Raw genomic sequence first — 144,179 nt, forward strand, 5'->3', positions numbered from 1 at the left:
TGAGATTCAGCATCAAAACAGCGCCAAAAATCTCAGTGTGAATGAACCGTGAAAGGCACACAAGTAAATAATATAAAAATAATATAGTAATACTCAACATTTTTAATAAACATCATTGCACAAAATAAAAAGACATACATGAAATAAAGACATCCATACTGTATATATTAAAGGGGCGGTCTGATCAATGGGGGGACAACAGCTATCGGGGTCTGTACTATACACAGCCCAGAGCCAGAAGCAGATGGCTACAAAACCTGTATTGTGGCATGCCCAGCACCTATACAGGGGACAATGCCACCCGCTTTAGGACAGATCGGGCGTACCTCCGGACAGTCACTTGTCAGCCCCCTCACTGATCAGATATTTAAGTCCCATCCTAAGAGTAAGCCATAGATAAAGCTTCCTGGACAATTCCTTTAACCAGAGCGGGCACAATGACAATGATTAGTTTAGTCCAGTCCAAAATCTGTGACTAGTAGGTGACAATATCTACAGACGTCCTCCTGATATAAGGATACATTGAGCAGAGTGTAACGTGATACAGAGATGATGTACGCCGCAATCACACAAGTCAATGTACCGGAAATATCCAGCATGGAAAATTAAAATCTGGCGAAGCGTCACCTTGTACCACATTTATTAAGCCCGGTCTCATGATCAGACATGGGAATAACGTACACTGCCTGTGGGGATGGAAGGCACATGATTTACACGTATAGCGCTGACACCACCACATGGCGTAACAGATACGCTTCTCCACAGGACTCACATCTGCACTTATTACTTTCTGGAAGAAAGCAGCAAGTCAATATCTCGGATGGCTTTTGATGTCTTCTCCAGAATAGACTGTATATTCATTTCACCGAATCCGTCCTGCACGCTGTCAGCGTTATCCTGCCGACGATGAGGTTTAATATCATTTCTCCGTGCGCTGCCGTTCTCCAGGAGAACTGAATGTATGGATTAAGGATGGAGGGAAATAAAGGGCTATAATATATAAATAGGATTAGATAGATAGATAGAAGGATAGGAGATAGATAGATAGGAGATAGAGAGATAGATAGATAGGAGATAGAGAGATAGATAGATAGGAGATAGAGAGATAGATACAGTAGATAGAAGGATAGGAGATAGATAGATATAGAGATAGATAGATAGATAGATAGATAGATAGATAGATAGGAGATAGAGAGATAGATAGATAGGAGATAGATGATAGATAGATAGATATAGAGATAGATAGATAGATAGATAGATAGATAGATAGGAGATAGATAGATAGATATAGAGATAGATAGATAGATAGATAGATAGATAGATAGATAGATAGATAGATAGATAACCTTTCAGGACGAGGTGCTGTGTGCATACACTAAGAAAAGAATATGCATATGGAAACAGAACCTCCTGTAGCGCCACCTTCTGGAAGCAGATTCTCCAAAACCAAGGGTTGGGAACCTTTTTGGCTGAGAGAGCCATGAACGCCACATACTTTAAAATATAATTCCGTGAGAGCCATTCAGACACCAGAGTATAATAATCGGAAACCCAGGGGGATAAAAACATAAAAAACACTGTTACTTACCTCTGCCAGGCTCCGCTGCACTCTGCCGCTGTTGGCCATCTTCAATAACTTCTGGGAGATCATGTGACAGGGAGGCTTGACGTATATGAACACAGGCCCTGGCCATGTGACATCTGGGACATCACGCAAGTAGGCCCAAAGCCTGCCCAGAGAGGTAGGTAACACTGTTTTTTTATGTTCCCTTACCTCTCCTGGGCCTCTGATCATTATACTTGGGGGTCCGAAAAGACACCCCCCCCCCCCCCGAGTATAATAGTGCTTGTGGGGCCTGCAGCCCGGTAGTTACACCCCTGTCTGCGAGCCAGATGCAGCCATCAAAAGAGCTACATCTGGCTCGCGAGCCATAGGTTCCCGACCCCTGCCCTAAACGAATCCCATGCAAACACGGGGAGAACCTACAAACTCCATACAGATTCGAACACCCTTCATGCTATCCTATATCCCCAATGGGATGATATTCGTCGGAGCAAAGTAACAGATTAAGACGGTCGTCATACTCTTGTGTTTCAATAGGGGGCAGCCATGGTGTTGGGAGTGTCTGCTCTGTGTAGGAATAGGGAGAGTACATCACGGATAAGGAAGGGTAGGACATGGAAGTAAAGGAGGAGGAAGCTTGAAAGGAAACAGAGAAGAAGTTACTTGTCAATGCATAGGAAGAGGAAGATGCAAAATAGGAGGAAGGAAAGAATGAAAAAAAATGAAGTGAAATAATAGGAAAGAATTGAAGGTAAAAGGAAGTGAAAGAAAAAGAAGAGGAGGAAGGAAGTGAAGGAGGAGGAAGTAAGTCTGCTCCTCTGCTTTCTATACTTCTTCCTTCTCTCACATTTATAGGAAATAGAAGATGGAAGGAAAAGAAAGTGTAAGAGGACGATGTTAAAGAAAAGTAACTGGAGGAGAAAGTGAAGGAGGAATAAAGAGAGAAGCTCAAAAAGAGGAAGCAAAAGAAGGAGAAGGAAGTGGAAGAAAAGGAATGGGAAAAAGCAGTGAAGGAAGAGGAAATGTGGAAAAGGAAGCAAGGGAAGACAAGTAAGAAGAGAAAGCATAAGGAAGAACTGGAAGGAAAAGAAAAAAAGAAGGAATAGGAAAAGAAGAGAAGAGGAAAGAGGAAGTGTGGAGAGGCAAAAAGAGAGAGAATAAGTGAAGGAAAAGAAAGTAGGATTGTAGGAGGAAGGAGTAAGAAGGAGGAATTGTAGGAGAGAAAAGGGATGTGAAGAAGAGGAGGAAGGTAATGTTAAAAAAAGAAAAAAAGTTAAAAAGTTATTGAGGGAAAAATAAATCTGGAGACGCAGTTTGTGTCATACATTTATCCAAGTCTCCTGAAGCCTAGTTTACAGAAGGCAGCAGAGAGTGTGTGAGGGGGGGTGTCATTGCCTCCACTCTTGACATTTCGACTCACATGACTGACTCTGCTCTACTCTTTGGACCTGCAGCCAAAGTAGAGGGAAGTTGGAGACGTTGCGTGCAATCAGCAGGGCAGCGGGGAGTATGGGGTGTAAGTTGGTCAGAGGGCGGGTGTTTTGTTTCTCTGCCTCCCTTGTTGACACTCCGACTCTCAGTCACATGACTGACTCTGCTCTACTCTATGAACATGCGGCCGAAGAAGAGCAGAGTTAGTGGCGTCACATCGGCAGCAGGGGAAACCACAGAAATAAAGCTTTGTGAATGCATCGGTACGCTTATTTCTCCTAGCATGGCCCCTTTAAGTAAGAGGAAGTAGTTGGAGAGGAAGGAATTGAAAGAGGAAGTGAATGAAGCGTATGTGAAGGAAATGGAGAAAGTGATTTTCGTATCCATCAATGGGCAGTGATTCGCAGCTGCTTTAAAGGATACAGGTAAACCTCTGAATTTTTTCGAGTTCATGTGCCACCGTCCTACAGAAAAAACAAAACATACCACAGGGCGTTACATACCGGTAAAATCACACAGAGGAACATCAGCATTCACCTGATCCCTAAAAAAAATCTTAAAACGCATATTAACCCCTTAGGACATGTTCATATGATTAAAGTTTTCTGTGGATTCAGACGTGTATTCTCCTTAACCCTCAATGGGAAAAGCAGGGTGTCATTTATACGGTCACATTTCTTTTTATATTTTAACCCCTAAAAAAAAAAAAAAAAAATGAAAACATTGGGGAAAAAAAAAAATCCCCTTATTCTTTCTGCATTTCTTTCAGGTTTACATGAGGTACCCCCTACTTCACTATTGGCACTCCAAGACGGACCTTTGTGTACAATGGTTAGAGGGCACCTAGTGTGGACCTTGCACAAATGTTCCTATGTATGTGCTACAATGGATCAGCTTTTTGTAAAATCTATAATACACTAACATATGCCCGCAACTTCATCTGCGAGTTGGTGTTGGCGTTGAGCCGCTTATATTTAGCCAATTGCTGTTGTGGATGATCCGCTTGCTCCCGCGTTTTGGCTCTGCTACATCGCTGCATATGCGCAGCATACTCAGTTGTATGTACATCTCTGCATATGGAGAGCGTACTCCGCTGTGCTACAGCGCTGCCTAAGCTCTGCTACGTGTGGCCATTTGGATTAGAGGGGTGTTCTTATGTCAGTGCCTGAGCAGCTTCTGTGTTGGAAACAGCTGAACGGATGTCGCTGAAATATGCCAAAGTTCGATCAGTCTGCTCCCGCGTCTCGGCTCTGCTACATCGCTGAATATGCATAGGATACCAGCTGTATGTACATGTTTGCATATGGAGAGCATACTCAGCTGTGCTACAGCGCTGCATAAACTCTGCTACATCGGGCAAATGTGATTACAGGGGTTTTGTTATGTGACTGTCTGAGCAGCTTCTGTGTTACAAAGGGCTGAACGGATGTTGCTGAAATGTGCCAAAGTTCTCCCCCCTCCCCCATCAGAGGCAGAACAACACATTCCCTGTAGTACTCACTGAAACTCTACACCCGATATACTCCTCTTGCCCATACACATCCTGCATGTTGTGTAGTCTCCTGATCTTCCATGAGACTCCATTTTCATCAGCTTTCACACTGTCCAGCTTCATCCTATATAGCTCCACCCACAAAATAGTGTGCAGCTCCGCCCACTGCCTAGCATGATCCTATCCTAGAATGGCTCAAGGACCTGTGATGATGTCATCACAGGTCCTTTAGTGTTGCGTGAACCTACACTCCTTCACTGCGGTCGTGTAGTGATGTCATTTACCGGGATAAAAAGTAGCCTATGTTTTAATCGGGGTTCCTATCTATGTATGTGGCAAATTTCATGCAAATCCGTTTAGCCGTTTTTGCGTGATTGCGGAACAAACATCTAAACATCCATTTATAATATTAGTAGGATTAAAAAAAAAAAAAAAAAAAAAAAAAAAAGATGTACCCACCCAAATCCTTTTGCCATGTCAGTTTCTGTAGTGATGGGGTTAACCATGTCCCCCAATGATTTCTCATCCAACCACTTGCACCAGGCCACTGCGTTTCGGATATGGCTACAGGGAGAAAAGGACATGTTGCTTAAGCAGTATTACAAGAGTTATAACATGGCTGCTTTCTTCCAGTATACCGCCACACCACTTTTTGAGTTATATCTGCTGTTGCAGCTCAGCTCCATTGAAGTGAATTGGGCTGTTTGGGCAGCTTGTTTCTCCAGGTCTGGACATGTACATTGACTAATGGCCATATCCCCAATGATGTCATCGCTTGCACAGTAACAAATGAGGTGATGTCATAACGTCACATGACTGGGCAGCCAAACATAACCTGACGACATTGAAGGGGCCACGGTAATAAATGGGGGAGGAAGAGAACATCGGAGTGTTTCAAAATGTGGGCACCATGAAGGAGTTCAAGGAATATATAAGGTATCAAATACTGAAGACTCAATTTTTTACTATGCATTTTAATGGCATGGAGCTGCAGCATGGCCATGTGACCAACGGAGCCATATCTTCGAGTCCTGCACAACCCCTTTAATGCATAGTGCATACAGTCGGGCTGTATATGTACAGAGCAATATCAGGTGTAACCATGAGATAACCCTCTACCCTTTGTACTCTTGCACTGACCCTTATAAAATAACAATAAGTCCCATAAAGAGGGCCCATAAATCAGCGCCTCAGTCACACCTCGCATATTCTCCAGGATCCTCCATTTCTACTAGTTTCGACGATCCATCTGGAAAGCGCAAACAACACCAACCGAACTGTGTGACCGTGCCGGAGGAAATCTGTGAGGTTGTGTTGTCTGGACACTAAGGAGGAGACACAGATATAACAACATTATATTATATCTATAGACATACTCTTAAAGGGAAAGTAACACCAATTTTTTAAATATAGATATAACCAGAATCTATCATTTCTTTTCTAATCTGTTTGATTGAAGATTTTTTTTATTCTATTTTCTGTACATGATTATGGGGCGGCCATCTTGCTTGAGCGTCTCCTCTGTTCTGTTGACAGCACTTAGAGGTTTATTTTACAACTAGAGATGAGCGAGTAGTGAAATATTCGAGATTCGTTTCGAGTAGAGCCTCAATATTCGACTACCCAATCGAATATCAAATTCCATTATAGTCTATGGGAAAAATGCTTGTTTCAGGGGAAACCACTATTCGACTAAAGGAGAGTCACCAAGTCCACGAATAGCAAGAGGAGAGTGTTTAGGAGGAGCGCTATGCAGTGAAAGCGAACGGACCCCATTATAGTCTATGGGGTCCGTGCGCATTAACTGCACAGCGCTTGCAATTGCGCTGATATTCCGTTCGGAAGGGGGGGTCCTCCTGCGGACTCCTTCCGGACGGGAGGCAAGCGCTAATGTGAACTTACTCATCCTGCAGAAACAGCATTGATTGGCTGAATGCTATACACTGTATAGCATTCGGCCAATCAACGCTGGTTCTGCAGCAGGCTCGTCCTTGCTAGTCGGGAGAGCTGGCAGCTTGTGGTTATGCGGGAGCTGACTTTTTCTCATAGGAATGCATTGACCAGCGTTGATTGGCCGGATGCTATACAGTGTACAGCATTTGGCCAATCAATGCTGGTTCTGCCGGAGGCTGGTCTGTGAGGAGGCGGAGTCTAAGATCGGACCACAGCAGTCTCCATTGTGGTCCGATCTTAGACTCCGCCTCCTCACAGACCAGCCTCCGGCAGAACCAGCGTTGATTGGCCGAATAATGTATACTGTATAGCACCCGGCCAATCAACGCTGGTCAATGCATTCCTATGAGAAAAAGTCAGCTCCGACCTAACCGAAAGCTGCCAGCTCTCCCGACTAGCAAGGACGAACCTGCTGCAGAACCAGCGTTGATTGGCCGAATGCTATACAGTGTATAGCATTCGGCCAATCATTGCTGGTTCTGAATCAAATCTTTACTGCGAATAGCGATAGAATTTGAACGAGTACGAGTATTTCGAATACCGTAGTATTCTATTGAATACCTACTCGCTCATCTCTCTTTACATTCGAGATTCGTTTTGAGTAGAGCCTCAATATTCGACTACTTGATCGAATATCGAATCCCATTATAGTCTATGGGAAAAAATGCTCGTTTCAGGGGAAACCACTATTCGACTAAAGGAGAGTCACCAAGTCCAAGAATAGTAAGAGGAGAGTGTTTAGGAGGAGCGCTGTGCAGTGAAAGCAAACGGACCCCATTATAGTCTATGGGGTCCGTGCGCATTAACTGCACAGCGCTTGCAATTGCGCTGATATTCCGTTCGGAAGGGGGGGTCCTCCTGCGGACTCCTTCCGGACGGGAGGCAAGCGCTAATGTGAACTTACTCATCCTGCAGAAACAGCATTGATTGGCTGAATGCTATACACTGTATAGCATTTGGCCAATCAACGCTGGTTCTGCAGCAGGCTCGTCCTTGCTAGTCGGGAGAGCTGGCAGCTTGCGGTTATGCAGGAGTTGACTTTTTCTCATAGGAATGCATTGACCAGCGTTGATTGGCCGGATGCTATACAGTGTACAGCATTTGGCCAATCAATGTCTAAGACACGGCCATAGACAGCAATAGTCCGGAGCCGACTCATTGAGGTTCATGGGATCTAGACATACTCTGTGCAGGTAGACAGGGGAGATAAAAATAGCGGATGCAATGATGGACCAGTGCAGTTATCGACAGAGGTGTTATCTTCTATTGTAATCCTGTTTGTGATATAGATCCATAAGGATCAGTGCAAAATATCACAGATTTTAAAGATTACAGGTCTGTAGAAATAGATACAACATTTCAGGTCCTTACTCAAGATTATTATTCCATTGGTTATGGCTCACGGTATAAGGCAGCACAAGGAAGTGGATGGCGGGTTTTTTTTTTTTTTCTCTATATCAATCACTATTGATATATTACATACTAACATATAATATATTATACATCACACACTCACATACACATCTTTGTTAGAGCACATGGACTATACACATTACCTCTTCATTTTTATTAAAATAGGCAAAATTCCAGTGCATGTATAGCAGGACGCCATCCAGATAGCTCACGCACACTGTGTTATTAGAATATACTGCGAATCTTCCTTGGCCTGGTATGAAGGATTGCTCCAGCAGCAGCGGGATGACAGCTCTGGAATCAGGCCCGGATCCCTAGAATAAGGAATGTACACAATAAGAGAAGGTATCGGGGCAGCGGGCATAGCCATCCATTCATCACTGTCATGGTTGTATGATGGATGCGGAAAAATTACATGGCGGAGGAGACACATGTGAGCCCCTATCCCTCCGTTACACTATATACACAAATAGCGGACATGTGGTCGCCAGGAATTCCTCTTGTTTTTTGTTTGGTTCTCAGACATGACATATTTTACTAGAAGATGCGTCACACAGGTCAATGAAGCATATAAAATGAATGAACTGTTCTGTTTGGGGACAGCGCGGAGATTTCTGCAGATGAACTATAAATATCTGGAAGATGCCTGAAGGGGTTATCCACTTTCTTAACACTGATGGTCTATCCTTAGAATAGGCCATCAATATTAGATCTGCGACAGGCCAACACGTCTACAGGTCAATGAAGTCTATGGGGCAGCACTGGAAAACCTAAAGGTAACGCTACAGTTTGCTTGCTCACCATACAAAGATGTGACTTGGCGCTGAAGATCTATGGGGGGGGGGGGGGGAGGGTCGCGGTGAAGGACCCTTGCAGATCTAAGACCGATGGCGCATCCTAAGGATAGACCATTGATATTAAGAAAGTGGATAACTCCTTCAACCTGGCACCTATTTTGAGTAAAATCAAATTGTCTCCTATCCCTATGGATAGGTGATAACTAGGGTTGAGCGATCGTGTTCGGTAAAGATCGGATTCCGAACGAGAGAATTTCACGATCGTGATCGGAATTCCGAACACGATCTTTTTAGGTGGGATCAAGATCGGTGATTATTTCCCACAATGCTTTGCTACTGGCCAAGCATTGTGGGAAAAGCTAACAATGTTACCCTTCACACTGAGTATTGTATACTCAGTGTGAAGGCTCCGCTGCAGTTCCACAGTAATGAATGGAAGCAGCCGGCACACAGTCCTTAACCCCTTGCGCGCCGGCTGTGTCCATTCATTCTAATGGGAGACTAGCTAACATCTCTAGTAGCTACTTACCTGCAGAGATGGCTGGTCCAGTGCCCGGTGTTCTCGTTCTTCTTCGCCTCGCTGCCCCTGCCTCCCAGGTTAGTGTTAAAGAGCTAGGAAGAAGACTGGCTTGTGGCGTAGGAGAGTGTGGGCGGGTACACATGACGTCTCCCCTCCCAGTACCCGCCCACACTCTCCTAACCCGCCCACATTCTCTTAACCTGGGAGACAGGGGGCAGTGTGGCGAAGAAGAACGAGAACACCGGGCACCGCACCAGCCATCTCTGCAGGTAAGTGGACACCAGGGGGGACTAAGTAGTAGGATTAATAAAAAAATCCTCTGGCTACTTAGTGATTAAAACAAATCACTACACAGCGTGGATTCTAACAATTAAAGCGTTCAATTCTTAGATTCCATGCTGTATAGTGAATAGGATTGTTTTTAAAATACAATCTCCGATTAGTAAAAAAATCCCATTGACTTGCATTGGGATCGAGATCGGGTTCGAATGAAAAATGATCGGAAATCGGATTTCAAAATCGATCCTGAAAAGTCAACATTGGCTCAACCCTAATGATAACTTGTGGATTGGTGGGGTCTATCACCGATCTTGAGAATGGGGGTCTCTTATACACCTGTTTGAATGGAGCAGCAGGTCGAGAGTGTGTTCTGCCTCTCCATAGGACTGCTTAAGAGTCCCATCTCTGTCTGTCATAATTTTTTTGTCTCCTTTCTCTGCGCACTGGACTGAACATTCTGCAAATCTCACAGCTTATTATGTAAGAAACATCTTCTATGTACTTGCATCTACTTCTGGCTTCTAGTGTGGTTACAGATAGGATGTTATTCAGCTTTACTGACTGTGCTCAGAGATTGCTATTTTCCTGTGTCAGGGATCTTATAGGCTGCATACTGCCTGCATGTATTTACCATGTATGTGCAGTTCAGGATTCCTGGATCTCTTATGTTATGTTGGGCTTTTTTCAGCTATTTGTTTGCTATTGTACAGTTACTCCTGGCAGAATGACATGTAAATAAGCCAGTATTAGTAGCAATAGATAAGGGAGGCGGCAGACTGCTCCTTATTGTATATGCCCCATGCTAGGTTCACACCTGCGAGACTCCGCCATAGATTCAGCTTAAAATTGCTGGAGAGAAATGTCTTGTAAGGACAGAGACAGGGTCTCTGTCTGTCGGGTCCAAATGCGTGCTGCAGCCATAGTGGGGGTAATAACAACAAAAAAACTGACCTTGCACATATTTCAACTTTTTTTGTCAACTCAGATACCCTTTAAAGACTACATATATTAACAGTCATATAATAGTGAACAGTCCACTGTACCCCTCAATCTCCCACCCCTCACCAGTGTGTATGCAGGTGTATGTTAACCCAGGTGCATCTTTAAGTTACATCACCCTAAGTTTTGCAACAGCTGCAGTAAAGTGACATTGGCCAGGAGTCTGCACAACCCCAAGGAGGCCCAATAACCTATTCGATTAATTTTCCAAAATTTTGCAAAGCAAAGCACAACTATCTGGACATTTTCATAACCTTCAGGCTGAGAATAGATTTAGAATATGGCCTTGATCTCTTATATTTTGCATGATGACATGAAAATAGCTGATGCAAATACACATGGAAATGACACATCTACAGCCGTACCGTCTTCCAACAACAGGTGTGAGCCAGAGGATTTATGGAGAGCTTGTGCTGGTAGCAAAATTCCAAAAACCTAAAAAATCAAGAAAAAACAAACAAAACCGGGCGGTGAGTAAAAAACACAAGTGATATATCCCAACAAGATGTTATATAGAGCCTGCCGTGACTCATTCTGCGCAGCGCATCCACAATATCCCAATCCTGTGGAGATGCGGGGAGTGACGGAGGCTCCCAGGTCCACGGCCCCGTCCTCTTACATCATTTATTTCAATCCTCCCCCCTTCTGTCTGAAATATATGTCCCACCATTGTGGCACCACGGATTCAGTCTGCACCAGACCAGAAGCAGCCTCATGTGTTGGGAGCCCTTCACGTAACTGTTGAGGCCGGTGATTGGCTACAGGAGTCATGTGATGGAAAACTGGATATCAATGTCACCGTTTCCAGTCCGGTAGGGACCAGCGGCACTGGACATTCAAAGGGTGAGTGGTGTTTTTAATTAATTTTAACCAGTTACTTAAAATTATACATTTTATACAGTATAGATCATGAACAAGCCCTTTAAAGGGATTCTACCATTGAAATCAAATTTTTTCTGACTAACACGTAGGAATAGCTTTAAGAAAGGCTATTCTCCTATCTTTAGATGTCTTCTCCGCGCCACCGTTCGGTAGAAATGCCGTTTTTTGTCGGTATGCAAATGAGTTATCTTGCAGCACTGGGGGCGGTCCCAGCACTCAAACAGCACTGGGGGCGTCTCCAATGCTGTGAGAGAACTCTACAGCGCAGCCTCGATCTTCCTCAGGAACGGCCTCTTCATGCGTCTTCTTCCGGTGCAGGCTTCAAACTTCTAGGCCTCGGGCAGAGCCGACTGCGAATGCCCGCGGCCACAAGAAAAATAGCCGCTTACACAGTAAGTAAGCAGCTATTTCTTTGTGGCCTGTGGCCTGTCCGAGGCCTAGAAGTTTGACCGCCAGTGCCGGAAGAAAACGCGTGAAGAGGCCGATCCAGAAGAAGATGGAGGCGGCGCTGGAGAGTTCTCTCACAGCATTGGAGACGCCCCCAGTGCTGTTTGAGTGCTGGGGACTGCCCCCAGTGCTGCAAGAGAACTAATTTGCATACCGATGAAAACCGGAATTTCTACCGAACGGCGGCGTGCAGAAGACATCTAAAGGCAGGAGAAGAATAGCCTTTCTTAAGGCTATTCCTACGTGTTAGGGAGAAAATAAAGGGAATCCAAAGATAGGATCCCTTTAAAGCTTGGTATATTTGAGCCTTTGGCTCAACACAAGTCTATGGTTCCTTTTACACGCGGGGCAGGAAATACTGACCTTCTAGCCTGGGATATGACAGAGCGCACAGAATACAGAGCCCGGGGCTTGTCTGGAGGAAGGTCTCTGACAGTATACAGACGCTCTTCTATCTAATATCATATTAAGAACAGACAAGAACAAGTTAAAGGGATATTCCCATCCAGCACATATCTTGTATATTACAGCTATTTTATTCCTCTGTGTTATCGCGCACATGATACACAATTCCTGGGGTTAGCGCACATGAAGGTCTTCTCACTTACGTACCTGTTTAGTATCTTCTTTTACAAAGTAATGATGGAAATATTTTCCCATACTGTCACCCTCAGAAGTAAAAACTGACCCATCACCCGGGTGAATTTCCATCATGTTGGTTCCATCTAAAATGAATCTAAAAGAAACGAGATGAAAATATCACACGTGGATGAAGCAGGACATGACGTGGGTCACCTCCTCCATATTCTCCTGTCTTCACAAGTAGTTATACGTGTTATAGCGGCTGGTTTTCCTATAGTCTGAAAGCCCCCCCCCCCAAGAACTGGTAATTACTAGAGATGAGCGAACAGCGTTCGATCGAGTACATGTTCGATCGGATATCAGGCTGTTTGAGATGTTCGATTCGAACCGAACACCACGTGGCAAACTCACTAAAAATTTGATTCCCCTCCCACCTTCCCTGGCACTTTTTTTGCACCAGTAACTGGGCAGAGGAGGTGGGACTGGAACTACAACGGAGGCATCGAAAAAAAAATCGGAAAAAGTAATTGGCTGGCTAAATCAGGTGACCTCCAATTTATACAAATGGTGGATTTAATATCCGGATCATATGAGACTGTGAACTATGTGACTGTGAGACAGGGATAGATGTACAGGCAGGGTTAGCTAGGGATTACCTTTATTTAGGGGGGAATGTTACTCACCCAGCTCTTTGGGGCTCTATCTGGTCGGGATCGCTGGCAGCTTGCGATATGCGTGAGCTGACTTTTTCCCATAGGAATGCATTGACCAGCGTTGATTGGCCGAATGCCATACAGACTACAGTATTCAGCCAATCAACGCTGGTTCTGCTGGAGGCTCGTCTGTGAGGAGGCGGAGTCTAAAATCGGACCAGAATGGAGACTGCTGTGGACCGATCTTAGACTCCGCCTCCTCCAGCAGAAGCAGCTTTGATTGGCCGAATGCTGTACTCTGTATGGCATTCGGCCAATCAACGCTGGTCAATGCATTCCTATGCAGAGATGTAGCAGTGCTGGCCTTGCACTCAGCACTACTACACCGGAGATGAAGCAGAGCTGAGTGTGCAGCAGGGTTCAGCGCATCTCTGATGCAGCAGAGCTGAGTGTGCAGCAGGGTTCAGCGGTTCTCCGGTGTAGCATCGGTTCTCTGGTGTAGCAGTGCTGGCCGTGCGCTCAGCTCGGCTCATCTCCGGAGTAGCCAAGCTGAGCACACGGCCAGCACTGCTACATCTTGGCATAGGAATGCATTGACCAGTGTTGATTGGCTGAATGCCATACAGAGTACAGCATTCGGCCAATCAACACTGGTTCTGCTGAAGGAGGCGGAGTCTAAGATCAGTCCACAGCAGTGTCCATTCTGGTCTGATATTAGACTCCGCCTCCTCACAGATGAGCCTCCGGCAGAACCAGCGTTGATTGGCCGAATGCTGTAGTCTGGATCACTCATATGAACGATCCCACCATCAACATTAACAACTAAACTGTCTGACCAGGGACATATATAGTTGGAAAAAAAAAAATCCCACATAGTGCAAGATGGCCGATGATCAGCCAACAGCTCGGCAAAAAATTTTGAGCATTGCTGCCCATTAGCCATGAATGACCATTCACAGCATCTCAATGTCTCGACAGCGGAAATGGAGGAACTGGACATGTCATAGGATTTTCTGGTTTCAGACCAATTTTCCAATATACTTTCCGTATCAATTCCTCAGGGATTTCTGATTGCTGATAGATCTCTGCTTGCTGTCATTCATTCTGCTTACCAACAGTTGATCAGTCCATGGTCATGTGATGTACAGTCCATAGTCATGTGATATACAGCCCATGGTCATGTGATATACAGTCCATAGTCATGTGATATACAGCCCATGGTCATGTGATATACAGTCCATAGTCATGTGATATACAGCCCATGGTCATGTGATGTACAGTCCATAGTCATGTGATATACAGTCCATGGTCATGTGATATACAGTCCATGGTCATGTGATATACAGTCTATAGTCATGTGATATACAGTCCATGGTCATGTGATATACAGTCTATAGTCATGTGATATACAGTCTATAATCATGTGATGTACAGCCCATGGTCATGTGATATACAGTCTATAGTCATGTGATATACAGTCCATAGTCGTGTGATATACAGTCCATGGTCATGTGATATACAGTCTATAGTCATGTGATATACAGTCTATAGTCATGTGATATACAGTCTATAATCATGTGATGTACAGCCCATGGTCATGTGATATACAGTCTATAGTCATGTGATATACAGTCCATAGTCGTGTGATATACAGCCCATGGTCATGTGATATACAGTCTATAGTCATGTGATATACAGTCTATAGTCATGTGATATACAGTCCATGGCCATGTGATATACAGTCCATGGTCATGTGATATACAGTCCATGGTCATGTGATATACAGTTCATGGTCATGTGATATACAGCCCATGGTCATGTGATATAGTCTATAGTCATGTGATTTACAGTCCATGGTCATGTGATATACAGTCCATGGTCATGTGATATACAGTCTATAGTCATGTGATATACAGCCCATGGTCATGTGATATACAGTCCATGGTCATGTGATATACAGTCCATGGTCATGTGATATACAGTCCATGGTCATGTGATATACAGTCCATAGTCATGTGATATACAGTCCATAGTCATGTGATATACAGTCCATACTCATGTGATATACAGTCCATAGTCATGTGATGTACAGTCCATGGTCATGTGATATGCAGTCCATAGTCATGTGATGTACAGTCCATGGTCATGTGATATACAGTCCATAGTCATGTGATACTCAGTCTATGGTCATGTGATATACAGTCCATAGTCATGTGATGTACAGTCCATAGTTATGTGGTATGCAATCCATAGTCATGTGATATACAGTCCATAGTCATGTGATGTACAGTCCATAGTCATGTGGTATGCAGTCCATAGTCATGTGATATACAGTCTATAGTCATGTGATATACAGCCCATGGTCATGTGATATACAGCCCATGGTCATGTGATATACAGTCCATAGTCATGTGGTATGCAGTCCATAGTCATGTGATGTACAGTCCATAGTCATGTGATATACAGTCCATAGTATGTGATATACAGTCCATAGTATGTGATATACAGTCCATAGTTATGTGATATACAGTCTGTGAGGGGCTGAAATATCTTTGGAAAAATTAAGTATAAAAAGGTGGGGGCTTATGCTGGTATATCTCATTATATCTCTTTATATCTCTCTGTCTTACTCTCCGTCCCAGGGATCAGCTGTCTGTTCCACAAGGAACCGGTTAAACCAGCCATGTGCTGTGTATTTGTTGATACTATACACAAATCTATACCATATTAGGGCTCATTCACATCTGCGCCCGGCACTCCGTACTTCAGGTTTCCGTTTCCTGCATAAAACAGAGCAGGAGATGGAAACCTGCAGGACTCTTTCCATTCATTGAATGGGTGAGAAAGCTTTCCGGCCGTGAGCGGTGGTGAGCGTTTTAAGCTCTCCGCCGCGAAACCGGGTTTTTCAATCCGGACACAGAGTAGGACATGCAGTACTCTGTGTCCGGATTAAAAAATCCGGTTTCGCGGCGGAGAGCATAAAACGCTCACCGCCGCTCATGGCCGGAGCCGGTCTGTGCTTTCCGTCTTCTGGCATGCAGAAGACGGAAAGCACAGAACGGAGAGTAGAACACAGGTGTGAACCTAGCATTACAGAAAATGGAGACAGTCAGGCTGGGAATGGGCATTGTCCGTATGGCTGTATACAAAAGATCAAAGAAGAGAGTCCAAGATGAGTGAATGGGCCATGAATCCTTATCACTGTTTAGGGCCTCAGCTTTGAAGATGTACTGGGTGTGTAGAAACAGGTTCTGTAGCCTATTGATCGTTAGCCCCAAGGCTGGAGTGGTCTGACCAGTCTATTGATCATTAATTATCTCTCTTGCCATGATATATGCATCTAGACATGGTCATGTTATATACAGTCCATAGTCATGTTATATACAGTCCATGGTCATGTGATGGACACAGTCGCACAGGTCGTTAGTCACAGCACAGAAATCAGTCATCTGCCTGGTAACGCATTGTGCACCGGTGTCCTTCACATGACCATGGACTGATGTTTCTCCTCTGAGGCTAGGCCGATATCTGCCCACAATTGTACAACATTCTATTATATAAATATTGGTCTGAAACTGGACAACCCTTAATGTGTATGGCCGGTTTAGGAGACCCTCTTTGTAAGCAATGTCCATCCTGGCCAAGAGATAAATCCTGAACAGGGACCCCTTACATTAATTCCCCCTAATAGGGCAGATAGCTATAGGTTTTCTAATCTAGACAACACCTTTATTGTACAAAACACATTTAAAGGGATTTCCCGGTGCCAAATTGAGTTTTCATACTGTTGACCTATGCACTAAGTGAACTATGGGGCTTTGACACCCACACACAGATCAGCTATTCTAGCAGTCTCCGAGTGCCAGAAGCTTCTAGTGCAGCATGTGCAAAGTAATAGGAGTGGCGCTGCAGTTCCCCAGAAGCACCACTATGCAGAGGATGGGGCTGCTGCGTCATTCCTATTACTTGTATAGGAGCGGGACTGTACACACGTCCCATCTACTAGCAGCTTCCAGTACCCGGAGACTGCTGTCACAGCTGATCTGTATGGGCTCCAGGTGTCGGTCCCCCACAGATCACAAAATGATGGCCTATCCTGCGGATAGGTTCACTCGATTTGAGGCTGAAAAACCCCTTTAACATAAATACGGAGTCAGACTGAAGCATATTCATGAATGTCCAACTTTTTAAAATCTATTATCAAACATGAATACATGGAAATCCATTGGTAATATCCAGCAATGTGTGAGGTCTAGTCATGGATTGTAGTGTAAGAATAAGCTCTGACCTGTACAGGACGCCATTGGACATCACCACCTTCAGAGGTAATGGATTTACTGTCAACGTGTTTTCTTCCTCCAAGGAGAACTTACAAAAACTCAGCCTATAATAAGAAACAAGACTGCGGTGAGGAATGTGAATAGCGCTCGCACGGTATTGATTCGTCTGTATTGAGCGGCCTCTTATACCGCATAGACTGAATACAAGAAAGTATCTGACACAGGAATACGTGCAAGAACTGGCTGCTGTGTCCGGCTCTGAACAAAGACACAAAGCTCATCTCATCGCACTTAGTACAATGGCCCTCACAGTGCGCCACGTGTAATATAATGGCCCTTACAGTGCGCCACTTGTAATATAATGGCCCCCACAGTGCACCACGTGTAATATAATGGCCCTCACAGTGCGCCACATGTAATATAATGGCCCTTACAGTGCGCCACGTGTAATATAATGGCCCCCACAGTGCGCCACGTGTAATATAATGGACCCCACAGTGCGCCACGTGTAATATAATGGCCCTTACAGTGCACCACGTGTAATATAATGGCCCTCACAGTGCGCCACGTGTAATATAATGGCCCCCACAGTGCACCACGTGTAATATAATGGACCCCACAGTGCGCCACATGTAATATAATGGCCCTCACAGTGCGCCACGTGTAATATAATGGCCCTTACAGTGCGCCACGTGTAATATAATGTCCCTTACAGTGCGTCACGTGTAATATAATGGCCCTTACAGTGCACCACGTGTAATATAATGGCCCCCACAGTGCTCCACATGTAATATAATGGCACAGTGCACCATGTGTAATATAATGGCCCCCACAGTGCTCCACGTGTAATATAATGGCCCCCACAGTGCACCACATGTAATCTAATGGCCCTTACAGTGCACCACGTGTAATATAATGTCCCTTACAGTGCACCACGTGTAATATAATGGCCCTTACAGTGCACCACGTGTAATATAATGGCCCCCACAATGAGCCACATGTAATATAATGGCCCCCACAGTGCTCCACATGTAATATTGTCAGAAACAGGGCCATTTTGTGGTCCCCTGTTCAGCAGCTAACCTGTGAGTGACTATTGCTGGCCAAATTCAAAGACTAAGTGATCTCAATGAAATCCCACACCACACATGAGGGGTTTTTTTTTTGTTTGTTTGTTTTGTTGTTTTTTTCTTCAGTATGTCTTTGGATTCTGAGAGGAAATCCACACAAACACAGGGAGAACATACAAACTCCTTGCAGATGTTGCCCTGCAAGGCTGCAATGCTAACCACTGAGCCACCGTGCTGTCTATGAACATGGACTTATGAACATCATTGGTGGTGAGTGATCACAGGAACTAAAGTGGCAGAGAGAATCAGTTTTCCCTAACTCTGCGTTCACTCAAGGGGCACCTGTCTGACAGTCTAACCAGCCTTACCCTCACTGATGGCACTGAGCTATTCCCAATGCTGCTAAGATGGCGTATCCTACAATCCACTGACTACTCACTGGTGTATTATATACTGGTCAGAAACTCAAAAGTCCTCACAATTTACAAAAAGGGCTACAACCCTTTTGGGGGCAACAACCCCTATTACAAGAACCTTTTTAGGGGCACCAACCCCTCTAACGCTTATGGGCAACAACTCCTATATATATTTTTGTTTCTTTTTTCTTGCGCACAAAACAACAAAAAAACAAACAACCCCCCCCCCCCCCCCTCATGTCTGTGTGTGGGATACAAAAGAAAAGTAGAGTGCAAGCTAATGCATAGGGGTGGGTGCACAGAGGTATATTAGAGGAGCTGAAGTTTGGTGTTAGAAAGTGTGTTTGGATAGCCCCCACCTCCCCCTGTACTGTAAATAGAAGGTCTAAGATAGAGATTCTGTGTACACATGTATAGCAGAGAACCCTTTGTTTTAGAATTAGAAGTAACTCCTATGTCTGTTTTGTAATGTCTTTTTGTTTGTAATGCGCATTGTAAGGAATTTAGGAGTGTGACTGAGTGAAGGCTGTGGTGGAGGAGAGTGTAGGTTAAAGGGATTCTACCATTAAAAAACTTTTTTTTCTAGGTAACACGTCGGAATAGCCTTTAGAAAGGCTATTCGTCTCCTACCTTTGGAAGTGATCTCCGCCGCGCTGTTCATTCGAAATGCCGGTTTGTACCGGTATGCTAATTAGTTCTCTGGCAGTGATGGGGGCTGGCCCCAGCGCAGGAGATGCGATAGGGGCGTTCCCATTGCTGCTCGAAAACCGACTCCAGCGCCGCCTCTGTCTTCTTCTGCATTCTCCCCTTCCTTCTTCGGCTGGACGTCGGACGCCTGCGCAGTACACTCTGTTCAGCGAACTTGTGGTGTCGGCACTGTGGCCGTGAGCATGCGCAGTACGTTCATCGAAGTTCACCAAACAGAGCGTACTGCGCAAGTGTCCAACGTCCAGCCGAAGAAGGAAGGGGAGGATGCAGAAGAAGACAGAGGCGGCGCTGGAGTCGGTTTTCGAGCAGCAATGGGGACGCCCCCATCGCATCTCCTGCAGCCCTCATCGCTGCGAGAGAACTCGTTAGCATACCGGTACAAACCGGCATTTCGAATGAACGGCGTGGCGGAGAGCACTTCCAAAGGTAGGAGACGAATAGCCTTTCTAAAGGCTATTCCGACATGTTACCTAGAAAAAAAAGTTTTTTAATGGTAGAATCCCTTTAAAGTCATGTAGATTGTCTATAAATTTTGTATTTGCTTATATTTGAGTAGAGTCAAACAGATGTTGTGTGGTAAATGAATTGGGAGACCAGTGGCCACTAAAAAAACCAAAAACTCTCCCATTTCTTTCACCTGCTGCACTGATTGGCAATGTTGTGTGCGTTTACTAAGGTCATTGAGTTGTTAATTAGTTCGTTTCTGATAGTTTGGAAACCAGATAGTCTTCTAAACCAGTTTAACCAGTTTGATGCCACAGGAAGGAGAGATAACGGCCAGCAGGCTCTATGTGTGTGTTGATTAGTTGGGGGAATGGGTTTGGACACCGAAAAGGAATCTAATTGATTTTGGAGACCATTGTTTGGAGCCTGGTGGATTGGAGGTGCGACAGAGACTTTCAGAAGACCAGTGGGGATGGGTGAAAGATAAAGTAGTTGAACAATGCAAAATATAGATGAAAGTGATAAAGGAAGTAATAAAGAAAAAAAAAATAAAAATAAAAAAATAAATATATATATATATATATATATATTTTTTTTTTTCTTTTTCTTTATTACTTATATATATGTATAGAAAGACGACGAATGGAAATAAGGTGTTATATGAGGGTTTTACAGGAAATACTCCAAGCCCATGTGAGGAGGGGGAGGTGCTAAATGCCTCAAAAGGGGGTCCATTAACACCCTCAAAGGAGGGGTGGCTTCAAATATGGTGTACAGACCCTGGAGCCCATCTGTTTAGCTGGCAATATTAAAATAGTTGCCTGACTCAGAAGAAAAGCCCAGGGCTTTTAGAAAAATGTTGGAACATATTAACGAGACATTTAATTGTACATGGTTAGACCTTGAACACATTGTTGCTTTCAAAGCAGGAGATATGTGTGCAAGCATCGGTATCTCTGTCTTGCTTGTTAGCAGAGAATGGATGTAAAGCATTTAAAGGAGTTGTCCCATCACAAGGATCCTATCTATACTGCTTGTTAATGTGGATGTAAGACTTTTCCTAAATACACTGCTTCAGCAAAACTGCTTTGTTTGTCCATTATATCACTTTATTCAATTCATTGTTGACACAGCCCTTGACTTATCTGGTCAAAAATCAAGTGATGTATCTGCTGCTCTCAGGGGGAGGGAGGAGGGGCTAAGTGCACGGGAGCAAGCCTGGAGAGGGGGGGAAGGGGCCGCCAATACAGACCCGGCATCCTCTGTAATAGAGAGGCGGATGCCGGGGAGTGTAGACGCCGGCACAGATGCCTACAACATCGCTACGCTCTTGCCCTGCATGAAGCCAGCAGCGGCAGGAGCGATGTTGCTATTTCAGAGGGAGGGGGGGCGGATAATATAATGGCCCCCACAGTGCTCCACATGTAATATAAACACCACAAAGTGCCCCCCACACAGTCATGCTTAAAGGGATTGTCCAGGCAAAAATGGACAACCCTTTTACAGGTTAAATAAGCTAGGGGCAGTGAAAAAAAAAAAAAAAATACTGAACCGTCCCCGTTGCCCTCCTGCACCAAGCCTCCTGGCGTTATGCTGAAGCCGTTGATTGGCTTCAGCAGTCATGTGACTGGACCTGAATGTCACTACCTGTGACATCACGGGTCCTCAATCAGAGGCTTCAGCACAACGCTGGAAATGACCCAGGACAGCAAACGAATCGGGAGGCGAGGGATGACAACGGAGGAACTGGGACAGGAGAGTATGTGTTTTGTTTTTTTTTACTGTCCCAAACATATTTAAACTTAAAAAATTTAGCCTGAACAACCCCTTTAAGGAGATAGCTGCATTCATTACTTACCGCTCTGCTCCATGCTTCCTCTCTGCTCCAAGACATGCTGCGATGTCAGAAATCAGCACCTGGAGCAGAGAGGCGAGTACTGAAAGCAGATTACGACTCACCCCCTGCAATGAAAGTCTCCATCAGTAATGGGGAAGCCATCACTGCGCATGTAAAGTAAGAACGTTTATCACAATGACTCGTACCCCCAATAATAGAGGGTATACCCCCATGGGATAGACATACTATGGGTTGAGATCCACTGTTATATTTTGTCGCAAAGCTGATAGTGTTATGAATTCAGCGCACTTTCATTTTTGTAGGCATCTGCCCCAGTTGCAGAGATATCGGTGCCACCAGTTTTATTTTGCACAGAGGAGTTGGCCTTACAGCTCAGTATCCCCCCTGACAGTACAAGACTACAGCAAAGTACTGTCAGGGCAGCGCATCGGGGTAGATTCCTGCAAAACTGAAAGTGTGCTGAATTCACTCAGCTGTGCAACAGTATATTACAGTCTATATCTTAGAGGGCAGGAAAGGTTCTCTTTAAATAAATGTGTTTGATTTCTCCCCTTTATAGAAAACCAACATGGGTACCCAGAAGGGATGGGGAAGAGAAATCAAACATAAGGCCCTTTTGTGGAGCCCTGTTTGAGTTCATAAAGCTGCTTCTCTTCATAGTACACTACTGAAGAATAGGCCGCAGAGAGGTAAGTGATCTGAATAGGCCCCAGAGAGGTAAGTGATGTGAATAGGCCCCAGAGAGGTAAGTGATGTGAATAGGCCCCAGAGAGGTAAGTGATGTGAATAGGCCCCAGAGAGGTAAGTGATGTGAATAGGCCCCAGAGAGGTAAGTGATGTGAATAGGCCGCAGAGAGGTAAGTGATGTGAATAGGCCGCAGAGAGGTAAGTGATCTGAATAGGCCCCAGAGAGGTAAGTGATGTGAATAGGCCCCAGAGAGGTAAGTGATGTGAATAGGCCCCAGAGAGGTAAGTGATGTGAATAGGCCGCAGAGAGGTAAGTGATCTGAATAGGCCCCAGAGAGGTAAGTGATCTGAATAGGCCCCAGAGAGGTAAGTGATGTGAATAGGCCGCAGAGAGGTAAGTGATCTGAATAGGCCCCAGAGAGGTAAGTGATCTGAATAGGCCCCAGAGAGGTAAGTGATGTGAATAGGCCCCAGAGAGGTAAGTGATCTGAATAGGCCGCAGAGAGGTAAGTGATCTGAATAGGCCCCAGAGAGGTAAGTGATCTGAATAGGCCCCAGAGAGGTAAGTGATGTGAATAGGCCCCAGAGAGGTAAGTGATGTGAATAGGCCCCAGAGAGATAAGTGATCTGAATAGACCCAGAGAGGTAAGTGATCTGAATAGGCCCCAGAGAGGTAAGTGATCTGAATAGGCCCCAGAGAGGTAAGTGATGTGAATATGCCCCAGAGAGGTAAGTGATCTGAATAGGCCGCAGAGAGGTAAGTGATCTGAATAGGCCCCAGAGAGGTAAGTGATCTGAATAGGCCCCAGAGAGGTAAGTGATGTGAATAGGCCCCAGAGAGGTAAGTGATGTGAATAGGCCCCAGAGAGGTAAGTGATGTGAATAGGCCCCAGAGAGATAAGTGATCTGAATAGACCCAGAGAGGTAAGTGATCTGAATAGGCCCCAGAGAGGTAAGTGATGTGAATATGCCCCAGAGAGGTAAGTGATGTGAATATGCCCCAGAGAGTTAAGTGATCTGAATAGGCCGCAGAGAGGTAAGTGATCTGAATAGGCCGCAGAGAGGTAAGTGATCTGAATAGGCCCCAGAGAGGTAAGTGATGTGAATAGGCCCCAGAGAGGTAAGTGATGTGAATAGGCCCCAGAGAGATAAGTGATCTGAATAGACCCAGAGAGGTAAGTGATCTGAATAGGCCCCAGAGAGGTAAATGATCTGAATAGGCCCCAGAGAGATAAGTGATCTGAATAGACCCAGAGAGGTAAGTGATCTGAATAGGCCCCAGAGAGGTAAGTGATCTGAATATTGCCCCAGAGAGGTAAGTGATCTGAATATTGCCCCAGAGAGGTAAGTGATCTGAATATTGCCCCAGAGAGGTAAGTGATCTGAATATTGCCCCAGAGAGGTAAGTGATCTGAATATTGCCCCAGAGAGGTAAGTGATCTGAATATTGCCCCAGAGAGGTAAGTGATCTGAATAGGCCCCAGAGAGGTAAGTGATCTGAATATTGCCCCAGAGAGGTAAGTGATCTGAATATTGCCCCAGAGAGGTAAGTGATCTGAATATTGCCCCAGAGAGGTAAGTGATCTGAATAGGCCCCAGAGAGGTAAGTGATCTGAATATTGCCCCAGAGAGGTAAGTGATCTGAATAGGCCGCAGAGAGGTAAGTGATCTGAATAGGCCGCAGAGAGGTAAGTGATGTGAATAGGCCCCAGAGAGTTAAGTGATCTGAATATTGCCCCAGAGAGGTAAGTGATGTGAATAGGCCCCAGAGAGGTAAGTGATGTGAATAGGCCCCAGAGAGGTAAGTGATGTGAATAGGCCCCAGAGAGGTAAGTGATCTGAATAGGCCGCAGAGAGGTAAGTGATGTGAATAGGCCCCAGAGAGGTAAGTGATCTGAGACCTACCTGTGCATGTGTGCAGCAGGACATGTAAGAGGTAATGCCCTCGGTAAAGCAGTCCCTGCTCTCTTTTCTGCAGTGTTACAGTCAGACATAGTCTCCTCTGTGCCCACAGACCTCTTGATATCGCCATATTGGGCCAACTCTTGGTGGGTGTGAAGAGCTATGTCCATGGGATACTGAAATAACCGTGGACAGTCGGCCACAGAGAAGCGCTGCTCCAGCCACGTATACCGGGAGGCGTGCTTTGTCAGACATGTCGGAGTCTCTTCTTGTAGGACACAGGATGAATATTTCGATCTTTTGATCCCTGCTGCTTTGGGGTTAGCATTCACTTTATTGTGAGATGACGTTTCCGGAGCACAGGGGGCGCAGCTGAGCTGACATAAAAACCTCACTGTGATTTCTTTCTGTAGAGCATTCATGTATAAGTGAGCGTGTCCATCCAGGGACAAAACTTTCACCCTGCCGTCCTCCAAACGTGTCACATAACCAGCGGGGTCCTCCAGACTGGGCCAGGTCACCTCAGAGATCTCAGCCAAAAGAGTCTGAAGAAAGAGAAAAAGTCAAAACTCAAAACTCAGTTTACACATCCAGGTTATGTTCACAGTCATTTTAGCAACTTGTAAATCAGTTTCATTCATGTGAATGTGGTATCACAACTCCCTGCACAAACCTCCCCATTCAGATGAATGAAGCAGATTTTTAGTTGTAGAGTTTTTTTTTTTTCAGATTTGCTGCTTGGCCATGGACATGAATGGGTATATAACAGGGGTAGGGAACGTACGGCTCTCCAGCTGTTGCAAAACTACAACTCCCAGCATGCATACTTGCTCTGCTGTTCTTGGAACTCCCATGGAAGTGAATGGAGCATGCTGGGAGTTGTAGTTTCACAGCAGCTGGAGAGCCGAAGGTTCCCTACCCCGGTATATAACAACCTATTTACACGTACCACATGTAGTAGAAACATGCGTCTATACTAATCCTGCACTAGCTGGGAGTTGTAGTGGCCCCTGGATTTAGGAGAGTTGCAGGTAGCTTATGGAACATGTGACAGCTGTGTTTTCCAGACTGAGCCCCATCCCAGGGACACGTCTCTACGTATCATAGTCATCTATGACGCTATCAGTCACCGCTTCACTATTGGCCTGTTCTGTACATGACAGCAGTCCCGTAGTGGGGCAGTGACTATGGCAATGTGGGACGTGGCCCCTGGACTGGGCTCAGTCCAGGAAATACAGTCTGTATTTCATATAAAACATTGAGAGTCCTCATTAGTTGATACCTTTTTCAATGGCTAACTAAAATGATGACAGATTGCAAGCTTTTGGGGCTCTGGGCCTCTTCCTCAGGCATAGTGACTATGACGGACTCAGACTATGCCTGAGGAAGAGGCCTAGAGCCCCAAAAGCTTGCAATCTGTCATCATTTTAGTTAGCCATTAAAAAAGGTATCAACTACTGAAGACTCTCAATGTTTTATATTTCATATCTACTGGCTAACACGGTACAAAGATATTTTTCTGTATTTCATGGAATGAATACATCTGTCGGACCAAGTGTGACTTCAGACGGGGACTCCGCTGCTCCATTTCAAAAATTATAGAGCAAGTCTCATCAACCCAAAAGAAATGAATGATGCGCAGAAGGCACTCGGATGTCTTCTGAGTGTGATCCAAGTGTTTTCCTTTAAAAAGATCAGGCCCCGCATGGTCATGAGTATGAGGCCTAAAACGCATCTGCCTGAAGGTACAGTGTGGAGTAAGCAAATGTACCTCAACTAGTCCTGTGGGGGACACTTCATCATGCTAGTCATACAGTCTGGGTAGCTATTTCGCCACTAACTCATGCCCACAAGGCAGGATTACAAGTCACCCCACATTAGAAGCCCCTCTCCTCTCTCCATAAGACCCCATGCACAAGACGGAGTGTGCGTCCGATGTGGGGCAGAGTTAGAAGTGAAATCCAAGTGCATTCCGTTACGCATTCACATCTATGGGGGCTTCCAATCCGTTCTGTTACAATGACATGACACAAGATAGGACCTGCTCTAGATCCATCCGTGTCATCGAAACGGAATGGATCGGAAGCCCCCATAGACGTGAATGCGTAACGGAATGCACACCGAGTATCACTCGACTGCAAACTTAACCCCACTCAGTCTTGTGCATGGGGTCTAACTGCACCTGATATTTATTTATTTATTTATTATGCTTACTTATATAGCGCCATCATATTCCGCAGTGCTTTACAGATATTGTCAGTCACTGTCCCATATAGGGCTCACAATCTACATTCCCTGTCAGTATGTCTTTGGTGTGTGGGAGGAAACCCACGCAAACACGGGGAGAACATACAAACTCCATGCAGATGTTGCCGGATTTTTGCAGGATTTGAACCTAGGACTCCAGCGCTGCAAGGCTGCAGTGATGACTACTGAGTCACCGTTCTACCCACCGTGCTGATATCTCACATAGGGTTGTTACAGCAGCCCAAAATCCTGTCTGATCCTTCTGCGTTTCTGCACATACCCCCATGCCAGCTGTCTCTCCGGCAGCGTGCACGGAGTACTCTGACTTCCGAGTGCAGGAGCCAGGCACATGGGCAGAGACATAGAAGAAGCTGGGCCAGGGTGAGGCGGCTGTGACTGCACCGGTCTGAGACTTCAGGCACAGCTAGGGAGAGAGGAGTGAGATGTCTGACATAGGGGAAACATGGCGATCACACCTTATAGGCATACCGAAATAACCTCCTGAGACGCATAACTAGCACGCCAGTGATGTACAACTACAGAATATGTGTCTGGTTCAGGCTCTGTTCACACCAATATGGAGCCTTCCATGTATATATTTTATTTTTTTTAATGTAGATTATCAGCCCCATATAGGAATCACAATGTACATTTTTCCCTATCACTATGTCTTTGTAGAATGGGAGGAAATCCTGCAAACACGGGGAGAACATGCAAACTCCTTGCAAATGTTGTAAATGGCAGGAATCGAACCCAGGACTCCAGTGCTGCAAGGCTGCAGTGCTGACCACTGAGTCACCGTGTTGCCCCTTATGTATACATCCCTGTATAGACACAACGTGGCTGAAAGACTCCCAAGAATAGCGTACGACATTGCAACACCGACTGATTTTCTATATGTAATACCGACATATGCCGTCCCACAGGGCCCCATATGGACGCTCAACCACCAGAAGGTTTTTCGGTCATAGACGTAGGGTCTTATGTAATGGGAACAAGGCCTAAGGTGATCAAAGTCTGCACGGGAAGCACTTGGAATATGAACTGGCCCAAGATATGCTACACTGTGTCCATCATGGCTCGTAGTGTTATTACAGCAGCACGTACCGTGATCCTCCCTGAAGGTACGAGGCTCGACGGTAAGAAGGGACGGCTGGAGAAAGTGTTACGGAAGTTTAACGCCTGAAGAACTTGTTCCTAGAGATGAAGAAGAGAAAAATACTAAATAACTAATAAAATACTGAAAATACTACAAATATAATGCACAAGATATATAAGGGGGAGTTCACACGGAGTAACGTGCCGCGTGATGTGGCATGTATACGGCGTGTGAGACTTTGAGCGCCGTAAACGCTCCCATTGATTTCAATGGGAGAGTGGATCGTATACGTCGCGTTATTTTGCAGCCGTGATTCTTCTTCCGGCTTCTTCTCTTCAAATCCCGCGCCTGCGTAGTAGCGCTTCCCTCCGGAGAGCTACTGTGCAGGCTCACTCGCGAACTGCCATTAAGTAAAATGGCGAGTGAGCCTGCGTAGTAGCACTCCGGAGGGAAGCGCTACTACGCAGGCGCGGGATTTGAAGAGAAGAAGCCGGAAGACACGGAACCAGAGGGCGTTACTACAAGAAGACAGAAGAGGCAGGCATGCCCGAAGCTGACGTCGCACCGTGCATCCCCGCCCATGGTGCACGTTCGGTAAGATTTGCATATATGTTTTAATGCTTTTATTTAAAAGTGGGACTGGGGGTTAATATAACATTTACGGGGCCTGAATAGCCTTCTTAAAGGCTACTCACGCATATGTGGGGCTCAATTAGAATTATTTTGCTGATAGAGCCCCTTTAAATCCACATGAACTAGCAGTATAGATAGGATGCTTTTCATGGGACAGCCCCTTTAAGGCCGGGTTCACACCAGCGTCCGGTCTCCGCTTTGTGGGTTTCCGTCTTCTGCTGACAGGAGACGGAAACCGGGAATTCAGTGTCCGCCTGTGAGTGCGCGTGAGCGTCTTCTGGTCTCCGCGGCAAAAGTGTAAAAAACGGACATGTAGGACTTGGTGTCCAGTTAAAAATAAAAACAAAAAGTTTTTATTTTTAACTGGGCACCAAGTCCTGCATGTCCGACTTTGTGTCTGGTTACAAAAAAGCGGTTTCGCCGCGGAGGGCAGAAGATGTTTACGGGAGGTCACTTTGCAAACCCATTCAAGTGAACGGGTTTGAAAAGTGACCGCCGGGTTTCCGTCTCCTGTCCAGTCTCTTGGTCAGGAGACGGAAACCGGGCGCAGGTGTGAACACGCCCTTATCTGTTCTCACGGACACACAGACTGAACAGAAATCAGTTAATCAATGTAAAATGGATTGACGTCTGTTAAATACGGATCAGTGGGCTGGGAGAAGATAAAGGCCCCATGGACAGGACCGAGTGCGCTGTAGAATAAAGCGAGTGTCCTGTATTCTGTGAGGGACCCTGCTTACCCAAGCAGCCCCCTGGAATGGAAACCCCAGTGCAGATTTGGGCTCTGTTCACACTAGCACCATGATACCAGTGTGAGCAGGGCACAGAGGGTTGTTATGGTTTTGTAGCACGCCGCAGTCTATGTGACATTATATGACTGATATGGCTTATATATGGAGATAAGATGATAATACAGCCAGGCACAGGGATCACACCTCACTCACTACCAGTGTGACAGGGTGTCAGTATATACTGCTCTCTCTTCAACCAACTTTATTTACACCGTCCTGCGGATGCAGCAGAGCATTGATCATACACACGGAGCGTCTCACCCTGCAGTTACTGGTCACAAACTCGGTCCTGTGCCGCCCCCTCTCCGGCCTCTCGTACATGAACTCGCTCCCGCACGGAGACAGTAAGAGCCTGGCCCCATCCCGGTACTGCACCTCCACCGCATCGTCCGCGTACAGGAACAGATCGCACGGGGCCGACATGCTGCGTCACCGAAGGTTCAAACGTCCCGGCCAAACCGGGCCCCGCCCATCAATGCGCTGATTGGCCGCGGTGCAACCGAGCAAGGCTATTAGAGCTGATGATTGGATGAAGGCGGCGTTACCATGGTAGTTGGGGAAGCTTCTTTTTTCTTGCGCAGTACACGGATCCACCTTACTGCGCATGCGTATTTTTTTCTATCCAATAGCGGGGTCTCCCCGGCTATATTACGTCAGCGGTGGGCGGGGCTAACCACTTAAATCCCGGCCGGGGCTTAGCCCGCAAGTTCTGCACATCTGTTTTCCTGCTACAACATGGAGCAGCAGCTGCAGCGCCCGGTGAGTGAGGAGGGGACCGGATGTCTGGATTCCTTGTCTTCCCAGGGTCCTCTTACCCTGCAGCCACCGGACCAGATGACTCCAAGTTCCCCACATGCCGAGCAGGAACTGGAGGTCGGACAGCATACCCCCTGCAGGAGCCTTGCATGCACCTTGCCAGCTGAGAATGTTGCACCTGCACCAGCACTTTCAGGATCCCAGAAACGTTCAAGGTCCCAGGACTCCCAGTGCTCGGATCCCGGCTCGGCGTCCAAGTCTGCAAGGCACAGTAGCCCCGCACGCAGCAACAGTAGCCCCCACCGTACACGGCGTAAGTCCAATGGCCGGTCATCTGCCAGGAGTCAGCCAAATCATCGTAATTCCAGGTCCCACCTGCACAGCAAGAGGCGCTCTCTCAGGGAATGGTTGGCGTTGCGTTCTTCATACTCTTCCCAAGTTTCTTACAGAGCCAGGCGGATGCGCGACCGTGCGCGATCTCTGAGTCGGAGTGTTGGACGAAAACGCAGGTCTACCCGCTCTCAGTTTTGGTGGACTAAACCTGAGGTTTCAGATATTATTGAAGAAATTTTGAAAACGTTGGACGCGAGCGAACCGCCCGAGCCTGTTCCACCATTCAGAGAACCGTATAATGGCGGCGTGGCCCCGTTGGGCACGCACTTGTCAAAGGAGGTTAGAGAGAAAATTGTGAAAGGTGACCTTATGGATATCTGGTCATTACTATCGCCAGACCACGCCACGGTGGAGACAGTGCGAAGACGTGGTAAGAAGCCTAAAGTGGCGAAGACTTTTGCCAATTGGTTGCAGGCCTTCTCTACGTTCTCATCTGTACTGTGCCAGGCTGATCCTGACATGGGATATGAACTGTTTGTATATTTAGATGGCGTTTTGGCAGTTCAGAACTTCTATGGGGGATCTGCATGGTTGGCATTCAATAAGACATTCTGGCGCCTTTTTGTGCGTCACCCAGAGGTTAGTTGGAACTCAAAATATAGTCAGGTGTGTATGCATCTCATTAAGAAGTCCTATTTGTCAGGGACACGCCCTCAGCCTCCATCCCCTATAGGAGCGGCATTGCTCAGAGCAAAATTGCGCAGAGGAAGTCGTCGTCGCGCCACTGTAGTCTGCTGGGGGTTCAATAAAGGAATCTGTGGCTTTAACCCATGCTGTTATAGACATGTGTGCAACATCTGTAGGGGAGCTCATGCGGCTTTGCACTGCCCAAACAGGCCCCCAAACCAACTAGGGGTTAAGTCAGAGGGACCTATTGAGTATAAAAGAAAGCTGTGCTTCTTACCCGGGTAACCCAAGAAGCAGACGTGCTAATACGAGGTTTTTATTTTGGTTTCTACGTACCCCATATTGCAAGTTTATCTATTACATTAATAGACAATCTGAAGTTTAGTTTCTAAGGACCTGATTACAGCACAAGAATGGTGGAGCCCTCATTCCTGAACTTTACAATGTCACCCTTGGGCCTGGTCGCCGAAACAGGAGGAAGGAAAATCCAGACCTCTTATATCCCACCCACCCGTATTTTCTTTCTGTGAAGTTGTATTTTGCTATAATGTGCTACTTGTTGTTTTCTGCTATCAGGTGTCACAGCAGCATATGGCAGGACCTTGTCCCCCTTTCAGCAATGGAGAGGACTACAGTGTCACCCGGAAAAACATCCAACTTGTGCCCACCTGGGGGGACACGTCGTGCGCTGGCAAAGGAGGGGGTTACAAGGTTCTGCTTATGTGTGCTGTTTTTTTTTTTTTTAATTGTTTTGTTTTTTGTGTAATAAAGTTGTGGCTGACCGCCACTTACCCATAAAATTGGTCTGTTCTTATGTTATTGTTAAAACATGGGGGGGGTCCAGTATGGCTGGTCTGGGTATAGGTCCATGTATGTTTGCCTCGGCAACTCTACCGCCCAGTGGCGCCTCTCTATGGCCAGTGTCGGTTTAGTGAGCGTATTCTGCACAACTCCTTTAGGTTAGGGTCATGCAGTGTAGTCACATGGCAGAGAATCCAAACCTGTTAGATTTTGGTCACAAGTTGAATGCAACTATTTGTTCATTACCATAGTCTGGCTGTAAAAACACTGCAGACGTTTCAATTATACCTATAGGAAGACCAGCAGCATTTCTATAGGTATAATGAAAGCAGAATGTCCACAGAGGAAAACTGCAAACATTCTGTGAAAATTGCTGCAGGAAAAACTGTGATTCGTTTTCACCGTGGTTTTTCCCGTAGCAGCTCACAATATGGGGCCTTGATTTAAAAAAAAAAAAAAAAATCAGCATGAAGGAAACCTTAAGGGCTAGTTCACACGGGGGCAATGAGGCAAATTTTGACAGCAGACTTCGCCTCAAAATCTGCCTCTGGTCTATGGAGACTGCGATATGACCTTTCTTCAGGCGGATTCTGCCTGAGGAAAGTAATAGAAGTGAATGGGAGGCAAAAAACACCTAGTGTGGTTTTTTTTTTTTTTTTTTTTCAGTCCATTCACTTTAGGGGAGGGGAAAACTGCCTGGCGTTTTCTGAAGCAGTTTTTACCGAAAACTGCTCCTAAAAACGCCTCAAGGTCAAAAAACCGCTTCCTAATTGGGAAGCGTTTTTTTTTTTTCAGGACCAAAATAAGCTAGGTGGTATTTACATGTGAACTAGCCCTAAGGTAACTTCACACAAGTTTGTTTTTTTGTTTTTTTTTTGGTCCAGAACCTGAAACGGAGTTCACGTCAGGTTCCGGATTAAAAAACAAGTATCTGCGTCTGAAGGCCCGTGCACTGCTCCGGCATCCAGTTGCGCACTCCACTCCGGATTAGGCCCAATGAATGGGCTTAGTCCAGAGGAGGGAGTGTCTTAAGGCCGAATCGCGAGGCGAAACGGTCTGAAGAGTGAGCAAATCACTTCATTTACCGGGAGCCGGAACAAACGGCTCCCGGAAAAAAGAGCAGACCAGTTCTTTTTGGTCAGGATTTTGAGGTGAATACGGCCTCAAAATACTGATCAAAAAACCCCATGTGAACTTACCCTAAATCCTGCATGTCAGTTAAGCAATGAACTATTGGGTTGGCTTCTGTGTGTGCACTAGTCCTTATGAAAACAGACCCAGGTTTTGGAAAAGCTGCCGGCATGACCTCATGAAAATGGCGTTCCTATACTGATAACACTGTCTGTAGGTGACATTAGTCTGGTTGCTGTGTATATCATTAAAAGAAATTAATACAATTACATAAAAACACTACTTACCCTTGCTGAGAGTAGCAACAGTATCCTACACCCCCTCTCCCAGTGATCATCTGCCATACAAAAACACAACCACAGGGCAACACAGTGGTTAGCACTGCAGCCTTGCAGCGCTGGAGTCCTGGGTTCGAATCCCACCAGGAACAACATCTGCAAGGAGTTTGTATGTTCTCCCTGTGTTTGCATGGATTTCCTCCCATTCTACAAAGACATACTGATGGAGGGGAGGGGGTACATTGTGATTCCTATATGGAGCTCGCAATCTACAGAAAAAACAAAACCGCACATGGGCCTGAACCGTCACATCGTGCACTACTGGCAGCACAGAGGTTAAAAAATAGCTTTAGAAAGAAACGCGTTCAGTACCAGCAAAGACAATGAGATTTTGGTTATTCTCATCCGCATATTGCAAGTATTAGGAAACGGCTACAGAAAATCTTTTTTTTTTTTTTTTTTTTTTTCAAAAAATACATGTGGCATTGCAAGTATTTTCCCTATAGATTTAATAGGGGAAGGAAAAAAAAGCTGAGAAAATGCTGGCACTGGACTGCTTGACCGTGTGCATGGCATTATGAAGTCTGAAGACTACCAACACATTGTGCAGCATAATGTAGGGCCCAGTGTGAGAAAGCTGGGTCTCCCTCAGAGGTCAGGGGTCTTCCAGCAGGACAATGACCCAAAACACACTTCAGGTCAGCACTAGAAAATGGTGGTGAGAGAAAGCCCTGGAGACTTGTAAAGTGGCAGCAATGAGTCCAGCCCTGAATCCCATAGAACACCTGTGGGGGAGGGGGAGAGATCTCTTGGTGGCAGTTTGGAGAAGGCCCCCTTCACATCTCAGGGGGGACCGCGAGCAGTTTGCCAAAGAAGAATGGTCTAAGATTCCAGCAGAGCCTTGTAAGAAACTCATTGCTGGTTACCGGAAGCGGTTGTGCGCAGTTATTGTGTCTAAAGGTTGTGCTACCAAGTATTAGGCTGAGGGCGCCAATACTTCTGTCCGGCCCATTTTTGAAGTTTTGTGTAAAATGAACAATGATTTGACTTTTTAAAAAAAATCTCTTTTGTGTTTTTTCATTGCAAGCAAAATAAATGAAGATATTACCAAAGAGTTTGTGCTTGCAATCATTGTCTGGAAGACAACGAGTATTATCTGACAGAATTGCTGCAACATCTGATCTGTACAGGATCCGGGTGTCAGATCCCAGCAGATCACTATCCTGCAAATCAGGATATCAGTTCATTGATATTAAAACTCCATTTGAGCCCAGAAAACCACTTTAGGTGAAGGTCCCACATTGTGGAAACGCAGTATTTTTTGGTGCGGCTTTTTTGCGCCAAAGTCAGGAGTGGCTATGAAAAGGAATGGAAAATATAAAAGGAAGCTCTTAGAGGTTTCCCTTCTGTTAAATCCACTCCTGACTTTGGCTCCGAAAACTACAGAAAAATCTGCAACATAAAGGGTTGCGCAACGTGGGGCTTCAGCCTTAACCCTTTCCCGCTAATGACATTTTTTGATTTTCATTTTTGACTCCCCACTTTCCAAACTCCATAACTTTTTTATTTCTCCGCTCCCAGAGCCATGAGGTCTTAATGTTTGCGGGACAAATTTTTTTTCATGATGACGCCATTAATTATTCTGTATAATGTACTGGGAAGCTGAGAAAAAATTCAGAATGGGGTGGATTTGAAGAAAAAAGTGCATTTGTGAGACTTTCTTACGGGGTTTGTTTTTACGGCGTTCACTGTGCTGCCCAAATGACATGTCCCCTGTATTCTATGTTTCGGTACGATTCTGGGGATACCAAATTTCTATGGTTTTATTTACATTTTAACCCCTTAACAAAAATCCAGACTGTGCCCCCCAAAATTTTTTGTCTAAAAGTCGCCATATTCTGACATCTGTAACTTTTTTATACTTCCGTGTACGGGGATGCATGGGGCGTCTTTTTCTGCGGGGCCGGGTGTACTTTTTAGTTCTACCATTTTGGGGAATTGCTTTGGCTTTGATTTGAGGCAAAACAGTGGAAAAAAACGGCGGTTTGGCACTTTTGACTTTTTTTTTTTCCCGCTACGGCGTTTACTGTACAGGAAAAAGATTTCTATAGATTTGTAGAGCGGGCGATTTCGGGACACAGGGAGACCTAATGTGTAGGTGTTCACAGTATTTAACTACTTTTATATGTATTCTAGGGAAAGGGGGGTGATTTTAATTTTTAATACTTTTTAATTTTTATTTTATTTTTTTGCATTTATTAGACCCCAAGGTCTGACCGCTAATGCAATGCATTACAATACTAATGCATTGCAAAAAATCGTCATTTCCTTTGCAGGTTATATAGAATAGCTTGCAAAAGAAAGCTACTGCACACAGGCTGGGGAGCCTTTACAAGGCTCTCGGCTGTCATACCAACGCTTGCTCCAGGGGGCGGCTTTCGTTGGAAAAATGGCGGTGCACACGCGCCGCCACAAAAATGGCGCCTTGGTCAGCTTTGACCGAGGCGCCAGAAGGGTTAATGCCCATGATCGATGGGGTCATTAGCGCATGGTGTCTGCTGTATGAATCAGCAGACACCAGGCGTCTACCATAGTTAAACACCCAGCGTCCTAGTGAATGGAGATCAGCACTTTATTCACTTCTATGTGGCCTGCAGGATGTTGGGAAGGGGTTAAAGGTTTTCCCATCTGGACATTTCTAACTATGTCCATAGCATATGCCCAATAGAGACAGGTCCCTGAGGTAGGCCCCACTATCTGGAGAACATGGCCTCCTATAGAGACACAGCTGTAGCAAGGAAAAGCGTGGGAGAGGGGAGCTACGAATAAGGAAACAATTTCTAAAACGCGTTAGCTGTTCCTCTGTCCACCGAAGGAGTGTCACCTAGATGTTGTACATCATGCAATTTTAATGGAATTATGTTAATAAAAGGAAAGATTTTTTAAGGAAGTGGCTGGTTGCTGGATTTACTTCTTAAGGATTCTCCTATAGAGACACTTGGCCCCATTGCACAAGGTCTCTCCGTTCGCTGGTATAGGAGTGTCGTGGTGAGATTCACATCTATTATCCAGTGGGTACAGCCATATTTTTGAAGTATTAGGTGTAAGGAAGTTTGTGGGGTTTTTTTGCACTAAAGTAAAGATAGTGAAATATTCATCATGTCAACCAAACTCCACATTGGAACCAGGCAAGCTCATGTAAAATCTTTTATTTACTATATTTATACAAGGTAGAACCCGGAAAATAAGAAAGATAAATAAGACACAACAATGAATGTACAAAACAAGAGAAATCCAGGCCGGCGCTGACCACACCGGGGTAGACAGCATCTGACTATGGTAAAGTAAGGTTCATGGTGAATGAAAAAAAAAACACATTGAATTGTCAATAGGAAAATGTGGAAGGAGGACAAAGCTCAGATACCGACACCCATCTAGAGGCCTCGGGATCCTGGAGTGGATCAGTTCCTTCTTACGATATTGATACCTTAGGTGGGGTATCCATCTACCTGCATGGTCCATTTGTTGGGGTCAGACCATTGGGTCTCCCAGCGATCAGGAGAGAAGGGGGCAACGTCCTAGTGAATGGAGATCAGCACTTTATTCACTTCTATATGGCCCACAGCAGTGTATGGAGCGCTGGTCACAAAAGCACACTGGCGCTCCATTAACAAGGAGGCTTTAGGAGGGCTACCAGTCCCCTATTCTCATCACTGGGGAACCAGGAGTCAAATACTTATCCTGTGGATAGGGAATAAGTGCCCTTAATGGATCAACCCATGTCAGGTTACTTTGAGTCCTTATAGACAAGGGGGTTTAGTGTCCCAAATCGTCCGGTTTTAAATCCATCCATATCCATATAAAAAAAATAAACCTTTACACTTCTCTAGAAACGAGTCTGATGACTTTCAGCGGACGTATCTCTGGGGCTCCCGATGCCTGCACAATTCTTTACAGAAGTAGAGGATGTAGACCCCAGCTTCACTGCGCCAGTGCGGAGGGTATCGCGCATGCGCACTGAAGCTGAGGTGTTCTGCCCCTTGTGCGAGGGGGAGAAAGCTTATTTTTTTATTGCAGGCACTGATGGCTTTATAACAGGGTCATTTGGGACACTACAGATCTTCAAAAAAAATAAAAAATGCCACACAAGTCTATTATAGTTGGAGCAAAATTAAAAACCCCACTAATACACCTGAAAAATACCTAAAGGGTTTTCCCAGATCAGGAAATGCACCTACACCTCTCCTCCGTTCCTGCAGCCAAACATTGTGAATGGCTGCTTCGGTCCCTGCTTATGTGAAGTCAACCCTGCACCCGTGCTGTATGCAAACAGAGAAGTAAGAATGCAGATCAGCCTCAGTACATTGTTATATTCTACACCTACGCTGGTTACATTAAGGGTAAGTGCACACGCCGTATTTTGGTCCGGAACCTAAGCCGGAGGCCGCGTCAGGTTCTGCACCAAAATACGGGTAGCTGCGACTGGATGCTGTTGCAGTGCACTGGCATCTAGTCGTGCACTCCGCTCCGGATTAGGCCCAAATGAATGGGCCTAGTCCGGAGGAGGGAGTGTCTTCAGGCCCAATCGCGAGGCGAAACGCCTGAAGAATGAGCATGTCGCTTCTTTTTTTCTGGGAGCAGGAACAAACTGGCTCCCATGGATTTGGATGGGAGCCGTCTTTTTGGTCAGGATTTTGTGGCGGATACGGCCTCAAAATCCTGACCAAAATCCCCCCGTGTGAACTCAGCCTTAAAGGGGTTGCCCAGCGAATTAAACTTAACGGACTACCTCTGGAAGTTTCGTCATGCTGTAGCCAGGGTTGCGGATTCCAGTTTACGTGATTGGAACCAGCTCTGCCCTCTCCAGCTTTCACACCTTTGCTATGGGGGTTGGCTTTACTATAGTTAGCCAGCCCCCATAGCATAGGTAGGAGTGACCCAGGTTTGGGGGGGGGGGGGCTGGTTCTGATCATGTGACCACACTCGAACCCCTACATAAAGAAACCGGTAGAGGATGTCAGGTATATTTAACTTCCCAGACAGCCCTTTAAAATTACTGGTATTTTTATTTCTTCTTAGTGTAACCAACCTAACTTAATTTTTTGACAGCTTTTGTGCCATTACCAAATTTTGGCTCCTTTTTTGTAAAACCCTGCACTGACATCTGCCTTGTTTGGCTGTTTATTCCTATCTGATATCTGTATTCTGCTTGTATAGGTCTGAGGGGGTCACTTCATACAGTCGCCTCTGGGGTATAACACAGAACAGGGATTTTATAGGTTACAAAGGTCGTCGTTCTACCGATATTATTTCCAGAGATATTACCAGTTGGATACACAGTCAGGATTAGGATATTTCTATGCAGCTGCTCCCGACCCGACTAGTGATATCTCCATAAGTAATACAGATAGAACTGCCATCTTGGTGTCCTATGAAAGCTGACAAGTCTCTTTCATAGGACACCCAAATCGCTGTTCTGTGTTTTCTAAAATGCTCAACATACAAGGGCCTACCCATCTGTACGGGGTGAGAAGGAGTATACAAATATCAGCTAGCAATAGAGAAACCAGCGAACGCAACGCATTTCAGCACTGGATTCCACAGAAAGGTGCCAAAATGTGTTAACGTAGAATACAATATTTATTAATGTCACATCTAAAACCGCTTATGGTCTCAAAATGTGACTGTCTGCAAACATGACCTCACATCAGACCCCCGCTGCGTGTGACTCCTTCAATGCCTTTCTATGGAGTGTTTGAGCAAAGATATAAGGCTAAGGTCTTGCTCAGATTATCTTATCCTACCCAGATGTTTCTGAAGGATCAGACCCCATATTTAGGCTATAGTATTTGATGGAAATTGTGCAAGGGAACAAGGAAAATGTTGTACAAGTGTCAGTAAAGGACGGACCTCTCTCTATAAGGCAAATACCATTGTAAGGGGTATTATAGTTTATCATAGAATTGTTATACTTTGCATATTGAAAGGTTTTACAATTGTACATTCTAATTTCCATATGGATTCCTTATAGATATCAGTTGTGGCTATCGTTCCTGGTCATGTGATGGACACATAAGTGCAAGGCTTGTTACGACCCACTGTGCTGGGCGATACTGTACTGGGTGATGTTACCTCGATTAATGACAATTCTATAAGACATGCCCCTATAGGCTGAGGGGAACCTCGCAAGGTTATCCAATTGACTTGTCCAGACTGAACACATCCAAACTGAAACAGTTGTTAAACTTTGGGCTCTCTTCTCACCCAAGAATATAATTGGTGATTATATATATATATATACACAGGGTTATGCACCTCTCCTGGGCCTCCTGAATAACGTCAGGGATGACTGAGGCCTATAATAGGGTCTAAGTGGTCATGTGGGTCAGACAACATTGTCTCTGTGTCACAATACCACATGACTGCTAAGGTCAAATCACAGCAAACCCAGATGTCATTCAGGTAGCTAGAAGAGGACCGGACTAGTGTCGGAGCCTAGGAGAGGTTAGTAGCGCTGGCTGTTTGTTTCACATGGGCCTCCTCTAGACTCCAGAGCATAATAGCAGTTCTGACTCAGACGGAACGAAACTGCATGTAAAAACTTGCACCTATGGTAATAACTGAACCAAAATAACACGCACAAAATCACATTGGTTATCTGGATTGATGGTCGGTTTAGTTTATTTTTTGATGAATTGCTCAGCCCTACACTGAACTGTAACAAAGCATGCGCTCCTGTGTGAGTATCACATGACTAGGACAGATCTTCCATCACACGATGAGTAACCTGTAATGGCTGACACTAATACCCCTTTGAATGGGTTTTCCCATAGGTGATGTAACTGATCGCTGGGGTTCCCATCACTGGGCCGCCCGCCATTTGAATAGAGTGGTGGTCATACATGCTGCAGCTACACTTAATCTTTGTGGGACTGATGTAGATAATGGAGTACAGTGCTTGGCTATCATCACCCGTCCCATAGACTCTGAATGGAGATGCAGCATGCATGTTGTACCACTGCCCCACTGAAACAACAAGGGACACAGGTCCTTAGCCCTGACTCTAACCTATCTATGTGGAGGGCTGGGTTGACATGCTGGATTCTGCCAATAGACTCCCTTTAAAAAACAGAGATGTGGCGCTAGCCCTGCACTGAAATTCTTAGGACCGCAGGGACCCGGGCAATCATAAAGTGACAGCATATCCTAAGAATATGCCATCCATTTACATAATGGGAATCCTCCATTATGTATACCAGGGGACTGATTGCTAAGGGCATGTGACTATGTGGTGTCTTAGAAGGAAACATGATCAATAATAGATAACCTTAAAACTCTAGGAATGGTGTTCTGCTGGCACAGCGATGGATGGGTGAAGGGTGCTGGGCAGACTCTCCATTCATTTTCGGTGTTCTTGTTTGTTTGCATATTGGGAGTAACATCATGAACATGTTAGACTCAAATAAAGATGATAAAAAGCAATCCCCTGCACGCTGTATAATGCTTCGTTTTATAGCGAGTCTCATCTCCCCCAGCTATTGTATACCTATAGCTCTGTATAAGCTCTTAGTACAAGTCAGACCATACCTGAAACATAGATATGCACGATAATCATATATGCAATTGAGGTCAATGGAGCACAGGATCCCTGAGCACAGCTGAATCATCAGTAAACAGGCCCATCCTGGCTTCTTGTTCGCCCCCCTAGGCAGTGGAAGATCAGCGCCATACATCCCTGACATCCTGTACATGCGCAGTACTCTATACGATGCTGATCTGCCACTGACCAGGGGACCGAACAAGAAGCCAGGATGGGCCTGTTTACTGATGATGTGGCTGTGCTCAGGGATTGAAGACAACGCTCCCTGTGCTCCATGGACCTCAACTGCATATTGGTTAGGTTTTTTTACACTCATCACATGGGTTCACCTATATGTCAAAGGTGCGGTTTCATTTGTATTAAGAGCCTGCACAGCACCATAGCAGTGGTTTACGGTGGCTGGGGAAGTGATAGACTCCCTTTAACCTCTTAAAACTGCTGACAGTGCAATATAAAAGGACAAGGAGGACAGGGTACACATTTAAGTGGCAATGGTCAAGCATGTGACCAGGGTGTCTGCATTCAACACACCCCCTTGACCTCTTCCTTCTGCTCCAAGTGAGGTCTCTAATGCTCAGACTGCTAAAAGTATCATATGGAGGGGAAGGGGGTTATTCTGTGCAGTGTCCTGGATATGCTTGGTATCTGCGACCGTATCATCAGGAACATTAAGGTTGAGGCCCCACATTGCAGATTTTGTTGTGTTTTTTTTTCCTGCTCAATCCACTCCTGATTTTGTCTGAAAAAACGCAGCAAAATCTGCAACAAAAAAGCTGCATTTCTGCAACGTGGGGCCTCAGCCCCAAATGAATTAGGATAGGACACTAGGACAGGTCATCAGTATCTGATCTGTGCACCGGAAGCTGCTGTAGTGGACCTAAAGCCTGTGCCGCTCGCTCCTATTGAAGTAATAGTAACGTTGCAGCCGCTACGTGTAATCTATAGCGTTGCTACTCCTATTACTTGAATAGGATCACTCTCTATCCACTGCAGCGGTTTCTGGCGTCAGACACCCACAGATCACACATCCTCTAGACAGGTGGATAGTTCAGCAGTATGAAAAAAGTCCATTTGGGCCTGGAAAGCCCCTTTAAAATTTGTATTTTGCAGTCATGCAACGTGTACGACCATCACTCCAGTTTACCGGGTCCTCTATAGAGCAATGTCAAAATGGCTGACAGCCACAGCTATAAAACGACATCGGCTGAACCCCCCTTAGTACCAAACTGTGGTCCTCTAACAAGTACCTTACAACTACTTTAAGACCCCCCCCCCCCTCCAATTGCACCAAGGCCTGCACATACATTATGCCCGCCCGGGCAATAAAAAACGTATTTAGTTGAAACGTAACGTACAATACTGACTCCTTCTACCATATTTTGGCTGTAAGATTTCCTCCCCCCCCCCTCCCCCTACAGTGTATAACACAGCACAAGTGGATGAACGTCCTGAACATACAGAGTAATTATGGTAAAATAAATCGCTTTTTTTATTTGTAAAGTTTCTATGTCAAGTACAGAAAAAAATATAGCTGAAAACCTTCCGGAAATAAATTAGTCAGGCTGAGTTGGGGGGAGGGGGGCGTTCGTTGAGGAATACTGAGTTTTGTCATAGGCTCTAACCCACAAAAAGCCATGCAGATTACCTGGCCAGAGCAACTATCAAACCCTTCAGGGTAACAGCAATGAAAGGGTTATCCTCATCTTATACAGGGACGGACATCCGGGGGCGTCCTCTGGTAATCCCACTAATCTTGAGAATAAAGGGGTGGCGGTGCTGGTGTAGTTATAACTGCGCAGAGGCCTACCTGGTCACTTAAAGGGATGAGTCATCAACTGAAGAGCAGTGGGGTCCAACATCCAGGTCCCCCACGAACCAGCTGCGTAAAGACATCACAATAGACAGGTTTGCCCTGTGGCATCATTATAAGAAACCAAGCCCAGTGCCGTATATCTGTATCCAGGCTGTGTGTGATATCACAGATGAGGTCATGTGATCAATGAATGGGACATGTAAGGTAGAAGTCCATGGGGGGGGGTTCTAGATATTGGACCACCGCTGATCTTCAACTGACCTACCCTAAGGATAAGTCATCAGTTAAAAGTGAAGGCAGTACAGGCAGATTTTTGCTCCACTTAAAGGGGTTTTATTGGATTGTTAATTGATCACTTATCCTTAAGGGTAGGTTAAATAAAGACTAGTGGGGGTCCAACAGTCGGTCTCCTAACCAATCTGTTAAAGGGATTCTGCCATTAAAATCACTTATTTTTTCCCTCGATCACACGTAGGAATAGCTTTAAGAAAGGCTATTCTTCTCCTACCTTTAGATGTCTTCTCTGCACCACCGTTCGGTAGAAATCCGGGTTTTCTTCTGTATGCAAATGAGTTCTCTCGCAGCACTGGGGGCGGGCCCAAGCGCTCAAACAGCACTGGGGGCGTCCCCAATGCTGCCAGAGAACTCTCCAGCGACATTTCCATCTTTGCCTGGAACAGCCCCTCCCTGCGTCTTCTTCCGGAGCTGAGTTCAAACTTCTAGGCCTCAGGCAGAGCAGACTGCGCATGCCCACAGGCCACAAGAAAATGGCCACTTACACAGTAAGCAAGCAGCCATTGTCTTGTGGCCTGTGGGCATGAGCAGTCAGCTCTGACCGAGGCCTAGAAGTTTGAAGCTAGCGCCGGAGGAAGACGCATGAAGAAGCCGTTCCAGAAGAAGATGGAGGAGTCACTGGAGAGTTCTCTTGCAGCATTGGGGACGCCCCCCGTGCTGTTTGAGCGCTTGGGCCTGCCCCCAGTGCTGCGAGAGAACTCATTTGCATACAGAAGAAAACCCGGATTGCTACCGAACGGTGGCACGGAGAAGACATCTAAAGGTAGGAGAAGAATAGCCTTTCTTAAGGCTATTCCCACGAGTGATTGAAGAAAAAATGTGATTTTAATGATAGAATCCCATTCACATGTCAGTTTCATAACAAGAAACCAAGCACAGTGCCATATACTTTTGTAGAGACTGTGCTTGGGTATCACAGCTCAGCCAATTCACTTGAATGGGACTGAGCCGCACAGGCCACGTGACTTATGAATATAACATGGCCTGTGAAATAGAATACTGCCACTGCTTCAAAAAGCTGATCCGTGAGGGTCCTGGGTGTTGGACCTCCGCTGATCTTCAGTCGATGACTTATCTTAAGGATTGGTCATCAATTAAAAACCCCCTTAAATAGGTCACTGTAGGTACCTGCAGACTGGGCGTCTGGGGGGGAGGGTGTGAAGGGGACACAGCACAGCACCAAGTCTGCAACCCCTTTGTTCTCCTGATAGGTGGGAATCCCAAAAGACGTACTGCTGAATACAAAGTGACCTATTCTAGTGAGATGCCACCACTTAAGGAAATGTTAATACCCTTCTTGATGAAATGTGACTGTAAAATGGGCCGACCAAGTTAGGAAAGGTTTTTTCACCACAATGTGCCGTTGGAATTAAGGTGTTTTTTTTTGTTTTTTTTCCTTTTTTTTTTGTTTTTAATGCAGCCAAGAAAAAAAAAAAGTAATAATAATACACTGTTCTTTTAACTGAACAGAAATGAAACTCTAATATTTACACAAATGTCGATATAACTTACAGGGTATCAGCGTACACTTTTTTGGCATTCACTTAAACAAAAGAGTTTGCATAAATTTCTAGGTCTGAGATAATCTCGAACGTAATAATTTTGGTGCAAGAATGATACGTCTGCCCCATGTGCTAAACGGCGTACTGAACTTGCCATAGTGGGATTACTATGTCCATGTTTTCACTGTTTTCTCTTGTGTTCTGACTCCAAGCAGAACTTTTCATAAGCTTCTTGCATCTCGGGGTCCATTTCATCGTCCCCTAAGTCATCGAGGAACCTGAACGGAGAAATGTGGTATTGAATGAAATGTTATCGTAGACTGTACTGCCACCTACTGGACAAAACCCTGCACTGCATGTGCAAACAATACAATCATGTCTGATCCGGGATTGATAGTAGCAGCCACGTGTGTTTTGACCAATTGAGGGCACACAAAGTGTACATATGTACATATTCAGACACATACAGACAAGTGTGTGTCTATCTATCGTTATCTATCTACTTGTTTTTCAGTGGCGTAACTAGGAATGGTGGGGCCCCGTGGCGAACTTTTGACATGTATGTCACTATGTCCCATAGTGGCCCCTGCACACAGTATTATGTCCCATAGTGGCCCCTGCACACAGTATTATGTCCCATAGTGGCCCCTGCACACAGTATTATGTCCCATAGTGGCCCCTGCACACAGTATTATGTCCCATAGTGGCCCCTGCACACAGTATTATGCCCCATAGTGGCCCCTGCACACAGTATTATCCCCCATAGTCGCCCCTGCACACAGTATTATGTCCCATAGTGGCCCCTGCACACAGTATTATCCCCCATAGTGGCCCCTGCACACAGTATTATGCCCCATAGTGGCCCCTGCACACAGTATTATATCCCATAGTGGCCCCTGCACACAGTATTATGTCCATTAGTGGCCCCTGCACACAGTATTATCCCCCATAGTGACCCCTGTACACAGTATTATGCCCCATAGTGACCCCTGCACACAGTATTATCCCCCATAGTGGCCCCTGCACACAGTATTATGCCCCATAGTGGCCCCTGCACACAGTATTATATCCCTTAGTGGCCCCTGCACACAGTATTATGCCCCATAGTGGCCCCTGCACACAGTATTATATCCCATAGTGGCCCCTGCACACAGTATTATGTCCCATAGTGGCCCCTGCACACAGTATTATGCCCCATAGTGGCCCCTGCACACAGTATTATCCCCCATAGTCGCCCCTGCACACAGTATTATGTCCCATAGTGGCCCCTGCACACAGTATTATCCCCCATAGTGGCCCCTGCACACAGTATTATGCCCCATAGTGGCCCCTGCACACAGTATTATATCCCATAGTGGCCCCTGCACACAGTATTATGTCCATTAGTGGCCCCTGCACACAGTATTATCCCCCATAGTGACCCCTGTACACAGTATTATCCCCCATAGTGGCCCCTGCACACAGTATTATGCCCCATAGTGGCCCCTGCACACAGTATTATATCCCTTAGTGGCCCCTGCACACAGTATTATGCCCCATAGTGGCCCCTGCACACAGTATTATGCCCCATAGTGGCCCCTGCACACAGTATTATATCCCATAGTGGCCCCTGCACACAGTATTATGTCCATTAGTGGCCCCTGCACACAGTATTATGTCCATTAGTGGCCCCTGCACACAGTATTATCCCCCATAGTGACCCCTGTACACAGTATTATCCCCCACAGTGGCCCCTGCACACAGTATTATGCCCCATAGTGGCCCCTGCACACAGTATTATATCCCTTAGTGGCCCCTGCACACAGTATTATATCCCATAGTGGCCCCTGCACACAGTATTATGCCCCATAGTGGCCCCTGCACACAGTATTATGCCCCATAGTGGCCCCTGCACACAGTATTATATCCCATAGTGGCCCCTGCACACAGTATTATGTCCATTAGTGGCCCCTGCACACAGTATTATATCCCTTAGTGGCCCCTGCACACAGTATTATCCCCCATAGTGGCCCCTGCACACAGTATTATGCCCCATAGTGGCCCCTGCACACAGTATTATATCCCATAGTGGCCCCTGCACACAGTATTATGTCCATTAGTGGCCCCTGCACACAGTATTATATCCCTTAGTGGCCCCTGCACACAGTATTATGCCCCATAGTGGCCCCTGCACACAGTATTATCCCCCATAGTGGCCCCTGCACACAGTATTATCCCCCATAGTGGCCCCTGCACACAGTATTATCCCCCATAGTGGCCCCTGCACACAGTATTATGTCCCATAGTGGCCCCTGCACACAGTATTATATCCCATAGTGGCCCCTGCACACAGTATTATGCCCATAGTGACCCCTGCACACAGTATTATGCCCATAGTGACCCCTGCACACAGTATTATCCCCCATAGTGGCCCCTGCACACAGTATTATCCCCATAGTGGCCCCTGCACACAGTATTATCTCCCATAGTCGCCCCTGCACACAGTATTATGTCCCATAGTGGCCCCTGCACACAGTATTATCCCCCATAGTGGCCCCTGCACACAGTATTATGTCCCATAGTGGCCCCTGCACACAGTATTATATCCCATAGTGACCCCTGTACACAGTATTATCCCCCATAGTGGCCCCTGCACACAGTATTATGTCCCACTGTGGACACCCATAAACAATTATTATACTCTGGGGTCTTTTCAGACCCCAGAGTATAATAATCGGAGACCCGGGGGAATAAAAACATAAAAAATTACTGTTTCTTACCTGTCCCCCGGCTCCTACGCTGTCTTCTCCGCTGCCATCCTTCTGAAATGACGTCAGACGTCACATGACCCGGAAGCAGGCCGGGTTCATGTGACAGAGACGTCAGAAAGGACGTCAGGAAGGATCGTGGAGAGGTAAGTAACAGTGTTTGTTACGTTCTCTTACCTCTCCCGGGCCTCCGATCATTATACTCGGGGGTCTGCAAAGACCCCCGAGTATAATGATAGTATTTGTGGGGCCCACGGTGTCACTTACCGATCCCAGCCCAGCCAGGATCGGCAAGTGAATAGGGCCCGTAGCGACCTATTAAAAAAAAACAAAAAAAACGCAGCGGTAGCAGCTGTCACCGGGCCCTCTAATGGCCCGAGCCCTGTGGCGGATGCCTCCGCTGCCTCTTATGGTAGTTACGCCCCTGCTGTCTGTCTGTCTGTCTATCTATCGCTCTATCTATAGTATCTATCGTATCTATTTATAGATCTATATTATCTATCTATAGTTATCTATCTACAGTATCATTGTATATATGATGCAAAAATGGACAGCACTCCATAATTAGGAATCAAATGGGTGTAAATTTAGTTCAAGGCTTGAGAAAGGTCCTGTAGCTTTAGGACCGAAATGTTGCACTGGAATAAATCTTCACCCATTTGATACATAATATTGGAGTCCTGCCATTTTTTTTTTTTTTTTGCATTACTTACCTGGGATCATATGCTGGATCTTTAGGATTTGCACCCACCAGCCGAGTCAGCCGAGAGAGAAAGAGTGTGTGTGTGTGTATATATATATATATATATATATATATATATATATATATATATATATATATACATATATATATACATACATACACACACACACGCAACTATAGTCATATATACAGTCACATATGACGCCTTCACACAGGGGTATATGTCAGGGGAAAAGACAGCTTTGCCTCATATCAATACAGGTAATGTTCACAGGTAAACACTCAAGACAAAAAAACCAAACACATACGCATCTCCAGAAGCAGACAAGTCTGTCCCCGATTCTTCACAGAAAAAGTCTTCTCTGTCCAGCATCTCCTGGTACTTTTCTTGGTACTCTGAAGACAACAGTAATGTCCTCATGTAAGTCTCAGTACTGATAAGCCAAAGCAAATAACATTAGGATTCCTATCTGACATACCTGGGTCTGCGGCAGTGAAGGGAATACCTTCAGAGGTGTAAAAGGTGGGCTCATTCTGGAAAATAAGCAGAACCGAAAAATTACATAAAGTGTCAAAAACGTAAAACAATTATAAAAGGTTGTTTAGGAAAAACAGGGCGTCCTAAGTCGGCGGGTCGTGTCGGGTATTGCAGCCGAGCCCCACAATGTAAATGAGGATGAATGGAATACCACACGAAACCTGCAGACAGGGGCGGTTCTGTTTATAACAGACGGCAGCCATGTTTTTCTTATCTCTGACTACCTGCAGATAGGTTGGAGGCCAATATCAGATTGATTGTGATAACTATCACTACAGAATAGACTTGTGCTCAATTTTATCGTGTTAAAAGATAAAATAGCAATTCCTGGTATTTTATTATCAATTTCTACATTCAGCGTTTTCTTCCTTTTAGCGCACGACAAATTTTGTCTGAATTTGGTGAAGACACAAAACATAGTAAAATTCCATTTCTTCCTCTTATCGTCCCCTCCTTCTCCTTAGGCCGCATGCACAGGGATGAATCCAGATTGGAAAATGCGATCCATACATCAGGCGGATTTACAGATTACAGGCTGATGTATGACGGTGGGAGTCCTTGTCTGTCCCATACGGTATATAATAGAGGAAACCCAGATCACCTCGATGCAACCAGTCCCGCTCTCCTGTCTGGATTTGCCTGTGTGTAGTCTAATACGATTGAAACAGAGAAATAGAAAATGAAATCTTTCCTCTGAGTCTTAGGAGAACAGCCATGGCCTTCCACACAACGGACCAAAGCAGCATCTATTAAATGGCTGCAAAAAAAAACCCCGTGATGTCAACGGACCCTTTTCTAATATTAGTCAAGGAGTTGGAGAAATGTCACAGGCGGCCATGTCCCACCCCCATCCAAGGTGGTGATGTTTTAGGAAGGTAAAGGCAGCAGACAGGTCCCCCTCTAAATAAAAGAACTGATTCGGGACGTTATATCACTGGGCATTGCAGACACCTATAGAGAACAGTCGGGACTGAATGCTGAAAACTTACCATGAAGTAATTGGGGTCATTTTCAGGAGTGGCTTCTTTGAAAGTCCAAGTAGAATAAACCCTGCCCCAATTACTTGATCGAAGTTCTACTAACTTCAGCAGCATCTGTCTGACATCTCTGAAACAAAGGACACATACAATTAAAAAAACAAACATATATTTAAACACACACACACACACACACACACACACATATATATATATATATATATATATATATATATATATATATATACACCCCACTATAAATGGCTTTTCTGTGACCCTATAGGTGACAGCATACCTCCAATTATAACTAGAGATGAGTGAACACTGTTCAGATCAGCCGATCCGAACAGCACGCTCCCATAGAAATGAATGGAAGCACCTGTGACGCCGGCAAAGTCAGCGGCACAGGTGCTTCCATTCATTTCTATGGGAGCGTGCTGATCCGAACAGTGTTCGCTCATCTCTACTTATAACCTGTCATACATGACTGGCAATGCTTTGTTCTCCATTTACCAGGGCTGTTACTGGAACAGAAGTCTATGAAGGGAAAAGACCCGCACATGCCCTTGGGCGCCTAGTCACTGAGATAGAGGCCTTGACCCTTGTAAGATAACGAATGTGGCAATGGAGGATGGACTCCGATCCAGGGGCTATTAGAGATAAGGGTCTGAGGAGGAGGAAAACAGCCTGACAAGTGGAGAAGAAAGCATTATTATTTAAAGGCATCGGTCCAGGACTCAAGACTTTTAGAACAGCAAAGGATTAGTCAGTAATTGTCCCGCTAGTGTTATTCCTGGGCGTTCTGTGACGTCCTGCTCCTCTGGTAACAGCACATCGACTGGGCAATTCCGTCTACACGTTCTCAGTTTCCTGCGGCTTCCCCTCTGCAGCCCCCCTGCACTGTGTAAAGGTGATAGTATATACTGCATATGGGTGATTGATATCAGCAATACAGGGAGAAGGAGCACATGCACAGTATATACTAGCACTGTAAGAGTCTGATTCCTGGATAGCCTCTTTAAAGGGATCCTATCATTGGATCCCCTTTTTTCTCCCTAGCACGTAGGAATAGCCTTAGGAAAGGCTCTTCTTCTATCTTTAGATGTCTTCTCCGCGCCGCTGTTCGGTAGAAATCCGGGTTTTCTTCAGTATGCAAATGAGTTCTCTCGCAGCACTGGGGGCGTCTCCAATGCTGCGAGAGAACTCTCCAGCAAAGCCTCCATCTTTTTCTGGAACGGCCTTTCCCTGACGGATGGCTTCTTCTGGATTTAAGTGGGACGCATGCGAAGTCAGCTCTGCCATTGGGTAGAGCTAACTGCGCTTGCCTGCGGCCATTTTCTTGTGGCCGCTTACACGAGCATACTGTGTAAGCGGCCATAAGAAAATGGCCGCAGGCATGACAGAGCTGACTGCGCATGCGTCCCATTTAAAACCAGATGAAGCCATCTGAGGAACGTTCTAGATAAAGATGAGGCCATTGCTGGAGAGTTCGGGATGTGCTGCGAGAGAACTCATTTGCGTGGAGAAGACATCTAAAGGTAGGAGAAGAATCACCTTTCTTAAGGCTATTCCTACGTGTTATGGAGAAAAAAAAGGGAATCCAATGATTGGGTCGCTTTAATAAATACATTACAAAGCTTCTTACAGATGCAGCCATTGTATAATTGGTGGGGCTCTTTTAAGGAGTTTTCTGAGATCCGAGATCTGTTGGGGTGAATCAGCACCGGGTCACTAGCGCCTCCTCAGTCCTTACCAAGCACAGCGCTATACATTTATAAAGGGGCATCACAGCTCAGCCCCATCACTTAAACTGGACTGAGCTACTATTAGGTCACATGACCGATAAAAGCGACGTCACATGGCCTGTGAAGTGGAAACGGCGGTCAGAGTGGGCTGCAGCTAATCCGCAGGGGTCCTGGGTGTCGCATAGCTCATGAATCAACAGATCCCAGAAAACATCCTAACATAAGCGGCGGCAGTAATTTCATTTACAACCTGCTACGATCGACATCCAGAACCACGTTCTTCATTCTCTGAATCACTTCATCCATGTAAGAGATCCCCTTCTCTTTCCAAGCATCTTCTAGAACCGATCCAGTTAACTAGAAGAGAATATTTAAGTTTTTATGAACCAGCCAGAAGGATGAGCAGCTTCCTGCCCCTCACCCATGCAATTAAAGGGATACTTGCAAGATGACTAGCACCATACAAATTAGGTGAATGTCGGGCCAACCTGTGTTTAGTTGTACGGATCAGTGTAAATAATATAGAGCCTCATTAAATCGCTGATCAGAGCCACCCCAATCTAATACTGATAGCCTAAGGATAGGTCAGCCATAATGTGACCCGTCTGCTCCTCTCCTGCCTGCTAAGCTGCTCAATTCACTGAGAAATCTGTCTTCACTGAAGATCAGGTTACATAGAAGGTTATGGAGAGGAGAGGGAGCATGCTGCTACAGGAAACAGCAAATCTCCCCCATCCCCCACCACATACAACTGAGTAGGCTTCTGCTGTGGGGCTGAGATTGCAGCGGAATGGAGTCAGGTGATATTCGGAGAGACATCCGAGTGAATTCACTGATACATTCACACCTATGGGGGCTTTTGATCCGTTTTGTTACAATGACACGGGTGGTTATAGAACAGAATGGTGCCAGGCCCCCATAGATGTGAATGCAAAACTCGCTGCAAACTCGGCTGCCCATCAGATGCATACTCAGTTGTGTTTATGGGGTTAGTGTTATCTGCTGCAGATGTCTGCCATTTTGATTCTTATTTGCTGCTCTTCCCCATCCCCCTGGTCTCTCCATCGACTTCTACGAACTTCAGCCTGTCTTCAGTCAAGACGGGGGCTGAGCAGTCAAATCAAAAGCTTTATTGGCACGTCCGAATAGGTATTTGGCATTGCCAAAGCTAGTAAAGTGGGCAGTTGGGGGGAGGGGGGGGGGGGGTTGGGGGGTTGGATTTGGGTGGGTGAGTGGTGGGTGGGGTGGTGGTTTGGGGTATAACAGTCCGTGGAGTATCATCTTCCTCTTCGTTGGTGACCGCTATATGGGGAGGTGGGGGTGGGGCGGGTGTATTGGGATAAATATAACAGTCCGTGGAGTCTCATCGTCCTCTTATTTGGTGACAGCTGGACATGTATTGGGCAGCGATCTCCACAGTGGCCTCTTCTTCTCCCAGTAGGATGTAGAGTTTCCTCTTCTCGTCTGCAGATATGAAGTCTGGGATGTGGGCAGAGAGTCTTTGGTAGTAGACGGCCCTCATATCTGAGTATTTGGTGCAGTGTAGCAGGAAGTGGGTCTCGTCTTCTAGGACCCCCTGGTCACAGTGCTGGCACAGTCTCTTCTCCCGTGGCTTGTACGTCTGCCTGTATCGCCCCGTCTCTATCTCTAGGTTGTGGGCGCTCAGTCTGTACCGGCTCAGGGTCTGTCTGTGCTTGGGGTGGCGTATTCTCTCCAGGTAGGTGGCCATGGTGTAGTCCCTTTGTAGGGATTGGTACACGGTGAGTTTCTTGGAGTTATTTATTTCGTTTCTCCATTCTTCAATGTACCGCTCTCTGTTTGCCTCTGTGGTCGCCTTTATTTCGGCCTTGGTTATCATCTGTTGGTGTTTTTGGTTTGGTGGTTGGCTGTTGTTTGGTTGGTGAGTGTCTGGTTTGCTCAGGTGGCTTAGCCATGCTTGGTGGTGGTAGGAGTCGGGGTTGCTCCCCTGGATGTGTGCCTGGAAAGCTAGCGCCCTCTTCTGTATGGTGAGCCATAGGGGGAGTCTGCCTAGCTCTGCCCTGCAGGCCATGTTGGTGGTGTTGCGATGGACATGGAGCAGGTATTTGCAGTCAAGACGGGGGCTGAGCAGTCAAGACAGCAATTTAGCAGGCAGGAGAGGAGCTTATGACAGGAGCAGGTTGAACACAGCAAATCAGTCACCTTGGCAAGTTTTTACAGCTTTCATGGTGGAGGATAAATAATACATTGCATTTATAGTACAGATGACAACTATTTTTCTACTTTTCTAGAAGTAATTTTTACATAAAGCATTTTTCAATGGGGAAAAGTTGTTGTGTGTCTTTATTTTTGAACATTTTTATTCTTGTTATTTTTTTTAAATAATTTTAATCCTATTAAACTTGGTGACTTGGCCACAATTGCCTGTTCCTTGCTATTAACCGCTGTGGCAGCCATTTTTCAATCTTTGTTGTATGTTTTACATTGCTATGCCTATATTTCTATTACAGCCTTCCTGGTGCAGCCTGTAATACAAGCAGTCTAATAACAAGACTAGCAGCCTTTAATAGGCTCCCTGCTGTCCGGGGCAGAAATCCTTCACAAAATGGCGCCATGGCTAAGGCTACAGGAGGGTTAATGCCCTCAATCAGTGCAGGTACTCACCATGGGCATTGTGCCGGGTCTCCACTGTATTATACAGTGGAGGAAAGGTAGCTATGGTGGCCACCTAGGACAGCCCATGTCAGAGAAGGGTTAAAATACTTCCATGCTTCTGCATAGCAGTGTAAATAAACAGGATTGATCCAATTCACATAATGGCCTTGAGCTCCTATCGGGCTGTGGAGTCGGTAGTCCGAATTATCAACTCGAAAGCCTCTATTATTCCCAGTCACCCTCCAACCCCTTCATGAATGGCTGACAATGGTGAGCAGTCAAGCTCCTCGAAATCATAAAACAATCTAGTGACTGAATTAATCAATTATACAATACTGATCATTCTAGAATATAAAATAATTCATTCTTTTATTTTGAAGTCAGATTTGTTTTGGGGTTTTTTCTGGCCCCAACTCCAGCTTTCCCGATCTGTGCCCCGGGTAAAGAGCTACCAGTGCCGATACCATAGCTCTTTACAGTCAGAAGGGCGTTTCTGACAGTCAGTCAGGTACGTCGTCCTTCACAGCAGTGTCTATCGCGCTGTACAGTGTGAGCGGGGAGGAACGCCCCCTCCCTCTGCTCACAGTGCTCATTCATAGACAAGTATTAACAGGAGGGGAGGCGTTCCTCCCTGCTCACACTGTACAACGCGATAGGCGCTGCTGTGGAGAAGGACGTACCTGACTGACTGTCAGGTGGTAATGTCAGGTGGGCAGTGTCAGGCAGGGGGTGTGATTCAGAGCTCCAATCAGAGGCAGCCAGTGTCAGAGCTCAGAATCACACCCCTTGTTTGCTTCTGTCTGACACCATGACCCTCCTGTCAGTGCAGAGCCTAAATAGTATACCAGGCACCAAAACTAATACCAGTGATTGCTCAGGAATGGTGGGGGCTAGAGAAAAAATTTCCAACTGTGCCAGAATCAGTGGAGCAGCAGCTATTATGTTATGTAAAGATCCGAGCTTGTTGGAGGTGGAGAAAGATCCTCTTTAAAGAGGACCATTCCTGTCCTCGAGCACATGCGGTGCACTGAATTCAGTAATCGTCTATGGACGAGTACTGTCAGAAGTAGGGGAGGTGTTACTCAGTGCTCAGCGGTAAGGAACCTCCCTCCTCACAGTACAGCGCAACAGACGCTACCGTGAGGAAGGGCGTTCCTGACAAACTGTCAGGAACGGCTTTCTGACACTTAAGAGCTACAGTACCGGCACTGATAGCTCTTCAGCAGGGGCACACTGTCGGTTTTCTAGCGGTGTGTTACACCACATGTGCCTGAGGACGTGAAAGATCCTCTTTAAGATAGGTCTTAACCTTTTCGCTGCCAAGGGTCTCTGGAAATTTTGCACCTCCAGTAGCCAGAGCAATTTTCACAGTTTTGAGATGGACAAATCAAACCTAAATTGCAACATTAAAAAAAGCATCCAACCCCCCCCCATACCTATATATTTTCTTAAAGTAGACACCTGCAGCATTGTCAGAATGCCACTTGGTACTGTATACGAACAGGCACCTTCATGCAATTTTGATTTAAAGTGAATGTTTTATGAAAAAATGCAAATAAATGTATATTAGTTGTTAAAAGAGGAAACCAAACAAAAAATTAAATGCACCAAACCTCCTAAAAATAAGAGTTCAACATGTGCAGAGTTCATACATATCACTATGGCCTGAACCCGCATGCACGTGTCTTCAGAAAATCGCTAGAACTGGAAGGAACAAAATTCTGCTTTGAAGCTGGAAATGTTAAAAAAGTATCATCCTATAAAATGTAGGGATTACACACCATGAAAAGTAAGTGAACCCCTAAACCCTATATATTTTTTGAAAGTAGACAATCTGAAGATTACAAATGTCTTAATGGGTCATCGATAGCCACATCCACCTTCATGCAACTTTGCGACCAACACAAATAATTTTTTGAAAAAATACGCTAAAACACATATTTGCACCTAAAACTCATGTTCAATCTCACATTCATATACAAAATACTTTTAAAATAATAGCTTATGGTGTATACAATGTGTATATATACTATATGTACTGCAAACATCAACTACAACAAGAGCTCGGACTCCCAAAAACACGAATACAGAAGACAAGCAGGATTTTGCTGTTGTTCACTATGTTAAAAAGCTATACTGCACCTACCAAACCGTGACTGTGATACCAAAATCTAACTTTTTTCAGAGTACACAGCATACCGTATATAAAAACACAATTTAATAGTTTATATATACAACCACCTTCATTCAACTTTGCCGCAAACAGAGATTGCTAGCAAAAATTGCGCAAAAATTCAAATTTGCCACTAAAGTGCGGCTCAAGCAATCCCTTTCTGCAAACATAATGTACTGTCCATAAAACTGCAATATGTGAGGAGTTCATACATACCACACATGTATATATTTACCGGGGCGGGTGTTAAAGAATCGCCAAAATCGCAGAAATGCGCCATCCCATTTTGTGCATGCAAATTAAATAGGACTTTACATAAAAATGTTATTTTCCATCCCCCTATAAAAATTTTAGCAATCTATACGTTCATCTCTAGTGATAATCGTTATTACTATTATTTTAGTGTGTAACGGACATCACTAGAAACGTATTTTACTGTAGAAAGCTCAGGTATAGACAGGACAGGGATTGGGTGAAATGTAAACTTTATTTGCGACTTTATGTATATGTTGTGTAAGTGTTTGGTGCCACTTTTTTTTTTTGGCTTGCGACCTGGACAATGGTAAACGTCTGGGTCACAGCGCCAACAAACTTCCTGGTTATGTTCAGGAGGTATAACATAAGAATAGCCCACTAGTAAAGCTCAGGGGGGAATTACATTATAACTGTATGTGACAATCAGAGACAAATGTATAGTATACGCTCTGATTGGCAGGAGAAGGGTTAATAGGGACAATAGAGTCCCTGCCACCCCCCTCCTGCTGTCACATACAAGTTATGCAGAGAGTCAGATCGTTTCTGTGTCTCTCTCTCTCTCTGCTGGGCTGCTCCGTGTCCCTCTTCCTTTCTTTAGATCGCAAATTGCTTGCTTAGACAGGAGGGGGGGCACTTTGGAGCTCTATATCTTTGGACTGCATCAACATATCTTGATGCTTTCAATTGCATTTTAAAGAGGAGAATCTCATCTTTAAAATGATATCAAAAACTCGATGATTGGATGTACAGTTTTGGAGAAATTCACTGTTGAAATGCTGTCGGGAATTGAGATCTACAGTTGGATCTCAATGCCAAATAGTGTTTTCAACAGTGAATGGCTCCAAGACTGTAAGTAAAAGCATCAAGTCCCTGGTATCATTTTAAAGATGAGAGTCTCTTCTTTAAAATGCATTTTAAAGCATCAAGATATGTTGATGCAGTCCAGAGATATCGGCATTAGTAGGGAGGACGTACTAAGTACGTCCTCGGCTACTGAAGTGCCAGCTTGGGAGCACGTACAGTGTACGTGCCTGGCAGTGAAAGGGTTAAAAACCCCTTTAATGGATGTACTGGAATCTGATCTGGATCAGTACACTGCCTTGTTATTGTTTATACACATTGCCATTATTGGGGTCCGCTGCTGTCATCCATCCTAGTTTATTGGTGACTCCAATCCCCTTTCCTAACGTAGTGACACTCACCTTCAGTAGTTTTACAGCGCAGATGAGATTATCATCTAATGGATTGGAGAATAAAGCATCCAGCAACTCCTTAAGGCCGCTCTGCAGGATCTCCGCTCTGGTCACCTGGCCCTTTGCACCTTTTATCTATCAAAAGAATAAGAAAAAAATAGAAACTCAATCCCAGTAAACAGAACATCTTAATGCTGCGACCTCGCTCCTCCGCGCCCCCTCACCCACCAAAACACCACCATATTCGGACTGTAAGACGCACCTCCATTTCCTCCCAAATTTTTTGGGGGTAATAAAGTGCATTTTATACGGAAATTACTTCACCTGATGCAGTGTGATCTATCACTGGGCCACTTTAACAGTATTATTGTGTGTTATTCGGGAAAAACGTACCAAAACAAACGTAAAAGTAAAAGCAGCGCCACATTTTCTATTCTTTCATAGCATATTGTTGCACTTGGTATCCATTCTGGCCCATGCACCGTTTCCAGTCATCAGGGCTAACATTGCGCCTGAACTCCTGTGATTTTATTTTTTTCAGCAAAGTGACCCCATAAAGTCATGAGAGATCTTTGGCAATCTTTATTTGTACGTTACTGTTTATTGCTGCAACGTGGCCTGAAAGTCATAGGGTTTGTACAGCCGCTCTGGGTGCCAAGTGGTTGGGCAAAGGAAGACGGCACCAAGACTGAACCCTTCATTCTCATGGTTAGGTGGAGTCCTAGTACATATCCCATTGGCTTAACCTAACCATATGACGTAACGTTGCGAGATAGATGCCACATTAAGGACACTGGGCAGTTTGCAGGCAGTTAAAGGGGTTGTCCAGTTTCCAGACCAACACTAAGAGACAAATGTTATTGTTTGTATAATAAAAAGTTGAGAAATTTTCCAATATATTCTCTGTATCAATTCCTCACAGTTTTCTGTCATTTACTCTGCTTACTGACAGTGGATGAAAATCAGCTCACGGTCATGTGATGGGGTGTCGGCCGCGTATTATAGTCACAGCACAGTAGTCAGACCTCTGCCTGGTAACGAGCCGTGCGCCTGTGCCCGTCACATGACCACGTACCGCAAGTCACATGACCATGAACTGGTTTTATTTCACTGTGAAAGCAGAATGAATGACAGCAAGCAAAGGTCTAGAAAACCGTAAGGAATTGATACGGAAAGTCTATTGGAAAATTGTACAACTTTTTATTATACAAATAACATTGGTCTCTCAATATTGGTCTGAAAGTGGATAACCCCTTTAAGTAAGCACAGATTAGGATTAGCTGGTCAGAATATATAATATATATATATATATATATACATATATATATATATATTTATACACACATACAATTTCATTCAAAATATTAAGTGGACATCATGGAAGAAAAACCTTCCTAACTCACCGAAAAAACATATGAAGTATATATATATATAATTTTTTCAACAGAAGACACATTGAATGTATTTTGCTGGCATCATTTACACGGCTGTCCTGTTAAGGGGATTATGTGGTGATAGAACATTCTCTACATTGTATTCAGTGCTGTGAGGGACAGAATATCTGTATAAGACAGTCAGCCATTTTGTTTTATATCTTCCAAGTTTTAACCTTTGGATGAACTTCCTTGGCATGTAGAGGTAGAATTTTCTGTAAAGTTTCCCATCAGAATATCTTGAGAAACTTTGAAGCCTTTGAGAATGTTCTAATACTCCCTACTCCTGGCAGGACATGGTGATAAGAGTAAGCCTCATTAAAACGTTTGTGTGGAGCGTTCTCAGACCCCCGAGTATAATAATCAGAGCCCCAGGGGAGGTGAGAGAAAATAATAAACAGTTTTACTCACCTCTCCGGGATCTGATGTTAATCCTAGCCGGCTTCAGGCCTATATGGTAATATCCCAGATGTCACATGGTCTGGGATATTACCATATAGGCCCAAAGCATTATGGTAGCAGTAGCAGCCTGTTGCCATACATGCCTAAAGCCTGTGCTAGCAGTAACAGGCTATTACTACTACCACAGACTTTGGGCCTATATGGTAATATCCCAGACCACGTGACATCTGGGATATTACCATATAGGCCTGAAGCGGCTAAAATTAACACGAGCACAAACAGAATGTCATGCATTTTCGCCCCTCGGCTTATACTCGAGTCAATAAGTTTTCCCCGTTTTTTGTGGTAAAATTATGGGGGGGTCGGCTTATATTCGAGTATATACGGTAAACACCCATTATACTCTCTGACCAATTATAATACATATTTTTATGTGATGTACTAGCTGGTACCCGCGACTTCGTCTGCAGTTATTGTAGCAGTGGGTATATACAGGCGCGGGTAAGGTTTTCGTAGTGTGTATAAGGTATGGGATATGAAATGTAACTTTGTATCTTGTTTTTGCTGTAATTCAGACAATACATGAGACTTTTGTGTTGAAGCTAATTTGTATTAGAGCTGCTATATATACGGTGTTGTGAGAAACTTTACATAGTGACTTTGGGACAGAAGTATTTGAAGTTAACCCTTTCCCGCCGATGGCATTTTTTGATTTTCGTTTTTGACTCCCCTCCTTCTAAACCCCATAACTTTTTTATTTCTCCACTCCCAGAGCCATATGAGGTCTTAATTTTTCCTGGGACAAATTTTTCTTCATGATGCCACCATTATTTATTCTATATAATGTACTGGGAAGCAGGGAAAATAATTCTGAATGGGGTGGTTTTGACGAAAAAATGCATTTCTGCGACTTTCTTACGGGCTTTGGTTTTACGACGTTCACTGTGCAACCAAAATGACATGTCCCCTGTATTCTGTGTTTCGGTACGGTTCCAGGGATACCAAATTTATATGGTTTTATTTACATTTTGACCCCTTAAAAAAATCCAAAACTGTGTTAAAAAATTTTTTTTGACAAGTCGCCATATTCCGACAGCCGTAACTTTTGTATACGTGTGTGTACGGGGATGTATAGGGCGTCTTTTTTTGCAGGACCGGGTGTACTTTGTAGTTCTACCATTTTCGGGAAATGTTATTGCTTTGATCACTTTTTATTCAAATTTTTATCAGAATCAAAACAGTGAAAAAACGGCGGTTTGGCACTTTTGACCATTTTTCCCGCTACGGCGTTTACCGAACAGGAAAAATATTTGTATAGCTTTGTAGAGCGGGAGATTTCGGACGCGGGGATACCTAACATGTATATGTTTCACAGTTTTTAACTACTTTTATATGTGTTCTAGGGAAAGGGGGTGATTTGACTTTTTAATCCTTTTTATTTCTTTTTATATTTTTTTTTACTTTTTTTTTTTAAACTTTTTTTTTTTTTGCATTTATTAGACCGCCTAGGGGTATTGACATGGGTGGGTGGTGTCGCGGATTGTCAGAGCGGTGGGGGTCGGCAAACATGGCTGCTCCGGAGCGTTAAAGAGAGCCTCCTGGAGTATCGTTAAGGTGAGGGGCAAAGTGGTAAAGTATCTGTATATGAGATTGTGTGGGGTTAGGGGCGAGGCTGCAGAGGGGAATGTGACTTTTGTGGCTTGCTATTGTCCAAAGTGTGTGAGATTGCAGAGATGGTGATGTGAGTTTGGGTTTTGTGAGGGTCCTGGCACAAACGTATGTGTGCTATTGTGACGAAAAGTAGCCTATTACGCAATCGGGTGTATTAACTATGTTTGTGGAAAATTTCAGCCAAATCGGTCAAGCGGGTTTTGCGTGATTGACTAACAAACATCCGAACATGCAAACCCACAAACATCCAAACTCACAAACTTTCACATTTATAATATTAATGGGATTTTGTGATGTTTACGCTGGCAAAAAGCCATTCATTTAACTTTATAACCCTTTGCTTGCAATAAATCGAGATCCATTTTGGAAACAGAATCGTGTGCCTGTCTCTGGGCATCTCCCGACCTGGACATGATACCACACCTACTTTTAACTCGGCACCTCACGGCATACCTGGAGAATAGTTGGGGTATTGCCCCCACAGTGCACCCTGTATAGCTGCAGGTCCTCCCTTGCTGTCACTTTGGCTGCCTATTAAATCACAGACTCCACTTTACTCCGACTGCAGGAACACAGACTAGAGCAGAATTGGTCATGTGACTAAGAGTCTGAGAATCAGCAGGGAAGGCAGAGGAATGAGACTTCTGCCCCCTTACCACATATTAACCCCCTGCAAATCTAACCATCATGGCACCAGGGAAACCATATCTAAAGAGTAAGCAAGTGTACACAGTGCCTTAATGGAGAGGTTGCAGACTCTATAAGCTAGATGTATAGGGTATTCATGTCCAGGCACATGTACAGGGATCAGTGGCTTACATCAGGTTCTTGGTAATCTATATTGGGGATTCTAGTCTTACCTCCAGGTTGAGATAAAGTTCCCCCAAGAACAATACAAAGGCGTGAAAGCGCTTTCTTATGGCTTCATTTCCTTTTGCTGCCTGATGTCTTTTCTCAAATTCTGTCTGACACCTGGCGGATTGGAAATATAATACAAGTCAGGAACAGAAATCCTAAGGTTTGCCACAGATATACGCCACTCTTCATACTCTTGGAGGGAGGCCAGGAATGGACAAAGCCCCAAAATGTACTAGAACATGCAGGTCTAAATCCATTCCCTTCACAGTGCTCGAATGAGATTGCTGAGAGGCGCTACAGAGTAAATGGGGAGCAAGAAGTCCCCCTTCCCCATAATAGGAAGAGACTACCTTTTGGTTACAACAGCCAGAAAGCAAACAGATATCTTGTACTTACCTCTTAAGAAGCAGGTGCCTGAAGTTCCAGTTCTGTGGGTTTATCTGAAGATTACTTGACAAGTGATTACACAAACGTGCGCCCGTGTAGGAGAAATTGGGAACTGAAGTTGCCTTTAACAGAACAAAAATACAAAGTGTAATTTAGTGTAATTTGCTATGCAGGTGTCAATATACAGGGTTGTAGCACAACATATATTGGTTACATTTCATGAATGGAAACCTAAACCGCATAAAAAGCGGTTACCTAAGGAAACCTGCGGACCCCACAGACCAGACCTGGGCAATGTGCGGCCCGCGGGCCACATCCGGCCCTCTGACTGCTTCTATCCGGCCCGCATAGCTGGTGGAAAATTGTTCAAGGACCTGTGATGATGTCATCACAGCCTATCACCAGGATAGGCTATGACTCGTTAGTGGGCGGAGCCACACGGGACTGTGCTTGCTGTAAGCTGCCGGCAATGGAGGCCGCTGGATGATAGAGAGAAGAGACAGTATGTGTGAGCAAGAGGGGGGAACTAGGCAGATGTAGGGGGGCAGTTAAATTGAATGCACATGGAGGAGGGACATTAAACTAGGGGGCAGATGGAGGGTGACATTAAACTGGGGCAGCTAGAGGAGGATATTAAACCATGGGGGGTAGCTGGAGGGGGACATGTCTGCCTCTAGTTGCCACCAGTTTAATGTCCTCCTCCAGCTGCCCCAGTTTAATGTCCCCTCTAGTTTCTGCTGGTTTATACTGGGGCACCAGGAGAGGACTTAATACTGTGGGACATTTGGAGGAAAATGGTATAATGTGGGGGTGTATAATGTTAGGGTGATTGTAGGAGGATTTTACTTTGTGTGTGATGACTCTGAGTCATCAAAGAAGTGGGTGGAGCTAAATTTAGATTTAGCAAACGGAATGGCCCAAACACAGATGTGAACCGGGCCTAAGGCCTTCTTGTGAAGTCCACTGCTGCTCTATTCACTTTAAGGGGACTTTTATACCCCTCTCCTCCTCATCGCTGGTGGACCTGGCAAATGGACACTTATCCCCTGTCCTGTGGATAGGGTATGAGTCCATAATGGCAAAACCCCTTTAAGTAAGCAGCATAGCACAGCCCTCCCCTCCTTGGCTGGTCCCTTAATCTCCACCACACGAGTCAGGACTTAGAAGGAGTTATTCCCATTTGCACAGCGATCTCCTGAGATGGGAGTAGCCCTGTAAAGGATGAACAAGCCCTTCAAGGACACAGGGCTGCTGTTCTTGTGATGGGTGGGAGTCCCTGCACACAGCCCACACCCACCAGGCACTGACAGCACATACTATGACTAGGCCATTCCCTGGAAGACTCCTTACAGACTGACATTAAGGTTTACTTAGACATAATGTTTGCACAGTCACATAATGAACCTCACGAAAACAAAATAATAAGAGTCAATATTGTCTGGCGCAGGTTAATTCTCCACAGATTGGTGGAATATCATGATAAACAAAAAAAAACAAACATAGGCAGTAAGGTGAATGCATCACATTAACCCCTTCCTGCAGAGCCTCTGTGCTTGAAGGCTTAAAGAGGACCTTTCATCAGATCGGGCACATGCAGTTTTATATACTGCTGGAAAGCTTTCCCAATCTGTGCCCAGTGTAAAGCGCTATCGGTCCCAGTACCGTAGCGCTTTAGTGTCAGAAGGGCGTTCCTGACAGTTAGCCAGGAACTTCCTTCTGCCTCGCGGCGCCTATCGCGCTGTACTGTGCAGCGGGGAGGAACTCCCCCCTCCCCTCCTGATAATACTCGTCTATGGACGAGCTGTGTGAGCAGAGGGAGAGGGGAGTTCCTCCCCGCTCCACAGCACAATAGGCGCTGCTGGGCAGAAGGGCGTCCCTGGCTAAGTGTCAGAAACGCCCTTCTGACACTAAAGCGCTACGGTCCCGGGACCGATAGCGCTTTACGCCGGGCACAGATCGGGAAAGCCGATAGTGCGCTGAATTCAGCGCACTGTCAGCTTTCCAGCAGTATATAAAACTGCATGTGACCGATCTAATGAAAGGTCCTCTTTAAAGGGATTCGATGATTGGGAAAACTTGGGTGCACGCTGGAGGCTAATTAGCATATCAATAAAAGGGGGCTAATTGAAAAACGGCTGGGAGGATTTACAAACAAAAGGTAGGTGTGGCATAGCCTTTCTAAAGGCTACGCAAATATATGCTTAGTTAAAAATGAGTTTTCCCCATGATAGAATCCCTTTAAAGAGGACCTTTCATGTTTTCGAGCACACACTGTTTTATATACCGCTAGAAAGCCAATAGTGCGCTGAATTCAGCGTACTGTCGGCTTTCCAGTTATATGCCCCGGGGCGAGAGATATTGGTGCCATTACCAATATCTCTTCACTGTCAGAAGGGTGTTACTGACAGTCTAGTTGGACTGTGAGGAACGCCCCCCTGACTGTACTCATCCATAGCCTTGTACTGTCAGAGGGCATGTTCCTTACCGCCCAGTGATAATGCTATGCTGTGAAGAACGCCTCCCCCAGTACTAGTCTATGGAGGAGTACTGTCAGGAGGGGCATTCCTCACAGCCCAGGTAAACTGTCAGGAACGCCCTTCTGACAGTGAAGAGATACTGATAACAGCACCGATATCTCTTGCCCCGGGGCACATAACGGGAAAGTCGACAGTGCGCTGAAATCAGCGCACTGTTGGCTTTCTAGCGGTATATAACACCGCATGTGCCCCAGGACATGAAAAGTCCTCTTTAATTCATATAGCGTCTTCACATTCCCAACAGCAGTGCCATCCAGGTTGTCACCCGGACAAAGAACTAGACAGAATCCGCTCCTGGTCACAATAACGCCTACACACTGTGCTTTGTCCCCTAATGTAGGAGTCCTCACTGCTTTATTCAGGTGGTTGTTGAGTTTGCTGAGGAATTCCAGGAACTCATTAATACGAGGCAGAGAAGATGATCAACATCTGCAAAAAGCAAGCGTGGTTATCGGAGGGCATCAGTGTCCCTCCAGGCATTGGCTGCACAACTGATATTCTACAATGGGGTCCGGCATACAATAAAATACAGTCAATCTAGGATCCGAATCCTACGTACCTGCTCATAGATGAGCTCCACAAGTTCTTGCAAGGACTCTTCTGTGGTCACCCAGCCGTTCAGCACATCTGTAAACTGGATAATTTCTATTTCAAAACTTCCCGGTTCTTCAGTCAAATGGTTCAGTATGTCCTGGACATACCCGGCCAGGGTGAACTCTGGGACGGCTGAATATCCCACATTGTCGTCCTCATAGGACTAGGACAAATTATACACAGATTTGTCACACACAGAAATAAAACAGTATAAACTTTTACACCAGGCTATACAATATAGATGATCTATCCTAAGGATTGGTCCTCAATATCAGATGGCTAGGAGCGCAACATCCAGTGATGGAACAGGTATCAGACAGATCCATTCTCTGTGTAGTGCAGCCATTCCCAGTCATTGGGAGAGATTATTACTTGTCTGGGGTCCACTGCGGGACATTATTAGTAGCCTGGGGGCTATTGGGAGACATTACTACGTGTCTGAGGACCACTGGAGAGAATCATTGTTTGACTCGGGGCCACTAGAGAGCATTGCTTCTTGCCTGGGGGCCACTAGGGAACATTATTATGTGTTTGGGGAGCAGTATTATGAGTCTACTAGGGAGCATGGATGGTGTGTTGAGCCACTGAGGGAGCTTGGTGATGGGGAAAGGTGAATTTTTGTATGTGCTGAGTGGAAAGTATAGGATGGTGTAGCTTTGGCTGTTTTGATATGGTTTTTGGTGAGATTTTCTAAATTCTAATTTACAAGTGGAACAAATTCATTCTCCAGCTGTAAAATCAAAAACTGCTCTAAAAAAAAAAAAAAAAAAAAAAAAAAAAAAAAAAGGGGGGGGGGGGGTTTGGTTAAAACTATTTGGTAGGGGTGCCAAGATTTTTTTTCAGAGTCTGAATAGGATGCTGTAGTGGCCGAACCGAGTTACTGCCATTCAAGTAAATGGGAGCTGATCTGCAGTAACCTGATCCGACCACTACACAAAGAACAGAGCTGTCTGCTTCCTGTGCCATTCTCTATATATCAGCTGCTGAGGACGGCTGATCAGTGGGGGTGCCAGGAGTTGGATCCACACCAATGTGATAACGGTGACTCATTCTTAGGATAAATTTGTAACCCAGAAATCCCCTGAGCAGATATTTACAGATACGATGCGACCAATAAGAGCACCAGGTATAAGTAGATGGATGGATAATGCACCAAACAGAACAGAGGGAAAGAGAAGAGATCATCTGCTCCACTAAAGAATCAGGACATTAAACCAGCACAGGTCCTAATACTGCCGAAAATACTCAGTGTCTGAAATAAAAAGGCCAGGGGTGCAGACATTTTGGAAGTTACTACAGTAATTTTTCATCAGGACCATCGGTTTTTGTCTTGTAAGCCAGATCGTCCCTTACACGATATAAAAAGCAGCAGAAACGACTCTTGCAGATAAAGTCACTTACATTGCCATCTGCAAAATACCCCGGAGGATAAAACTCTGCTGCGTTGGCAGAAAGCTTGGAGATGACTGTCCTGGAGTCTGGAGGATGACCCTTAGACACGGCCATGGAGCTGCTCTCTAGAGATATCTGCACCTTCTTCTGGTTTATCTGGGCTATGGAGAAAACAAGAAGCTGAGTTCTGCAGAGACATCTCTTTCACACTTCTGCTTACTCATGAGACATGCACGTCAGTACCTCGGACATCTATAGTAGGAGACAGGCGGCCAATGGCCACTAGCCGTGCACAGGAGCTCCTTATATACATGGCACCCTGCCCACTTCTGTCAACCCAACTGCTCCTCACCAATGCCCCCGTCCCATGGAGGAATACAGATGCTGTCAAGTCTGTACAAAAGCAATGTCACCAAAGAAACCTTCATCATTTTGTGAATTTGTTCAACACCACCGCTTCCCAATCCGTGTGAATACAAAAAGGCAAGACAGCACCGAGCTGGTAAAGTATCGGAGGGGTGAGGTATATCCATTGTTGTTAAAGAGGACCTTTCATGGTTTGGGGCGCAGCCAGTTCTATATACTGCTGGAAAGCTGAATTCTGCGCACTGTTGGCTTTCCCGATCTGTGCCCCGGGTGAAGAGCTTGTGGTCCCGGTACCGTAGCTCTTTACAGAAGGGCGTTCTTGTCAGTCAGTCAGGTACGTCCTTCTCCACAGCAGTGCCTATTGCGCTGTACAGTGTGAGCGGGGAGGAACGCCCCCTGCCTCTGCTCACAGTGCTCGTCCATAGACGAGTATTATCAGGAGGGGAGAGGATGTTCCTCCCCGCTCACACTGTACAGCACGATAGGCACTGCTGTGGAGAAGGACGTACCTGACTGACTGTCAGGAATTCCCTCCTGACTGTAAAGAGCTACGGTACCGGGACCGCTAGCTCTTCACCCGGGGCACAGATCGGGAAAGCCATGAATTCAGCTTTCCAACAGTATATAGAACTGCCTGTGCCCCGGACCATGAAAGGTCCTCTTTAAGTCTGCCCTCACCTGATGGAGTTGTGATGAATTCACAACTACCATAAACGCCTGGGAACATTTGCAGGGGGTTCCTCCCTCGGTGTGGTAGAGCAGCTGGATCCTGTTCACCAATGGTGTAAAACGAATATATGCATGGACCAGGACAAAGGATTAAATGACAAACCACTTTATTAACGTTCATCACAACGCGTTTTTGGCACAAGTTGCCCTTTTTCAAGTGCAATAGAACTGCCGTGGGTGGCCAGATGTGTGACATGTGAATGGCAGCCTCACTAGTACAAAATGACGTTTGTATGTCCGCCCATCTGTGTATTACTGCAGGACTAGGGGACTACAGCTGTACTTCGCTATCCCTGAGAAGAGCGGCAATGCACATGCTTGGCTGCTGCTCCCTAATAGGAAGGGAAGGAGGGCAAGGATGCTCAAGACCTCCATTCTAGTGATCAGTGAGGGTCCTAAGGGTGGGCGCAGCAAGACTACTGGGGTCCAATAGGCAACGTTTGCCACAGTATGGCTACAGCATATACACACAGCTTGGGAAATGACTTCAGAAATACAATATAAAAGAAAAGCCTTATGCAGAGCCCAGTTAAATAGAACGGTCACAGACACAGGCAGGTGCTCAAAAATAGAAAAAAATAGGCATCTTTTCTGTGGCCTTGGGCAAAAACTCAAGATCTCTCTGGAAAGCTAGCAAATGGCATTGACTGTAAAGGCCCACGCACAGCAAAGCCCCTTCCTCCTCCTTGTACTTGATAATTAGTGATGGCGCCTCCTGCAGTCTGTGAAAAGCCGTCACCTGCACACATGGGTTCTGTCCATAGACTGGCGACAGGGGAGGACCATGTGACTGGTGTGAGGAGGGGGGGGTCATTATACACTAAGGGGCATTGCACCACGTATGGGGCAGTATACCGCACACTATAGAGCAGCATTATACGCTAAGGGGCATTACACCACGTATGGGGCAGTATACCGCACAGTATAGAGCAGCATTATACGCTAAGGGGCATTACACCACGTATGGGGCAGTATACCGCACAGTATAGAGCAGCATTATACGCTAAGGGGCATTACACCACGTATGGGGCAGTATACCGCACAGTATAGAGCAGCATTATACGCTAAGGGGCATTACACCACGTACGGGGCAGTATACCGCACAGTATAGAGCAGCATTATACGCTAAGGGGCATTACACCACGTACAGGGCAGTATACCGCACAGTATAGAGCAGCATTATACGCTAAGGGGCATTACACCACGTACAGGGCAGTATACCGCACAGTATAGAGCAGCATTATACACTAAGGGGCATTACACCACGTACGGGGCAGTATACCGCACAGTATAGAGCAGCATTATACACTAAGGGGCATTACACCACGTACGGGGCAGTATACCGCACAGTATAGAGCAGCATTATACACTAAGGGGCATTACACCACGTACGGGGCAGTATACCGCACAGTATAGAGCAGCATTATACACTAAGGGGCATTACACCACGTACGGGGCAGTATACCGCACAGTATAGAGCAGCATTATACACTAAGGGGCATTACACCACGTACAGGGCAGTATACCACACAGTATAGAGCAGCATTATACGCTAAGGGGCATTACACCACGTACGGGGCAGTATACCGCACAGTATAGAGCAGCATTATACACTAAGGGGCATTACACCACGTACGGGGCAGTATACCGCACAGTATAGAGCAGCATTATACGCTAAGGGGCATTACACCACGTACGGGGCAGTATACCGCACAGTATAGAGCAGCATTATACACTAAGGGGCATTACACCACGTACGGGGCAGTATACCGCACAGTATAGAGCAGCATTATACGCTAAGGGGCATTACACCACGTACGGGGCAGTATACCGCACAGTATAGAGCAGCATTATACGCTAAGGGGCATTACACCACGTACGGGGCAGTATACCGCACAGTATAGAGCAGCATTATACACTAAGGGGCATTACACCAAGTACGGGGCAGTATACCGCACAGTATAGAGCAGCATTATACACTAAGGGGCATTACACCACGTACGGGGCAGTATACCGCACAGTATAGAGCAGCATTATACGCTAAGGGGCATTACACCACGTACGGGGCAGTATACCGCACAGTATAGAGCAGCATTATACACTAAGGGGCATTACACCAAGTACGGGGCAGTATACCGCACAGTATAGAGCAGCATTATACACTAAGGGGCATTACACCACGTACGGGGCAGTATACCGCACAGTATAGAGCAGCATTATACGCTAAGGGGCATTACACCACGTACGGGGCAGTATACCGCACAGTATAGAGCAGCATTATACGCTAAGGGGCATTACACCACGTACAGGGCAGTATACCACACAGTATAGAGCAGCATTATGCACTAAGGGGCATTACACCACGTACGGGGAAGTATACCGCACAGTATAGAGCAGCATTATACGCTAAGGGGCATTACACCACGTACGGGGCAGTATACCGCACAGTATAGAGCAGCATTATGCACTAAGGGGCATTACACCACGTACGGGGCAGTATACCGCACAGTATAGAGCAGCATTATACGCTAAGGGGCATTGCACCACGTACGGGGCAGTATACCGCACAGTATAGAGCAGCATTATACACTAAGGGGCATTACACCACGTACGGGGCAGTATACCGCACAGTATAGAGCAGCATTATACACTAAGGGGCATTACACCACGTACGGGGCAGTATACCGCACAGTATAGAGCAGCATTATACGCTAAGGGGCATTACACCACGTACGGGGCAGTATACCGCACAGTATAGAGCAGCATTATACACTAAGGGGCATTACACCAAGTACGGGGCAGTATACCGCACAGTATAGAGCAGCATTATACACTAAGGGGCATTACACCACGTACGGGGCAGTATACCGCACAGTATAGAGCAGCATTATACACTAAGGGGCATTACACCACGTACGGGGCAGTATACCGCACAGTATAGAGCAGCATTATACACTAAGGGGCATTACACCACGTACGGGGCAGTATACCGCACAGTATAGAGCAGCATTATACACTAAGGGGCATTACACCACGTACAGGGCAGTATACCACACAGTATAGAGCAGCATTATACACTAAGGGGTATTACACCACGTATGGGGCAGTATACCACACAATATAGAGCAGCATTATACACTAAGGGGCATTACACCACGTATGGGGCAGTATACCGCACAGTATAGAGCAGCATTATACACTAAGGGGCATTACACCACGTACAGGGCAGTATACCACACAGTATAGAGCAGCATTATACACTAAGGGGTATTACACCACGTATGGGGCAGTATACCACACAATATAGAGCAGCATTATACACTAAGGGGCATTACACCACGTATGGGGCAGTATACCGCACAGTATAGAGCAGCATTATACACTAAGGGGCATTACACCACGTACGGGGCAGTATACCGCACAGTATAGAGCAGCATTATACGCTAAGGGGCAGTACACCACGTACGGGGCAGTATACCACACAGTATAGAGCAGCATTATACACTAAGGGGCATTACACCACGTACAGGGCAGTATACCACACAGTATAGAGCAGCATTATACACTAAGGGGCATTACACCAAGTACGGGGCAGTATACCGCACAGTATAGAGCAGCATTATACACTAAGGGGCAGTACACCACGTACGGGGCAGTATACCACACAGTATAGAGCAGCATTATACGCTAAGGGGCAGTACACCACGTACGGGGCAGTATACCGCACAGTATAGAGCAGCATTATACACTAAGGGGCATTACACCACGTACGGGGCAGTATACCGCACAGTATAGAGCAGCATTATACACTAAGGGGTATTACACCACGTATGGGGCAGTATACCACACAATATAGAGCAGCATTATACACTAAGGGGCATTACACCACGTACAGGGCAGTATACCGCACAGTATAGAGCAGCATTATACACTAAGGGGCATTACACCACGTACGGGGCAGTATACCGCACAGTATAGAGCAGCATTATACACTAAGGGGCATTACACCACGTACGGGGCAGTATACCGCACAGTATAGAGCAGCATTATACGCTAAGGGGCAGTACACCACGTACGGGGCAGTATACCACACAGTATAGAGCAGCATTATACACTAAGGGGCATTACACCACGTACAGGGCAGTATACCACACAGTATAGAGCAGCATTATACACTAAGGGGCAGTACACCACGTACGGGGCAGTATACCACACAGTATAGAGCAGCATTATACACTAAGGGGCATTACACCACGTACAGGGCAGTATACCACACAGTATAGAGCAGCATTATACACTAAGGGGCATTACACCACGTACAGGGCAGTATACCGCACAGTATAGAGCAGCATTATACGCTAAGGGGCAGTACACCACGTACGGGGCAGTATACCGCACAGTATAGAGCAGCATTATACACTAAGGGGCATTACACCACGTACGGGGCAGTATACCGCACAGTATAGAGCAGCATTATACACTAAGGGGCAGTACACCACGTACGGGGCAGTATACCACACAGTATAGAGCAGCATTATACACTAAGGGGCATTACACCACGTACGGGGCAGTATACCGCAGCACGCAGCATTATTTTGTCAGTAGGTTTCTCTTCCTGCGGTAGAAGCTTCTGGCGGAGCATCAAGTGCACAAAACACAAATATGGTTGGGCTCACACGGGTGTATTACAGAGGTCACCTACTCTCTGTATTATAACTGTAAGTCCCCTTAAAATGACTTTTATGTAGGGGATGACAATCTCTGGCACATCCAGAACCCCATCCTTGTTTTTTTCCTTTCAATCAGCAAACAACATACACAAAAGGCCGCCTGCCTACCCCTGCTATAGAGTCTGTGGTCCTTGTCCCCCTCACCTGGAATACTCCCTCTCTCCCCAACCCCCAGACTGGCACCTAAAGTGTAACTTTCATTTTATTTATTGATTTTTTTTTTTTATTTTTTTTTGCTATTGTGTCTGGGGGACATTTTTGTAATATACTTTATTAACCTATCTAACTTATGTTTAATAGAAAACAGGCTATAAAATTCTCCCTAGCAGCCCTCTAACTGAGCTGTTACTAGAAGAATCCGTACACAGTTGTATTGCCAGTGGGTATAGAAGCGGCATTTGCCAAGGGTGGGAGGAAGGTCAGTTCAAATGGCCGTATCTCTGGTTTTATACCACCTAGAAAGTTACTGAGGTAAAACCGCCTGAGATATCACTAGTTAAAAGAGAATGTGTCAGTGCAAAATTGAGAGGTCAACTAATCCCAGTACCTTGTAGGGCTGTCAGCATGGTTTATATTGAAATATTTTATTTTTTTATGTAGATTGTGAGCCCCATATAGGGATCATAATGTACATTATTCCCTATCAGTGTGTCTTTGTAGCATGGGAGGAAATCCACACAAACACAGGGAGAACATACAAACTCCTTGCTGATATTGTCTTTGGCGGGATTCGAACCTAGGACTCCAGCGCTGCAAGGCTAACCACTGAGCCACCGTGTTGCGCCCTGATATATTCCTTATTCTGGGCCGCTGCTCCGTTCTTCAAATTAGCAGAAAAGGACTTTAGGGGTGTTGTCTAAAATCAATAGGCGTCACTATTTACTGCTCAGCTCGCCCACTACCTGTACTGTGCATGTCTGATGATGTCACACTGCAGCAGGCTTCATATGGGCGCAGTATGACATCATCATGTACAGTACAGGTAGTGGGTGGAGCTGAGCAGCAGAAGATAATGCAGCCTATTGGTAGAAAGCAACGCCCCTAAAGCCCCGCCTCTAATGCCCTTTTCTGTTCATTTGCATAGGGATAACATGACGATTTTTTACGAGAATGGAGCAGCGGTGCTGAAAAAGAAATACATCATTGTAAACTGTGCCGACCCTAAAGGTACTCGGATCACCGCAACACATTCATGACCGACTTTATAACTAGTGCTATCTCCTATTATAGTCAGTGATGCATCTACAGAAGTGGTATACAACCAGAGATACAGCCATTTCAAGTGACCATCCCCCCTTCTGGTTCTACATACTGCACTGAGTAAATAGGCACAGATTCTCCCTGGCAATGCTTAGTTATGGGAACTTTACAGCCTGTTTTCTACTAAAAGGAAGTTAGAGAGGTTAATAAAGTATATTACAAAAATGATGTGCAAACAACCCCCGACAGAAGAGAGAAAAATAAAACAAATTAGGAGTTACATTTTAAGAACTGGAAGCTCACAAAAGGTGAGATCCTTAGTTTGGAGATCGTGACCACATTCCTTCCACAACAAGCCCTGCAAAAAGGCTGCAGAGGACGCCACTAATATACATAACGCCCCCTCCCCCATATAAATAATTGGGGGTTCCAATATAAACTATGAAAAGCAGCGAAACCTGAACTTCAGTGTGTGACTTTATCACCAATAACCCTCAGCAGGTTGTCAGGGATAGAAAACATTACAGGGATATCCAATGCAAAGTGATGGAAGAAGTGACATAGATAATGGAGGGATGATGGGGGCAGTGGTCCTGTGTATGACAGGAGAGATGATGGGGGCAGTGGTCCTGTGTATGACAGGAGAGATGATGGGGGCAGTGGTCCTGTATATGACAGGTGAGATGATGGGGGCAGTGGTCCTGTGTATGACAGGAGAGATGATGGGGGCAGTGGTCCTGTGTATGACAGGTGAGATGATGGGGGCAGTGGTCCTGTGTATGACAGGAGAGATGATGGGGCAGTGGTCCTGTATATGACAGGTGAGATGATGGGGGCAGTGGTCCTGTGTATGACAGGAGAGATGATGGGGGTAGTGGTCCTGTGTATGACAGGAGAGATGATGGGGGCGGTGGTCCTGTATATGACAGGAGAGATGATGGGGCAGTGGTCCTGTGTATGACAGGAGAGATGATGGGGGCGGTGGTCCTGGATATGACAGGTGAGATGATGGGGGCAGTGGTCCTGTGTATGACAGGAGAGATGATGGGGGCGGTGGTCCTGTATATGACAGGAGAGATGATGGGGGCAGTGGTCCTGTGTATGACAGGTGAGATGATGGGGGCAGTGGTCCTGTATATGACAGGTGAGATGATGGGGCAGTGGTCCTGTGTATGACAGGAGAGATGATGGGGGCAGTGGTCCTGTATATGACAGGTGAGATGATGGGGCAGTGGTCCTGTGTATGACAGGAGAGATGATGGGGGCAGTGGTCCTAAATATGACAGGTGAGATGATGGGGCAGTGGTCCTGTATATGACAGGTGAGATGATGGGGGCGGTGGTCCTGTGTATGACAGGTGAGATGATGGGGGCAGTGGTCCTGTGTATGACAGGTGAGATGATGGGGGCAGTGGTCCTGTGTATGACAGGAGAGATGATGGGGGCAGTGGTCCTGTGTATGACAGGAGAGATGATGGGGGCAGTGGTCCTGTGTATGACAGGAGAGATGATGGGGCAGTGGTCCTGTGTATGACAGGTGAGATGATGGGGGCAGTGGTCCTGTGTATGACAGGTGAGATGATGGGGCAGTGGTCCTGTGTATGTGACAGGATAAGGGAGGGATGATGGGGCAGTGGTCCTGTGTATGACAGGTAAGATGATGGGGCAGTGGTCCTGTGTATGACAGGTGAGATGATGGGGGCAGTGGTCCTGTGTATGACAGGTGAGATGATGGGGGCAGTGGTCCTGTGTATGACAGGTAAGATGATGGGGCAGTGGTCCTGTGTATGACAGGTGAGATGATGGGGGCAGTGGTCCTGTGTATGACAGGTAAGATGATGGGGGTAGTGGTCCTGTATATGACAGGAGAGATGATGGGGGCAGTGGTCCTGTGTATGACAGGTGAGATGATGGGGCAGTGGTCCTGTATATGACAGGTGAGATGATGGGGGCAGTGGTCCTGTGTATGACAGGTGAGATGATGGGGGCAGTGGTCCTGTGTATGACAGGTAAGATGATGGGGCAGTGGTCCTGTGTATGACAGGTGAGATGATGGGGCAGTGGTCCTGTGTATGACAGGTGAGATGATGGGGGCAGTGGTCCTGTGTATGACAGGTAAGATGATGGGGGCAGTGGTCCTGTATATGACAGGTGAGATGATGGGGCAGTGGTCCTGTGTATGACAGGTGAGATGATGGGGGTAGTGGTCCTGTGTATGTGACCGGATAATGGAGGGATGATGGGGGCAGTGGTCCTAAATATGACAGGTGAGATGATGGGGGCAGTGGTCCTGTGTATGACAGGTAAGATGATGGGGGCAGTGGTCCTGTGTATGACAGGTGAGATGATGGGGGTAGTGGTCCTGTATATGACAGGTGAGATGATGGGGGCAGTGGTCCTGTGTATGACAGGAGAGATGATGGGGGCAGTGGTCCTGTGTATGACAGGTGAGATGATGGGGGCAGTGGTCCTGTATATGACAGGTGAGATGATGGGGGCGGTGGTCCTGTGTATGACAGGTGAGATGATGGGGGCAGTGGTCCTGTGTATGACAGGTGAGATGATGGGGGCAGTGGTCCTGTATATGACAGGTGAGATGATGGGGGCAGTGGTCCTGTATATGACAGGTGAGATGATGGGGGCAGTGGTCCTGTATATGACAGGTGAGATGATGGGGGCAGTGGTCCTGTATATGACAGGTGAGATGATGGGGGCAGTGGTCCTGTATATGACAGGTGAGATGATGGGGGCAGTGGTCCTGTATATGACAGGTGAGATGATGGGGCAGTGGTCCTGTGTATGACAGGAGAGATGATGGGGGCAGTGGTCCTAAATATGACAGGTGAGATGATGGGGCAGTGGTCCTGTATATGACAGGTGAGATGATGGGGGCGGTGGTCCTGTGTATGACAGGTGAGATGATGGGGGCAGTGGTCCTGTGTATGACAGGTGAGATGATGGGGGCAATGGTCCTGTGTATGACAGGAGAGATGATGGGGGCAGTGGTCCTGTGTATGACAGGTGAGATGATGGGGGCAGTGGTCCTGTGTATGACAGGTGAGATGATGGGGGCAGTGGTCCTGTGTATGACAGGAGAGATGATGGGGGCAGTGGTCCTGTGTATGACAGGAGAGATGATGGGGCAGTGGTCCTGTGTATGACAGGTGAGATGATGGGGGCAGTGGTCCTGTGTATGACAGGTGAGATGATGGGGCAGTGGTCCTGTGTATGTGACAGGTAAGGGAGGGATGATGGGGCAGTGGTCCTGTGTATGACAGGTGAGATGATGGGGGCAGTGGTCCTGTGTATGACAGGTGAGATGATGGGGGCAGTGGTCCTGTGTATGACAGGTAAGATGATGGGGCAGTGGTCCTGTGTATGACAGGTGAGATGATGGGGGCAGTGGTCCTGTGTATGACAGGTAAGATGATGGGGGTAGTGGTCCTGTATATGACAGGAGAGATGATGGGGGCAGTGGTCCTGTGTATGACAGGTAAGATGATGGGGGCAGTGGTCCTGTGTATGACAGGTGAGATGATGGGGGCAGTGGTCCTGTGTATGACAGGTGAGATGATGGGGGCAGTGGTCCTGTGTATGACAGGTAAGATGATGGGGGCAGTGGTCCTGTGTATGACAGGTGAGATGATGGGGGCAGTGGTCCTGTGTATGACAGGTGAGATGATGGGGGCAGTGGTCCTGTATATGACAGGTGAGATGATGGGGGCAGTGGTCCTAAATATGACAGGTGAGATGATGGGGCAGTGGTCCTGTATATGACAGGAGAGATGATGGGGGCGGTGGTCCTGTGTATGACAGGTGAGATGATGGGGGCAGTGGTCCTGTATATGACAGGAGAGATGATGGGGGCAGTGGTCCTGTATATGACAGGTGAGATGATGGGGGCAGTGGTCCTGTATATGACAGGTGAGATGATGGGGGCAGTGGTCCTGTGTATGACAGGTGAGATGATGGGGGCAGTGGTCCTGTATATGACAGGTGAGATGATGGGGGCAGTGGTCCTGTATATGACAGGTGAGATGATGGGGGCAGTGGTCCTGTATATGACAGGTGAGATGATGGGGGCAGTGGTCCTGTGTATGACAGGTGAGATGATGGGGGCAGTGGTCCTGTATATGACAGGTGAGATGATGGGGGCAGTGGTCCTGTGTATGACAGGTGAGATGATGGGGCAGTGGTCCTGTGTATGACAGGTGAGATGATGGGGGCAGTGGTCCTGTGTATGACAGGTGAGATGATGGGGGCAGTGGTCCTGTGTATGACAGGTGAGATGATGGGGCAGTGGTCCTGTGTATGACAGGTGAGATGATGGGGGCAGTGGTCCTGTATATGACAGGTGAGATGATGGGGGCAGTGGTCCTGTGTATGACAGGTGAGATGATGGGGGCAGTGGTCCTGTATATGACAGGTGAGATGATGGGGGCAGTGGTCCTGTGTATGACAGGTAAGATGATGGGGGCGGTGGTCCTGTATATGACAGGTGAGATGATGGGGGTAGTGGTCCTGTGTATGACAGGTGAGATGATGGGGGCAGTGGTCCTGTATATGACAGGAGAGATGATGGGGGCAGTGGTCCTGTGTATGACAGGTGAGATGATGGGGGTAGTGGTCCTGTGTATGACAGGTGAGATGATGGGGGCAGTGGTCCTGTATATGACAGGAGAGATGATGGGGGCAGTGGTCCTGTGTATGACAGGTGAGATGATGGGGGCGGTGGTCCTGTATATGACAGGTGAGATGATGGGGGCGGTGGTCCTGTATATGACAGGTGAGATGATGGGGGCAGTGGTCCTAAATATGACAGGTGAGATGATGGGGGCAGTGGTCCTGTATATGACAGGTGAGATGATGGGGGCGGTGGTCCTGTGTATGACAGGTGAGATGATGGGGGCAGTGGTCCTGTGTATAACAGGTGAGATGATGGGGGCAGTGGTCCTGTGTATGACAGGTGAGATGATGGGGGCAGTGGTCCTGTGTATGACAGGTGAGATGATGGGGGCAGTGGTCCTAAATATGACAGGTGAGATGATGGGGGCAGTGGTCCTGTGTATGACAGGTGAGATGATGGGGGCAGTGGTCCTGTATATGACAGGTGAGATGATGGGGGCAGTGGTCCTGTATATGACAGGAGAGATGATGGGGGCAGTGGTCCTGTGTATGACAGGTGAGATGATGGGGGCGGTGGTCCTGTATATGACAGGTGAGATGATGGGGGCAGTGGTCCTGTATATGACAGGAGAGATGATGGGGGCAGTGGTCCTGTGTATGACAGGTGAGATGATGGGGGCGGTGGTCCTGTATATGACAGGTGAGATGATGGGGGCGGTGGTCCTGTATATGACAGGTGAGATGATGGGGGCAGTGGTCCTAAATATGACAGGTGAGATGATGGGGGCAGTGGTCCTGTATATGACAGGTGAGATGATGGGGGCGGTGGTCCTGTGTATGACAGGTGAGATGATGGGGGCAGTGGTCCTGTGTATAACAGGTGAGATGATGGGGGCAGTGGTCCTGTGTATGACAGGTGAGATGATGGGGGCAGTGGTCCTGTGTATGACAGGTGAGATGATGGGGGCAGTGGTCCTAAATATGACAGGTGAGATGATGGGGGCAGTGGTCCTGTGTATGACAGGTGAGATGATGGGGGCAGTGGTCCTGTATATGACAGGTGAGATGATGGGGGCAGTGGTCCTGTGTATGACAGGTGAGATGATGGGGGCAGTGGTCCTGTATATGACAGGTGAGATGATGGGGGCAGTGGTCCTGTATATGACAGGTGAGATGATGGGGGCAGTGGTCCTGTGTATGACAGGTGTGATGATGGGGGCAGTGGTCCTGTGTATGACAGGTGAGATGATGGGGGCAGTGGTCCTACATATGACAGGTGAGATGATGGGGGCAGTGGTCCTGTATATGACAGGTGAGATGATGGGGGCAGTGGTCCTGTATATGACAGGAGAGATGATGGGGGCAGTGGTCCTGTGTATGACAGGTGAGATGATGGGAGTAGTGGTCCTGTGTATGACAATAGGGATGATGGGAGTAGTGGTCCTGTGTATGTGACCGGATAATGGAGGGATGATGGGGGCGGTGGTCCTGTGTATGACAGGTGAGATGATGGGGGCAGTGGTCCTGTATATGACAGGTGAGATGATGGGGGTAGTGGTCCTGTGTATGACAGGTGAGATGATGGGGGTAGTGGTCCTGTGTATGACAGGTGAGATGATGGGGGTAGTGGTCCTGTGTATGTGACCGGATAATGGAGGGATGATGGGGGCAGTGGTCCTAAATATGACAGGTGAGATGATGGGGGTAGTGGTCCTGTGTATGACAGGTGAGATGATGGGGGTAGTGGTCCTGTGTATGACAGGTGAGATGATGGGGGTAGTGGTCCTGTGTATGTGACCGGATAATGGAGGGATGATGGGGGCAGTGGTCCTAAATATGACAGGTGAGATGATGGGGGCGGTGGTCCTGTGTATGACAGGAGAGATGATGGGGGCAGTGGTCCTGTGTATGACAGGTGTGATGATGGGGGCAGTGGTCCTGTATATGACAGGAGAGATGATGGGGGCAGTGGTCCTATATATGACAGTAGGGATGATGGGAGTAGTGGTCCCTTATATGAGAGTAAGGATGATGGGAGTAGTGGTCCTATATATATGACAGTAGCGGTCCCTTATATGACAGTAGTGGTCCTATATATATGACAGTAGTGGTCCCTTATATGACAGTAGTGGTCCTATATATATATGAGAGTAGGGATGATGGGAGTAGTGGTCCCTTATATGACAGTAGTGGTCCTATATATATATGACAGTAGTGGTCCCTTATATGACAGTAGTGGTCCTATATATATGACAGTAGTGGTCCCTTATATGACAGTAGTGGTCCTATATATATGAGAGTAGGGATGATGGGAGTAGTGGTCCCTTATATGACAGTAGTGGTCCCTTATATGACAGTAGTGGTCCTATATATATGACAGTAGCGGTCCCTTATATGACAGTAGTGGTCCTATATATATGAGAGTAGGGATGATGGGAGTAGTGGTCCCTTATATGACAGTAGTGGTCCCTTATATGACAGTAGTGGTCCTATATATATGACAGTAGCGGTCCCTTATATGACAGTAGTGGTCCTATATATATGAGAGTAGGGATGATGGGAGTAGTGGTCCCTTATATGACAGTAGTGGTCCTATATATATATGACAGTAGTGGTCCTATATATATATGACAGTAGTGGTCCCTTATATGACAGTAGTGGTCCTATATATATGACAGTAGTGGTCCCTTATATGACAGTAGTGGTCCTATATATATGAGAGTAGGGATGATGGGAGTAGTGGTCCCTTATATGACAGTAGTGGTCCCTTATATGACAGTAGTGGTCCTATATATATGACAGTAGTGGTCCCTTATATGACAGTAGTGGTCCTATATATATGAGAGTAGGGATGATGGGAGTAGTGGTCCCTTATATGACAGTAGTGGTCCCTTATATGACAGTAGTGGTCCTATATATATGACAGTAGCGGTCCCTTATATGACAGTAGTGGTCCTATATATATGAGAGTAGGGATGATGGGAGTAGTGGTCCCTTATATGACAGTAGTGGTCCTATATATATATGACAGTAGTGGTCCCTTATATGACAGTAGTGGTCCCTTATATGACAGTAGTGGTCCTATATATATATATATATATGACAGGTGTATTGGCTGCGGATACCTGCGGTGGTGATGCCGCTCCCCACGGGCGGACTACTACGGGGCGGCCGCAGCGGCTCTTGTTGCTGGAGTCCTCCCGCCCTCTGCGCTGAGGTGATTTTCCCGGACTCCTCTCCGTTGTTCTGCCCCCTGACGCCCGCCGGTGTGTCGCCTTCTCGCCCGCGCCCTCTGCCTGCCCCCGAGCCGCGACCTCTGCCTCTGCCGCCTCCTGGGGCTCTATCGAAGCCTTCCCACATAGTGCAGCGCACACTAGTCCGTTATGGAGCTCGGTAGTCGAGCAGCCCTCTCCGGGCCCGATCACAAAACCCCCTCTCCGCCCCCTTGTCAACAACCAAAACAGGAAGCTGGGCGGACAGCGTCATCTACAGGACGGAGGTCTAAGTCCATAATCATTGTACACAGCAGAGGCGAGCGGGCGGTTACAGCGCCACCTGGTGGTAGGAGGCCTGTAGAGCGCAGAGCTGCAGGGGATTTTATGTCAGTGCGGGCTATGCAGACAATGGCTATAAATAGGCCAGTAGTGTAACAAGATTTATCTGTGACCCAAACCCTTCCCTATTTCTCAGTTGCAGTGCCCACCTATTACTGCCATTCAGAGCTTGGGTAACAGTGATATATACCAAAGTAACATCAGAAATGGGCACATGAGGCTACCATATGTCATCTAATAAGGCCATGTTCACATTTGGTTTACAGATTCTGTCAAAAATGTAGGTCACTATGACAGAAAAAGGTTAGACCATTGGAGGCTGTTCACACTAAGTACGGATTTATGAGTACAAGCTGATGACCCTGCTTCAAACACTGGAGGAAGGGCTGAATCTGTCACATAGGTTCATGGCATCCTACAGAAATCACGGAACTAAAACAGCCATAAAAGACACTCTGTGAACTGATAAGATCCTGGGAACTGTGGAATTGTTTACTTGTATATACCAATAACCTTCTCTCCCCCTCCCCCCTCCTAAAATTCTATTCCCAATGTCCTTTTGTACATAAATACGCAGCCTTCAGAAATGGTTTTTAAATTTACTTGAGAAAGGAGCCGAGAGCTTCGACACGTTGTAATCTGTCATCATTATTAGTTCACCATTAAAAAAGGTATGAACTCATCCAGGCGTCGGAGGGCTGTACGGACCTTACTGAGCATGCGCAGTACACTCTGTCGGCAAATACTTCGCGGAGCGTACTGCGCATGCACGCAATTGCGGCCTCGCAAATATGGCCGCCGGCCGGCATGCGCAGGTGGCTCTAACAGGGTCTCGCTGCCAGAGCTGACTGCGCATACGTCACCCATGACGACGAAAGAAGAGATCACAGAAGGGGAGGGGGCAGATCAGGAAGAAGGCGTGGCTGGATTGCCCAGTTCCGGCAGCAGTGGGGACGCCTCCATCGGCGTATGAGCGCTGGGACCCGCCCTCATTGCTGCCGGACACTCATTAGCATACCGGGAAAAACCGGTATTTCGGATGACCGGCGCGGCGGAGACCACATCAAAAGGTAGGAGAGGAATAGTCTTTCTTAAGGCTATTCCGACGTGGTCATTAGAAAAAAACATGTTTTAATGGTAGAATCCCTTTAAGGCTATTCTGATGTGTCCTTAGTTCAAAAAGGGATTCTAATGATAGAATCCCTTTAAGCAGACGGGGTCTCTGTCGAACTGGTGTCCATGCGGACCCCAACAACAGAGACCCAAAAGCTCATGTTAGGCTGATGAATGGGCCTTATCAGCAGGGACTTTATTGTTAGGGTGCATTCACACTACGTATACGGCAGCTTATTCTGGACGTAAAACACGTTCAGAATAAGCGGCGTATAAAGCAGTTCCCATTCATTTCTATGGGAGCGGGGATACGAGCGCTCCCCATAGAAATGAGTGGGCTGCTTTTTTCACTACAAGCGCTTCCATTGAAGTGAATGGGAAGCGCTCGCGTGTACGGCTCGCTCTGCTCATGCCGAGCCGTACACGCGGGCACTTCCCATTCACTTCAATGGGAGCGCTTGTAGTGAAAAAAGCAGCCCACTCATTTCTATGGGGAGCGCTCGTATGCCGGCTCCCATAGAAATGAATGGGATCTGCTTTATACGCGCTGATTCTAAACGTGTTTTACGTCCAGAATAAGCTGCCGTATATGTAGTGTGAATGCACCCTGAGGCTGATTTTTTCCGCATCCTGCTACCCATTGAAAGCAATGAGAGACAGATTCAGGAACGGAATCCACATCCAAATCCTTGGCAGATTTCTCTGTGTAAACTTAAATTCAACCTTGCGCCACCAGTTCCGCAGCTGAATCAACCACGGAAGCCGGGGGTTGGCTTGAGCAGAATGCTTGTTTTTTCAGTGCATTGAAAAAAAGAAACATCCGTCACTGCCACGCAGAGTCCAGATGGAATTTGGAGCTGATTTGGAGGCAGAACCCGTCTCAAACTTTAGACTATAGCGGGGTCCTTTGGGGTTCCGTAGGAAAAATGTGGAAAAACTGGACCAGTACATAAATAGCAGGTTATTTAAAGGGAGTCTGTCAGCACAAAATGACATTAATCTAATCTAAGCACCTTGTATGGCTTCGGACACAGTTTGTAATATGCCTTCCTTATTTCTGACCGCTGCTCTGTTACTGAGAAAATCGTTCCTTTAAAAATGTGCAAATTGAGTGAAAAGGATTTTAGGGGCGAGTAATCTGCAGCTCGGCCTTCTGTCAGCCTGTAGGGGGCACTGAGGTCTGCTCTCCCACAGGACCCCACACACAGCCCTCCTTGCTCATTCATGTTTCTCTTCCGTTTCGGCAAGCGCACTGTGCCTGCTCGTTACATCAGAGTCCACATGGAGGCGCCACACACTCCGGCTTCAGTGTGGTATTTCTGGGTGCACTCTGACGTGCAGTACTAGTAGTGTGCTTGCTGAACCTGACCAGAGACTCCAGACACTGTATTGTGCTGACAGACCTGGATATCCCTGCCCCCGTCCACCAATTTTACTAAAAAATTATTGAGTGGGGTGCAGGAAACAAGATACACCATTTCACACCTAGATGAGGTGCATTTTTGGCCAACTTTTAGGCACAGTCCAGTTAGTGAATCTGGATTTTTAATTTCTTACCTAATAGGCCTTTTTTTTTTTACCCAATAGACATCTATAAGGGACCGGGTCAAACGCCTTTTCAAAGTCCAGGAATATAATATTCACAGCTCCCACCTGTCCACTATATCCACAGTCATCCTTATATCCACTATATCTACAGCCTTCCTCCTCTCTACCATATTCACAGCCTCCCCCCTGTCCTCTATATCTACAGCCTCCCCCATGTCCATTATATCCACATCCTTCCCTCTGTCCACTATATTCACAGCCCTTCCCCCATCCACTATATCCACAGCCTCCCCTCTGTCCACTATATCCACAGCCTCCCCCCATCCACTATATCCACAGCCTCCCCCCATCCACTATATCCACAGCCTCCCCCCAGTCCCCTATATCCACAGCCTCCTCCACTGTCCATTATATCCACAGCCTCCCCCTGACCACTATATCCACTATATCCACAGCCTCCTCCTGTCCACTATATACACAGCCTCTCCCCTGTCCACTATATCCACAGCCTCCCCCCATCCACTATATCCACAGCCTCCCCCCATCCACTATATCCACAGCCTCCCCCCAGTCCCCTATATCCACAGCCTCCTCCACTGTCCATTATATCCACAGCCTCCCCCTGACCACTATATCCACAGCCTCCTCCTGTCCACTATATACACAGCCTCCCCCTGACCACTATATCCACTATATCCACAGCCTCCCCTCTGTCCACTATATCCACAGCCTCTCCCCTGTCCACTATATCCACAGCCTCCCCCCATCCACTATATCCACAGCCTCCCCCCATCCACTATATCCACAGCCTCCCCCCAGTCCCCTATATCCACAGCCTCCTCCACTGTCCATTATATCCACAGCCTCCCCCTGACCACTATATCCACTATATCCACAGCCTCCTCCTGTCCACTATATACACAGCCTCCCCCTGACCACTATATCCACTATATCCACAGCCTCCTCCCCTGTCCATCAGATCCACATCCTCCCCCCTGCCCACTATATCCACAGCCTCCCCCCTGTCCACTATATCCACAGCCTCCCCCCTGTCCACTATATCCACAGCCTCCCCCTGTCCACTATATACACAGCCTCCTCCCCTGTCCACTATATCCACAGCCTCCCTCCCCCTGTCCACTATATCCATAGCCTCACCCTGTCCACTATATCCACAGCCTTCTCTCTATCCACTATATCCACAGCCTCCCCCCTGTCCACTATATCCACAGCCTCCCCCCTGTCCACTATATCCACAGCCTCCCCCCTGTCCACTATATCCACAGCCTCCCCCTGTCCACTATATACACAGCCTCCTCCCCTGTCCACTATATCCACAGCCTCCCTCCCCCTGTCCACTATATCCACAGCCTTCCCTCTATCCACTATATCCACAGCCTCCCCCTGTCCACTATATCCACAGCCTCCCCCTGTCCACTATATCCACAGCCTCCCCTGTCCACTATATCCACAGCCTCTCCCCTGTCCACTATATCCACAGCCTCCCCCATCCACTATATCCACAGCCTCCCCCCATCCACTATATCCACAGCCTCCCCCTGTCCACTATATCCACAGCCTCCCCCCTGTCCACTATATCCACAGCCTCCCCCTGTCCACTATATCCATAGCCTCACCCTTGCCCACTATATCCACAGCCTCCCCCCTGCCCACTATATCCCCAGCCTTCCCCCTGCCCACTATATCCACAGCCTCCTCCTCCTGTCCACTATATCCACAGCCTCCCCCCCGCCCACTATATCCACAGCCTCCCCCCTGTATGCTATATCCACATCCTCCCCCCTTTCCACTATATCCACAGCCTCCTCCTCCTGTCCACTATATCCACAGCCTCCCCCCTGTCCACTATATCCACAGCCTCCCCCCTGTCCACTATATCCACAGCCTCCCCCTATCCACTATATCCACAGCCTCCCCCCATCCACTATATCCACAGCCTCCCCCTGTCCACTATATCCACAGCATACTCCTGTCCACTATATCCACAGCCTCCCCACTGTCCACTATATCCACAGCCTCCCCCTATCCAAAATATCCACAGCCTCCTCCCCTGTCCACTATATCCACAGCCTCCCCCTGTCCACTATATCCACAGCCTCCCCCTGTCCACTATATCCACAGCATACTCCTGTCCACTATATCCACAGCCTCCCCCTGTCCACTATATCCACAGCCTCCCCCCTGTCCACTATATCCACAGCCTCCCCCCTGTCCACTATATCCACAGCCTCCCCCTGTCCACTATATCCACAGCCTCCCCCCTGTCCACTATATCCACAGCCTCCCCCCTGTCCACTATATCCACAGCCTCCCCCCTGTCCACTATATCCACAGCCTCCCCCCTGTCCACTATATCCACAGCCTCCCCCTGTCCACTATATCCACAGCCTCCCCCCTGTCCACTATATCCACAGCCTCCCCCCTGCCCACTATATCCACAGCCTCCCTTGTATCCACTATATCCACAGCCTCCTCCCTGTCCACTATATCCACAGCCTCCCCCCTGTCCACTATATCCACAGCCTCCCCCCTGCCCACTATATCCACAGCCTCCCCCTATCCACTATATCCACAGCCTCCTCCCTGTCCACTATATCCACAGCCTCCCCCCTGTCCACTATATCCACAGCCTCCCCCCTGCCCACTATATCCACAGCCTCCCCCTATCCACTATATCCACAGCCTCCCCCCTGTCCACTATATCCACAGCCTCCCCCCTGCCCACTATATCCACAGCCTCCCTTGTATCCACTATATCCACAGCCTCCTCCTGTCCACTATATCCACAGCCTCTCCCCATCCACTATATCCACAGCCTCCCCCATCCACTATATCCACAGCCTCCCCCCTGTCCACTATATCCACAGTCTCCCCCCGTCCACTATATCCACAGCCTCCCCCGTCCACTATATCCACAGCCTCCCCCGTCCACTATATCCACAGCCTCCCCCCTGTCCACTATATCCACAGCCTCCCCCGTCCACTATATCCACAGCCTCCCCCTATCCACTATATCCACAGCCTCCCCCCTGTCCACTATATCCACAGCCTCCCCCCTGCCCACTATATCCACAGCCTCCCTTGTATCCACTATATCCACAGCCTCCTCCTGTCCACTATATCCACAGCCTCTCCCCATCCACTATATCCACAGCCTCCCCCATCCACTATATCCACAGCCTCCCCCCTGTCCACTATATCCACAGTCTCCCCCCGTCCACTATATCCACAGCCTCCCCCGTCCACTATATCCACAGCCTCCCCCGTCCACTATATCCACAGCCTCCCCCCTGTCCACTATATCCACAGTCTCCCCCGTCCACTATATCCACAGCCTCCCCCGTCCACTATATCCACAGCCTCCCCCGTCCACTATATCCACAGCCTCCCCCCTGTCCACTATATCCACAGCCTCCCCCCTGTCCACTATATCCACAGCCTCCCCCATCCACTATATCCACAGCCTCCCCCCTGTCCACTATATCCACAGCCTCCCCCTGTCCACTATATCCACAGCCTCCCCCCTGTCCACTATATCCACAGCCTCCCCTTTGTTCAGGCTTTTACTCACCTCTTCATAAAAACAAACCAGCTTTGTCTGACAACTTCTGTCCTTTGTGAAATCGCTGTTGCTCCTGGATAGTAATGCTGCACTGCATAAAGTTTCACTTTCTATTTCCCGTCAGACCGCCCTTGTTTTCTTGAATGCAAAAAACCTGCAGATTATGTAGTGCTGTGAAATGAAGCCCTTATTAAAGTGGTATTCCCATCTCAGCAAGTTATGGCTAACATGGAGATCCAAGGCTCATTGTCCTGATCACTAGGTGCAGCCAAGCGTGTTTGTTCTGTGCTATTTCTCTAACTCACATAGAAGTCAGTTGTGATATCATGGAAAAATCATGAAAATCTGAGATGGGAATAACTCATTGTACAGAGCTGTTATACAGCACCTATATATGGGGGTCTTAAGTGCAGTATACCCTTCATGTCCTCACTTTATTGAAGGGGTTTTCTGGAACATACATATTGATGACTTATCCTTATGATAGGTCTTTAATATGTGATCACTGGGGATTCAACACTTGGATGGGGCTGAGCTGCTGCTGTATGTGACCAGTGAACACAGGGAACAGGGACAAGGCTGTGGGACTTCTTGGCCTCTTCAAACAGCTGACTGGCAGGGTCTCCCATCAATCACATATTGATCATCTATCCTAAGTATATCAATATGTGGGTCCTGGAAACCCTCTTTAGTCATGTTTGATATGTACCCCATGATGGCATGCTTCATCACAAGCCATGTCACCCAACTGCCCCATACCGAAAACACCATGTTTGGAGTCCCCGTCCTGGCTGAGTGTTTGGTTTGAGAAACGCTTAATCCCTTTCCTGCCGGAGACCTTTTTTTGATTTTTGTTTTTGAATCCTTCTAAACCCAATAACTTTTTTATTTTTCCGTTCACAGAGCCATGAGAGGGCTTAATGTTTGCGGTACAAATTATTCTTCATAATGTTACCATTTAATATTCCGTGCAATGTAATGGAGAGCTGTAAATAATAGCACCTGGGTCAGCTTTGACTGATGGAGATGAAAGAGAAAAATGAAAGAGATCTGAAAGATGAAGAGAAGAAAAAATGAAAAAATTACCATAACAGGAAGAGATTAATAGGATACTGACTATGATTAGGTGATGGATCAATGACCAGCCTGATAGAGTATCAGGTCGAAGGACAGCGCTCACCGAGATATAGACCAAAATTCTTCTTTAAAGAGGACCTTTCATGGTCTGGGGCACAGGCAGTTCTATATACTGCTGGAAAGCCGACAGTGCGCTGAATTCAGTGCACTGTCGGCTTTCCCGATCTGTGCCCTGGGTAAAGAGCTTTCGGTGCCGATACCGTAGCTCTTTACAGTCAGAAGGGTGTTCCTGACAGTATGTCAAGAACGTCCTTCTCCACAGCAGTGAGTGTGAGTGGGGAGGAACGCCCCCTCCCTTCCTGATAATACTCATCTATGGACGAGCACTGTGAGCAGAGGGAGGGGGCGTTCCTCCCCGCTCACACTGTACAGCGCGATAGGCGCTGCTGTGGAGAAGGACGTTCTCGACATACTGTCAGGATCGCCCTTCTGACTGTAAAGAGCTACGGTACCGGGACCGAAAACTCTTCAGCGCACTGTCGGCTTTCCAGCAGTATATAGAACTGCCTGTGCCCCAAACCATGAAAGGTCCTCTTTAATAGTATTAAAACATGGCACAACGCGTTCGGACACGTGATAGTCCTTTCTCAAGTGCACAATCACTGGCCTGGACGGCTCAAAGCATGATTTACTCATGCTTTGAGCCATCCAGGTCAGTGATTGTGCACTTGAGTAAGGACTAACACGTGTCCGAATGCGTTGTGCCATGTTTTAATACTATTAAAGAATAATTTTGGTCTATATCTCGGTGAGCCATTGCCTATTCCATGTTCTTGGAAAGCTCCTTCAGCTGCTGCCCCGGACACAGCCCTGTCCTACCAAGGATCCACTTGTTTACAAAAGCTCTGTTGGGTTGTTATGACATCATCACACCCCATCCAGGTGAGCAGACACCTGTCGTCTCCGTCTCTTCTGCCCTCTAACCTAGTGATAAACTCTCCCCTCTACAATCTATTCTGAATGCAGCGGCCAGGCTCATCTATCAGGCTAGACGCTACAGTGATGCCTCTGGTCTGTGCCAGTCGCCACATTGGCTGCCTATTCATTATAGAATAAAATATAAAGTTACCCCCTCCCCCACAAGGCTCTCCATAATGCCGCACCTCCATACATTTCTTCCCTCATCTCTGTCTACCGCCCAACCCGTGCCCTCCGCTCACTCAATGACCTAACACTTACATCCTCTTTTATCAGAACCTCCCACGCTCGTATACAAGACTTCTCCCGAGCTGCACCACTTCTCTGGAATGCTCTACCCCGGACAATCAGATTAACTCCCAATTTCTACAGCTTCAAACGCAAACTAAAGACACTTCTTTTCAGACAGGCCCATCACAATTTCTAACGTAAACCCTTCTGTACTATAATTAGAATCCCCAAAATTTAACCCTCCTCTGTCCCCACTCCCACATTTCCCCACATGATATGAGGCCATTTCAGGCTAACTTTATATGTCCAAGCTCCATCCACATGTTACAGGACACCACTAGTGACGGCTCATAAAGTTCGCACCGGACTATAAGCCGCAGTCCGGTGCGCATTATATGTTATTGAAAGCGGCGGCAGGCAGACTTTGCCAGCGGCCGCTTAACCCCCCGCGTGCCAGCCGCTTCTATTGGAAGCGCTCGGCAGGCGAGGAGGGGCTCTATCAGCAAAATCATGCTGATAGAGCCCAACCGTAAAAGTTAGATTAAACTACCCCCCCCCCCCCCTGTTTTGAAATAAAAGCCTGAAACAGAATGTGAAACTTACCGAGCGGTGCAGGGTGGGCGGGCATTCAGGCCTCCTCTTCCTCCGATGTTCCGTCCTCCTCCTCCGCCGCTCGCTAACTGATAATGGCCTGGGCGCATGCGTAGCCGTAGTAGAAGCATTATGATATTGCGCATGCGCCCCGGCCATTATCAGCGAGCGCCGGAGGAGAAGGACGGAACATCGGAGGAAGAGGAGGCCTGAATGCCCGCCCGCCCGCCCTGCACCGCTGGGTAAGTTTCACGTTCTGTTTCAGGCCGGCGTGACAGCAGGGCTGCCGGACACTTCCCATTCATTTCTATGGGAGCCGGCATGCGAGCGCTCCCCATAGAAATGAATGGACTGCTTTTTTCCATTCATTTCTATGGGGAGCGCTCGCATGTCAGCTCCCATAGAAATGAATGGGAAGTGTCTGTCCATTCATTTCTATAGGGAGCGCTCGCATGCCGGCTCCCATAGAAATGAATAGGAAGTGTCTGGCAGCCCTGCTGTAACGCCGGCGTGTACGGCTGTGATACACGCCGGCGTTCCGTAGTGTGAATGCACCCTTACGGTGCCTTTTATGTATGTATGGAAGCGGCACGCAGACTTTGCCGCCGCTTCCATCCATATATAAGCCGCACCGGACTATAAGCCGCACTTACGATTTCTGAGGAAATCGTAGGTTTTTATGTGCGCCTTATAGTCCGGAAAATACGGTAATATCATAAAGACTCAGGTTTATTCCGAGACATATAAAAGCATGTGTCTTTCAGACTGTCCAGGAGTTGGCAGATGCTTTAGTCCAGGTCTGGGAGGAGATCCCTCAAGAGACCATCTGCAACCTCATCAGGAGCTGCCCAGGCATTGTAGTAAGGTCATACAGGCACGTGGAGGCCACACACACTACATGACATTACATCAGAGTTGGATCAGCCTGTAGTGTGTTTTTCCACTTTAATTTTGTGGGGGAATCCAAATCCAGGCCTCCATTGCTTAATAAATTTGATTTTCATTGATGATTTTTGTGTGATTTTGTTGTCATCACATTCAGCTTTGTACAGAACAAAGTATTCAATGAGAGTATTTCATTAATTCAGATCTAGAATGTGTTATTTGAGTGTTCCCTTTATTTGTTTGAGCAGTGTATATAGGGAGCAGTGGTGTAACTACCGCCGTAGCAGCAGAGGCAGCTGCCACAGGGCCCAGGAAAATAGGGGCCTGGTGACAGCCGCTACCGCTGCTATCATTATACTCGGGGGTCTTTTCGGACCCCAAGTATAATGATTGGCAGACCGGGAGAGGTAAGAAACATAAAAACACTGTTACTTACCTCTCCATGATCCTGGCCAGGCCTCCTTCCTTGTTGTCTGACGTCTCTGACGTCACATGAACCCGGCCTGTGTCCCGGGTCATGTGATGTCCGACGTCATTGATGAAGGACGGCAGCGGGGTACAGGTAAGAAACATTAGATTTTTATGTTTTTATTCCCCCGGTTCTCCGATTATTATACTCTGGGGTCTGAAAAGACCCCAGAATATAATAATTGTTTATGGGTGTCCACAATGGGACATAATACTGTGTGCAGGGGCCACTATGAGGCATAATACTGTGTGCAGGGGCCACTATGGGGGATAATACTATGTGCAGGGGCCACTAAGGGACATAATACTGTGTGCAGGGGCCACTATGGGGGATAATACTGTGTGCAGGGGCCACTATAGGGGATAATACTGTGTGCAGGGGCCACTATGGGGGATAATACTGTGTGCAGGGGCCACTATGGGGCATAATACTGTGTGCAGGGGCAACTAAGGGACAAAATACTGTGTGCAGGGGCCACTATGAGGGATAATACTGTGTGCAGAGGCCACTAAGGGACATAATACTGTGTGCAGGGACCACTATGGGGTATAATACTGTGTGCAGGGGCCACTATGGGGTATAATACTGTGTGCAGGTGACACTATGGGGGATAATACTGTGTACAGGGGCCACTAGGGGGGAAAATACTGTGTGCAGGGGCCACTAGGGGGCATAATACTGTGTGCAGGGGCCACTAAGGGACACAATACTGTGTGCAGGGCCCACTATGAGGGATAATACTGTGTGCAGGGGCCACTATGAGGGATAATCCTGTGTGCAGGGGCCACTATGGGGGCTAAAACTGTGTGCAGGGACCACTATGGTGTATAATACTGTGTGCAGGGGCCACTATGAGGGATAATCCTGTGTGCAGGGGCCACTATGGGGGCTAAAACTGTGTGCAGGGGCCACTATGGTGTATAATACTGTGTGCAGGGGCCACTATGGGGGATAATACTGTGTGCAGGTGACACTATGGGGGATAATACTGTGTGAAGGGGCCACTATGGGGGATAATAGAACGCGCAGGAATGCGTAGGAGGGGGTCGGTTGAGGTCTTCGGCGTCGGTGTCGGTCAGGGAGGGCCATGTCAAAAGTTCACCACGGGGCCCATTCCTAGTTACGCCACTGATAGGGAGCCCTTTCAGTGCCAAAATAGACAGCTCTTTTCAGTGCCAAATGATCCAGCTTATTGAAAAGAGCCAAAATGTCTTGTCTTATGTTATGCGCCACTAAATAAGATCAGTGGATAGATAAGTCTCCAATAACCTTCTGTCACTTGGCAGAAGAATAATAGGAATACCAGAAACACTAACCTCATAGGCCACATATGTCACCCAATCAGAAAGTATCACTGGGAAGTATCTGAAATCTTCCCCGAAAAGCTGAGGACACCTGACCACAAGAAAAATAACATCAGAATACCTGTGGAAATTACCAATCCCATTCTCTTCTTATGCAAGGTTTACAACTGGCTTTCGGTTCTTCGGGTCCACTTTCGGACCTAAAAAAACAGAGACCCAATCCACTTATAAAGTGGTTACCCATTGACTATAATGGGGTCCACCAGGTTTCCGCCTGGAGGAATGGGGGATGGAATCCCCAAACGGTCACCGAGCACAGAACCTAGACTGATGCATACCTCCCAACCGTCCCAATTTCCGCGGGACATTCACGATTCCGGTGACGTGTCCCGCGGTCCCGGTTGGAGGGAGGTATGTTCTGATTTCAACTCAGATCTGTGTCCAGAAGACGCAGATCTGAGTTGAATACATACGCGGCTAAAGCAAGGAGCTGTAACAGTTCAGCTCCTTGCTTTGCCACGTCCTCCGGGCTACTGGCTGTGTAGACGCGATGTGATGACGTTACATCGCGTCTACAACTGTGTGCGAGAGAGAGGCACGGAGAGCACGGCGGGGGAGCGAGGAGACGGTAAGTGTAATGTGTACACATGGAGGTGGAACATGAAACTGGGGGCAGATGAAGGAGGGGACGGCATGACACTGGGGGCAGAGATGGAGGAGACATGAATCTGGGGGCAGAGATGGAGGGGACATGAATCTGGGGGCAGAGATGGGGGACATGAATCTGGGGAGAGAGATGGGAGGACATGAATCTGGGGGCAGAGATGGGAGGACATGAATCTGGGGGCAGAGATGGAGGGACATGAATTGGGGGGCAGATGGGGGGACATGAATGTGGTGGCAGAGAGGGGGGGAAATGAATCTGGGGCAGAGATGGAGGGGACATGAATCTGGGGGCAGAGATGGACGAGGGACATAAATCTGGGGGCAGAGATGGGGGGACATGAATCTGGGGACAGAGATGGAGGGGGACATGAAACTGGGGGCAGATTAAGGGTGTATATGAAACTGGGGGAGAGATAGAGGTGGGACATATAATTTACGGGTGACTGTAGAAGGATTATACTGTGTGGCAGCACGTGAAAAATGAATGAGAATGGGCGGAGTCATAATAAAAGTGGGCGGAGCCAAATTTGCCACGCCGCGCTGCGCGCGCTGCACATTTTGTTCCTCTTTCTACTTTTCAAAAGTTGGGAGGTATGCTGATGTAGTATATTATGGTGTACCTCTTGTGTTCACGTTCTTTATCATAGTCTGTCTGCTGTTCTTTTACATGTAACAGTCATGACTAGATCCACCCCAAAATAAAGAACACAAAGGGAGCAATACATTTATCATTTATTGTAATTTTTAAATTTAAAGAAAAAAAAAATTTGAAATTGCAAAACTTACAGTGTACAGATCTTCATACTGGTAAATCTGGTAACCACCTGGTGGGAGTACTGTATAGTCCACGTGGGAATGGTTAGAACATGCGTGCAGTATATCAGAACATCCTGAATAGTCAGCCACATACTGTATTTGTCTGGTAATGTTGAAAATTGACGAGAATCCACGAGAATGACCTCAGCCCGCTGCAACTCCTGCAAAGAGCTTAAAGGGAGTCTGTCACATTGTGACATGTATTAAACCAGCAGCACATATAGGTCGGGCTCACCTAAATATAACACCTTTTTCCCCCCTAAAAAATGATGTCTCCATTGCTGAGATATTTATTTTACAATATGCAAATGAGCAGTTAGGTGCATCAGGGGCAGTTCTGTTGCTCCAAACCGCTACTCTAAATTGCCCACCGTTGGACGCCGATGAGCTGAAATCGGGACAGGCAAGTGTTGCGGCGGGCAACTGCCAGGGGGCCCCCAGAGGCTCTGTGGGTCCCGGCACTTGCCCAACTACGCCGTGCGCTGACGCCGGTCCTGCTTGGGACTGCTATTATTATACTATGTGGTCCCTTCAGACACCAGAGTATAAAAAGCAGAGGTCCAGGGGAGGTGAGTAAACATAACATACAGTCTTACTCAGCTCTCTTGGGCTCTGTCGCAGCATCTGGAGGTCCCTTTGGCGTCCTCTTTGGGCTTCTTCCAGTTTTTTAAATGAATGGAGACGGCTGAGGCCCAAATACATGCAGGGCACGCCGACACCATGACACGTGCATCACTAGTTTGTAAACAGCCTGAAGAAGGATACTTTTGGCTTTGTGTAACGCAGATGTAGACTTTGAACATTTTGAGGTTCTTAGCACACAACTGGTTGACATTGCGTGAGCCCATCTGCCACGTCACGGCGACCTCATTCAGATGGGTCCCTACACTAAGGCTATTTTATATATCCTACTCTACATAGTGTTAATGTAGGGACCCATCTGAAGGTGGTGGGATTAGTACTGCCAATACGCTTATAAACTGCATGTAAATATAAGGAAGTACTCCACCAATCTCATATCATGACAATATGTAGAACAATTGGTAGAAGTGATGTTTATATAGACAGTCACTATACATGGAAAAGCTATTTGTGTCTAGCAGGGGGTACAGGCTAAACTTTGGGTTTTCTAAGATTACATTTTTTTCAGCATTTTATCATATGAATGTGAAGTATTTTGCTTTAAAGGGTACTTTGCTTCCTTTAAGAGGCGCTGCTCCACTGACTCTGATGCAGTTGGAATATTTTCTCTAGCCCCCCCACTGTACCTGAGAAATCAATGCCTTCATTTTCAGCACCAAATGTCAGGTGGGTGGTGCTGGGCTGGAGCAAACAGACAGGGCACCGCCCTCCTGTCATTAGAGAACCTAAATAGTACATTTGGTGCTGCAATTAATGCCACTGGTTGCTCAGGAATGGTGGGGGCTAGAGAAAAAATTCCAACTGTCGGAATCAGTGGAGCACCACTTATTAAAAGATACCAAGAGTTAGAGTTGAAGGAGGTAGTGAAAGGAGGTTTTTCCCATAAACACCACTAATATTCTATCCACATTCCTGTCCGATTACTGGGGTCCGCCTACTGGGACCACTACTGACAACAAATGCGGGGTGTCATGTACTGTTTGAGTACAGCAATGGCCATGCAGCCTCACCTCCACTACAGTCATCTCTAAGGAACTTTCTGAGATAGCCAAGCACTGAACTTACCATCCCTCATAGGAAGTCCTATGATCGTAGCAGAAGCAGCATGACCGTCGCTCCGATGAGATGGGATAAGGAAAGGTATATGGGACCCTTTCTGTAACTGGTAGTATGACCTTTAGCGATCAGATAGTAATTTCCTTATCTAAAGATGGGAAATATATTGTGTTTGTGGGAAAACGCCTTTAAAGGGATCCTATCCTTTAAACACATTTTTTTCTCCCTAACATGTCGGAATAGTAAGAAAGGCTATTCGTCTCCTACCATTCCTTTTCTTGTCTGCGCCACCATTTGCCTGCAATCCCATTTTTTTCTCGGTATGCAAATGAGCTCTCTTGCAGCACTGGGGGCGGGCCCCAGCGCTCAAACAGCACTGGGGGCGTTCCCAATGCTGCCAGAGAGCTCTCCAGCACCGCCATCATCTTCTTCTGCGACGAGGTCTACACCGCGTCTTCTTCCAGCAGCGTCTTCTTACTTCTAGGCCTAGGGCATGCCCGTCGGCCACGAGAAAATGGACGCTTACAATACTGTGGAAGCGGCCATTTTTCTTGTGGCCGTGGGCATGCGCAGTCGGCTTGCCCTAGGCCTAGAAGTAAGAAGACACCGCCGGAAGAAGACGCGGTGAAGACCTCATTGCAGAAGAAGATGATGGCGGTGCTGGAGAGCTCTCTGGCAGCATTGGGAACGCCCCCAGTGCTGTTTGAGCGCTGGGGCCCGCCCCCAGTGCTGCAAGAGAGCTCATTTGCCTACCGAGAAAAAAATGGGATTGCGAGAGAGCTCATTTACTTACCGAGAAAAAACGGGATTGTAGGCGAACGGCGGCACGGAGAAGACAATGAAAGGTAGGAGACGAATAGCCTTTCTAAAGGCTATTCCGACATGGTACCTAGAAAAAATGTGTGAATGATAGGATCCCTTTAACTAAAACCCTAAACGTTTTCAATATACTAGAACAAACAAAGCAGAAATATAAACTAGAATTTATAATTCTAAATCTAATCCTAATCCATAGCTTTTACAAAGTATCTCTGTGCCGGTTCAGATAGAGAGGAATTTGTGGTGGTCTATCACCTCAAAATCCTCTCCAAAAACAGTCTGAATCTGCATATCATTGCTTTTAATGGGAGACAGTAACAGATGCTTCTTTTTTTCTATACGGTGCAAAAAGAGGTGCCCGTCTTGAACTTTCCGGGGTTTCAGGGACTGAATCACCGTGCGAACCTTGGTTCAAACTAGCCTCATTGTACATGAGACTAATCACACATGCAAGCCAAGGCTCAGCTTTTAGTTACTGCTGCTGGTTCCATAGGGCCAGTTTTTGGAGAGTATTTCAAGGTGGAAGACCTCAAATTCCTCTCCAAATTCCACCTTGTGGTCATATCTTAAACTCAATGTACAGCCATAGGGTTACCATGATTACAATACCAGACACGGCCCATGGACAACGATGGAGTTGTGTCTGGAATACCAGACCCTGGAGTATAATTGGAGTTGAGTCATGTCATGTTTTGCAAACAGTCAAACTCACCTTTCCTGGGCTCCATTGTGTCATCCAGCACAGAACCTCACCCTCTTTGGGCCTCTTCTGAGGCCTCAGCATTCATTGGGGCCACTGAAGTTATTCAGGAGGCCACAAGAGGTCCAAAGGTACAGGGACTCGTGCCAGATGCCACGACGTTGCCAGGAAAAGATAAGTATGACTTTTTATTATGCTTACCCACTTCTCCTGGGCCTCAGTCTATTATACTCTGGAGTCAGGATACATCCCAGAGTATAATAGGAGGCCATGGGTGGTTAACCCCAAAAAATTCAGTTAGGCCAAACCTAAAAATTCATAATGAATCCTGCTTCACCCCAGGCAGTGAGCTTAAATATTACCTTTCATGTCCTCATTAAAGTGCGATTTTATATACCACTAGAAAGTCGGCTTTCCCAGTATGTGCCCCGGTGCCCTGCCTTCACTAAGGGAGCTCCGGTTGTAGCTATAGTCCACTCCCTGTTTCAGCAGCTGCACAATTTTGTGCAGCTGCTGAAAACTGCAAGGATAGGGTACGTCCTTAGAGAGGGACCGCCCAGACGTATATAGTCTATTGGCAGATGTTAAAAACATTTAATTCGCCCGGACAACTCCTTTAGCACTCATGGCCTATCCTTATAATAAGCCATCAATGTACAACCTGAGTATACTGGATGCCTAGTAGACTTCATAATTAATAGAAAGCATGGACCTCAAAACCCCTTCAATGGGTTTGTCCAGGTTTTCGAGCAAACTCATGGGTGGCCAGGGTGGATGAAAAACAAAATAAAGATATACTCACATTTCCACAGCGCTCCATAGCCCAGTTTCGCTCCCTCCCATGCCAGAAGTGGAGGGGCTCACATGATAACAATCAGTGGCCACAGTGGTTGCCTGTATGGAACCAATGATGTATGTGAGTGATGTCCTTCTCCAGTGACTTGGTCACTGATTGAGGTCAATGGTCATGTGAGCCCTCCACTTCTAGCGCATCAAGTCCTGTTGGAAAACGCGATCAGGACAGGACAACAGAATACAGGGATAGGTAAGAATGCCTTTTTTTTTTTTTTAAAAAAAAAAAAACATCCCTGAGATTGCTCTAAATCCTGGACAACCTCCTTTGAGAATATACTAAGATAATAATATATATCTGCAGCCTGATGATGTCTCCTTTTCTTCGAAAGACTGTCCAGTATTAACTGAAGACAATGGATCCTTAGGAATTGCCAGTCTTAATAATTTCCCCATTGTAGAAGACAATAAAATCAACAATAACAACACTATAACAATGACCACTCCCAGCCCTGTGTATTGGCCCTGACAAGGTTAGAAAATACAGATACTTCTTCTGTTTGTTGTCATAATGCAAAAACATTATAATTTTTGATAAGATATATACATGCTTCTTAAGAAACATGCTGTGAGGCTATATGATAAGATGGCGCCTGCATCCAGGATGGGTCGTGTAAGAAGTTATGTGCTTGGCTTACTGCCAGAAGACAGCTCCCTAGAAGACACCACGCAGGACCGGGCATAGTTGGCTATACATGGAACTGCTTATGCTTCTCTTTTACATAATCAAGATATCAAGATATACTTTACCAATCAGGATTGAACATTAGGACTAATGTTGCTATTTTTCTTTTTTCTGTGCTGGCTGTTATATTCACCCGTGTTGCTGTAATAAAATGCATCAGGGCACTCTCTTCACTGCTAGGTGCGGGTTCACACCTGCGACCCTGTCCACTTTAGGCAATCCTGCCGGTTTCCGTCTTCTGCCCAGAAAAACTGGACAGGGGAACGGAAACCCGGCAGTCAGTTTTCAAACCCATTCACTTGATAGGGTTTGCAAAGTGACCGCCCGGGAGCGTTTTGTTCCTGTCAGCGGCGAAACCAGTTTTTTAACCGAACTGTAACATCTCTTCCTGTTCAGGTCACTGTGCCACTCTCGGCTCGCATGCGGCGGTGCAGGAGGCGTGTGCAGTTTAGTTCCTTGCTCAGAGTTTTTAGTTACACTGTGTGAACACGGCTCTAGTTCTGTAATTGAATTTGCACCACACCTGTCTTCTGCCCTTGTCTGCCTCTGTCCATGAAGTAGTTTAATTTGGACTTGCCCTGTGATTGACAGCCTGCCTTCCTGTCAGGTCCAGGGCGGGTTCATCCCCCCCTATTTAGTCTTGGCTCACATTCACACTGGTGCCTGTTAATGCCTCGTGCTTGCTGGTCTCTCTTGCTGTTAATTTACTTGTATTCTTATCCTTGACCTCTGGCTTTTCTTATTGAGTATTCTTTTGGACTTCGATTTGGCACTGCATTACTCGACTGTTACCGCACCCTGGCTAGCTGACCTCCCTTTGTTGTTGTTTGTCTTGTCTGCGTTTTGTGTGTCACATATATAGGAAGGGACCATCTCCAAGTTGCCGCCTATTACATAGGATAGGGCCTGGCAAGAGGAAGGGACAGTGGGAGGCTTCTGTTAGGAGTATTTAGGTTCATTGCTTTCTATTTTTCTTACCTGGGGAGTTTTGGGCTGCGCGGTGTCTGGGGTGGCATCCTGGCGCTGCGGGGTTGTCCTGTCGTGGGTATTGGTGCACACCTTCTGACTTGCACGTGCGCACTGATGGTAGGCAGCTTTATTTCCTGGTTGATTAGTCTGTCCTCCCATTTGCACCTGGGAGGAGTGGTCTCTACTCTGTATTTAAACCCATGCCTCCCATGGTTCTGTGCTGAGTGTCGCTTTTACAGAGCTAGGCCTTAGCAGGAGGAGTAGGTGGCTATCTGGGATAGAGGAAGTTCCGTGGTTGGTTTTTGGGAGGATTGGGTGAACGAGTTGGTTTGTGTGTTTTCCCTTCTGTGTTCACCAATCCTCCCTCTGTGTGTAATTGACTGTGTGAGTGAATTGCCTTATCCTTTGATTTCTACTCAGTTTCCCTGTGTTTGTTTCCTAGTGTAAAGTTCCTTCCCATATTGGTTTGGGGGAATCCTTTCCCACATTTTTCCTGTGTGCTGCTTGTGTTGTTAGTCAGCGCACACCCTTGTCAGTCCCTGTCAGTAGCAGCTTCACTTGTTCGTTAGGGGTGACCCCCTTTAGTCTCCAGTCCCTAGAGGTCTTATAGGGCATTCCTTCTCCCACTTCCCTCTAGGCCTACGGTATCAGTGAGAGAGGAGCTGTCGGGGTCAGGCTTAGCCTGAGTACAGCCGACCCACACCCGTGAGGCAGGGACCGGGTTAGCTAGTGGGAGTAGTGCAGGGCGAGATTTCCTACTGCTATCCCTTAGCCCCGTTGCAGCTACCTGGACTGACATAACAGTACACTCAGCTGTAAAAAAAAAAAAAAAAAAGGAAAGGTTCGTTTGCATTATGACGGACCTGAAACAGTTGTACCAGGCGGTGCAGCAGATTTCCACTGAGATGGAGGGGATCAAGCTACGAATGGATGCCATCCAAGCTTCTGGCGTATCTCAGTTACAGCAGTTGGCTCAACACACAGCCTCTCAGGTGGAGGGCATACAGAGGCAGGTGAGTAGCGCCCCTGTGTGTCGGCCTCTGGAGCCAAAAGTCAGCTTACCTGAACCCTTCCGAGGTAAGAGGTCAGATTTTTTCCGATTTCAAAAGGACTGTCTTTTGTATTTCCGGCTACGGCCGTTTTCCTCCGGTTCTGAGGTACAGAGAGTTGGGATTATTATTACTTTATTGAGAGATGATCCCCTCATCTGGGCACATTCGTTACCAGCCGACTCAGCTTGCTTACTAACAGTAGAGGCGTTTTTCTCCACAATGGGGTTACTGTATGACGACCCAGACAGGGTACGCACGGCTGAGTATAACCTACGACGTTTGGTGCAAGGGGATCACGCTATAGAGAAATATTGCACCGAGTTTCGTAGGTGGGCAGCAGAAGTACACTGGAATGACCCCGCTCTACTTAGTCAGTTTGAGACAGGACTCTCGGACCAGGTTAAAGACCATCTAGTTTCTCACCCTGTTCCGGGAGATCTAGATGAGGCCATGCAGCTGGCAATTAGAGTTGGACGGCACCTCCGGGAGCGTGGAGACAAGAGTCCTGGGGGGGTTAGCCCTCCTCAATTCTCTGTTTTTAGAGAGGACCCGGGGGACCAACCCATGCAGATTGGGGCCACTGTGCGAAGTGCTAGACCCAAGAGTGAAGGGTCCCGCACAGTACGCTGTTTTGTGTGTGGAGGGATGGGACATGTCGCAAGGGTATGCCCCTCCAGAGAATGGTTCGCCAAGGAGAGTAATAACCCCAGGTCTATTGAGGGTAAAGGGAGAAAACCTACTAAGGAGGGAGGTGTGCATATTTCCTGTACTCAGACTGCCGGGTTGACCCTTGAAGGATGGGTAAATGGGCAGAAGTGCCGGATTTTGGTTGATTGTGGTTCGGCAGTCAACCTTATTGACTCAGAGTTTTGCGAGCAACTAAGGGTGAGTCCTTTGGTCTTGAAGTCTCAGATACCGGTGTGGGCTATTGATAAGACCCCTCTACAGCAAGCTGTCATCTCCAAACAGGTGGAGGGTCTGGAGTTTATTGTGGGTGGCCACAGGGAAGAGATTGACTTGTTCTTGTTGTCTAAATTACCAGCACAAGTAGTGTTGGGGTGGCCCTGGCTGAAGCAGCATAACCCTATTATCAACTGGGAGACCGAGTCAGTAGTTTCTTGGGGGCAGGGGTGTAATGGTCGATGTCTGCCCATATCCGTTATGTCTTTGTCTATAGACAATTTGCCTCAAGAAATATGTGAGTTCAGGGAGGTCTTTGAGGAAAGGGCAGCCAAGACATTACCACCACATCGCACCTATGATTGCTCAATTAAATTTATACCAAATGCAGTGCTACCCAAGACACGGTTGTACAATCTCACTATTCCGGAGAGGGAGGCGCTCAAAGAGTATATTGAGGGGAGTCTAGAGTTGGGGCATATTCGCCCATCTAAGTCCCCAGTAGCAGTGGGGTTTTTCTTTGTAAAGAAGAAAGATGGAGGGTTGTGCCCTTGTTTGGATTTTAGGGAGATTAATAAAATCACGGTGCGGAATCCCTATCCCATTCCGTTGATCTCGGATCTATTCAGCCAGATTACGGGAGCCCGCTGGTTTAGTAAAATAGATTTACGTGGGGCGTATAACTTGCTGAGAATCAAGAAGGGGGATGAGTGGAAGACAGCGTTTAACACACCCCTAGGACACTTTGAGAGTCTGGTGATGCCTTTTGGTCTAACCAATGCGCCTGCGTTTTTTCAGAATTTTATTAATGATGTACTAAGTGCCGTCATAGGGAGGGGGGTTGTGGTCTATCTGGACGATATACTCATTTACACCCCGGATTTGGAGACTCATTGGGAGAGAGTGAGAGAGGTTTTAGATCTCCTGAGGGTTAACCAATTAAGTGCTAAGCTGGAGAAATGTGTGTTCGCGGTCAATAAATTATGTTTCCTTGGCTATATCCTATCGGACAAGGGGTTCGAGATGGACCCTGAGAAGGTCAGGGCAGTCTTGGAGTGGCCGTGACCTGAGAACCTAAAGGCGGTCCAACGGTTCTTGGGATTCTCCAACTATTATCGCCAGTTTATTAAGGGATTTTCTGAGGTTGTGAAACCCATCTCGGACTTGACTAAGAAGGGGGCTGACTGTGCTAAGTGGTCGCCAGAGGCGCTAGCCGCGTTTGAAGAATTGAAGAAGCGATTCTCGTCCGCTCCCATTTTGAGCCAGCCGGATGAGAGGTTGGCCTTCCGAGTGGAGGTGGATGCCTCCTCGGTGGGGGTGGGAGCAGTACTTTCTCAGGAGTTCGAGGAGGGTACGCATCCCTGTGCCTTCTTTTCTAAGAAATTCTCTGCCTCTGAACGGAATTATGACATCGGAGATAGGGAACTACTGGCAATAAAACTAGCGTTCGAACATTGGCGTCATTTCCTGGAGGGGGCCAGAAGGCCAGTCCAGGTTTTTACTGATCACAAGAATTTGGTTTATCTTGGGTCGGCGAAGAGATTAAATGCACGGCAGGCCAGATGGGCTCTATTTTTTGCGCGGTTCCACTTTACAGTGACTTATGTGCCAGGTTCGAAGAATGTTAAGGCTGATGCTTTATCCCGGTATATGTCGACCGAGGAGGAACGAGAGGCGCCTGCCACTATTCTTGGGGATGGAGTGGTGGTAGCAGTATTGGGCGCGAAATTGGAGAAGGCCTTGATTGAAGCGCAACACGCTGCACCTTCCAAGATACCTAGAAACAAGCTGTTTGTTCCAACTACTCTCCGACAAAGTCTCCTGAGGGAGTGTCACGAGTCGGTTCTTGCTGGTCACCCGGGGGTTTCAGAGACCATGAGATTGGTGTCTAGGAATTTTTGGTGGCCAGGGTGGAGTAGGGATGTCTTACAGTTTGTTCAAAATTGTTCGGTCTGTGCAAGAGCAAAGGCGTCGCATACCCGTCCCCACGGTCTTCTACATCCATTGGAACCTCCTAAGGCACCTTGGACTCATCTGTCTATGGATTTCATCACGGGCCTTCCGGTGTCTAAGGGTTTCACGGTCATTTGGGTAGTCGTTGACCGCTTCACGAAAATGTGCCATTTGATCCCGTTTTCCAGGCTGCCATGTGCCAAGACTCTATCAGAGGCATTTATTAAAGAAATTGTAAGGTTGCATGGTCTTCCTGAGGAGATCGTTTCGGACAGGGGTCCACAATTTATGGCAAAATTCTGGCGGGCTTTTTGCAGCAGGCTGGGAGTTACACTGTCGTTTTCCTCCGGGTTTCACCCGGAGTCTAACGGGCAAACAGAGAGGAAGAATCAGGATGTGGAACAGTTTTTGAGGTGTTTTGTTCGAGAGAATCAGAATAATTGGGCTGACTTTCTTCCCCTGGCAGAATTTTCCCTAAACAACCATGATTCCAACGCCACAGGTACCACACCTTTTTTTTTGCTCCGGTGGTAGACATCCTGTTTTCGGAGTATTTTCTTCCATTTCTTCCCCAGTTCCGGAGGAGGAGCTATTTTCTAAAAAGCTGCAAGGGGTATGGTCCCGTATCCGAGAGAATCTGGTGCGGGCGTCGCACCAGGCTAAGGTCCAGGCAGATAGGAAGAGAGGAGAGTTGCAGTTCTTCCCTGGTGAGATGGTTTGGTTGTCCACCAAGAATATCAGATTGTAAGACACAAAGCAAAATCGGAACACAAAATAAACGTAAATATATCAGTTCCATTATGTATTCTACGCCCTATAAACACATGTCCTTACCACAAAAAGCGCAAACACAAACCACAAAAAAAGGTAAGTATGACATAATAAACACACTAATAATAAAAATCTCAAAAAATCTTTATTATAATAATTTAACACATATACAAAATAGGACGATGCAAAGAAAGCAAATGTACATATACACAAATGGGTATAATGGATGCCACAGCAAATAGTGGTCCCTGTGAATACTGCTAGTTTCCCTCATGAGCCATAATAAAGTACAAAATACACACTCTCGTATTATGTATTGAAATTCACATAGGTGAGTGTTACCATCATAAACAACTATATAGGACACAAATATAAATTCTGACTCCCAGTATTTTTATGTTCACCCCTAAGGATGAACAATAGATAATATAATATATATATATAGATACTATATATAGATACTATAATATCAAAGACTACAGGTCCTATTAAGATTTATCTTACTTCCTGTATACAAAGAGCGGCGTATACATTGCCCTCAGAGGTCTAGTAACCACCATATGTTAGAAGAAAGACATGTTGCAAGTACAAGAAGATTTGTATAGACACTCACCCATGGGGAAGGTAATCAGCAGATCACCAGGGACGGGCACCCACTACCCAAACCCCGACGCGCGTTTCGGCGCAGAGAGCCTTCGTCAGGAGGAGGAGGAGGAAACATACATGTTCCCTATTTATATGCCGGCATATAACATTGGGGTCCAATGGGAGCAGTCCCAGCTGCTCACAATAAACTCGCATCATTGTAACATAAAAATACTGGGAGTCAGAATTTATATTTGTGTCCTATATAGTTGTTTATGATGGTAACACTCACCTATGTGAATTTCAATACATAATACGAGAGTGTGTATTTTGTACTTTATTATGGCTCATGAGGGAAACTAGCAGTATTCACAGGGACCACTATTTGCTGTGGCATCCATTATACCCATTTGTGTATATGTACATTTGCTTTCTTTGCATCGTCCTATTTTGTATATGTGTTAAATTATTATAATAAAGATTTTTTGAGATTTTTATTATTAGTGTGTTTATTATGTCATACTTACCTTTTTTTGTGGTTTGTGTTTGCACCAAGAATATCAGGTTGAAGGTTCCTAGCAAGAAGCTGGGTCCCAGGTTTGTGGGTCCTTTTAAGATCATCAAGATGGTAAATGAAGTGGCGGCGCAGCTGCAACTACCTAAAAGGTGGAAGATAAACCGGGTGTTCCATGTTTCCTTGTTAAAGAAGGCCAAGAAGGGAACGTCTCCAGTTAAGGTTCCACCAGTTTCTGAGTCCGGGGAGTATGAGATATCCCGAGTTCTGGATAGCAAATATGTTCGGGGGAAGCTACGGTATCTGGTGGCATGGAAGGGATACGGTCCTGAGGATAATTCTTGGGTTCTGGAGTCGGATATGTCAGCCCCCAGACTCGTGGAGAAATTCCACAAGGAGTTCCCGAAGAAGGATGCTCCTAGAGAATCCGGAGTCTTCTCCTTGAGGGGAGGATCCTGTTAGGAGTATTTAGGTTCATTGCTTTCTATTTTTCTTACCTGGGGAGTTTTTGGCTGCGCGGTGTCTGGGGTGGCATCCTGGCGCTGCGGGGTTGTCCTGTCGTGGGTATTGGTGCACACCTTCTGACTTGCACGCGCGCACTGCTGGTAGGCAGCTTTATTTCCTGGTTGATTAGTCTGTCCTCCCATTTGCACCTGGGAGGAGTGGTCTCTACTCTGTATTTAAACCCATGCCTCCCATGGTTCTGTGCTGAGTGTCGCTTTTACAGAGCTAGGCCTTAGCAGGAGGAGTAGGTGGTTATCTGGGATAGAGGAAGTTCCGTGGTTGGTTTTTGGGAGGTTTGGGTGAAGGAGTTGGTTTGTGTGTTTTCCCTTCTGTGTTCACCAATCCTCCCTCTGTGTGTAATTGACTGTGTGAGTGAATTGCCTTATCCTTTGATTTCTACTCAGTTTCCCTGTGTTTGTTTCCTAGTGTAAAGTTCCTTCCCATATTGGTTTGGGGGAATCCTTTCCCACATTTTTCCTGTGTGCTGCTTGTGTTGTTAGTCAGCGCACACCCTTGTCAGTCCCTGTCAGTAGCAGCTTCACTTGTTCGTTAGGGGTGACCCCCTTTAGTCTCCAGTCCCTAGAGATCTTATAGGGCATTCCTTCTCCCACTTCCCTCTAGGCCTACGGTATCAGTGAGAGAGGAGCTGTCGGGGTCAGGCTTAGCCTGAGTACAGCCGACCCACACCCGTGAGGCAGGGACCAGGATAGCTAGTGGGAGTAGTGCAGGGCGAGATTTCCTACTGCTATTCCTTAGCCCCGTTGCAGCTACCTGGACTGACATAACAGCTTCAGTTTAGGGCTCACTGTCTCTTGTGCCCCTTCCTCCAGGGTTCTCCAGCAGCTACTGGGGAATTGTCATCTTAGCAATTCCCTAACACGGACACAAAGTCAGACATGCAAGACTTTTTGTCCGGGTAAAAAAAAAACCTGCCCTACGAGAGGAGTTAATACCAACATTTTGTGTCTGGTGTCTATGCCTCGTCGCTAGCCCTTAGATCGTATCAATTAGGACAACAAGAGTTACCCGAGGAATTTGGTTGGTTGGTCAACAAATGGTACCATGACCTTATCAGCCTCTATGCAGTTTTCCTGCTATCTATCATGTTTTAAAAAAAAATATATTAATAGCCTAAAAAATAAAAAATCTAAGGCCTTTTGTTCAGTATGTGTATACATTACAGAAGCTGTCATAGGGATACTCTCCTGGACTTCTCCCTCTTCAATACAGCTTGTCTAACCCTTGGCCATCAGCTATTATTCATAGGGAAGCTGTGTGGCATTACATGGCAGCCATGCTAAATAGAAAAAGATCACTGTAGTCCTTTGAGCCAAAACCAGAAGTGAATCCAGCAGTAGGGAGAAATAAATGTGTTAGACGTCCTTCCTTTACACTTCCCATTTCTGCTGAATACACTTTTGGCTTTAGTTCAAAAACTGCAGCAGTTTCTCTATAATACCATTTATAAAACCGTCATATAGTCAGTCCCTTCTCTAACAATAGCCACCTCTGCGCACAGCCAGTCACTGCGGGTCCCTTTACTAAGACCCGCCGTCCATACATTTCCCCATACAACGTCAGGATGAGTACAAGCCAATATCATATGCTAAGACGCCACAATACATGGGAAAGGGATTTTCAAAAACCTGATTCAAAAAAGGGAACCTGTCAGGGTGATATGGGACACTAATCCACCCATAGGTCTTTGTGGATTGGGGTTTACTGTCCCAATAGCCCTCTATTAAAGGGATCCTATCACTCACACACAATTTTTTTTAGGTACCATGTCGGAATAGCCTTAAGAAAGGCTATTCTTCTCCTACCTTTCGTTGTTTTCTCCGCGCCGCCGTTCGCCTACAATCCTGGTTTCTCTCAGTATGCAAATGTGCTCTCTCGCAGCACTGGGGGTGGTCCTCAGTGCTCAAACAGCACTGGGGGCGTCCTCAATGCTGCGAGAGGGTTCTCTCCAGCGCTGCCTCCATCTCCATCAGGAACGGCCTCTTCATCCTCTTCTTCCGGTGGTGGCTTGTAACTTTCTAGGCCTTGGACAGAGCAGACTGCGCATGCCCACAGGCCACGAGAAAATGGACGCTTACAATACTGTGCAAGCGTCCATTATCTCGTTGCCTGTGGGCAAGCGCAGTCTACTCTGCCAAAGGCTGGAGTCCTTAGAAGTTACAAGCCACCACCAGAAGAAGAGGATGAAGAGGACGCTGCTGAAGAAGAAGAGGCGGCGCTGGAGAGAGTTCTCTCGCAGTATTGGGGATGCCTCCATTGCTGTTTGAGCACTGGGAACAGCCCCCAGTGCTGCGAGAGATCTAATATGCATACCGAGAGAAACCAGGATTGTAGGAAAACGGTGGCGCGGAGAAGACGACAAAAGGTAGGAGAAGAGTAGCCTTTCTTAAGGCTATTCCAGCGTGGTACCTAGAAAAAATTGTGTGTGAGTGATAGGATCCCTTTAATAACTTTCTGATAAAAATAAAAAAAACTTTTATATATGAGGAACGCCCCCCCCCCCCCCCCCCCCCCCGGTGTTGATCTATGGATGAGCACTGTCAGGAGTGGGGGGGCGTTCCTCACCACTCAGCACCATGGCTGGGTGGTAAGAAACGTCTCCTCTGACAGTATAGAGCTATGGACAGGACTGTCAGGAGAGGCGTTACCAGCTAGATGGTCAGGAATGCCCTTCTGACAGTGAAGAGCTACCGGTAATGGCACCGAAAGCTCTTGCCCCCGGGGTACATAACGGGAAAACCGAGAGTGGACTGAATTCAGCACAATGTCTGCTTTCTAGGGGTATATAAAACCGCGTGTGCCTGAGGACATGAAAGATCCTCTTTAAGAATAGTGTCATATTTTATGTGGCAGGGGGACCTTTGGGTCCCCCTCAAGGTCCATGGCCTGATAATAACTGCAACAGCTGTACCCCTTAAAGGGTTCACCCCTGATAACGGTGTTATTTATTTATTTTTTTACATGGGTATGGATGATATTCCTAAAGGTCTATATAGGGCACTAAACTTTGGGTCTATAAGGCCTTGGGGGTGGTTTAATGTCCCATATCAACCTGATTGGTTCCCTTTAACATTTTTCTGCAAATATTGTCAGTGTCTGTATTTACCCCAAGACTGTTTTTGTACTAGTATTATATTCCCAAAGGGCCGTCAACAAGCAATAAATCAAACCAACATCTAGGGTAACAGGATGAACATATTATTTCAGATTATGTTATGTCGTTTAATAGACGCCAATTCTGATTTTATAGCGACATGCTGCACTGGAATGTTACATAGTAAGAAGATTCAGTATCAGGATTATATACAGGTAAGTACCTGGACGTGTTACCGCAGAAGTCCTGTAGTGGGCACTAGAAGTCAGCAGGTAGCCCTGACATTCAGAAACATACAGATCTGATCAGCGGGAGACCTAACTGACCCACCAACTGATTTTCAAATTCAAACTGACCAATAGCTTCCTGTTTACTGCAGGCATGAAAATGGCAACATCAGATTTAACCCCTCAGTAGCCAGCTTGTTGTGAGCCTTAATAAGCAAGCAATTTTTATCTTTTTTTAAAATTTTTATAAAGCCCATGACATAGCCATTGTTAATGGCACCATTTTGGTGTACTAAATGTGACTTATTTATTTACTTTTTAGGGGGGCAAGGAGGCAGAAAAAAGAACAAAATTGATCCAGACAGACATCACTTTAGTCACAGCTGCTTTCTCCTCTCTCCAAGTGCTGGACTGTACAGGGATGTATTAACCACAAGGCAAACAATGCATCTGAACAGGCCCTATGGTGGTGGGGGGGCCTATTCAGTCATCCTGGATTGAGGGAGACAGTCACACATTTCGGATGATGTCACCTGATTAGTCCTAAGGACTTTGCATATAATGATGAAGGCACAGAGTTATCAGCTCGGCACTCCACCATTCAGGCTGCAGCTCAGGGAGGGGCAATGAGCATCAAGCGTGCAGGTAGGTCCGTGGGATCAGGGTTGGTAAGTATAGATTATATCGGAGCCACTGATCTTCTGGTTCTGACTGCTGGCTATTTCTCCTGGTTTACCCCCCACCCCTTGGCTTCCAAGTTGGAATTGACTTTGACTTCTTGGATTCCACTATTGGCTCGGACTTAAACTCTGCTGTGATACTCATTTATTTTCCTTCTACCACCGTGGCTACTTTGTTATTCCCTATGACCTTTTATAGGTAACTGGTTTCATTCTTTATTTTGCTGGCCCACCCATTGACACTCCTTGGTTTTGTCACCAGGGTCCCCAGCGCCAAGTCCATCATGCCTTGTAGTGAGCTCTGGTGAAAACATCAGGGGTACCTTAGATTCCACACACCAAAATAGTGTTGGGCAACTGATTTCAGAATTCTGACCTAACCTAATACCTCTTTGTGGAACGCCTTACAGTGAGAGCAACTTGACGGGACACTATGGTATATTTGGTGACTACTTGAGGGGACATTATATCACATAGGAACCTCCTCAAGGGACATTATATTATCTTGGGACCACTTTAGGGGACATTATGTTATTTGGGGGCCACTTGAGGGGGTATTATATCATGTGGGGGCCACTTGAGGGGACATTAGACTGTGTGGGGCCTTACAGTTTATACCATGCAGGGGGCATAATACAATGTGGGATCACTTGGGCACATCATAATGCATGAAGCCATCGTCATTGTGTGTTGAACATTAAAGGGCATTATTACTGGGTTGGAACACATAGGGGCTTGGTAGGAATGGGTGGGGTCAAAAGGGGTAAAGGACAGGGTTAGGAGTATGGCTTAACACAAAAAAACACAGTGATGCGCTACGCAAACCATCATACCCATCTGTCTTTGAGTCCACTGAAAATTGGTGCACTGCACCGGCATCCCATCGTGGCAGCCGCAACATGAATGTGCACGCGCTGAATCCCCGTGTGAACTAGCCCTTATAGCAATACCACCAGTACTGCCCTGATGGCAGCCCTGACTACTGCATAGCGAATAAGTAGCTTCTTATTCCACTATGTATCTTTCTATGCCAAAGCTGAAACTACCTGTAAAAAAATTTCTGCAGACCTCTGGCAGATCTAGCTATATTTGGTCTGGGACCATTCCCATTGACTATAATATAAAACACATGACAGGCAATTTCTTCCATCATGTTTGTTTACTTTTGCAATGGAAAAAAAGTTCTAAAAAAGTTTCTATCATGTCTGTTATTATGTCTGGGGTATAATGCAGGAGGACACCAGAGGGTCTCCATCTGCACATGTCATTAAAAGAGGGCCTTTTACCACCAGGGCCGCTTTAACCATAGGTCCAATGGTGCACTTGCACCAGGCCCTATAGTAGTGGGGGCCCCCTTTGGATAGTGGGACAGTCCTACATTTGCTGTCCCACTGTCCAAGGCAGTGGTTCAGAGCTACGCCAACTCATTGGTGTCCTCTGGATAGGAGGGGCAACCTGGGGGTGGGGGGACATGATACTGTGGGGGCAACCTAGCGTGAGGACATGATACTGTGGGGGGATCTGGGCTTGACAGTATGGGGGGACATGATGCTTTGGGGGCAACCTGGGGTGAGGACATGATACAGGGGAGGGGTCTTAGAATGACACAACGGGGCAACCTGGGGGTGGGAGGACATGATATTGTGGGACAACCTGAGGGGGGCATGACATGGTGGGAGCAGCCAGGGGGGACGACGACATCAATTTGTGGGGGCAACCTGGAGGACGACATTATAAGGGGCATATTGTATGGGGCCACTAGGGAGTCTTTACACTGTGTGAGAGCCACTAAGTGGCGTTATACTATGTGGGGAACATTGATGGAGCATTATAGTTTGTGTAGGTCAGGTATTTCTAGGTTATGGGGGGGGGGGGGGGGACCACTTATGAAATCTGCACAGGGCTCACTGATGTGTTAAAACCAGCCCTGTTTGCTTTCTCCACCAAGTCCATCTCTTTGCATCATTTAATATGCTCCGCTCCACTGATTCCGGCCCAGATGGATTTTTTTCTTTAGCTCCCATCATTCCAGACTGATCTGAATTATAAAATAACCAGATAAAATGACAAACTGTATAGTGTAACAAATAATACAGCCTACATACAGTGTTATTTACTGTCTGGTCCTATGTTTAGGTCACCTATATCTCAATGTCTTGCCCTATCCATAGGAGTTGTATATTGTACATTCCTATATGTGGATGCCGGCTGAATTGACGGCTCAGATTTTCAGTACAGCGCTGCCAACATGACAAGGGGCTACACGTGACTGCACACACTGTATCCCGCATAGTATCTGCTTTGTCCTTTCACAAAAGGTCACATTATGTATAAACAGTAGTAAGTGTATTCAAGGTAACCTTCATTCCTACAGCCGGAACGTTGCAATGAGCTGCCCTGTAATGACAGGGTGCACGGAGCAGCTGACCACATCCTTACCCGTACTCCAATGACTCTTTATGTAGAGGCTTGAATCTCAGCACAACTAGCTATAATTCCTGGACATCCCCTTTCAGATTGGTGTTTGATGCAAGATACACCATCCTAATGTGTATATATACACATATAGTTACATTTTTTAAAATAAAACTCATGACACAGGCCTGGACAGAAATGACGGTTCAGTAACTTAATATTTGGTTGCACAACCTTTTGAGGCAGCCGCTGCGATCAGACGATTCCTGTAACTGTCAATGAGACTTCTGCTCCTCTCAGCAGGTATTTTGGCCCCTCCTCATGAGCAAACTGCTCCAGTTGTCTCGGGTTTGGCCTTTTCCAGACGCCATGTTTCAGCTCCTTCCAAAAATGCTCAATAGGATTTAGGTCAGGGCTCATAGCGGCCACTTCAGAATAGTCCAATGTTTCCTCTTAGCCATTCTTGGGTGTTTTAGCTGTGTGTTTTGGGTCATTATCCTGTTACAAGACCCATGACCTGCGACTGAGACCAAGCTTTCTGACACTGGGCAGCACATTTCTCTCTAGAATTCCTTGACAGTCTTGAGATTTCATTGTACCCTGCACAGATTCAAGACACCCTGTGCCAGATGCAGCAAAGCAGCCCCAGAACATAACAGAGCCTCCTCCATGTGTCACAGTAGGGACATTGATAGTTCAAGATAGGCTTCATTTTTCCGTCTATGACCATAGAGCTGATGTGCCTTGCCAAAAAGTTCAATTTTTGTCTCACCTGTCCATTGGACATTCTCCTAGAAACTTTGTGGCTTGTCAACATGTAGTTTGGCAAATTCCAGTCTGGCTTTTTTTATTATTATCAGCTTATGTGGTCAGCTTATCATTATTTTCAACAATGGTGTCCTTAGTTGTCTCCCATGAAGTCCACTTTGGCTGAATCAACGACGGATGGTGCGATCTGACACTGATGTTCCCTGCACTTGAAGTTCACCTTTAATCTCTTTAGAAGTTTTTCTGGGCTCTTTTGTTACCATTCGTATTATCCGTCTCTTTGTCATCGATTTTCCTCCTGCGGCCACGTCCAGGAAGGTCGGCTACAGTCCCATGGATCTGAAATTTCTGAATAATATGTGCAACTGTAGTCACAGGAACATCGAGCTGCTTGGAGATGTCTTATAACCTTTACCTTTAACATACTTGTCTATTATTTTCTTTCTAAGCTCCTGAGACAACTCTTTCCTTGGCTTCCTCTGGTCCATGTTGAGTGCGGTACACACCATGTCACCAAACAGCACAGTGACTATCTGTAGCCCTATATACAGGCCACCAAACAGCACAGAAACATGGACACAAAATTGGGTGCAAACAGGTTTATTTAGAGAAAAACAGCAAAATAAATAAACTTTTACTTCAGACAAAAAGGAGCAAAATAAAATACTGCCATAACTTTAGGTAATAATGAGCAACAAAATCCTGCTCGTCTGAGCACTAACTAAACAATAAGTACTAATTGTACGTGTGGCTTACTACCAACAAAAAGAGCGCAATACAGTCTCACCAGACTCATAGAGTGTCAGGACAGACCCAAGCACCTCCTCTCCCTTCCAGGATCTGCCCTGAAGTGCAGGCTCTGCAGCCTTTTATGGCTCAATAATGAGCCTACGACCCACACCTAGGGCTGAGGCCTACTTCAGAAAATGGATTCCGTGTTTGAACATACTGCGCGGCTAGCCGCGCCTGAATGCTGATGCAGTGCACCGTCTTCCCGTCGCAACATTGTGCTCTGGATTAGGCCTGAATGAATGGGCCTAGTCGGGAGTCTTGTGTTGTGGAATCCGCGGTAAGATAGGGCAGCTCGCTTCTTTTTTCCACTACTAGCTAGCAGAAACAAGAAGCGAGCGGCTCCCATTGAAGTCAATGGGAGCCGTTTTTGGCAGCGGATTTTGAGGCAGAATCTGTGTCAAAATTTGCTGCCAAAAAACTAATTTTTCTGATAATATATATTCTAAACGTTTTTCATATTCCTTTATAACTATTGATGTGTGCACTTAATTCACCCCATCGTGGTTTAGGGGCCCAGTCCCGGCTTCCTTTGTGGAATGAATAATGGTGAATGTGGTAGGGGTGATGGCCATGCCCATTTTGTAGAAAAGTGTCAAGGCCAGAGCAAAAACACCACTAGCAACTATTTTGCACCAAAAAAAAGATGATTAAATGTCATCATTATTCTAATACATTGTGAATTATCCAGACTAAAAACTTAGAAAAAAAAACCCAATCACAGCCTGTCCATCATATCAGCACCTTAAAGGGATTATCCAGTTATTGTGGAGAAAAAGTCTAATAGCAAGCAGCACTTTTCTCTCCATGTTTCGTGCAGAAATTGAGCGGAAACCACACTAACCTGATAATAGTCTATGGCAGGGAACATACAGCTCTCCAGCTGCTGCAAAACTACAACTCCCAGCATGCATACTTGCTCTGCTGTTCTTGGAACTCCTATGGAAGTGAATGGAGCATGCTGGGAGTTGTAGTTTCACAGCAGCTGGAGAGCCAAGGTTCCCTACCCCTGGTCTATGGGGTCCGGGGGTTTCCCATATAGCCGTTTTTTTTTATGTGTATAGGTTTCTGTTCAGGGGGTCCCTAAGTGGACTCCCCGAACGGAAATCTGAACATAGAGGACACAATAATGTAACCCTCCAGCCCTGCTGGTCAGCCCCTAGGACACACAGAGCACTCCTAGCCTGTACATAGACAATATAGATAGATATCTATACTATTTTCCGGCCATATATAAGTAGGTACTGAGGACACACAGAGCACTATCACTCCTTGCCACAGGACATAGATAGTATAGTATAGATAATACTATAGATAGATAACAGTATAGATAATACTATAAATAGATAACAGTATAGATAATACTATAGATAACAGTATAGATAATACTAGATAATAGTATAGATAATACTATAGATAACAGTATAGATAATACTAGATAATAGTATAGATAATACTATAGATAACAGTATAGATAATACTATAGATAACAGTATAGATAATACTATAAATAGATAACAGTATAGATAATACTATAGATAACAGTATAGATAATACTAGATAATAGTATAGATAATACTATAGATAACAGTACAGATAATACTATAGATAACAGTATAGATAATGCTATAGATAACAGTATAGATAATACTAGATAATAGTATAGATAATACTATAGATAACAGTATAGATAATACTATAGATAACAATATAGATAATACTAGATAATAGTATAGATAATACTATAGATAACAGTATAGATAATACTATAGATAACAGTATAGATAATGCTATAGATAACAGTATAGATAATGCTATAGATAACAGTATAGATAATGCTATAGATAGATAATACTATAGATACTAGTATAGATAATATCTATACTATCTTCCAGCCACATATACAGTAAGTAGGTACTGAGGACACACAGAGCACTATCACTCCTTGCCATAGGACATAGATATAGTATAGATAATACTATAGATAGATAACAGTATAGAGAATACTATAAATAGATAATACTATAGATATAACAGTATAGATAATACTATAGATAGATACTAGTATAGATATTATCTATAGTATCTTGCTGCCACATATAGCAGGCACTGAGGACACAGTAATGTGACCCTCCAGCCCCGCTGGTCAGTCCCAAGGACACACAGAGCACTGTCCCTCCTAGCCCCGGTTCCCAGTCTCCTTACTGAAGGGGCGGGACCGGGGACAAGTGACGTGTGGCATGCGCTCTGTGCTCCGTCTCTTCCGGGGAGCTGAGTGATCCGGCCGGCAGCCTGTGCAGTCTCCCTCCCTGCAGCAGCGGCCGGGGCTGGAGTTGCAGGCACCACAGCCTCTCATCACAGGTCAGTGGGCCGGGTGCAGGGTGCATGATACAGGGCTCTGTGCTGGGTGCAGGGCGCAGTACGAGCGGCTCCCGGGCTCCATATGTGTGGCTGATCCCGTGTGTGCTGCAGCTGCTGCAGGGCTGGGGGTTGTGCATGGTGGGGGCAGGAGCTGTATATATCTATAGGCGTTATACGGGACAATACCCCGAGAGATGACCGGGCCCAGCAAGTTCTGCAGTTGCAGAGTGTCCTCAGGTGGCGGTGACTTTATTGTCCCCTTCATTCAGGGTGACCTCCCCTGCACTGCAGGCTGCAAAGGAATGCTAGGATCCATTATATACAGTGCAAGGATAGCACAGCCAATATATAGCAGTATATAGTCCATATATCATAGTATATATGCAGTTCATGCCTGTTGACCTACTTTTAAAATACAGGCTGCACAGGACTATATATGTTCCCTTATAGACTGCACAATGAAATAACTGACTATATATACACTGTATATAATTCACATATGAGAATATATACAGTGCGTCCAGAGTGATCCTGAATGCACAGGGCTGTATATGATTAACAATATGTAGGCCGTTATATACAGTGCAATATATACAATGCATATAGTCCATATATGACTGTGTGTGTGTGTGTGTATATATATATATATATATATATATATATATATATTATATTTATTCTATTCAGGGTAATGCAGGCTACACAGGGCAATAGTAAACTGACAAAAGATCTAACAAGTTTTTGTCTTTATTGCCAGTATGTTACACTTTGGGTTATTCACAGGTTTTAGTTGCTCAGTAACTACAGGCAATAAAACAGAATGAGTGAAGGAGAGTGTTGCAGAATGTCAACAAAAGCCTGTGGCTGAAACTTTGTTGCCGGCGCTGCATTCTCCGTGGTTACACAGAAAATCTTTGCAGCGCTACTGATTGATTTTCGTTCAGGTTTCCCCTAGTTAAGGTGCGTGCTCACAAAGTGACAGCTGCCATTGATCACATGATTATATGGTATGATTGTGCAGATATTGGTGGCCAAATGTGGTGCCCCTATGGTGAGCATATACCTTTGGAGTTGTCCCATTAAAAACACTTCTCCTCCTAGCCATAGGCGCATGGATAAGGGATAAGTGTGACATCACTGGGGATCTTCCAGTCATGTGAATGAAATGTCAGTGCGCAGAAGCCCCATAGCAGTGAATGAAGTGTCGGCCATTCAAGTACACTGGCACTTCATTCACATGGAGGACTTTCAGACCCCCAGTAATGTGACTCTTATCCCATCCCTTTAAGTTATCAGTAGCACCTCCTAGATGTCATTTTCGGCACCTGAAACCCCCAGTCTTGGGGTACCTGTCCACTGTGACAGTTCCCTGAGCGCTACAGTTAAATGCACTTGCATATGATACTTTCCAACCTCTGAATCTTTACTTGTAGTACAACAAGTCCCAGGATTTGCACAAAGTTGTAGTTTTGCAGCAGCTGCAGAAGTATGAATACTGAAACATATGGTGCCGTATGTAATAAATATAGCCTCAGGCATACGAGGCTGTAGCCAGCAAGTATCTGAATGAGGCCTTTGTCCTGGCACAGCTGACACTGCGTATATTGCCTGTGGCGGGATCTATGTATGTGTACAAGTGTGCAGAGCCACGTGTAGTAGGTGCAGGGCTGGCATTGTAGGATCTCTATGTGTGTATAGGTGTGGGGTTGATGCAGCAGGATCTGTGCATGTGTATAGGTGCAGGGCTGACACAGCAGGATCTATATATGTGTATAGGTGCAGGGCTGACAGCGGGATCAATACAGTATATGTGTCTAGGCGCAGGGCTGGCATAGCACAATCTATATGTGTATAGGTACACAGTGACTTGCAGTTGGTCCAGGGTTGACACAGCAGCTATATATGTCTATAGGTATCGGGCTAACAGTAGGATCTATAGTTGTATAGGTTCAGGGCTGGCACAGTAGGATCTATATGTGTATAGGTGCACAGCTGACAGTGGGATCTATATATGTGTATAGATGCAGGGCTGTCATTGCAGGATCTATATGCTTATAGGTGCACACAGTCACTTGCAGTTAGTGCAGGCCTGACAGTAGGCTCTATATATGTGTATAGATGCAGGGCTGGCACAGGATCTATATCTGTGTATAGGTGCATACTGTCACTTGCAGTTGGTGCAGGCCTGACAGTAGGATTTGTATCTGTGTATAAGTGCAGGGCTGGCACAGGATCTATATCTGTGTATAGGTGCAGGGCTGACAGTAGGATCTATATCTGTGTATAGGTGCAGGGCTGGCAGTAGGATCTATATCTGTGTATAGGTGCAGGGCTGACAGTAGGATCTATATCTGTGTATAGGTGCAGGGCTGACAGTGGGATATATATATATAGCAGTGTATAGGTGCAGGGCTGACAGTAGGATCTATATATCTGTGTATAGGTACAGGGCTGACAGTAGGATCTATATATCTGTGTATAGGTGCAGGCCTGACAGTAGGATCTATATGTGTGTATAGGTGCAGGGCTGACAGTAGGATCTATATATCTGTGTATAGGTGCAGGGCTGACAGTAGGATCTATATATCTGTGTATAGGTGCAGGGCTGACAGTAGGATCTATATATCTGTGTATAGGTGCAGGGCTGACAGTAGGATATATATATCTGTGTATAGGTGCAGGGCTGACAGTAGGATCTATATATCTGTGTATAGGTGCAGGGCTGACAGTAGGATCTATATATCTGTGTATAGGTGCAGGCCTGACAGTAGGATCTATATGTGTGTATAGGTGCAGGGCTGACAGTAGGATCTATATATCTGTGTATAGGTGCAGGGCTGACAGTAGGATCTATATCTGTGTATAGGTGCAGGCCTGGCAGTAGGATCTATATATCTGTGTATAGGTGCAGGGCTGACAGTAGGATCTATATCTGTGTATAGGTGCAGGGCTGACAGTAGGATCTATATATATATGTGTGTGCAGGGCTGACAGTAGGATCTATATATCTGTGTATAGGTGCAGGGCTGACAGTAGGATCTATATATCTGTGTATAGGTGCAGGCCTGACAGTAGGATCTATATGTGTGTATAGGTGCAGGCCTGACAGTAGGATCTATATGTGTGTATAGGTGCAGGCCTGACAGTAGGATCTATATGTGTGTATAGGTGCAGGCCTGACAGTAGGATCTATATGTGTGTATAGGTGCAGGGCTGACAGTAGGATCTATATGTGTGTATAGGTGCAGGGCTGACAGTAGGATCTATATCTGTGTATAGGTGCAGGGCTGACAGTAGGATCTATATATCTGTGTATAGGTGCAGGGCTGACAGTATAATCTATATATCTGTGTATAGGTGCAGGGCTGACAGTAGGATCTATATCTGTGTATAGGTGCAGGGCTGACAGTGGGATATACACTCACCGGCCACTTTATTAGGTACACCTGTCCAACTGCTCGTTAACACTTAATTTCTAATCAGCCAATCACATGGCGGCAACTCAGTGCATTTAGGCATGTAGACATGGTCAAGACAATCTCCTGCAGTTCAAACCGAGCATCAGTATGGGGAAGAAAGGTGATTTGAGTGCCTTTGAACGTGGCATGGTTGTTGGTGCCAGAAGGGCTGGTCTGAGTATTTCAGAAACTGCTGATCTACTGGGATTTTCACGCACAACCATCTCTAGGGTTTACAGAGAATGGTCCGAAAAAGAAAAAACATCCAGTGAGCGGCAGTTCTGTGGGCGGAAATGCGTTGTTGATGCCAGAGGTCAGAGGAGAATGGCCAGACTGGTTCGAGCTGATAGAAAGGCAGCAGTGACTCAAATAGCCACCCGTTACAACCAAGGTAGCCAGAAGAGCATCTCTGAACGCACAGTACGTCGAACTTTGAGGCAGATGGGCTACAGCAGCAGAAGGCCACACCAGGTGCCACTACTTTCAGCTAAGAACAGGAAACTGAGGCTACAATTTGCACAAGCTCATCGAAATTGGACAATTGAAGATTGGAAAAACGTTGCCTGGTCTGATGAGTCTCGATTTCTGCTGTGACATTCGGATGGTAGGGTCAGAATTTGGCATCAACAACATGAAAGCATGGATCCATCCTGCCTTGTATCAACGGTTCAGGCTGGTGGTGGTGGTGTCATGGTGTGGGGAATATTTTCTTGGCACTCTTTGGGCCCCTTGGTACCAATTGAGCATCGTTGCAACGCCAAAGCCTACCTGAGTATTGTTGCTGACCATGTCCATCCCTTTATGACCACAATGTACCCAACATCTGATGGCTACTTTCAGCAGGATAATGCAATGCCATGTCATAAAGCTGGAATCATCTCAGACTGGTTTCTTGAACATGACAATGAGTTCACTGTACTCCAATGGCCTCCACAGTCACCAGATCTCAATCCAATAGAGCATCTTTGGGATGTGGTGGAACGGGAGATTCGCATCATGGATGTGCAGCCGACAAATCTGCGGCAACTGTGTGATGCCATCATGTCAATATGGACCAAAATCTCTGAGGAATGCTTCCAGCACCTTGTTGAATCTATGCCACGAAGAATTGAGGCAGTTCTGAAGGCAAAAGGGGGTCCAACCCGTTACTAGCATGGTGTACCTAATAAAGTGGCCGGTGAGTGTATATATATAGCAGTGTATAGGTGCAGGGCTGACAGTAGGATCTATATGTGTGTATAGGTGCAGGGCTGACAGTAGGATATATATATCTGTGTATAGGTGCAGGGCTGACAGTAGGATCTATATATATATATATATATATATATATATATGTGTGCAGGGCTGACAGTAGGATCCATATATCTGTGTATAGGTGCCCAGTCACGTGCAGTGGGTGCAGGGCGCTTCTCCCCATGTCTGTATTTGGTAGTGCAGCTGCTCTCCTGTATTGGGATGAATGGACGCTCCGTGCACTGACTGACACTCGCCGCCTCCTATCCCATCTGCGCCGCGTTGACTTGTTTAAAAATAGAAGCAGAGCCGTGTCTCCGACTCTCACGGGTCAGCCAATGGGATAGCTTCCAGTTCGTGATGGGCGGGCCTTGCGTGATGACGTGGCTAAGAGACGCAACGTAACTGGAGCGGCGCTGTGTAGGTGACTCTTGGTTTGCCCTTGAGTGCGTGACGTCACGGATTATCGCCTAGCAGCCAAGTGGCGGCCTAGGAAGCTGCCCCGCTGTCACCCTCTAATCCCCAGTCTAGGTCACGTGCACGTGTGTGATTCCCGCCCGGCCCTTGTATTATGGCGCAGACTGTGGCCGTCTCGGGTGTCAGCTCTTACAGTCAACTGACCCTGCTGTGACTGCGGGGTTAACCCCCTAGGTGCCGCGGCCAGTGCCCATAGCCTTTCCTAATAATGTTTTTACATAAGTCTTCCATGTACTATTGATATCGGGCTGTGCCTATATGGCGACTTTGGCCTCTAAAAGATCGCCATGTCATCTCTGGACTCCTTCACTAATGTAAGTGAATGGACTCGCATTGTGACCCCCGAAGGTACTGCGCCTGCACCGTGTAGAGGTGATAGATTGGCCCCTGCAGGACCTTTGGGGTCTTTGTTTGACTCCATTCACTTACATTGGTGAAGGGGTCACAGAATGGCACTGTGGTCATGTGACAAGTCGTGGCCAAAGTCACCATGTAGCCGTATCCTGAGTCCCTGCCTCAGCTCCCTGTAATACACTGCTATAAGGAAGAATAGCAATGTATAATAGGAGCGATCACGGCCTTGGGCTCTTCATATCTGCCCTGGAATCTCTATTAGAGACTCTGTCACAGAAACCTCTGAAAACCGTCATAGAAAAAAGTCCCGCACGGAGGACTCCGCTCTTCAGTATAAAAATATCAGAAACCCGATGGACCCCATTATTGCCTATGGGGTCTACCGGTAACCGCTGTCTTAGCATATGGGTCCCCGGTATTGGCTCCTCCGAGATGACATGTATGATGAAATTAACATGTTTTTTTTTTTATTCTGCTAAAACAAAAATATAAGAAAGTTTAAAAAACTGCAAAACCCCCATTTTTTGTGTACATTACATCTTCCAAAAATGGAATAAAAAGTTATAATCACTCTCCCCCACAAGGCTCTCCATAATGCCGCACCTCCCTACATCTCCTCCCTCATCTCTGTCTACCGCCCAACCCGTGTTCTCCGTTCACTCAATGACCTAACACTTACATCCTCTATCATCAGAACCTCCCACGCTCGTATACAAGACTTCTCCCGAGCTGCACCACTTCTCTGGAATGCTCTACCCCGGACAATCATATTAACTCCCAACTTCTACAGTTTCAAAAGCAAACTAAAGACGCATCTTATCAGACAAATCTATCACAATTCCTAATGTAAACCCTTCTGTACTATAATTAGAATCCCCAAAATGTAACCCTCCTCTGTCCCCGCTCCCACATTACCACACATGATATGATGCCATCTCAGGATAACTTTATAGGTCCAAGCTCCATCCACATGTTACAGGACACGACTGGTGACGGCCCATAAAGTTTTATGTTTGTGTAATGACCTCTATTACAGAATTATCTGACCTCTGTATAAGCAATGCCGCCCCTGCTACATCTTGTGTCACCCCCTCTACCTCATAGATTGTAAGCTCTTGCGAGCAGGGCCCTCAGTCCCATTGTTTGAAATGTCTTTCTTTGTAATGTATCTTTCTGTCTGTATTTGAACCCTACAAATTGTACAGCGCTGTGGAATATGTTGGCGCTATCTAAATAAAATTTATTATTATTATTATAATCAGGTTAAACGTGCCCAAGGTTAGCACCAATGAAAACCGCAAACCGTCTTGCAAAAAAAGAGCGAGTGTACATGCACATTTTAATACATAAAGAGAGACAGCTCGGTTTATGGCGGCGTTTACACCTCCACTCTTCTGGGATCGCCCATGATCAGACACTTCTCCTCTAGCTTGTCTTGTTTGTGAGACGACGCCTACAAGCTCACCATACTTCTTATCGTCTCTCATCAGAGAGCAGCCTGCTGGTTACTTAATACTCATGTCCCATGACTGGAGGCAAACCTGCTGACTGTTTCCAAGGACAATCGTCAGAATTTTGAAGTCAGCTGTGTATCTAAACAGAGAAAACAATTTGAAATGACTCAAAATATGCACAAAATACGTCTTTATCCAGGTGACGTGTACGAAATTGGCCGTGAAATACGGAATCAATGGTATCCATGGGGAACCCATTCTCACCGATTTTGCTTTAGCTAAATATATGAGGTAGCAGAAAAATCTTCAGGCAGATTGCAATCCGGCCTCCAATTGTAGTAACTGGGAAGAGCTGTCCAAATATTTCAGACTGTAATCTGCAGAAAACAACCCATAGGATGTCTAGTCAGGGGACAGAGCAAAGTTATACATGAGGGCAGATAGTGACCTAGACCTGATAAGGAAAGGTAAAACCAGAGATAGCAGAGACTCTATGAGGAGGGTAAACCAATACACCATTGTACTGTGATCTGAAAGGAAAAGTAAGCGCCTGGATCAGAGTCCACCAGATAAGAGACTGCACTACTGCGCTTCATTGTCGTGAGCAATAAAGAGTTAATAAGCTGCATAAAGTAGTGCAGTATTACAGTGGAAAGCCTTATTATATGTTCAGCTGTGCGGAGAACTCACACAGCGGAAAAGGTTTCCACCATGGAAATGGGCCCTTATAGGGGAGTAGTGATTTACTAACTTGGTCCTGGGGATCGCTGCTGATGGTCATGTGATCTGATGGGCCCTCAGTCCTATTGTGTGAAATTACTTTCTTTGTAATGTATCTTTCTGTCTGTATTTGAACCCTGCAAATCGTACAGCGCTGCGGAATATGTTGGCGCTATATAAATAAAATGTATTATTATTATATTATGGATCAGCTGTTGGGTGCCTGAAATTGCTAGTGGATGGGGAGCATGTGCAGCACCGCTCCTATTCAAGTAATAGGATCCCCATCCACTGTATAGTGACAAGTAATAGGATCCTCCTCCACTGTATAGTGACAAGTAATAGGATCCTCCTCCACTGTATAGTGACAAGTAATAGGATCCCCATCCACCGTATAGTGACAAGTAATAGGATCCCCGTCCACCGTATAGTGACAAGTAATAGGATCCCCGTCCACCGTATAGTGACAAGTAATAGGATCCCCGTCCACCGTATAGTGACAAGTAATAGGATCCCCGTCCACCGTATAGTGACAAGTAATAGGATCCCCGTCCACCGTATAGTGACAAGTAATAGGATCCCCGTCCACCGTATAGTGACAAGTAATAGGATCCCCGTCCACCGTATAGTGACAAGTAATAGGATCCCCGTCCACCGTATAGTGACAAGTAATAGGATCCCCGTCCACCGTATAGTGACAAGTAATAGGATCCCCGTCCACCGTATAGTGACAAGTAATAGGATCCCCGTCCACCGTATAGTGACAAGTAATAGGATCCCCGTCCACCGTATAGTGACAAGTAATAGGATCCCCGTCCACTGTATAGTGGTGTTTCTGAGGAATTGCAGCACTCTCTGTCCACTAGCAACTTCTGTGACCCGGAGGCTGCTGCAACAGCTGATCCGTACCTGGTCTTAATGTTGGACCCCGACAGATTACGCACTGATGATCTATTATGTGGTCAGTTTATCAGTATGAAAAATCAATAAGGGGTCGGAAAACCTCACAAAACATATCCCCCTACTCTCTAGACAGGGAATCATTTCTGATTGGAAAGCCTAAAGAGTTTTTTTTTCACAAACATATTAATCTACGTACGGGGGGGGGGGGGGGGGGAGTTCTGACTCGCTCCCAATGACAGAGGTCAAGGGATATGAATTGGGCATAATGGATTTCAGTGTGTACAGTCCTTTTGATCTTGAAGAGACAAGATATCTCTGGCAGTGGCTTACTCCCCTGTCCCCATTGAGGTCTCGCGCAACCTTGGGCTGACAGGTATCTGATGTATATGGCAGTCTTTGAATATACAGGAGTATGACAGTGAGAGATACCACAATTCCGGCATGCTATATCAGTGTTGGTGTTCCCTAGAATGGAGGATGAGGTGTCTCATGGAGAATTGTAGAGTGCCTGTGGCTCTCGTATATAAGGGTATGCTCACACAACAGAATTTGCAGAGGGATTCCTCTACAAATTCTGGCCCTGTGCAACTTGTGGATAACTAGCCTTAGAAACAATGGCGTCAATCACTTAGGTTACTGTCTCCCATGCCGGGCTAATTCCATACTGGAGCTGATCCTTGAGGTGGAATCTTCCTCAAAATTAGCTCCAGATTTCTCCATGTGAATGTCCCCAAGTGTCACAGTGATCCCTGGTATGGCGGTCTGTTAGTGATGGGTACAGTATGACGGCAGTAGTTTTTCATCCTTAGTGCTTGACTTGTACCGTTCCACCTTGTCACAGCGATCTGTGAACGTGTTGACCTTTTTACCTGGAAAATTCCTTGGTTAATGCCGTTGCAAACATTTCCTGATATCTAACACACACACACAGGCCTTTCTTCAAGCCATTCTGTGCAGCTTTATCATACCGCCCATAGCAGGTGGATATTTGTGCTTGATAACATACAGTCCTATGAAAAAGTTTGGGCACCCCTATTAATCTTAATCATTTTTAGTTCTAAATATTTTGGTGTTTGCAACAGCCATTGCAGTTTGATATATCTAATAACTGATGGACACAGTAATATTTCAGGATTGAAATGAGGTTTATTGTACTAACAGAAAATGCGCAATATGCATTAAACCAAAATTTGACCGGTGCAAAAATATGGGCACCTCAACAGAAAAGTGACATTAATATTTAGTACATCCTCCTTTTGCAAAGATAACAGCCTCTAGTCGCTTCCTGTAGCTTTTAATCAGTTCCTGGATCCTGGATGAAGGTATTTTGGACCATTTCTTTCTACAAAACAATTCAAGTTCAGTTAAGTTTGATGGTCGCCGAACATGGACAGCCCGCTCTCAAATGATCTGAAAACAAAGATTGTTCAACATAGTTGTTCAGGGGAAGGATACAAAATGTTGTCTCAGAGATTTAACCTGTCAGTTTCCACTGTGAGGAACATAGTAAGGAAATGGAAGACCACAGGGACAGTTCTTGTTAAGCCCAGAAGTGGCAGGCCAAGAAAAATATCAGAAAGGCAGAGAAGAAGAATGGTGAGAACAGTCAAGGACAATCCACAGACCACCTCCAAAGAGCTGCAGCATCATCTTGCTGCAGATGGTGTCACTGTGCATCAGTCAACAATACAGCGCACTTTGCACAAGGAGAAGCTGTATGGGAGAGTGATGAGAAAGAAGCCGTTTCTGCACGTACGCCACAAATAGAGTTGCCTGAGGTATGAAAAAGCACATTTGGACAAGGCAGCTTCATTTTGGAAACAAAAATTGAGTTGTTTGGTTATAAAAAAAAGCGTTATGCATGGCGTCCAAAAAGAAACAGCATTCCAAGAAAAACACATGCTACCCACTGTAAAATTTGGTGGAGGTTCCATCATGCTTTGGGGCTGTGTGGCCAATGCCGGCATCGGGAATCTTGTTAAAGTTGAGAGTCGCATGGATTCCACTCAGTATCAGCAGATTCTTGAGAATAATGTTCAAGAATCAGTGACGAAGTTGAAGTTACGCCGGGGATGGATATTTCAGCAAGACAATGATCCAAAACACCGCTCCAAATCCTCAGGCATTCATGCAGAGGAACAATTACAATGTTCTGGAATGGCCATCCCAGTCCCCAGACCTGAATATCATTGAACATCTGTGGGATGATTTGAAGCGGGCTGTCCATGCTCGGCGACCATCTAACTTAACTGAACTTGAATTGTTTGTCCAAAATACCTTTATCCAGGATCCAGGAACTGATTAAAAGCTACAGGAAGCGACTAGAGGCTGTTATCTTTGCAAAAGGAGGATGTACTAAATATTAATGTCACTTTTCTGTTGAGGTGCCCATACTTTTGCACCGGTCAAATTTTGGTTTAATGCATATTGCACATTTTCTGTTAGTACAATAAACCTCATTTCAATCCTGAAATATTACTGTGTCCATCAGTTATTAGATATATCAAACTGAAATGGCTGTTGCAAATACCAAAATATTTAGAACTAAAAATGATTAAGATTAATAGGGGTGCCCAAACTTTTTCATAGGACTGTAGCTTGTATAAGGGATCAATAGTGACGGGGTTCACTTGGTCTTTTGACTATTAAAGGGGCTGGGCAGAATTAGTAAAACATGGCTGCTTTGTTTCACAAACATCATTCCGTCCGTCCGTAGCTTGTACTTGAGACCCCTGAACTTTAATGGAGCTGACACAATCCATGGGCAAGGGTGATGCTGTATTGCAAGAAAGCAGCCATGTTTATCTAATCCCTCCATCAGAGAACGCTTCCCAAAACAGATTGACCAAGAGATACTAAAAGCTGATGTGGTTTTTCACAGGACCCACCTTCAGGAACCCTGACAGTTATCAGACTGGTGGAACTTTAACCAGGCTTGGTATTCACAGAGATAAGCGGTGCCAGATATGTCTAGTGGCTTCTTTGCGCCCTCCCTTTGTAGAAATGGTACGGGAATGCCGACTATCAGTCCTGCTTTATCTTATCGCTTATATATACCTGCTTCTCAAGAAGCTCTGAATAGTCTGATTTCTACTAATGTGACCTTGATATAGAAGTATAGAGGGATGCAGTTTAGGGATTCTGGTGAGCTGACGTAGGGTCCAAACTAGGGTTGAGCCGATCTTGAAATTTTAGGATTGTTTTTAAAATCCGATTTCCGATCACTTTCTTTTCGAACCCGATCCCAATGCAAGTCAGTGGGATTTTTTAAATAATCGGAGATCGGATTTAAAAAAACTATCTTAATCATTACACAGCATGTAGTCCAAAAAATGATTCAATTTTTGGACCCCACGCTGTGTAGTGATTAACTCACGTCTCCCCTCCCAGTACCCGCCCACACTCTCCTAAGCCCCACCTTCTCTATAATACTAGTTTAGGGAGATGGGGGCGGGGCGCAGGGCGCTCTGAAGCCACATGAAGGACAGAGGACCGGACCAGCAGAGGGCAGCCGGTAAGTTGAGCGAAGTTCACGAGTAGATAGATATTACTGTACATTAAACTTGTCTAGTAGATAGTAGTATCTATCTAGTCATGAACTTGCCTCTTCGCCCTCACAGCAGCGCAGCACACAGTGATTTACCGCAGCCTGCCACTCTTCTGCTTCGTCCCTGTTTTACCGTGTATTCAGCTGAGTATACGGTAAAACAGGGACGAAGCAGAAGAGTGGCAGGCTGCGGTAAATCCATAGGAATGAAGGGACGCAGCCGGCACGCAGGGGCTTAAGCGACCGGCCGCTTCCATTCATTCCTATGGGTGCTAAGCTTTTCCCACAATGACTGGCCAGTAGCCAAGCATTGTGGGAAATAAGCCCCGATCTCGATCCCGCCCGAAAAGATCGGGATCGGAATTCCGATCGCGTTCGTGAAATTTTCTCGATCGCCGATCGGAATCCGATCTTTTCCAATCCCGATCGCTCAACCCTAGTACCAACCCGTAGTAATCATGCAGAAAGGAACGTCACACTTAGGATGCGCTAGTGAACTTTCTTTATTATTCACACTCGTGATAGTAGAGTACCACGAGTGTGAATAATAAAGAAAGTTCACTAGCACATCCTAAGTGTGACGTTCCTTTCTGCTTGATATAGAAGAAATCCTAGCTTAAGGCCTCGTTCACATGGGGCACGGGACTGTGTATTTTGGTCCTGATTCTGATGCGGGAAGCCACATCAAAATTGGACCAAAATGCGCCTGCCACGACTGTCGCGGCTTCCGACAGTCGCGTTTTCCTGCTCCGGTGTAGGCCCAAATGAATGGGGCTAGTCTGGAGGGTGCTGTCGCGAGGCGGACGCTGGGGCTGACCTCAGCCGTGGAATCCGCCTTAAGAAAGGGCAGCTCGCTTCTTTTGACCATGACCGCTCACGGTAAAAAGGAAGCTAGCAGTCTACGTAGACCTCTATTGTGAGGGGACTGATTCTGAGGTGGATTTGGCATCAGAATCCACCCCCTCTTGCCCCGTGTGAATGGCCCTTAGCCGATGTATGGACCACAATTTCTAGTCCTGATTCTTCCATGTACATTGGGCCTTAGGATTGATTGACGTATAGTCCAGGAAGATCCTGGATCATATGTGGTTATCGGAAAGCCCAATCGCTACTCTACTAGACCGACCACTTTATGCCAGTTTAGTACAATAGCGACCAGGCTTTACGATAGTCACACATGAGCCATTTTGGAGCTCGCTGCACCCTAGCACACTGGTAGGGTGCAGTGAGTTGTGTGCACATGGCTGTGGTCAGTCGGCGAAATGCGGCCCACGCAGGGACCATATTTTTTGTTCAATAAATGGTTGTGTACACGGCCACTAATGCCAAGAAATACAGCCCTGTGATGGGCCTTAGTTGATGTATTTTTAAACGTAGCCCTCTGACTCCAATATGATCTAGGCCTGTGCTGTTGTCACTACAATTGATATTACCCAGGATCATGCCACTGCATAGGGATCATGGAAAAACTCTGGTGCAGACACGGAAAATCAAGGAAAACACGCACATGTATCTATATATAGAATACAGCCTAAAAGAGACGCCAAGGACACCAGAGCTTATCACCACGCTCTCTTCACACTCCTTTGTGCCTCAAAGGTTTTACCTTCTTAGATTTTGCTTGTCCCCATGCTTGCTATGTTATGTGCGTGGGCTCAATGCCCCATTGCACTCCATAGTTATCACCCGTATTCCCAATTTCGAGGTGAACTGAACACCTTGAGATCTAGGAGCGGGCAGGGACTTGTCAAGTGCTGCGAGTATTTTAGTGACGGACGTGAGACATGGGATATTCCCATGATGTCATCGGGTTCACATGACAGCTCGGACGCTAGTTGGTGCTCAAGTGACAGCAGGAGAGTTCGCGCTTGTCATGGAGACAGACAGAGGAAGCCTTAACACTAGGCCTCAGTCGTTGTCCTCTGTAAGACTGCCAAGAAAATCTTGTGAACCAAGAAGGCATTGCCAGTTCTGTTGCTGTAAAGGTTCCTTTACATTCTGGTATTACAGGACGCTTCCATCATGTGTTCACCCCTTCTCCGTATTATAATCTGCTTGGCTGGTAAATGTGAATCCTGTGGTACGAATTCTGAGGTTTATTGAGGTGACACAAAAGGGTTTCTGCATAGATTAATGTGGAAGTTACCTCTCTCCTCAACAATGCCCTTGTTGCTCCAAAGAGCTCATTTGCATATTGTAAAAAATGGCGATATCTTGGTAAGAGGCAGCGGTTCGCAAGTGGAAACGCCATCAGATGATCCTAACCTATCTATCTGCAGGGCTGGGGTGATATACTGGTTGTGGTGACCCTAACCTATCTATCTGTGGGGCTTGGTTCTGATGACCCTAACCTATCTATCTGCAGAGCTGGGGTGATATACTGGTTCTGGTGACAGTAACCTGTCTATCTGCAGAGCTGGGGTGATATGCTGGTTCTGGTGACCCTAACCTATCTATCTGCAGGGCTGGGGTGATATACTGGTTCTGGTGACCCTAACCTATCTATCTGCAGGGCTGGGGTGATATACTGGGTCTGGTGACACTAACCTATCTATCTGCAGGGCTGGGGTGATATGCTGGTTCTGGTGACCCTAACCTATCTATCTGCGGGGCTGGGTTTGCTGGTCCCCTTTAACATATCGTGTCGATTACATTTGTAATATATAAATGGTAACATGAACCAGAAGTAAAATAATGTATTTTTTTCCTGTCTGCAGGTGGACGTGTGAGGAACATTACAAGCCCTTGAATAAGATCCAGCCATCATGGCGACCATTCTGAGATCACTAGCTACCAGCTGCACAAGTCCCCTGTTCAATGGCGTAATATCTCTGAAGGCGCAGACTGTCAAGACGCCATGTCTGCGGATGTTTCGCACCCACCAGGTTCTCTGGTGCCAGCAGCCAGTCAAACCAGGTAACTACTGCCTGCATCTGACTAGTCTAAGAATTGGTACATAGGGCTGGGCGACCATGACCTAAATCAAAATCGTTATTAATCGAGTATTTTACCTCCATTATAATACAGCCTTATTAAACTTCTACCCATTTTACGGTATGAGTATGTGTTGGGCCACCTATGTGAGTTTCATCTCGCAAGGTTCGCCCAGCAGTTTTCTTCAGACTGTACACTGCCAAAACGGAACGGTTATACATTGGGGTCTCTTCAGATCAAACAAGCCGGGCTCCGGCGCGACTCCCTGCTGTATCCGGGTCCTTTGCCTGACGTAAGGTACTGCTGAGGCCTGTGATTGTCACGCAGTGGTCATTGTCACACAGCGTTGTGATGTTTACGTCTATACATCGCAATTGTACGTGACCTACTGAGGCCCAATCACAGGCTCAGGGGGTCCCTGATGTCGGGCAGAAGCGCTGTAGAGAACAGGGGCCGTGCTGAAGCTCAGGAAAGTTGAGTTACAGTTTTTTTCATTTTCTCACCTCTTCTGGACCTCCACTTATTAGGGGTCTGAAGAGACTCCTCAGTATATAATAATTCAGACGTGTTTGGTGTGAATGAAATTGCAGGTAGAACCTGAGAAATACTGTAATAATCGAACATCACATCAGTTAGGGGGCGTTCACACTACCGTCAGTGTCCGACATGTCAGGTTTTTCTGTCCGCTTGAAAAGTCGGACATCTTTACATGCGGACAGTGAAGGAAGGGCACGGAGTGCAAAAGAACGCACCCGATCGCCATTTAAGTGAATGACAGGTGTCACGGACACAGCTAGTGTCTGCTCCTAATGTCCGTGCCAGATTTTGAACGGACACTAGGAGCGGACACTACCTGTCGGACACTGACGGTAGTGTGAATGCCCCCTTACCCAAATAAAATCGCTTGAGTTATTTATTAGGGATTCTCCCAAAATGGGACCACCACCTGATCAGTGGTGGTCCGACTGCTGGGGCACTCATTGATCATGAACACAAAGGTCACTTGTCCCCTTTTTGATTGAGTGGCGGTCAAGTATACGTGCGGCCGCTCCATGCAAAGTCTGTGGTACTGGTGGAAATAGCAGAGTACAGTACCAGCTAGCTTTGGTAGTCTCGTAGAGTTTGCCTATAGGGGCAGCGTACATGTTTGACCGCCACTCCATTCAAACAGGGGACATACAACCCCTTTTCTGATAAATGGTGGAGGGCCCAGTAGTTGGAGACCTGTGGTCAGACACTTTATCATTGATCCTGTGGATAGATAGTAATAACTTGATATGTTGGGGGAAAACTGCAACCTACAGAATCATTACATTGTCCGAAATATTAAAGCTTGTTGCTGCCCTCTACTGGCCACTATAAGAATGACTGTAACAGACTCGATTGGAATAGAGCGGACAAGGTGTGAAGTTATTTCTATAGTGAACATAAAGAAATACACAAGTGTTGGCCATTCTGGATTCCGTAGTTCATTGCTGCCAGCGATTCTCAGAGCAGGTCAGGATGTCAGAAAAGCGTAACCGGGGTCCTATGAACCATCACTACATTGCATGCAGAGGCGTAGCTATAGGGAGTATGGAGAGAACTATCCCTATCGGCTCCTTCTGCCCCATAGCATATACCAGTATGCAATAATCCAATGTATACTAGTGCTATGATGTGTATGTGCACATATTCTTCGCCAATAAAGCTTTATAAAGGCCCATTTCTCCATAAGAATGTATTACATGTGTGAAAGTTTTAGGCAGGTCTGTGAAGTCAGTAAGCCAAACTGTGGCCTCTGTCATCTCTATGTTTCCTGACTATGACTCCTTCATAAATGGCAGCCATGGTCAGTCTGAAGTGGTAAAGATCCTCTAATTCATTAATAAGCCAGTGATTGATTCCTACGAGAGTAAATATGTAACGAACTATACATCCAATTAATTATATAATATTGATAATTCTATCATTTAAACAAAATATTAATCATTTTATTAAGCCGGAGTCGATAACTTTTTTTCCCCCGAACGCTACAGTTTTTAGGTGATATTCTATTGGCCGGCCTTTGCCGCCATGATACAGGGGGAGTGCAAAGGGTGCCAGGTTTTCAGTCAGCTGTTAACTATAGACTGCAACATTTAGGGGTGGACAATTATGACTTAAATCAAAATCGTGATTAGTCGGCCATTTTACCTTAATTAAGGTTAATGGTGATAATTAGCCATGCCCCTTTTACAGTATGACTATGTGTTGGACTCAATGATACTCACCTCTCCTGGTCTCCTGACGTCAGGGACCGGTGAGGCCCAATAACATGGGTTACACAGCATTGTGACACTTATGCATCACGACACCACATAACCTTCTAAGGCCTAATCTCTGGCCTCAACGAAGAGTACGGATCCAACCAAGGGTATGGATCCATTTGATTTAGGCGCACATATTCCATATATATGTTGTCAGCCTCATACACCAACAGAGCGTCTTTCTCGCATCTATCAGGCAGGTATAAACCGCTATATAATGAATTATAATTGTCCAGTTTTATTGTATAGCGTAGTAGTAGTGGCGCTTTTCTGTGCTAACCCATCCTCCATAGGAGTCTATGAGTGATATATACATCCCAATTTATTCTTCTCATGTAAGGCCGACCTATGTGTATGGGGTTGGTTACATCTGCTGCTTTCACCGAATCCTGTGCACCCTGTAGGGAAGGGTATACAGCTATATATACAGTGATATGACAGATCGCATATTTTACCTGTCATCATAGACGCCTGCACTGGTTGGAACTTAAAATTTTCCAGCCAGAGCTAGATACCCTTGTAGCTTATGAAGATCACGTGTTAGACATACCGGCCGGGTAGAAAACTCGATAAGCCGGAAGGTTAATGATTGATTGTGAACGCACCAACCCGACTGACTTTCACTGCTACCTCCAGAGGTCAAACGTGAGGCAGACTTCTTCCTAGTACCTGTGCATACATTTAACAGGGATTTCCCATGAACGTAGCCATATGTAAATTTGTAGACGATAGAAAATTAAAATTTTTTGCAAATATAAATAAATAACAGGGTTTTGATGCCCTTTGTCTTGATTGGTTACCAATAGATATGACCGTGAATGCAGGAACTTTCTATAGTCTGGGACTTGTTAGAAACCCGGCCATGATGTCCTTATTCTGCACGGATTATCGGGCAGAGACACTATATGTATCCAAAGGTAACCCGACCACAATAAGTATACCATGACTGGGGTTTATTACAAGGTCCAGACCATAGAAAGTTCTTATATTCATGGTCGTATCCTTTGGTAACAGATGTCATCATTGTAATGGTTGGAGAAAACCTTTAAAACCCTGCAAGATGTTTGTTTTTTTGCAAAAATGTCTACAAATTTATATATATATATATATATATATATATATATATATATATATATATATATATATATATATATGCTATATACCATTGCAAAGCTTTGTTGGTATCTGCCCCAGTTCCAGAGATATTGGTGCGTTATTTTCCGCTACTCATATCCCTGCACTGTCAGGTGGGTTGCCCTTACAGCACAGCGTCATTGTTGTGCCCCCTGATGGTGCACATCTATAGGCTTGTAATGTAAAGGTGATAACAGCCGACACTAACAGCACCAATATATCTGGAACCAGAACAAATACTGGCAAAGCTGAATTCCGCATTGCATCAGTATATAACACTCCCTATTGTATAAGACATAAAAGGTCCTTTTTTTAAGGCTATTTCTAACTTAAGTACAATGGTGCAACGCTGCAAAGACGGCCATGGAGTCAGGGTAAGGGCCTATTTTGAGTGGCGCCGGGAAAAAAAACTCCATCTTCAAAATAAAATGCTTATAGAATTATTAATATTGTATAATTGTATAATTAATTAGATGTCTAATTTGTTACATATTAACTTTCATAGTAATAGGAGCGGCTCAGCAGCCCCCTCCACTGCCTAGTGGTGGTTCTGGGGAACTGCAGCATTGCTCCTATTACCTGTATAGTTGCATTGCTGTTCACTCTGCCTGTTCCTGGTGACCTCTAGGATAGATGATCTTTGTGGGCTCTGGGTGTTGTGACCCAGACAGATCACATACTGATGACTTAGGCAGTGGATAGGTCATCAGTAGAGATGAGCGAACACTGTTTGGATCAGCCGTTCCGAATAACACGCTCCCATAGAAATGAATAGAAGCAGCCGGCACACAGACTTTGCCGGCGGCCGGTCGCTTAACCCCCCGCGTGCCGGCTACGTCCATTCATTTCTATGGGAGCGTGTGGCCGTTCCGAATAGTATTCGCTCATCTCTAGTCATCAGTATTAAAATGGGATTTAGGGATGGACAACCCCTTTAAGACTGTAGCCCAGCTTCAAGGGCATTGGCTCCAGTTCTTTGGCGTATTCTGCAATACGACCAAACACTTAGTATTTGATCAGCCGTTGAATTATCTACGCCCACACCCTTATAATAAAGCACATGACCACACCTTAGTCCTAGGCCGCTGCCAGCCCTTACTGAATAATTAGACATCTGTTGTGACTTATGTGAGCAGGACGCACAGATAGATGAAAGGACGGAAAGACATTCCATATCCAGAGTTTCTGTAAATAGCGAAAAGAGGAAATCTCGGGTACAGGCGCAAAACAACAAGTAAAGTCCTTCTTCCAGATTTTTCTATATGGTAATAGTAGGAATGAATAGAATGGTCCGAACAAGTCACCCAATGTTTAAATGTTTTGGCATTGCTGGAAAGGGTGTGAATCGTGGTCAGAATGGGACAGATCCCATTATAGTCAATGGGTTCTGCCGCGCTCATAGAACGGATCCGTTTTTGTCTGACGCAGCTATAAGAGCCATACGTTTCCATGTTCCCTCTGATGTCTGCGCTATACCGCGACATACATTGTTGTTGTCTCTTCCAGGTATCCCATACAAGCAGCTGACTGTAGGAGTCCCGAAAGAGATCTTCCAGAATGAGAAGAGAGTGGCTTTGTCCCCTGCCGGGGTTCAGGCCCTGGTTAAACAAGGCTTCAATGTCATTGTGGAATCTGGAGCTGGCGAGGCTTCCAAGTTCTCTGATGACCAATACAAGGAGGCCGGGGCCAAAATCCAGGGGACCAAGGAAGTTTTGGCTTCAGATCTTGTTGTCAAAGTAAGTCTTTCTTTCTAACTCTTAAAGTGGAAGTGTCATTTAGTTTTTTTTTCTGTTAATGTGTATGGAATGACCTGTTAAAGGGGTTTTCTGGGGTTAAAATATCAATGACCTATTCTAGAGAGATGTCCTTTATTATTATTATTATTATTATTGTTTATTTATATAGCACCATTAATTCCATGGTGCTTTACATTTGGGGGTTACATACAATACACAAAATATACAGGTAGATATAATACTAACAGTGACCGACTAGCATGGTGGGGTAGAGGGCCCTGCCCGCGAGGGCTTGCAATCTATGGGGGAAGGGGGGTAGAGACAGAAGGAGAGGGGGAGACTGTACAGATGGTGGTGTGGTCCTCAATATTAGATCAGCTGTTCTAAGCTGCGGTGAGTGCCATTATTATTTCACCATCAATAATCACATGGCTCAGTCCCATTCAAGTGAATGAAGCTGAGCTGCAGTATCAAGTATAGCCACTATACAATGTACAGCACTGTGCTTGGTAAGCAGTGAAGCGGTAACAGCACTCTACCAATATCTAAAGCTACATAGCCCCCTCATCCCTTCCTTCCCAACATGTCCCACGTCTCTATTTCGCCAGTAGGCCACATATTAATCTATCAGATCTGCTTTAATGCAGTGTGAATGAGTCTTCATCTGTGTATGACCCTGTCCTTTGGTTCCCCTTCTCCAGGTCCGTGCGCCAATGCTCAATCCAGCGCTGGGAGTCCATGAAGTAGACCTCTTAAAGCAATCCTCCACTCTCATCAGTTTTATTTACCCTGCACAAAACACCGATCTGCTGAACAAACTTTCCCAGAAGAAATCGACGGTCTTGGCCATGGACCAGGTGCCACGTGTCACCATCGCGCAGGGATACGATGCTCTGAGCTCCATGGCAAACATTGCTGGGTGAGGATCCTTTTGATGCTTATTGACCGCCCACTTTGGACCATGATGGGGGTCATTGCGCAATCGATATTCCATGAGTACAAAGTGTCCTGACCTGATTTACTAGCGTTCACAGGTATATGGTGGGAGGTGACCTTTGCACTGCCTGCAAAGATGTTTGGAAATCACTCGGAGGCTTTTCGGAGAGCGGGGACATAAACACATTTAGGGAATTTGGTGTGGGGGGGTAAATGTGGAGCGTCTTTGGCCCTTTTTTGTGACAGTGAAGGGCTTAGTTGATGTTACGTCTCGCAATGGGCGATAAGAGTTGGGAGACCAAGGTAGGCCTCAGCCTGATAGATTTACTATAACGTCTGAAGACTGTAGGCCGGATCCTCCTAATAATTTCCCTGCTGGGTCTGAATTATTAAGGCTGGCATGGTCACTTGGTCTCTCCTAGAATTGAGGAATTAATGGAAAATATTCCAAACTGACCCTCATTCGGATAACGGCCATGACTTTGTACATATTGGTTATTTCGGTTTGGTTTTTACTATATTTGTCCGCCTTTGTCTGCAGTTTCTTCAGACCTGGTATTATATTCTAGGGTCTCTTCAGACCTCAGAGTTAGAGATGAGCGAGTACTGTTCGGATCAGCCGATCCGAACAGCACGCTCGCATAGAAATGAATGGACGTAGCCGGCACGTGGGGGGTTAAGCGGCTGGCCGCCGTCAAAGAGGAAGTACCAGGTGCATCCATTCATTTTTATGGAGCGTGCTGTTCAGATCGGCTGATCCGAACAGTACTCGCTCATCTCTACTCAGAGTATAATGAGCGGAGTGGAGGTGAGGAAACTTAAAAACCAATTTTCCTCGTCTTCTTCCTGGCTCCTGCATAACATCCGGGACCGCGGAGAGCTGTGATTGGGCCTCAATGATCATATAGCATCGTGATGCAAATATGCAAACGGGACTACACCGGTGCCTGGTGTCATTTAGCAGGCCAGGGGAGATGAAAAGCCATAGGGCAACCCTCGTCCACCCCATCTGCGCTTGCCACTGTATACTGGGATTCCGTTGCAAGCAGCAAGCAGCGCTTTTCTCTCTGCATTTTTCGCCCTTTTCGAACGGAATCCATGCAAACCCCATTACAGTCTATGGAGCCTGCAAGTTTCCTAAGGTCCCCAAACCGATGCCCTGAAAGGAAACCTGTTTGCAAATGTCAACCAAGCCTTAGTCGCCATTATGCTGCATTCAATCTTCATAAATACAGATTCTCACACTTGGGGGCAACACGGTTTCTCAGTGGTTAGCACTGCCGCCTTGCATTGCTGGAGTCCTGGGTTTGAATCCTGCCAGGAACAACATCTGCAAGGAGTTTGTATGTTCTCCCCGTGTTTGTGTGGATTTCCTCCCATACTACAAAGACATACTGATAGGGAAAAATGTATATTGTGAGCTCTGTATGGGGCTCACAATCTATATTAAAAAAAAAAATACTAAATTCTCACTCTTATGCTTTTTGTCCCTTGCAGTTATAAAGCCGTTGTCTTGGCCGCTAACAACTTTGGGCGTTTCTTTACCGGTCAGATCACCGCAGCAGGAAAGGTTCCACCTGCCAAGGTACGTCCATTTTGCTATGTTCTGTTGTCATCTTAATAGCAGCCGGCAGATGGCGATATAGTAGCGGGTATCTAATCTCGGAAGCTTGGCATTGCTCATCAGTGTTTACTGTGCTTATTTTACGGTGTGCGCGAGATTGTGCCGATCCAGATGTAGCGCACAAAGTTGCACCTGCCTGTCATGTGAATGGCTTTTATGTGCCAGCTGGGGCTTTTTTTTTTTTTATTAGCTTCTATTCTGAGCTGCAATGGAAATGGCGTACGGTGCCTGGAGCACTAGTCATATGTGATACATCTATATGTCTGACGCTGTATCTAGCGGTTTGCAATTCACGCCAAGTCAGCGTTTTAAGCCTATATAGCTCTTTACTATAAAGATATACCAATTCTGCGAGCAGTGCCCCCTCCAGTGGATTATTTGTGCATGACAGACTTCAGGATTTCTTGAGACCGGTCCCAGATATGAGTCAGCTGTCTGCGAAATTCCTCAAGGTCTACACTACACATGTTTTTACCATCACTATACGCTTGCAGCGTAGCGAGCGCTCCCATTTATTCAGGAGACATGTCTGCATAGCAATGAACACCTGTGACTTTTTTTTATTTTTCTGCCATTTGATCAATGAATTAGAAAAGGAAATTTATTTTGAACCATTTTAGCCTGAACTTTAAAATAAACATCCGACGGTCTGGAAAACATCGGGAACAGCGCCTTGTGCGGGAAGCGCAGTCCTCGAATGAACTGCAGTCCTGTCAATTGTCCCTGGAGAATGTGTAAAGACCTAGCGTGAAATACATGGACATGTCCCAAAATGGAGCCCTAGTTCTAACTTATCTGTATTAGACGCCATTTACACAACCAAGCGTGCAACCCAAGGCACTTCCGATTGGGGGTCTGATGTTCCATATTTAAGGAGCAGGTCTGCGAAATCACAACACAACCCCCCATTGAAGTTATTGAGGCACAGAAAGCACTCTGTGTCATGAATGCCTTCCATTAAAGAAATCGGAACTTACTTGGTCTGCACAGTTGGATATGAGCCCTTTATGTCACCCCATCCTTTCACTCTCTCTTTAACGTATTACAAAAGTCTTCAGACCCTTTCACCTTTTTCTCATTTTGTTATGTTGCAACCTTGTGCTCAAACCCCCAAACTTTAAAGAGGGGACAGTAAGGAACATTATCGCGTTACGGACACTACTGTCAGGAGGGACGTTCCCATTTAGACTGTCAGGAACGCCCTTCTGACAGTGAAGAGCTATCGGTAAATGCACCAATGGCTCTTCCACTGGGGCACATAACGGGAAAGCTGACAGGGTGCTGAATTCAAGGCACGGTCGGCTTTCTGGTGATATATACAACCGCACGTCCTCAAGGACATGAAAGGTCCTCTTTAAACTTGCACTCAATACTCCATACTGACAAAGTGAAGACAGAATGTGATCATTTAGGGCCCCTTCACATGGCGTAAGCGCGTCGCCCATTTAGACCTGTACACCCGAGCGCTTCAAAACACATCCCGTTCACTTCAATGGGAGCTCGCGTAAAGCCGGCTTCACACACGCTCCCATTGAAGTGAATGGGATGTGTTTTGAAGCGCTCGGGTGTATGTGTCTAAATGAGCGGAGCCCTTACACCATGTGAAGGGGCCCTCATTGAAAAGGAAAATCGAAACTCTTCCCTTGCTTTAAATATTCAGACTCTTTACGGTACTCAATGCAGCTTTGGCAGGGACTACAGCCTCCATTCTTCATGGGTATGTTTCCATAAGGTTTACACACTTGGATTTGAGGATTTTCTGTCATTCCCCTCTGCAGATCCTCTCAAGCTTTGTCAGGCTGGATGGTGGGACTATTGGTGGACATTTTCAGGTCTCTTCAGAAATGTTCAATTGGGTTCAAGTCAGGGCTCTGGCTGGGCCAGTCAAGGACATTCACACTGTTCTCCTTAAGCCTCTCCTGTGTTGTGTCGGCTGTATTCTTAGGATCATTGTCTTGTTGGAAGGTGAACTTTCATTTAGTCTGAGGTCTAGAGCACTCCGGATCAGGTTTTTATTAAAGGGATTCTGTAATTAAAATGCAAATTTTTTTCTGGGTACCATGGCAGAATAGCCTTAAGAAAGGCTATTCTTCTCCTACCTTTAGGTGTCTTCTCCGTGCCACCGTTTTGTAGATATCCCAGTTGTCATTGGTATGCAAATGAGTTGTCTCGCAGCACTGGGGGCGGTCCCCAGCGCTCAAACAGCACTGTGGGTGTCCCCAATGCTGTGAGAGAACTCTCCAGCTCCGCCTCCATTTTCTTAAGGAACGAGTCTTCTTTGCGTCTTCGTCTGGTGCTGGCTTCAAACTTCTAGGCCTTGGGCAGCCAACTGCGCATGCCTGCCGGCCACAAGAAAATAGCCGCTTACAATAGTGTGTAAGCGGACATTTTCTTGTGGCCGGTGGGCATGCGCAGTCGGCTTTTTCCTAAGCCCGAGGCTTAGAAGTTTGAACCCAGCACCAGAAGAAGACGCAAAGAAGACCCGTTCCTTAAGAAGATGGAGGTGGCGCTGGAGAGTTCTCTCTCAGCATTGGGGACACCCCCAGTGCTGTTTGAATGCTGGGGACCGCCCCTAGTGTTGCAAGAAAACTCATTTGCATATTGCCGAAAACCGGGATTTCTACTGAACGCCGAAGCGGAGAAGACATCTAAAGGTAGGAGAAGAATAGCCTATCTTAAGGCTATTCCGATGTGGTACCCAATAAAATTTGCATTTTAATGATAGAATTCCTTTAAGTATATCTCTGTCCTTATAGTCAACTTTTCCTGAAAACTGACCAGCCTCCCTGCCTCAGCACCCCGAGAGCAGGATATTGCCCCCACCTGGTATCCTGGTTTCCTTCAGACATGGTGCTGGGTGGCCTGTTCTAGAAAGAGTCCTGTTTGTTCTAAACCTCTTCTCTTGGGAACTTTCAGTGCATCACAAATGGTTTTCTAACCTTGTCCAGGTCATATCATGTCTAATCTACTGAATTTACCACTGGTGAACTCCAAACAAGGCCTAGAAACATCTCAAAGATGGTCAAGAGAACTGGGAGTCCCCCGAGCTAAATTTCAAGTGTCGTAGTAAAGGGTCTGAATACCTTTTTTAACCCATTTATGCCTGGGGTTGAATTTTTTTGATTTGTAATAATGGAACTCTAGGCATAAATGGGTTAATAAATTAGCAGACTTTGTGTGCAGAATAATGGGGGAAACTTTAATATTTTTTTATTTATTTTTTTATTTTAGCACAAGGCTGCAACATAACAAAATGTGAAAAAGGTTGAAAGGTTCTGAAGATTTTGCAAATGCATTGTATAGATTTCCATGTGGCAGCCATGCAGGGTATACAAAGGAACCACACCACATAACATGCGTGATATCAGGCACCGTCAGAATAACGTTACTTCACCTATCCCCCTCTCTGTGTCTCCGAAGATGTCACGTAGCCTGGTAGCCCTACGACTCCTTCACTCATGTTAGTGTGTCGCGACCGTGAATTTGAATCGCAAAAATGGCCATCAGTGTTTCATTTGATGTCATGGCATTCTCAAGGTTGCAATGAATGAAGGTGTTGCAAGGTGAGCCAGTGATCTTTACTCTTTCAACAGGGGTCACGGCTAAAATCGCCACATTCTGCGCCCATAGAACCTTACCTCCATAAGATATTTGCACCGCTCCACCAGTTCTTCATAACTGGATGTAAACTCCTAATTTTGATGTCATGTCATGATATATCCGAATAAGGGAAGGTTATAGTTAAAATGGTTCAGTGTATCTTGTTGTTTTTTTCTTGCATAGGTTCTTATCATCGGTGGTGGCGTTGCTGGTCTGGCCGCTGCAGGAGCTGCTAAATCTATGGGCGCTATCGTGCGTGGGTTTGATACCAGGTAAACAATGCAAATCTGTATTTGAGATTGAAGAGTAAAAGAAGATGTATATGTTCCCCAAAAGAATAATATACTGTAATAAGAATAGGCCATCAGGGGGCAGCATGGT

At 46.2% G+C, this 144,179-nt stretch overlaps 3 protein-coding genes across 3 annotated transcripts in view; 1 reads left to right on the plus strand and 2 right to left on the minus strand.

Annotated features, from left to right (window-relative positions):
• Window positions 1-588: 588 nt before the first annotated feature.
• Window positions 589-29,570, minus strand: C1H5orf34 (chromosome 1 C5orf34 homolog). The gene is made up of 12 exons (XM_075262386.1): window positions 29,409-29,570; window positions 27,732-27,821; window positions 24,381-24,922; window positions 17,301-17,396; window positions 12,390-12,513; window positions 12,141-12,232; window positions 10,814-10,883; window positions 7,997-8,167; window positions 5,688-5,812; window positions 4,947-5,051; window positions 3,419-3,459; window positions 589-953 (listed from the first exon to the last, which is right to left on the minus strand). Exons 1-12 carry the CDS (start codon window positions 29,568-29,570, stop codon window positions 784-786), a joined length of 1,788 nt encoding a protein of 595 aa, XP_075118487.1. The 3' UTR covers window positions 589-783.
• Window positions 29,571-36,327: 6,757 nt separating this feature from the next.
• On the minus strand, window positions 36,328-81,703 carry PAIP1 (poly(A) binding protein interacting protein 1). The gene is made up of 11 exons (XM_075269051.1): window positions 81,357-81,703; window positions 66,591-66,742; window positions 65,155-65,352; window positions 62,068-62,180; window positions 61,674-61,785; window positions 57,317-57,442; window positions 51,303-51,409; window positions 49,320-49,437; window positions 48,272-48,326; window positions 48,101-48,188; window positions 36,328-44,620 (listed from the first exon to the last, which is right to left on the minus strand). Exons 1-11 carry the CDS (start codon window positions 81,589-81,591, stop codon window positions 44,524-44,526), a joined length of 1,401 nt encoding a protein of 466 aa, XP_075125152.1. The 5' UTR covers window positions 81,592-81,703; the 3' UTR covers window positions 36,328-44,523.
• A 35,596-nt stretch (window positions 81,704-117,299) lies between these two features.
• The window catches only part of NNT (nicotinamide nucleotide transhydrogenase), a 96,037-nt gene continuing 69,157 nt past the window's right edge, over window positions 117,300-144,179 (plus strand). Inside the window, exons 1-6 of the mRNA XM_075268925.1 lie at window positions 117,300-117,400; window positions 132,264-132,462; window positions 137,409-137,638; window positions 138,340-138,557; window positions 140,072-140,159; window positions 143,982-144,070. Coding sequence (XP_075125026.1) covers window positions 132,312-132,462; window positions 137,409-137,638; window positions 138,340-138,557; window positions 140,072-140,159; window positions 143,982-144,070 — 776 coding nt within the window. The 5' untranslated portion in view covers window positions 117,300-117,400; window positions 132,264-132,311. The remainder of the gene's footprint in view (window positions 117,401-132,263; window positions 132,463-137,408; window positions 137,639-138,339; window positions 138,558-140,071; window positions 140,160-143,981; window positions 144,071-144,179) is intronic.

Source organism: Leptodactylus fuscus, chromosome 1, assembly GCF_031893055.1.
Source record: "Leptodactylus fuscus isolate aLepFus1 chromosome 1, aLepFus1.hap2, whole genome shotgun sequence".
Taxonomy (NCBI): domain Eukaryota; kingdom Metazoa; phylum Chordata; class Amphibia; order Anura; family Leptodactylidae; genus Leptodactylus; species Leptodactylus fuscus.

Bases quoted from the DNA above. Each gene is read 5' to 3' on its own strand.
- C1H5orf34 (XM_075262386.1), bottom strand. From the start codon at position 29,570: ATGTCGGCCCCGTGCGATCTGTTCCTGTACGCGGACGATGCGGTGGAG. The intron at 12,233-12,389 runs GTACGTAAGTGA...ATATGATATTAG, and splicing joins TAAAAGAAGATACTAAACAG to ATAGAAGAGCGTCTGTATAC. The intron at 10,884-12,140 runs GTCAGTATTTCC...TTGATTTTTTAG, and splicing joins GTCATATCCCAGGCTAGAAG to GTTTTTGGAATTTTGCTACC.
- PAIP1 (XM_075269051.1), bottom strand. From the start codon at position 81,591: ATGTGGGAAGGCTTCGATAGAGCCCCAGGAGGCGGCAGAGGCAGAGGT. The intron at 66,743-81,356 runs GTATCCGCAGCC...TTTTCTCCATAG, and splicing joins GAGCGGCATCACCACCGCAG to CCCAGATAAACCAGAAGAAG. The intron at 65,353-66,590 runs GTAAGTGACTTT...AATTTGTCCTAG, and splicing joins GGTATTTTGCAGATGGCAAT to TCCTATGAGGACGACAATGT.